Source organism: Oncorhynchus nerka, linkage group LG11, assembly GCF_034236695.1.
Source record: "Oncorhynchus nerka isolate Pitt River linkage group LG11, Oner_Uvic_2.0, whole genome shotgun sequence".
NCBI lineage: Eukaryota > Metazoa > Chordata > Actinopteri > Salmoniformes > Salmonidae > Oncorhynchus > Oncorhynchus nerka.
In genome coordinates this window covers 63,764,650-63,908,828 of record NC_088406.1, presented here as the reverse complement: position 1 = coordinate 63,908,828, position 144,179 = coordinate 63,764,650, and the positions used below count along the sequence as shown (strand labels likewise).

The 144,179-nt window shown below is 43.0% G+C and overlaps 2 protein-coding genes, 1 long non-coding RNA gene and 1 pseudogene across 10 annotated transcripts; 3 read left to right on the top strand and 1 right to left on the bottom strand.

The window, feature by feature from the left end:
* Positions 1–81,250: 81,250 nt before the first annotated feature.
* LOC115137320 (protein FRG1-like) lies at positions 81,251–96,506 on the top strand (annotated as a pseudogene).
* LOC135574028 (uncharacterized) lies at positions 83,313–87,080 on the top strand. Of its 2 annotated transcripts, none has more exons than XR_010465140.1 (3): positions 83,313–86,186; positions 86,306–86,365; positions 86,601–87,080. It is a non-coding gene; the product is annotated as an uncharacterized LOC135574028 (long non-coding RNA). The 2 variants fall into 2 exon arrangements; XR_010465141.1 differs by lacking the exon at positions 83,313–86,186 and adding an exon at positions 86,198–86,212 and having other exon boundaries at positions 86,598–87,080.
* Positions 96,507–97,952: 1,446 nt separating the features above from the next.
* On the top strand, positions 97,953–103,637 carry LOC115137319 (acid ceramidase-like). The gene is made up of 14 exons (XM_029673588.2): positions 97,953–98,092; positions 98,222–98,268; positions 98,561–98,651; positions 98,748–98,834; positions 98,960–99,038; positions 99,162–99,236; positions 99,375–99,420; positions 99,634–99,778; positions 99,962–100,016; positions 100,105–100,186; positions 101,597–101,728; positions 102,483–102,606; positions 102,701–102,757; positions 102,921–103,637. Exons 1-14 carry the CDS (start codon positions 98,027–98,029, stop codon positions 103,008–103,010), a joined length of 1,176 nt encoding a protein of 391 aa, XP_029529448.1. The 5' UTR covers positions 97,953–98,026; the 3' UTR covers positions 103,011–103,637.
* Positions 103,638–103,901: 264 nt separating this feature from the next.
* LOC115137318 (pericentriolar material 1 protein-like) lies at positions 103,902–138,248 on the bottom strand. 7 transcript variants are annotated; one of them, XM_029673582.2, is made up of 40 exons: positions 138,082–138,248; positions 134,823–134,946; positions 133,764–134,015; positions 131,572–131,895; positions 130,748–130,918; positions 129,903–130,022; positions 129,347–129,527; positions 129,107–129,216; positions 128,442–128,724; positions 127,965–128,157; positions 124,459–124,665; positions 124,167–124,333; positions 123,824–124,050; positions 121,314–121,450; positions 120,995–121,124; positions 120,615–120,794; positions 120,174–120,352; positions 119,787–119,981; positions 118,554–118,827; positions 117,555–117,700; positions 116,749–116,978; positions 115,500–115,671; positions 113,546–113,865; positions 113,021–113,185; positions 112,806–112,862; positions 112,107–112,279; positions 111,701–111,829; positions 110,769–110,904; positions 110,443–110,595; positions 110,001–110,104; positions 109,477–109,611; positions 107,226–107,456; positions 107,055–107,111; positions 106,555–106,657; positions 106,114–106,259; positions 105,959–106,034; positions 105,459–105,661; positions 105,183–105,275; positions 104,915–105,038; positions 103,902–104,687 (listed from the first exon to the last, which is right to left on the bottom strand). In XM_029673582.2, exons 2-40 carry the CDS (start codon positions 134,925–134,927, stop codon positions 104,662–104,664), a joined length of 6,414 nt encoding a protein of 2,137 aa, XP_029529442.2. In that variant the 5' UTR covers positions 134,928–134,946; positions 138,082–138,248; the 3' UTR covers positions 103,902–104,661. The 7 variants fall into 7 exon arrangements, with proteins under 7 accessions (XP_029529442.2, XP_029529444.2, XP_064880824.1 ...); XM_029673584.2 differs by having other exon boundaries at positions 120,174–120,349; XM_065024752.1 differs by lacking the exon at positions 103,902–104,687 and having other exon boundaries at positions 104,694–105,038.
* Between the last annotated feature and the right edge of the window lie 5,931 nt (positions 138,249–144,179).

Sequence of the window (144,179 nt, the reverse complement as noted above, 5' to 3'; positions counted from 1 at the left end):
GAGTAGGCCTACTTGAACTGATTCAGGTTGGCTGTAATGCACTTTGTAACTGATGGATAGATGGCAGGATGGGAGTCTGTGCCAAATGGACACAGTCTCCGGTGGTTCAGGGAGAGAAAGGCATCATTGTTGTTCATTCTAGCCTCCCACAGTGGTGGGTTCTGGGTCTGTTCCATGGCTGGCGCTGGGCTATTCAGCTCTCTGGCTCCTGACGTCTGACACACACACATCTTAGCAGAGACCTAGGCTCTGTGCCTAATGGCACCCTATTCCCTTTATAGTGCCCTATGGACCCTGGTCAAAAGTAGTGCACTATAAAGGGAGTAGGGTGCCATTTAGGGCACATCCCCAGAGGTGCTCCAACACAGTGATTTCCTTGTGCTGCCACTCAGGGGTCTGCTCTAGTTTAGAATTATATTGGGTTCTATTTAGTCTGCTCTGCTACCCTTTACGAAGTGTGACAATCTATTATGCACTGAATGTAGTTACTTTTCGAGGTTGACACTTCTTTTGACAATAGCATCTTGTGGTGTCACTACACATAACAGTTTCTAATGGTGGCATAGCCATGTAGTGACTGCATTATTCACAGACACAGGTCTCAGTCTCTTTTCACCATTCATATACCACCTCAGTCCACTGAGTCCACTGAGTCCAAATTAATATAGGCTGCCTTGTGTCTTTATAAAACCTTTTTTGTATTTAGGGTTATAAGCACTGGCCAACATGTAAGGACAATCCTCCAATGAGAATTCCACTACACAGATGTCTTTCTCAAGACAAACGAGCCCCTGTATGCAAATCCACAAATCGATCTGCCAACACGAAGCATCATAACTGTCAAGAGTTAGATATATATGAGCAAATGAGAAAACAATCTCAGCAGGCGAAAACCGCTATCCTCTGATAAAAACATATGGAATATAACACACACACACACATACACACACACACGCGCACGCGCGCACACGATGGAGAACAACTCCCTGTTCACCCATGACTGCATGGCCACACGCCTCCAAATCAATCATCAAGTTTGCTGACGACACAACAGTGGTAGGCCTGATTACCAACAATGACGAGACAGCCTACAGGGAGAAGGTGAGAGCCAAAGTGGTGCCAGGAAAACAACCTCTCCCTCAACGAAACGATGGAGCTGATCGTGGATTACAGGAGACAGCAGAGAGAGCACCCCCCCCCCCCCCCACCACATTGACAGGGTGTCACGTCCTGACCATAGAAAGACTTTATTTTCTATGGTAGAGTAAGTCAGGGTGTGACTAGGGGTTTAGTCTAGTTTATATTTCCTATGTGGGGTTCTAGTTTGTTTTTTCTATGTTGGTGTTTTAGTATGATTCCCAATTAGAGGCAGCTGGCTATCGTTGTCTCTAATTGGGGATCAGACTTAAGGAGCATTTTTTCCACCTGTGTGTTATGGGATATTGTTTTGAGTTAGTGCACGTAGCATTCTCTGTAGTCACGGTTCGTTATTTGTTTTTGTCTTTGCTAAGTTTCACTTTCTTTAAAACTTCTTCGGGATAGGGGGCAGCATTTTCACTTTTGGATAAATAGCGTGCCCAATTTCAACTTCCTGCTACTCATCCCCAGAATATTAGATATGCATATTATTAGTGTATTTGGATAGAAAACACTCTGAAACACTCAGTTTCTAAAGATGTTTGAATCATGTCTGTGAGTATAACAGAACTTATGTAGCAGGCAAAACCCCGAGGACAAACCATTCAGATTTTGTTTTGAGGTCACTGTCTATTCAATGAGTTTTCATTGGGAAACTAGATTTCTAAGGGACTTGTTTGCAGTTCCTACCTCTTCCACTGGATGTCAACAGTCTTTAAAAATTGGTTGAGGTTAGTCCTTTATCTAATGAAGAAGTACGGCCATCTTGAAGAAGTGTCACGTTATGTGTACTGTTTGATATTTGTGCAAGACTAGAAATCATGCTTGAGTTTGTTGTCTTCCTGTATTGAACACAGATAGTACCGTCTTCAATTTGATCGATTATTAATGTTTAAAAATACTTAAAGTTCTATTACAACAGTAGTTTGAAATGTTTTGGCAAAGTTTACAGGTAACTTTTGAGATATTTTGTAGCAACTTTGCGCAAATTGGAAGCTGTGTTTTACTGGATCAAACGCGCCAAATAAATTGACATTTTGGATATATATTGACGGAATTAATCAAACAAAAGGACCATTTGTGATGTTTATGGGACATACTGGAGTGCCAACAAAAGAAGCTCATCAAAGGTAAGGCATGATTTATATTTTATTTCTGTGTTTTGTGTTGCGCCTGCAGGGTTGAAATATGCTACTCTCTTTGTTTACTATCATCAGATAATAGCATCGTATGCTTTCGCCGAAAAGTATTTTTAAAATATGACATGTTGGCTGGATTCACAATGAGTGTAGCTTTAATATCATTTAATGAAAGTTTGATCCTTATAGGTTGTTTTTTTGGCGCTCTGCATTTTCCCTGGCTATTGGCCAAGTGGGACGTGACTGTCCCGCCTATCCCAGAGATTAATTAATAAATCATGTGGAACTCAACATACGCTGCACCTTGGTCCGATATTCATTCCAACGAACGTGACACAGGGCCATAGCAGGCAGGGTAAAAAGCTTCACGTTAGTCGACATGCACATCACTGATGGCCTGAAATACGTCTCGATCACACCGACAGCATCATTGTGTTTTGGTGCAGCAGAAGTACATTAATTTCCAATGGAAAGCTGCGTTTGCCTTCCAGTGCACTGCATTCTGTTTGGTGCAAACTTTTGATTTATCAAAAGCTTACAGTTCCTTGCAAAAGTATTCACCCCTGTTTGCGTTTTTTCCTATTTTGTTGCATTACAACCTGCTATTTAAATGGAGTTTTATTTGTATTTCATGTAATGGACATACACAAAATATTCCAAATTGGTGAAATGAAAAGAAAAACAAACAACAAATCTGTAAAGTGGTGCATGCATATGTATTCACCCCTTTTGCTATGAAGCCCCTATATAAAAGCTGGTGCAACCAATTACTTTCAGAAATCACAGAATTAGTTAAATAAAGTCCACCTGTGTGTAATCTAAGTGTCACATGATCTACATCTACCTCTTTCCCAACTGTATTTAATGTATTTATTTATTTATTTTGCTCCTTTGCACCCCATTATTTTTATTTCTACTTTGCACATTCTTCCATTGCAAAACTACCATTCCAGTGTTTTACTTGCTATATTGTATTTACTTTGCCACCATGGCCTTTTTTGCCTTTACCTCCCTTCTCACCTCATTTGCTCACATTGTATATAGACTTGTTTATACTGTATTATTGACTGTATGTTTGTTTTACTCCATGTGTAACTCTGTGTCGTTGTATCTGTCGAACTGCTTTGCTTTATCTTGGCCAGGTCGCAATTGTAAATGAGAACTTGTTCTCAACTTGCCTACCTGGTTAAATAAAGGTTAAATAAATAAATAAAAAATCTGTCACATGATCTCAGGATATATACACCTGTTCTGAAAGGCCCCAGAGTCCGCAACACCACTAAGCAAGTGGCACCACCAAGCAAGTGGCACTATGAAGACCAAGGTGCTCGCCAAACAGGTCAGTGACAAAGTTGTTGTCACGACTTCCACCGAAGTCGGTTCCTCTCCTTGTTCGAGCGGCGTTCGGTGGTCGGCGTCACCGGTCTTCTAGCCATCGTCGATCCACTTTTAATTTTCCATTTGTTTTGTCTTGTTTTCCTACACACCTGGTTTTCATTTCCCTCATTAATTGTTGTGTATTTAACCCTCTGTTCCCCCCATGTTTTTGTGTGGAATTGTTTGTTGTTAGTGCTTGTGCACATGTTTACTGCTGCGCGTCGGGATTTGTACACATGTTTGTTATTTCTTTATGCCGTTGGTTTTTCAATTAAACTGCTCCGGCTATTACCTAGTTCTGCTTTCCTGCGTCTGACTTCCCTGCCACCAGTTGCAGTGGTGGATGTCACGGATCCCTCCAGGACTTTCATCATGAAGACCTGTCCCTTATTCCCACTGATTAGTATTTGTATATATATAGGGCTCCGGGCAGCCGAGCGGAAATGGAGGAAAACTCGCCTCCCTGCGGACCTGGCATCCTTTCACTCCCTCCTCTCTACATTTTCCTCTTCTGTCTCTGCTGCTAAAGCCACTTTCTACCACTCTAAATTCCAAGCATCTGCCTCTAACCCTAGGAAGCTCTTTGCCACCTTCTCCTCCCTCCTGAATCCTCCTCCCCCCCCCCCCTCCTCCCTCTCTGCAGATGACTTCGTCAACCATTTTGAAAAGAAGGTCGACGACATCCGATCCTCGTTTGCTAAGTCAAACGACACCGCTGGTTCTGCTCACACTGCCCTACCCTGTGCTCTGACCTCTTTCTCCCCTCTCTCTCCAGATGAAATCTTGCGTCTTGTGACGGCCGGCCGCCCAACAACCTGCCCGCTTGACCCTATCCCCTCCTCTCTTCTCCAGACCATTTCCGGAGACCTTCTCCCTTACCTCACCTCGCTCATCAACTCATCCCTGACCGCTGGCTACGTCCCTTCCGTCTTCAAGAGAGCGAGAGTTGCACCCCTTCTGAAAAAACCTACACTCGATCCCTCCGATGTCAACAACTACAGACCAGTATCCCTTCTTTCTTTTCTCTCCAAAACTCTTGAACGTGCCGTCCTTGGCCAGCTCTCCCGCTATCTCTCTCAGAATGACCTTCTTGATCCTAATCAGTCAGGTTTCAAGACTAGTCATTCAACTGAGACTGCTCTTCTCTGTATCACGGAGGCGCTCCGCACTGCTAAAGCTAACTCTCTCTCCTCTGCTCTCATCCTTCTAGACCTATCGGCTGCCTTCGATACTGTGAACCATCAGATCCTCCTCTCCACCCTCTCCGAGTTGGGCATCTCCGGCGCGGCCCACGCTTGGATTGCGTCCTACCTGACAGGTCGCTCCTACCAGGTGGCGTGGCGAGAATCTGTCTCCTCACCACGCGCTCTCACCACTGGCATCCCCCAGGGCTCTGTTCTAGGCCCTCTCCTATTCTCGCTATACACCAAGTCACTTGGCTCTGTCATAACCTCACATGGTCTCTCCTAACATTGCTATGCAGATGACACACAATTAATCTTCTCTTTTCCCCCTTCTGATGACCAGGTGGCGAATCGCATCTCTGCATGTCTGGCAGACATATCAGTGTGGATGACGGATCACCACCTCAAGCTGAACCTCGGCAAGACGGAGCTGCTCTTCCTCCCGGGGAAGGACTGCCCGTTCCATGATCTCGCCATCACGGTTGACAACTCCATTGTGTCCTCCTCCCAGAGCGCTAAGAACCTTGGCGTGATCCTGGACAACACCCTGTCGTTCTCAACTAACATCAAGGCGGTGGCCCGTTCCTGTAGGTTCATGCTCTACAACATCAGCAGAGTACGACCCTGCCTCACACAGGAAGCAGCGCAGGTCCTAATCCAGGCACTTGTCATCTCCCGTCTGGATTACTGCAACTCGCTGTTGGCTGGGCTCCCTGCCTGTGCCATTAAACCCCTACAACTCATCCAGAACGCCGCAGCCCGTCTGGTGTTCAACCTTCCCAAGTTCTCTCACGTCACCCCGCTCCTCCGCTCTCTCCACTGGCTTCCAGTTGAAGCTCGCATCCGCTACAAGACCATGGTGCTTGCCTACGGAGCTGTGAGGGGAACGGTACCTCAGTACCTCCAGGCTCTGATCAGGCCCTACACCCAAACAAGGGCACTGCGTTCATCCACCTCTGGCCTGCTCGCCTCCCTACCACTAAGGAAGTACAGTTCCCGCGCAGCCCAGTCAAAACTGTTCGCTGCTCTGGCCCCCCAATGGTGGAACAAACTCCCTCACGACGCCAGGACAGAGGAGTCAATCACCACCTTCCGGAGACACCTGAAACCCCACCTCTTTCAGGAATACCTAGGATAGGATAAAGTAATCCTATTCATTTCTAATGGGGCTACGTTCAATAGGATATTTGACAGATAATATATGGAGTTATATTAAGTGAAATTTGGGAGTAAAGACCACGCCTTAAGCCCTTCCCTCTCCCATTAACATCACTATCATGTACATCAGGTGAGCAGGAGCTCTAAGGTTATACTGCATACAGTTAGTATGATAACAATGGGAAAGTGTCATCTAGGGTCCATACAAATAGTACTGTTTTCCACCATCTTCACTGGTCTGACAACAAAATGCAGGTGGTAAAAAAATGAATTGGTAAGATAATTGTTTTTACTTTCATCTTGTCTTAGAGCTGCAAAGGTGTAGGGAGGAAATGAGGTGATTACATGTAAATTAGATACTAATAAACAAATGAAGCAACTGACTACGAAAAAATGGGAATTACATGGAAGAACATGACGGGTATGTGTGTTATAAACATGTTACAAAAAATAGAAAAGTATTGAAAGAGGTGTTTGTGTGTGTGTAAAAATGAAACATTGAATGTGTAGCTAAACGCACAAATCACCTGTAATCTGTAAGAGAACAACAAGAGCATATTTTTTTGGGCACAACTTGCAGACAGATACAGGGACTACTCATAGACCCGTAGTAGGGGGACTTCAGACATGGACACAGAGAGAGAGAGAGAGAGAGAGGGCATGGCACTGGAGATCTGAGGTGCAGAGAGGAGTGGAGGTGTGTGTTTGTCTGAAAACTCAATAAATACAAGTAAACACAAATGTCCCCTTTGGTCTTGTAAAATAACAACAAGAGCATCTGAATTATCTGGTGTGAGTTTTAGTTCAGTAAATTTTCATGAAATCTACAGTACTAGTCAAAAGTTTGGACACACCTACTCATTCAAGGGTTTTTCTTTATTTTTACTATTTTATACATTGTAGAATAATAGTGAAGACATATGGAGTCATGTAGTAATCAAAGTGTTAAACAAATCAAAATGTATGTTATATTTGAGATTCGTCAAAGTAGCCACCCTTTGCCTTGACTGCTTTGCACACTCTTGGCATTCTCTCAACCAGCTTCACCTGGAATGCTTTTCCAACAGTCTTGAAGGAGTTCGCACATATTCTGAGCACTTGTTGGCTGCTTTTCCTTCACTCTGCGGTCCAACTCATCTCAAACCATCTCAATTGTGTTGAGGTCGGGTGATTGTGGAGGCCAGGTCATCTGATGCAGCACACCATCTCTCTCCTTGGTCAAATAGCTCTTCCACAGCCTGGAGGTGTGTTTGGTCATTGTCCTGTTGAAAAACAAATTATAGTTGCACTAATCGCAAACCAGATTGGATGGCATATTGATGCAGAATGCTGTGGTAGCCATGCTGGTTAAGTGGTACTGTATGTACAACTAATAATGAATGCTTTTAAGTATTGAGTAACTATTTACTTCATGAATTGTATACTCAAAGCTTACTAACAAGGACATAGTAAGCGGTATAAGGTCAGTTGAAAAATCTCAAATGAAGACAGTTGGACAATCTCAATTGCATTTCCTTGGTTCCTCGCATCCTCTCTCCTCACCTCCGACTCAAAACCCATTGTAGGAGAAGGTCAGAGTGAAGGAACCTGACCTTTCCTCTCTCTGACCTACTCCAGTGGGCTTTGAGAAGGAGATGAGGAGTCAAGGAAAAATTATCCCATGGAGAAAGAATAATACAGACAGTCAACCCACACCCTCACCAGTCTACCTGCCTTCTCCCCTCTATCTGCCTCTGCTCCATCCATATGGTTAGCCACCACCATTCATCTCAACAGCCATCTCAGGCAGAGAGAGATATGTGAGGTTCCTCGAGAAGAAAAGGTAGGTGTGTGTGTGTGTGTGTGTGTGTGTGTGTGTGTGTGTGTGTGTGTGTGTGTGTGTGTGTGTGTGTGTGTGTGTGTGTGTGTGGCCATAACACAGCTAAACAAACAAATGGCCCCTGGACGTCATGGACCATTCCATAGAACAAAAGTTCACAAAGTTCCATTAAGCTGGTTTTCAAGTGGTTTTATATGAAATAAATCTATTCAAGGTTCGTCTCGAATCTGAATTCTCCGGTGTGTGTTTCAATTCAGAGGTCTATGTAACACTAATAATGAATGTTATCCTAATTGAGAAACAATTGACTGAATTTAAATGGAATTGACATGTCTGTGAAAGGAAAGGGAGGGGGATCACAACAACAACCAGACAACTTCTCTCCTCTTCCTGTCCATTGGGATCATTTGACTCCATCTCTGGTCGCGTTACATAATATAGCACCATAGAAGGTGAGATTTATGTTAACTATAGTGCATTCGGGAAACTATTCAGACCCCTTGACTTTTTCCACATTTTGTTAGGTTACAGCCTTATTTTAAAATGGATTACAGTGTTATTTTCCTTCATCAATCTACACATAATAACTCACAAAGAAAAAACAGGTTCAGACATTTTTGCTAATTTATTAAAAAATGAAATATTTTTATTTACATAAGTGTTCAGACCCGTGTCAGAATATTTCAAAGATAATACAGAACGCAGAGGACGAGAGGTCAGTAGAGGCCTAAAGGTCAAGAGGGAATTAACGATCAAAGGAAATTGTTTTATTTCAGTAATAGGGAATTAATGGTCAATCGGTCAGAGACATGGGAGGAACTTGTCTAGGCATTGAGCCTGAAACAGGATGCTTGTTTTTTGGCCATTGGCCCAGTTTTACTGCAAGGAATTCTAATTGGTCGAACACAGGCTAAATCAAAAGATGAATATGACAGGCAAATATTTAGACAGCAAACTGTTGTCTTCTGGTATTTTCTTACTAAGAAACAACAGCTATACATTAGCCTCATAACTCATCTTTTGATCTGAAATACCAATTAGCCTACATGAGTGTGCTGCAAAAAAAATGACCCGCTTAACTTCACAGTAGCAATACTTATGACACTACCTGTGTTGAGGTCCAATGGTACATTTTGTATCCACATGGTCAAACGTGTGGATGACGTAGATGTTGTAGAGGGTTTGGCTGTAGAATTGCCACTCGTTGCCCCAGGCACAATAAGTGGATCGAGAAAATAAATAATGTGGCAGAAACGCCAAGGCCGCTGGCCTGAAGCTGCTGACCCAGACCTCTTCTTCTCTTTCTCTGCCCTTATCTCCCTCTGTCACCTGTCCCCGAGTCCTCTCCTCTTCCTGCTTCAGTCTTCTTCTACATAGACATGGACATGATAAGCCAAACCACCACCTAATGTAACTTTAGTTATTAGATCGCTAACATGGACATGTCACCTACTGTACACACAGTTATTTGGCCAAATCATCAGGGGTAGTAACTAGCATCATTTGTATTACTTTTTCTCTCTCACAGACACACACACACACGTCCCTGTAGTTGTGTAACAAAAAACACGAATTTGAGGACCCTCTGCAACACGTGTGTTAGATACCTGTAATCAGTATAGTTAAATAGCTGTGCAAATTGCTGTGCAACATTGATACAATGTCGGTGTGATCAAGGCATTTACTGTGCATCTGCAGTCTAAGTTACTTTTAGGGAGGTTATTTTAATGGAATAAAAAATATGCCCAGAGCCTAAAAAGCCTGAAAGAAGCATCACTGTACACTACAGATAGCACATTTTCACCTTCATTGGCAGTTTGCTTCCTTGGTTGTGCACAGTGCATGAAGAGCGGGGTATTTGCAGTAATTTCTTTTGGCAGGTTTCCCACACTGACAGGTCTGCTGCAAGACTCTCCTGGGAATCTCATGAATATATTTAAGGCTATTAAACCAATTTTAAAGATACTGCTTTGCATGCATGCAGTCTAATCATTACAATTTAAATTGGACAAGTGGGACTGTAAATAAGGAGTGGGTGAGAAATGTGGCGGACATGTTTTTTTCTCGAATACAAATACTAGACTGACCATGTGGTTCTTTAACATACCGTACATGTACTTTGTTGAGGCATATGGAAAAAGGCTCTTCAAAACGGGATGCAGAAATGAATTCAAACTGTATAAGAGGGTCAGATAAGGAACTCAAGGTGAGATTAAGGCTGTTACGGTGACCGTATTACCTCCACACTGGCATTCGCAAGTCATGACATTTTAGTCACAGTAATTAGGCTTTTCCAAACTGTGATGCTACTGATGGTCATTAGTAGCCTACAAAACTTGCTAACTGCCTGTTGCTAATAACTCTATTGTCCCTCTAATCACTCTGACATCAATGGAAATTTAATTGAAAGTCAAATGCTTCATGAGAAACCTTAAGCTCACGTTGCACAACATTTCTATAGGGAATGCAATTGCGTGAGAAATTAGAGTTTAATGGCCTCTGTTAAAAAGAGGAGGATCCCATCAGCTTCCTATAGGCTAGGCCTACTATTTATTTCTCAACTTTCCTAATATTAAGCACATTGCTTCGCTTTACAACATGCATAAAGCCTATCCGGCTGGCATGAAAATGAACCATGGGAAAATTCTCCATTTGCTGTTTAAGTGCATAGATTACATATTTATTTGACCCTGCCCCTGTACCGAGACAGGGGCATGATAATGGTCTATTCTAAATCAAAACTAATTTCACATATTATTTAGTATATGTAAAGACAAGATTAAATCAAGAATAGTCTGATGGGTGACAATATTAGCCTATCACTTGTGAATGATACATTATCACTGCACACAAGCTGGACAAGAAGCAGAGCATGCCAACTTTATCAAATCATAGTCCCACACCTTAGTCCTATACAATGCCTTGCAAAAGTATTCATCCTGTCACGATCTTCCTCCTCTTCATCTGAAGAGGAGAGGCGAGAAGGATCAGAGGACCAAAATGTGGCGTGGTATGTGTTCATGATGAATGTTTAATTAAAGAAAGAACTGAACACTGAATACAAAAACAATAAACAAATAAAGACCGTGAAGCTATCATAAGGACTGTGCTGACACAAGCAACTAACATAGACAATCACCCACAAACAAACAGTGCAACCCAGGCTACCTAAGTGTGATTCTCAATCAGAGACAACTAATGACACCTGCCTCTGATTGAGAACCATACTAGGCCGAAACATAGAAATCCCCAAATCATAGAAAATCAAACATAGACTGCCCACCCCAACTCACGCCCTGACCATACTAAATAATGAATACAAAACAAAGGAAATAAATGTCAGAACGTGACAGTACCCCCCCCCCCCCCAAAGGTGCGGACTCCGGCCGCAAAACCTTAACCTATAGGGGAGGGTCTGGGTGGGCGTCTGTCCGCGGTGGCGGCTCTGGCGCGGGACGCGGACCCCACTTCACCATCGTCTTAGTCCGCCTCATTGTCCGCCTCCGTGGCTTCCTAACCATGGCAACCCTTCTCAATGACCCTACTGGACAGAGGGGCAGCTCGGGACAGAGTGGCGGCAGCTCGGGACAGAGGGGCGGAAGCTCTGGCAGCTCGGGACAGAGGGGCGGAAGCTCTGGCAGCTCTGGCAGCTCTGGGCTGAGGGGCTCTGGTGCCTCTGGGCTGACGGGAGACTCCGGCAGTGCCGGAGAGGAGGGAGGCTCCGGCAGCGCCGGACAAGCGGGGGACTCCGGCAGCGCCTGACAGGCGGGAGCCTCCGGCAGCGCCTGACAGGGGGAGACTCCGGCAGCGCCTGACAGGCGGGAGACTCCGGCAGCGCCGGACAGACAGGACCACCTGTAGGGAGGAGACAGAGAGACAGCCTGGTGCGTGGGGCTGCCACAGGACCCACCAGGCTGGGGAGACCTCCAGGAGGCCTGGTGTTAGGAGGAGGCACCTGAAGGACCGGGCTGTGGGGGAGCACTGGAGCTCTGGTGCGCAGCCTTTGCACCACTCCCCCAGGCTGGATCACTGCTCTAGCCCGGACCCTCCAGAGTGCAGGCACAGGTTGAACCGGGCTGTGGGTAAGCACGGGAGATCTAGTGCCTACTACGTGCACCTCTCCCTTAGGCTCCACTCCCACATTTGCCTAGGACGCACTGCACCCTCCCAGCGCCCCGGAGACACATCACGCAGAGCCGGCGCAGGATACCCTGGCCTGAAACGGCGTACCGGCGACCAGACACGCTGAGCAGGCACCATACGCCCTGGCTGGATGCCCACACTCACACGACACTCTCGGGGGGCTGCCCTATAGCGCACCGGGCTATGGGCACGTACTGGCGACACGGTGCGCTTAACCGCATAACACGGTGCCTGACCAGTAACACGCTGCTTATAATAAGCACGAGGAGTGAGCTCAGGTCTGCTACCTGGCTTAGCCCCACACCTCGTCTGCCCCCCCCAAAAAATGTTTTGGGGCTGCCTCTCGTACCTGTCGCGCTGCCGTGCTGCCTCCTCATATCGCCGCCGCTCAGCTTTCGCTGCCTCCAGCTCTGCTTTGGGGCGGCGATATCCCCCAGCCTGTGCCCAAGGTCCCTCTCCAGAGGGATAGGGCTGTTTACGTTTTCTCACATTTTTTGTTTTGTTAGTCTATTCATGTATAGTTTTCTTTATTAAAGAACCATGAATAGAAACCATGCTGCATTTTGGTCCGCCTCTCCTTCAACTCAAGAAAACTGTTACACATCCCCCTTGGTGTTTTCCTATTTTGTTGGATTTTCATGTAATGGACATACACAAAATAGTCCAAATTGGTGAATTGAAATGAAAAAAATGACTTGTTTCAAAAAATTATAAAACAATTTAAAACGTAAAAGTGGTATGTGCATATGTATTCACCCCCTTTGCTATGACGCCCCTAAATAAGATCTAGTGCAACCAATTACCTTCAGAAGTCAAATAATTAGATTGTACACAGGTGTACTTTGTTTAAGTGTCACATGATCTGTCACATGATCTCAGTATACATACACCTGTTCTGAAAGACCTCAGAGTCTGTAACACCACTAAGCAAGGGGTACGACCAAGGAGCTCACCAAACAGGTCAAGGACAAAGTTGTGGAGAAGTACAGATCAGGGTTTGGTTATAAAAAAAATATCCCACGGAGCACCATTAAATCCATTATAAAAAATTGAAAGAATATGGCACCACAATAAACCTAAAGAGAGGGCTGCCCAACAAAACTCATGGACCAGGCAAGGAGGGCATTATTCAGAGAGGCAACAAAGAGACCAAAGATAACCTTGAAGGAGCTGCAAAGCTCCCCAGTGGAGATTGGAGAATCTGTCCATAGGACCACTTTAAGCCGCACACTCCACAGAGTTGGGCTTTAAGGAAGAGTGGCCAGAAAAAGCCATTGCTTGATGAAAAAAATAAGCAAACACATTTGGTGTACACCAAAAGGTGTGTGGGAGACTCCCCAAACATATGGAAAAAAGGTACTCTGATCAGATGAGACAAAAATGTTGCTTTTAAGCCATCAAGGAAAACACTATGTCTGGCGCATACCCAACACCTCTCATCACCCCGAGAACATCATCCCCACAGTGAAGCATGGGGGTGGCAGCATCGTGCTGTGGAGATGTTTTTCCATCAGCAGGGACTTTGAAACTGGTCAGAATTGAAGGAATGCTGGATGACGCTAAATACAGGGAAATTCTTGAGGGAAACCTGTTTCAGTCTTCCAGAGATTTGAGACTGGGACAGAGGTTTACCTTTCAGCAGGATAATGACCCTACGCATACTGCTAAAGTAACACTTGAGTGGTTTAAGGGGAAACATTTAAATGTCTTGGAATGGCCTAGTCAAATCCAAGACCTCAATTCAATTGAGAATGACTTAAAGATTGTTGCACACCAGCGGAACCCATCAACTTGAAGGAGCTGGAGCAGTTTTGCCTTGAAGTATGGGCAAAAATCCCAGTAGCTAGATGTGCCAAGCTTATGGAGAGATATCCCAAGAGACTTGCAGTTGTAATTGCTGTAGAAGGTGGCTCTACAAAGTATTGACTTTGGGGGGGTGAATAGTTATGCACGCTCAAGTTTTCAGTTTTTTTGTCTTATTTCTTGTTTGTTTCACAAAATAAGATGTTACATCTTCAAAGTGGTAGACATGTTGTGTAAATCAAATGATACAAACCCCCCCAAAATCTATTTTAATTCCAGGTTGTAAGGCAACAAAATGGGAAAAATGCCAAGGGGGGTGAATACTTTTGCAAGCCACCATGTTTTGATTAGGTTTGTATCACAACTAAAGTGGTCAAATAGCTTCTTAAAATTAGGCACATTAATCCCCTTTACAACCAGTGTAGAGCCTAACTGGCATATATAGGCGGCACGCCAGTTTCAAGTTCGGGGAAGATCATTTTCACCATAACGCATTACATGCATTTGTTGCCACCTTTGAGAGTGGTCTTTTCCCACTATTTGATTGCATTTTGGAACATTCACACTTATTGCCTACTGCCGTTTGATCATTGATGAGCTTATAATGTGAAGAAATAGTCTAATAGTTTATAAAAAAATATAATCTAAACGTTCTGATCTGTTGCATCAGCCTCATTGCTTTTAAAAGTTTTTTTGAGGTAAGTGGTTGTAGTGGGCTCTATCGCATCCCACAACTGTCCCAAACTAAATTTGCACAGAAGGACAAGTTGACCAATAGAATAGGAGTTCAGATAGATGTCTGTGATAAGAACCAGATCACATGACCGGCATTGGCTAATAAGAATTGATATATCTAAGAGAACCATGTGAGGAGAGGGGCTTCAGAACAATCAGCCGGGAGAAAGGTATTATAATTGTTATATTCAGCCCAAGGGCACAACAGCCACTGGCCGCAAAAAGGCCTAATTTGTTTTAGGGGGCATTACGGCCACACTAGGGGGATGCCGCAGGGAAATTCGAGGCATTATCAAGTGCATGTCGGATTGTGACTGAGAGACTAATGAAGTGCGCAGCCTGTGCAATAAACAAAGCAGAGCTCCTGCCTTTCATGCAACTTTTTTCAAATGATCATTAGTTCCACCATGCAGCCTTAGAATGTATTAAAAATCAAAACATGTAGCCCAACATTTGCATTACAACTAAAGCATAAATAACTCTAAATGAAGCATATAGGAGGACCAGATTCTTTGATAACCTCTCAACACAGAAGAGCCGCATCTGCAACATTCCCTCGGAAATTGTTTGGGAGAAAGCATCCTTTCTGTTTTCTTCAGCTGTTCAATTGTATTCTTCATACTATGAAATAATGCCATTCAATTCTAAGCAAATCCTGTCTGCTAAATGAACTAGTGTAGCCCACAGCCATATGGCATAGCCAGATCAGGGTCTAACATAAGGACAACTCAAGAGTATGCTATTCTGTCCTCCTGAAAGAGACTACATTTTCTTTCTATCATGTTTCTTTAGACCTGTCTATAAAAAAAAAAATATGGATTTATTGTGATGGTGAAGGCTATATTAAATGGATTGAGTAGACTTTTTATAATGTAGTTCCAAAAGGTCTGCATCGGTGGCTTGTAGCCTATGCGTGGAAGCCAGGAGATGCTAAATGTGTTTATGATAATTAAAGGTCAATTACCGTGAGACTAGCAGTTATTCGCTTGACAATCACTGGCTGACAAAATTTCACAACCGCCACATCCCTAGGTGAGATGACTTATTTAGCTTTTGGAATATCTGACTGCTTAATTGGCCATTCAGTATCCCCAAGAACTATACTGTACAGATATACAATATGGACTCACTATTTAGTGTAATTATACCACTCTGTTCAGTACCTATGATTTATTGTTTCTTTATATGAATTATTAATTTGTTTGTAATTACTTATCATGTCTGTTACATTTCTTCCAGTCTATATTTCAAAATTCCATTATAGCAATGGCAACTACGCCAGCTTCAATATGAACACGTCAGCACAAAACTGAAGCATTTCCACACTGAAACATGAACCAAGGATACAGCCTACAAGAGCAGATCAAAACCCTATTTCACTCTGTTCATTAATCTGAGAACAAAATGAAAAGGTACAATCTGTTCGAGAGCTAAAATGAGACGCATCAGAGAAAGGCGCCATTTCCCGCTGCGGTGATTCTCCGATGACGATCTGCCCGAGGTGGGCTGTGAAGCGTGACCTTACTGGAGCTTTGTGACCCAAACAGTTCGCCCTGATAAACCATCTGGGGCTGCAGCGCTGCACCATCCACATCCCCACTCTGGGGAGTCAGGGAACTGAACCGTGAGCATGTTGCCTCATGTTGCATTTCTGCAACTCCATCAATCACCAGTAAACAGAAACACATTTTGCACATGAATCTGCACCTTGGAAATGAAGTGTTTGTATCAGAAATTCATGTTTGTTTGTATGACGCAGGAGATGGCTTTTGGGGTAATGTTTGCAACGTTTGGTGAGAATTACCTCGTGGACAAATACTATTTACGATCCACAGTGCGGCTAGCTTTAATCATATATTTGATTATATCTTATAATTACCATTTGAATAAAGTTATGGGCCGATAACTCTCATTGACGGAGAGGGTGACATCGGCAGTGATGTAGCTCTCAGACAGATTGCACCTGAATTTAGCCCCTGGATGTCTAGTGTCAACCGTACTGAGATGGTGTATGAGGTGACGTGTGGCGTGACGTGTTCAGAAAAATAGTTCCGAATGAACACACGTCGTCTTGTTTCGCAACTGGTGGTGTATGTACACTTTTATCGCAGTCTTATCAGATGCATTTTGATATCACTGTTTCGTAAGCGTATGGGTCGATTAACACGCCCCCTACTGGCAATCGTATGCCACCTTGAATACTCTTGTTGATGTTATTTATGTAGACAAAAGATCCCCTGTGATAAAGAGAATTCACCGAGCAAGAAACATAGTCGACGGTCAACTCTTCAAAGAGATACGGTATCTTAATTGATTTTCAGGTCCATATTTTGTCATGACTTTACCTTTGCTCTGAAAAGAGAAATGTTGCACATTTCACAATATCAATTCTGACCCTGATTGACCCTACGCTCTCATATTAACTTGTATCTTGCCCATCACCTCATTATCCTCTACCTGTTGTTTTCTTCCATTGTGTGTCATTGAACTGAGAAAAAGGAAAGCCCACATTCACATTTATTCATTGTCTTTACATCATCAATATTGCTCAACCAGTAGGAAGCTCTCTCACCATTTATATGCAGATGACACAGTTTTATACTCAGCTGGCCCCTCCCCGGATTTTGTGTTAAACGCTCCACAACAAAGCTTTCTTTAGCGTCCAACAAGCTTTCTCTGCCCTTAACCTTGTTCTGAACACCTCCAAAACAAAGGTCATGGGGTTTGGTAAGAAGAATGACCCTCTCCCCACCGGTGTGATTGCTACCTCTGAGGGTTTAGAGCTTGAGGTAGTCACCTCATACAAGTACTTGGAAGTATGGATGGACGGTACACTGGCCTTCTCTCAGCACATATCAAAGCTGCAGGCTAAGGTTAAATCAAGACTTGGCTTCCTCTATCGTAATCACTCCTCTTTCACCACAGCTGCCAAAGTAACCCTGATTCAGATGACCATCCTACCCATGCTAGACTACGGAGACGTAATATATAGATCGGCAGGTAAGGGTGCTCTCGAGTGGCTAGATGTTCTTTAACATTCGGCCATCAGATTTGCCACCAATGCTCCTTACAGGGCACATCATCACACTCTATACTACTTTGTAAACTGGTCATCTCTGTATATCCGTCGCAAGACCCACTGGTTGATGTTTATTTATAAAAACCCTCTTATAGGCATCACTCCCCCCTATCTGAGATACCTACTGCAGCCCTCATCCTCCACATACAACACCCTTTCTGACAGGCACATTCTGTTAAAGGTACCCAAAGCACACACGTCCCTGGGTCGCTCCTCTTCTCAGTTTGCTGCAGCTTGTGACTGGAACGAGCTGCAAAAAACACTCAAACTGGACCGTTTTATCTCCATCTCTTCATTCAAAGACTCAATCATGGACACTATTTCTGACAGTTGTGGCTGCTTTGCGTGATGTATTGTTGTCTCTACCTTCTTGCACTTTGTGCTGTAGTCTGTGCCCAATAATGTTCATGCCATGTTTTGTGCTGCTACCACGTTGTGCTGCTGCCATGTGTTGCTACTATGTTGTTGTAGTGTTGCTACCATCCTGTGTTTTCATGTGTTGCTGCCTTGCTACAGTATGTAGTTGTCTTAGGTCTCTCTTTATGTAGTGCTGTGGTGTCTCTCTTGCCATGATGTGTGTTTTGTCCTATATTTTGTATCCCAGGCCCCCGTCCCCGCAGGAGGCCTTTTGCCTTTTCGTAGGCCGTCATTGTAAATAAGAATTTATTTTTAACTGACTTGCCTAGTTCAATAAATACAATTAAATAAAGAAGCTGAGGTCAGAGCAAGCGGACGTGTTTCGGCGACAGGCTTCATCAGCGTTTGGATTAACAGAAGGCATTCAACAATATTTATAGATGACGTGACATGGTGGTACTGCTTCTTGGGGGCTACTCTCTGGTAGATGAATACACGGGCTGCTAGATATATTTAACATTTCATTATATATGTATTTTTGTTGTTGTTTCTGTGGTTAAATATCAAATACAATTAACATTTAAATAAAATTGCATTTTTGCATTTTGATACTTTGTGCAATGCAGTTGACAAGCATTAAAAAGTTGGATGGAGCCTCCCGATTGGCTAGTTCAATACCCGGGATGTCCTTGTCCCACCGCGCTGTAGCGACTCCTGTGGCGGGACAGGCACATGCACGCTGACACTGTCACCAGGTGTATGGTGTTTCCTCCGACATCATTTTTTTGAGGTGGATGGGTATAATTTGTATGTACAATAGAAACATTTAAAATGACTAAATCGGGTCATTTTGTATACATTTATTTAAATTTGCATCAGGCTGTTTTGGGGGGAATTCTGGTAAGATGCCGTTAAATTCAGCTGAATTCCGATAGACGGAAACGGCCCGATGTACTGGGCAGTCAATTATTTTGATTCCGGGCCGAGTCAGACACCCGATTCCGGCCCGATTCAGTCAGTTCCGTCCCCCCGGAAGACTTCTGGGCCGATTCATCACTGCTAGCTGGGATGCCTATCTTTGTAACCAGTGTTTATCTACTCCTCTCTTTGCTGGCTGTATAATTTTCTAAGCCCTGGAATCTGATGTGACACATCATGTCCCGCCACATTAAAGTATCTAGCTACAAGAGAATTCACGTCACCAGTTCTGATGTTGCTTTTGTTCTCTGTAATACAGACTTTCAGTTCTCTCTTAGGCTTCCCAACATATTAGCCACACCACAAATGTTGTTTTACAAGATATTCTACCTCTGATATACATTGTCTTAGCTGTATGGAAGTGAAGAAAAATCTCCCTTAATAATTGCATCACAGTTTGCACAATTATGACATGGAAAATTACCTGAGAGGAGGCTAGATGCAAAAAGCTGAGGAGGTACATATTCATCTGCTCTTACCAGGCTGTCTCTTAGGTGTCTAGCACGTTTAAAAGTGAATTGAGGAATATTCTGAAAAAGCCCACATATTAATGGAAGATTAGTCTGTCTAAGGGAAGACTGACACTGTCACACCCTGATCTGTTTCACCTGTCATGTGCTTGTCTCTACCCCCACCAGGTGCCTCCCATTTTGTCTCATTATCCCCCGTGTATTTATACCTGCGATTTTTTTTTTTTGTCCGTTGCTAGTTCGTCTTGTCAGGTCGTACTAGTGTGTTTTTTCCCCCCTTTTCCTTGTCTCAAATTTTTGTTTTTAGTCTTCCCAGTTCTGACCCTTCTGCCTGTCCTGAGCCTGCCTGTCATCTTGTACCTGCCTGTCATCCTGTACCTGCCTGTCATCCTGTACCTGCCTGTCATCCTGTACCTGCCTGTCATCCTGTACCTGCCTGACTCTCCTGGATTTTCGAAACCTCTGCCTGCCCTTGACTTGCCCTTTGCCTGCACCCTGTGTTTAAAAAAAACATTCTGAGATTCAAACTATCCGCCACCTGTGTCTGCATCTAGGCCTTATCCTGAGTCGTGATAGACACAAATACAGTAGTTTGATGATTAGGAGAGAACTCTCCTTTTCTTCAACACCTAAAACAATAGGAAAGTTATAATTGCAATGGCTTAGCAGATAATAAGAATACACGTTCAGTATTTATCTGGCTAAAAGAGAAGGAATATAATATCTATTGTTTACAGGAAAGTCATTCAACGATTTTAGATTAAGTTTTGTGGAAAAGGGACTGGGGGGGGGTGAAATATATTTATCCCACGGGCAAAGAAATTCATAAGGGGTGATGATATTAATTAAAAGTAATTTTGATCCAAATGTGCAAATTGTCCAAACAGATCATCACGGTAGATGGATTATTGTAAATATGTTATTGGACAATAAAGATATATGGCTTATTAACCTATACGGTCCAAGTAATGATGATCCAAGCTTCTTTGAAAATATATATAAAAATGTATCAACTCTACAAGCAACACTAGACTCTATTATTATGGTGGGGAGATTTTAATACGGTTTTAAATACCTCTACAGACCGTAAAGGAAATCACACTACAAAAACTATCACCCTCAGGCACTTAAGGAAATCATGAATGTCATGGATATATTGGAATTAGTGGATATATGGAGGCTTAAATACCCTGACCTAGTGAGATATACATGGCGGAGGCTTAATCAAGCTAGTCGTCTTGATTACTTTCTTATGTCATTCTCTCTGGCACCAAAAGTTTTAAAAGTGTTGATAGGGGACAGAATGCGGTCGGATCATCACATAACTGGCATATATATTACTCTTACAGAATTTCCACGTGGGCGAGGATATTGGAAATGGAATCAAAGCCTACTGGATGATAACTTGTTTTTAACTAGGACAGAATAATTTAAAACGGACTTTTTCCGACATAACATAGGTACAGCAGATCCCCTTATTTTATGGGATACTTTTAATTGTGCCTTTAGAGGCCATGCAATGCAGTACCTCATCTATAAAACAAGAGCAATTTAGATCAAAAGAGTCCATATTAACAAAGGAAATGGAAGGACTAAGAGTACAGTTAGATAGCAATAAAAACAGTACCATAGAGGCACAGACTAAGTTAGAGGAAAACAAAAATAAATCAAGGAACTTATTCAAGAAAGATCCAGTGTAATATATTATAAATATAAAGTGAATTGAATGGAATATGGGGAAAAATGCACAAAATAATGTTTCAATCTTTAACATAGAAACGCTACCAGAAAATGTACAAATGATGGAGTCACGCATGATTCATCGAATGATATTTTGAAAGAGGAAGTAAATCACTTTAAGAATATCTCTTTGTTTCAGTCTCCTCCATCTCCACTAACCGAAGCTAATTGTATGGATATTTTCCCTATTAATAATGTAAAATTAACGTCTGTACAGTGCCACATGTGAAGGGCAAGTTACAGAGGAGGAACTTATTGATGCAATTAAAGCCTTTAAGGCTGTGAACTCCAGGGCTGGATGGCATACCAGTGGAAGTATACCAAACGTTTTTAAATATATTCAGAGGACCATTATTAGCACCTTTTCACCACTCCTATATAAACGGTAGATTAACAGACACACAACAAGGCCGTCTGATTTCATTTTTACTGAAACAGGATCTAAGTTGTATATATAAAGATCCAGACCATTTAAAAAATTGGAGTCCACTTACACTTCAGTGTAAACATTCCAGCTAAATGCTTGGCGCATAGAATTACAAAGGTATTGTCAGATATTATTCATTCTAATCACAGTTTTTTTTTACATGGACGATACATTGGAGATGATATAAAACAAGTGTAAGGTTCTGTATTTATTTTCTTACTCAACCTTGTGTTCTGTTTCGTTGTGTTCTTTAACGTAGCCCTGTTTCTTTGTGTTCTTGAACGTAACCCTGTCTTTCATTTTTGTTCGTTGATTTAACCTGTGTTAGTTACTCACCTGGTCTTATCAGCTCCTTATTTAGTTCAGTTAATTCTGTTGTTGCCTTTTATGAGCTATTGTTTGTTTTGACTCCAGTAACCCTTTTCCTAGCTCGTTTGTGAGAACCAGTCATATCCTTCAGTCTTAGTTTTGATTCACCTGCCTGTTTGCCTACCTGTGTATGACCATTGCCTGCCTGTGACCAAGATTCCTGCTTTCTGCAAAGGCGGAATAAACACCTGCATCGCTCTGCATGTGAATCTACACCTTTTTCTCCCTGAGTATTCATCAAACAAGTACTGGAAACAATAGAATACTATGACATATCGGGGAAACCAGGCCTGGTTTTCATATCTGATTTTGAAAAGGCTTTTGATAAAGTACGACTGTAGGTTATATATAAATGCCTGGAATATTTACATTTGGGATAATCTCTTATAAAATAGGTTAAAGTTATGTATAGTAACCCTAGGTGTAAAATAGTAAATAATGGCTACTTCTCAGAAAGTTTTAAACTATCAAGAGGAGTAAAACAAGGTTGTCCACTATCGGCATGTCTATTTATTATTTTAATCGAAATGTTAGCTGTTAAAATTAGATACAACAATAATGGATTAGAAATCCATGGCTTAAAAACAAAGGTGTCATTGTACGCTGATTCATGTTTTCTTTCAAAACCACAATGAGAATCCCTCCACGGTCTCATAGAGGATCTAGATACTTTTCCTAACCTCTCTGGATTAAAATCTAATTATGGTAAGTGTACTACATTACGTATTGGGTCACTAAAATTGTTTTACTTTTACATTGCCGTGTAGTTTACTATTAAAATGGTCTGACGGGGATGTGGACTTACTCGGTATACATATCCCGAAATAAGTCAATTATCTCACTCCAAAACATTTTAATCGAAAGTTAGCAAAAATAGATAAGATCTTGCTACCATAGACAGGAAAATACTTGTCTCTATGTGGAAAAATCACCCTGATTATCTTTTTGGTCATATCACAGTTTACCTATTTACTTATGGTTTTGCCTATACCTAGTGACCTGCTTTTTAAATTATATGAACAAAAAAATATACAATTTTATTTGGAATGGCAAGTGGCAAGCCAGACAAAATTAAAAGGGCATATTTATATCACGAATATGAATTCTGAGGGCAGAAATTATTACATTTTAAAACATTTAGACCTCTCACTAAAGGCATCAGTCATACAAAAGTTATACTTAAATCTGAAATGGTTTTCTACTAAAGTAGTAACAATGTCTCACCTCATGTTCAAGAATGGCCTTTTTCCCTTTTTTCAGATTACATCTGCTCACTTTCAGTTATTATAAAACGAAATAATCTCCAAAATATTGTTATTTTTTAAAACAAGCTTTAGAAAGTTGGTTGTGACTTCAGTTTAATCCACCTGAAGAAACAGAATAAATAATACAGCAAATATTGTAGTTAAACTAAAACACACTAATTGATTAAAAAAACATATTTTTTGATAATGTTTTTAAATTATATCATAAATAGGACTGGTGGAGTTATATCCCACATGCAGCTAACACAGACATATGGAAATGTCTGCTCTACCCAAAATTACAAACAACTAATTGCAGTATTACCACAAAAATGGAAGAGGCAAGTGGAAGGGGGGAAAAGGAAGGAACTTGTCTCGGGCCCTGCATTAAAGACCAAAAATGGTTGATACCAATTTCATTTAAGGACCAAAAAATTGACAGCTGAGCCATATAATTTGCAAAATCGTTGGGAAGAGATTTTTGATGTGCCGATTCCATGGCACATGGTTTATGAATTGACACGCAAAACAATGCCGGATTCAAAACTTCAAATTTTTACATTTAAATTATTATACAAAATTATTATATGGGAGATACAATCTTCCCAGCTCTGCAGATTTTGATGTGAGGAGGCAGAGTCATTAGATCATTTATTTTGGTATTGTCCATATGTAGCTCGTTTTTGGTCACAGGTCCAGGAATGGCTGAAGAATTGCAACATTTACATAGAACTAACCCTGCAGATAGCAAAACTGGGTGATTTGAAAAGTCATAGTCTGTCGATCAATAATATAATACTAATTTTAGCAAAAATGTTTGTCTTTAATTTACAATCTGTAGAAGCTATGAGAATAGAAAGGGTGAGTACTTTTGTGAAGCATCACAGCACAGTTGAAAAATATATGGCAAGTAGAAATCCAAAATGAATGGTGTTAAGAGGTAGATGGGAGGGGTTGAACGGAGTTGAAGGGTGGGACTAATAACAACAAGATAAGTCATGTAAAACATACGGGGTCTGTAAAATGTGTATAGGCTCAGAAATGTTGTGAATTAGCACAAATAGAAATCAAACTGGATGGACATCAGAAACAGAGGAAGGCCAGGACTAAAAACAAACAAAATATAACTATTGTAAAATAGATTGTGTCTGTAAAATGTGTATAGTATGTATAAAGTGAAGGTAGAAGCCTAAGTGTTATTGTTTCTTAGTTTACTCCAATTGGGGGAGGGGTGGTAGGGTTTGCAGGGAATAATAAAGGTATATTCTAAAAGAAAAGTGTATGTGTGTGGGGGGGGGGGGGGTAGATAGATAGACAGATAGACAGATAGATTGATTGATTGATTTACAAAAAAAAAATATGGAAATGATGCAGACAATTACATTGATGGAAGCAACAATCTATCCACAATATTAAAGCTGATCCACCTGCTGAAAAAATAAATACACTTTTTTTTTAACTATAGGAATCTGTAAGTTTTAACACACTGTGACCTGTAATCAAACAAACAGTAAGCAATCATACTTCGTAATAGCGACCAGCAATACAACATAACACATTTTAATTTGTAAAACCTGTCAAAATGTCTAAATATATACTGAAATGAACTATCACTTCTGGGTCATAATTTGCATAACCAGGTAAACAGAATCCTTTAAGGCCCTATAATTGTGACCCAGAATGTACTCCACAATATCTCACTGAAGTGTTCTGTGAAAGTCCACGATGACAGCAGTCAGCAGTGGCTATGAGTCAGCCTAGTGAAGTGCAGCAGCAATCTCCCCAGCAGCTCTCCACTGGGTGAATATCCCTGTAACAAACTGTTGGGCGTAAATCAGTAGGTCTCTTCCTCAGCCCCGGACCACACTCAGCCTCCCCCATAATCCACTCATCATAAAAGAGGAGAAAATGGAGGAAGGAAAGAAAGAAAGTGAAAAACATTTGGCCCAAACACAGCTACTGTAATACGGGGAAAGCTAACAATGAGACTTCAACAAAGTGATAAACAAGGAGATCGATCAGGATATTTTTATTTCTTTTGTTTAACCTTTTATTTAACTGGGCAAGTCAGTTAAGAACCAATTCTCATTTACAATGACTGCCTAATCCATGATACCCTTGATGCCTTTCCACGGTGATTTAGGTAATTGGTGAAGGAAAAGCGCAAGGTGCTTCTGTGACCTATTTCGGGTGTACCCACCGAATTGTCCCTTACATTTAGAATTTGGCTTGAATATCGAATAATTTTCAGAATACACTGCTGACTATATTAGGCTACACTGTGTAAGACAACCAATGACACCCAGAAGCTTTCTATGAGTCACCCGTTTTATATACATTATAGATATTTAAACGTATACTTTTCTCATGAGTAGCAATGAGCTGTTTTATTATGCATATTATCCCTTGTGTGTGTAATCCTTAATGAATGTAAGACTAGCTGTCACCATTGGAGTTGGCTAACGGGGTTTATTCGAATCAAATAAATTGAAATCAAAAAATGTATTGCCTTTATGCATTCATAAGGCCAGCTAAAAAGGAGCCTCTGAGCTAAATGCTTGTAGGAAGTCATAAAATGCACTATTAGGCACTTTAAAGCAACAGTCTGGGATTGGTACGTCCAATTTGAAAACAAACGATGGGTGGCCTTTTTAGTTGTTGTTTTTTAATCACAGACTGTAGCTTTTAGTACATTCAAAACGTTTTATAAACAGGTGGCACATTTTTTTTTTACCAGAAATGGTAGTGTGGTGACAAGAAGAGGCAATGTTCTAAGTTTCCAGTTTGGAGATAAGTTGTGCCTTTTTCAATACTTTTGCCAACACGGGCATTCTTAATACAAGTAGTCTAATTGGAATCCTTACTCTGGAAATTCACAGTCAGAATTAACAGGATAGCACACTGATGGAGGAGAAAGTCACATGATAGATCACCTGTCAACGCGCTAGCAGCCGTTGACAATAAATCACGACCACTGGAGCGCCGCTTCGGGGCTCCTCGCAACCAACAAGTCATTAATTGAACCTCATCCTTTTAATATTAAACCAAATGACCATGCCCTTTCCATGGCTCCATCTTTTAATTGCAATAAATACTGCTGTGTGGGTGATTTCACCCCCCCCCTCTCTTTTCCGATCATTACTATTAATCTTACTGAGTATGTATCTGGTTTTGCTTCCATTTGTATTTGGGTTCATTTGTCCTCATCTCATGGTTGAAATAGCTGTCGTCTAATGCCACTGTCATCTTACCTCTAGACATAGAGGCACCATCGTGTGTCATTTATTTATTGGTTTATTGGTTTATGAGCTGAATAGGAGACTGGTATCCCTCTTAAAGCAGTATAAATATTGACGTAATACAAGACGATAAGTGAATGGCTCACCGAAACAGTTAAACAGCTATAATAGCAACTAGTTATTTCATTATCTGAATAGACTCCTAATATTAAGGTGATTGCATTCACAGAGAAGATCCCATTTGGAGGAGAATCCAGGGGTGACAATCAGTATGTCTCTACCTTTAGCTACATGAGAGTTAAAGAATGTCTAACCCAGTTGGAGAAATGTCAGTGAACTTGATTAAACCCTCGCCAAGTTTGGTCAAAACATGTCCTTTTGATCAGTTGTCTCCAGGTTCATTAACGTAGAGAGAAGAAGTCATCTCTATCCACAAAATGGCTGCCTGCCAAAAGTATCTCCAGGTGTCCCACATTGACGATCAGCACAAACACATCATTTTCTCATTTTATCTTAATTGCATTGACTTTCACAGTGTGCGCCCACATGCAAAAAGCATTCCATTTTGCCTCATCCCAAATAATGTCATTCACCTCCATGTTTTAATTCAAATAGAGGAGTTTATCTCCTGGGTGGAATTGACTATTCATAGATTTTGACAAAGGTGGATCATTTTATCTCAGAAACTTGGCTGTGTTTGTAATTCCATTTTGGTTTCAAATAAAGTATCATGTGGCAAAACAAAGTTTTACATAATAAACGGATTGATTTCCTGCAAGATAAATTTTGGATGTTCAAGTCCCAAAGTGTTCATGAGCTTGAATTAATTAGCCAACATGCTGAGCTTATCTGAGCTCAACCGACTGTTATCTGAACCCAAGGTCACATGCAATGTTTGTTCTGGCACTGTGAACAAAGACCTTGTGGGTCAACTTTGTCTCTGCAGCGTGGTCTCATTAGAATATGTTAAAAATATTGATATTTAACCATTGTAGTCACTTTTGCTTACATATTAGTTGTATGTAACCTAGCGACGTGTTGTTCAATGTCATGTGTTGAACACTACAAATTGGGAAATCCTACATAAATGGTACCCCATGTGAGGATATTCCCTTGATGGCAGAATCTGTGGGCGGTGAAGCCCTCTATGATAGAGATAGAGAAGGCCAGTGTGGCCATGGGATGTTTGACTGTATGAGGCAGGCACATAGAGATGGAAAGAGGCCACTCCTGTATTTGCCATTGATCACGTCTGTGACAGCATTGAGGGCTATCGCCGTTTCATTGCTAAAACAGGCTCTTGTGACAAATGTGCCCTTTATCCATCTCTATGGGCAGGCTGGGAAACTCTACCTCCCCAGTCAGCTCTTATCTGGCTGCTCCTTTTGATGAGTGGAGAGTGGGGGGAGATAGTGTCTGAAGGTCACCCCTGGAAACCAACCAGGGGACTGATAAGGTTGAACACCAATGACCTGCTAAAAGGGACCATTTGGGCTAGAGTAATGACAAAAATATGTGTTCTATTGTGATATACTTATACAATCTTTCTACCTCCTGTGACATGTTTATATACAGTAAATATATACAGCTGAGAAGCTTTTAAGGCATTTGTCAATATAAAGTTATTTCTATTTTTGTGATTTCTGTGTGATGTTGAATGTGTTTCAAGGAATTCATTGGGATTATTGGCCTTGCATAGGATTTCTCCTTTATGTTCAGTGCCTTTAGTTTCACAGATAGATTGAAATCCATTTAAAATCCAATGCAATGTCGCACCTATTCAGAGGGAAACATTATTTAGCTTGTAAGTAAACTATTTTTAAAAAAGTATACTCAATCTCAACAAAAGCTCAAGATAGAAGCAAAAAATGTATTTAATTCAATTAGTTTGCGAAGCTCTTTTTAGCATTTTGCACTTATACCCTTTTGTATTCTTTCAAGCATGGATTAAATTAAGTAAATTCTTGCATCTTGGCCTTGTTTTTTCCCCCATTTAAAAAAAAAATTCAGATCGAGATCCCGCTAAACTGTACTTCAATTAGTTGAAATGTAAGTCGTTGTTAGTTCAAGTTGAGTTTAACTCAACTTGCCACACTCAGAACACGGTTTGTTCAACTTGCGTCTAGCCCAAAGCACTGAAGGACAACATCAGTTTTAAAAGGTTTTAAAGTTCATACAAAAAAAGATGAGTAACTACAATATACTGTTTCCGTATTGTGTTCTTTCTATTCATCTCCCACCTCCTTCTCCACATTTATCAGCGTTAAATATTGGCTACATTTCTTGTTATATTCGCCTGCAGTAAACAGCAAGTAGGCTTGGAAGTAGGGGTAAGATAAGGATACAAAATAAGAAATTGTACCTAAAAATACAATTAGTTTTGGTTTGTACAGCAATCATATCCCAAACAATGGGGAAACTGTTTTGTTAGCTATCCTAAAAGTTCCTTTACAGGGAACGGTTACATTGATATGTTATCATAATGCAGAAGTGAAGCTTTGTGAATATTGCAGACAAAATACACTTTGTACGTAAGCTGGTTGCAGGCCAGAAAAACATTATTTCAGAAGAAATGCTCACGTTGTTCGAATCGCAAAATATTAGCTATGTACGTGCAGGCACAACCGGTTAACCTTTCGCTATCCACTATACACGTGGGAACATTTGAATACGTTATCAAAAAGGCTGAGTAACCATTTCATATGCAATAGGTCCCAGGCAATATGTCATAGGCATTATGTCAAAGGGAGTAGGGGCATCCTAAAACGTACACCGTGCCAGAGTTTAACTCTACGCAACTGACCTTGCAGTTTTCCTGCACCGTCTGATAGAATTAGAATGGATTTATTGATCGCTGATCCATATTCATCCAGGTTAGGAGAGCACAGTAGTTATGATGGAAAGGAAATTAAAATGTGTTGGTTCTACCTTGCGTGTTGGATAATTGTGATGTTTATGATAAAAACGTAACGTTGTTCATATAGTAATGACTATATGCCGTGGCAGAGCCGGGTTGAAAAATCCCCTTTAAATCTGCAGTTGCAGATTTGGGCTCCAGTGACACTGACTGTGTATATAGATAATGATCTATAATGACCTTTACGCCACTCGGGAGCCCTATAAGCAGTTGAGGTAATACCTTTCCGTTTCACTCTGTTTCAAAACGTTATATCCCTACTGAACATGACCCCCAAATCAACAGTGTTCCCTTTTGTCATGTTGATTGTGACATTTTGAAAGTTGGTATCCTACCAATAATTTTTTTGTTGAATAGGAGAACTTACAAGCAATGTATGGCCACCACTATCCGGAATGCTAATTGTATTCAGTAAGTGGTACTCATTCAAACAAGAAATGACACTGATTTCTCAAACTCTACATTGAGGAATTGGGATTGATAAGGATAGCTTGGCTTATATTCCGCAATAAGGAATTCATCTCAAATATGTTTCATTCTATGTCAGGAATTGTCTATATTCTAAACAAATTCATCTTAGAATCCAATTATTCATTACAGTTGGCTGTTCTACCTACATGCCTCCTTCTACCATAATCACACTATTATTTTGTCCTCTATATTCCATTTTCTGGGTGACTTCCCTCAAATGACACTATTCCCTACTGTATATAGTGTATTATTTTTGACCTGGTCAAATGTAGTGCACAATAGGAATAGATACCAAAAATGGGACGCACCGTTAGAGCAAAGTCTATCTTGGAGGAGTAGCGCCATGTACTACCAGCAAAAAGGCGCCAAAAGCCTGTAATTAAGTCAGAAATTATATACATTTTCACCTGAGATTCTCACGTATCCTCTTTATCGATTCCTGGGGGAAACAAAGCCTTTTTCCTAGTAACAAGGTGTTCCAAGGGGGTTCCAAGAATCGGGACTTGTTGTTTTGAGTGCTGTTGGATGTTTTAAATTATAAATGTTGCAGCAAAGGATATTTCGTATCCTCTGCCCCAGTAAGACGCACACACACACGCACACACACACACACACACACACACACACACACACACACACACACACACACACACACACACACACACACACACACACACACACACACACACACACACACACACACACACACACACACCTCTGTTCTGGTGGTAGTGATAGATCACATAACCTCTCCACCCCCTCATCCCCTGTATGCGCGGCCTGAGGGACGGCGGCTGGAGGGGGAGAAACACTTGGCCACTGCGTTAGTGCCAGAGACGGCCCAGTAGTGGTCGATTTCACCTTTGTTACCACATCAGCCTATTAGGCAACTCAACAGGTCTGGCTCTCGTGTTTTACCACATCAGCCTATTAGGCAACTCAACAGGTCTGGCTCTCGTGTTTTACCACATCACCCTATTAGGCAACTCAACAGGTCTGGCTCTCGTGTTTTACCACATCACCCTATTAGGCAACTCAACAGGTCTGGCTCTCGTGTTTTACCACATCAACCTATTAGGCAACTCAACAGGTCTGGCTCTCGTGTTTTACCACATCAGCCTATTAGGCAACTCAACAGGTCTGGCTCTCGTGTTTTACCACATCACCCTATTAGGCAACTCAACAGGTCTGGCTCTCGTGTTTTACCACATCCCCCTATTAGACAACTCAACAGGTCTGGCTCTCTTGTTTTACCACATCACCCCATAATTCATTACCTATACAAGGAGAGGGGGGGAGGGGAGAGGGGTTCTTCAAGTTAACCCTAGTAAAAAAGGTTGCAGGATCGAATCCCTGCGGTGACAAGGTAAAAATCTGTCGTTCTGCCCCTGAGCAAAGCAATTAACCCACTGTTCCCCGGGCAATTAAGGCAGCCCTCCAATTTCGAGGGGTTGCGGGAAGACACATTTCAATTGAATGCATTCAATTGTACAACTGACTAGGCATCCCCCTTTCCCTTTCCCTACTCAGTCTGGGCCTCATAGGATCGTGGGGAGAGCTCACTGTAGACCTGGGATTCCATCTCACTTGCTTAAAGACAGGAAGAGAGAGAAAGGAGATACATTTACCCGCTACCTGCCACCCGAGTCCCTGGCAGGTCCATTATGAGAGAGACAAATTAGAGTTGAAATGAGTGGTTTAGATGAACGGTGGATCAAACGGTTCATCTTGATGTTGGAACAACGGGGGATACAGTCAAAGCCGATGTGTTGTAACACAGCTGATAATGCTGCACTGTGGTAGAAACATGTGATATGTACTGGTCCTCTAATCAGTGTACAAAACTAAATGTGGCCTTGCACTGAACTAATCCATCTGTTGTGAAAAAGAGCTCCACCTTGTGGTGGTCTTTGGAAGAGGTGTCCGTTTAGGTATAAGAGGATGGAAATGGCCAGCACAAAACACGGATGATATAATACACACTTTATTACCACAGACCAAACAGACACACAAGGCAAAACAGACACACACGGCTTCTACAAGAGAAGATCATATATAATACACTGTGGTAAAAGCAGTAGCAGTGCTATACAATTACAATATATAACAGTGCTTGCTATCAGTGCTGTGCTAACAGTATTGGTATATGTGCATAAGCAGTAATAGGTAATGGCTATACCTGTAGCAGGCTAAACATAGCTCTCTACAGCCTGTAGGGTGAGTAGCAATAAGCAATAGCACACTATGTACAACGGAAGCTAACATAGCACACAATACAAACAGGGCCAGCGAGCATACAGTAGTAATGAGCTAGCACACTAGGCTAGGAAGCTAACGAACCTCAGGCTATGGGCAATTATATACAATACAGTTGGGCTAGTGGGGCTAAAATAACACACAGTGCAGTATGTGCAATGGCAGCCAGTGGTGGCACATTCACCTGATTCAACTTATCCTTAATTAGCTGAACCAGGTGTGTTAATTAGTGCTGGGTAAGAACACGAATGTTCACCCCAACGCTAGGAATAAGAAAGCCTGCTGTAACACCAAGCTCCTCGTTGAGACGACATGCAGTGCTAGTAGACGTATAGTGGGCAGTATGCCGTGAGGAGGGAGAGCATCATCGTTAATCAGTTCATCCATCCTGATGAATGATAGACCGCTGCTGAAGAATAGCTGGAACTAAATGATAACTGGACGAGTGTTACAGAGAGCAGCGGGATGATTGATTGACAGATGTGCCAATTGACGGCAGATGAGAGGTGGAGGCGGGCCCATAAGTCATGCCTAAATTGGAGTCGGTTATTACAGTTTAAGATGTATTAGTCAGATATGAATATGTGGAGTCGCTGTGCCAGACAGAGTGGGCTGCTGTGAGAAGTTGAGAGCCACTCAAAATAGACAGAGCACTGTCAAACATATGCAATGACAGAGAGAAAGCTTCTCACCACCTACAAAACCTTTTTTTAAATAGCTTATTTCAAATATTTGTCATTATTTCTGCCTTTATTTATTCAGGTGAGTCGATTGAGGTTAAAAATCTATTTTACACGAGAGACTTGTCTATGTTTATACAGTCTCCAATGGGAAAAGTATGGCTGACAAATAGGCCTGTGATTTCCCTGAAGGCCTACTAAAATAACATGAAGAATTTCCAATATTTGAAAAATATTGACTTTGTGAGTAACAGCTTTGTCCTTTCCAGACAGGAGTAGCTCTACAGCGGTGCTAACAGCACTTTGTTTCCTGTAAAAAAATAACAAATTACGTTTAAAGGTGAGACTTGAGAGAAACCCATACACCTCTCTCTCTATATACTCTTCTCGCTCTTCCTCTTGCCTTTGAGTTTACACTCTAACCTCGTTATTACGCAACTCTGAGGCATCGGAGGAGCACGACACGACATAAACACACGCGCACGCACACTGACTCGCACACCTCCCAGGAGATGGCTAAGTGCTTATTGTTATGTGCCAGAAAGAAATGAGACACACACACACACTCAGGCCCTTTCTGTCCGCTGAAGGGACCGACATCCTAATTGCTTCACTAGACTGACTAGAGCCTGTTTGATCCAATCGTTGTGGCAGGTCAGCAAGACTGACTCCGCCCATTTACAGGCTACAAGCCATTTAGAAAGAGTTCACTATTGGTATTCATCACAGCTGTGTGCATTTCATGAAACAAGTCATTGTATTTTACATTTGTGTGACTGTCCTTGTCGATCAGTGTTTTGTTTACTTGTCATGTTTAATGTTTTTTTTTGTGGACCCCAGGAAGGACCCCTGCTGCTTCTGCAAAAGCTAATGGGAATCCAAATAAATACACTGGACCAGCTGAAGGCTATGAGTGATGGTGCAAGCGGGGAAAAAATGAGTTTTTGTCCATTCTGAAACCATTTGAGGATGTGACTTGTAGAGCAAAGGTCACATTAAATGCACACTTGTCATTCAGATTGTGTGTCCCCACAAGGCTTGTAAAACAATACTGTGTGTGTGTGTGTCTCCCTCTTCCTAGCTTCTGTCTGTCTATCTGTCTGTCCTGCCAGTTCCAGTGTGTTGCTGACAGGTCTTTGGCAGGAGGAGGAACAGCAGTGCTGCTCTGGGAAGCTGCTCAGATGTTATTTGCTGCACATATGTCTCCCTGGGCATAGACCCGCAAGAAAATAGCTTATCCCCCTGATTCTGCAGACTGGGTTGTTCCAATGGGCACAGATCCTATAGAAATACAGCTGTACCAGAGAGGAGAGATAGATTCTATAGAAATACATGAACACCTGGGGAGTGGAGAGAGACACAGATCCTATAGAAAAACATCTCTACCAGAGAGGAGAGATAGATTCTATAGCTATACATGAACACCTGGAGAGTGGAGAGAACACAGATCCTATAGATATACACCTCTATGAGAGAGGAGAGATTCTATAGAAATACATGAACACCTGGGGAGTGGAGAGAGACAAAGATCCTATAGATATACATGAACACCTGGAGAGTGTAGAGAGACACAGATCCTATAGATATACATCTGTCATGACGTTGGCCTGTGGGAAAGGTTTATGACCCCCCCCCATAAATACCTTTCTCCCTTCCCTCTCTCTAGACTCTACAGAGGGACTCTTGAATAGCCTTTGTTAAACAGAGAGTCTGGGAACATCAAACAAGTGGAGGGAAAGGAACCATATTTCGGTAATAGAACCAGTTGAAAATATGCGTTGGTACTGAATGAATATGATGTCAGTTCGGTTGTCATCTGAGACATTATGACTGATGACAGCATGACCTAAACTGTATCTGGGAAAGTCTACACATTATAGTTATCAGATTCACATGGAATTCTTGTGCAATTCAAATGTTTAAATATAAAATTATTGGTGACAAGATTAAATGTAATTTTAGCTAACAAATTAGAGATTTTCATAAGGTTAGGGCTCTGCAGACCCGCCCCTGTGAAGAGACATGGGCTATAACTATGAAACACACCCTTCTCCCTCCACTATATAAGCCCTTGACGAAAATATAACCTCCTGTTCCGAGTACATAAGGATGACGATCCGATGTCAGAAGGGTTCAGATAATAACTACAGAACAAAGCCAACCTCAGCGTGAGCTTTGGTTGCGAATGGTATGAACTTTGAACTCGTATTCGCTACAGAAGTGATACCTCCTAGCCGTTGAGTTCGCAGCGGCCTCTGTAAACGTGAGCTAGGAGAGGACAGACAGAGTATCCCGTCTACCACACAATGACGACACTACAACGTTTCCTGTTCACCACCAGAGACACTCTTAAAAGGACAAAGGACTCTGTTGGGCAACACGTTCTTCCATCTACCACCAACATAATTGAAGCGCAGCTCAGAGTAAATATTTATTGCATTTTCCTTTTCCAAATGGGCGGTAATTTAGAATGCATAAGATTCTGTATTTACGATAGAGTAGCTGCCTACGGCCCGATAGAGACATCGCTTCTCCCTTTGTTCTTCAGTCTTCCCGCTCTTTCACTCAAACCCAGACCCCTTTTCTATGTGTAACCAGCTGTCATATCTGTTCCGTCCGCTAGGGACGTTTTCCTTTATGACATAATTTGTAATCAAGGTATGATTCATTCTGTGTATATGTAATTCTGTGCGATTAGTTAGGTATTTAGTAAATAAATAATTAACCCCAATTTTGTATTGCTGAGTCAACTTGTTAACCAGGGTTTGTGAAGATAACCAAGAATTTACAACTTTCAGATGAGACTGAAATAAGGTGACTATTAATATTGACTGCTATTGATATAAACTATTACTAGGTCTTTAAGAGTTTATTCGGAAGATAACTGCTCTATAAATATTATTTCGTGGTGCCCCGACTTACTAGTTAATTACATTTACATTTACATTAGCTCAATCAGGTAATATTAATTACAGAGAAAGGATTTTATAGAATAGCATGTCATATCACTTAATCCGGCATAGCCAAAGACATGACACATCTATAGCTGAAAAGTGGAGGGAGATATTCATGACAAGCCCTATTATTCCCAGCCTACTTATCAGTCTTATCTGCAACCCCACAGCGAGTGCCTGTTTGGTACAGATGAACCTACTAGCGCATATCCTGGTGTCCAGTTTGTGATGATTTTGCTGTTGTGTAAACGCTGTATGTGATTTCTTCTTCCCACAGTAGATTTACACTGCAGCTATGGTACGCTCAACCCCAATCATGATAATGAAGAGACGTTAGTCAAAATTATTTAGCTTCTCAGAGGTCTTGTGAGCTCAGTTTGAGCATAAACTTACTCACGTAAACAACCAGTTGCCTCATTAGCTATACGATGATGGCTCAATTATTTGCTTTATCACAAATACTTTTAACACTTTCAAATGAGCGGGCTAGATACATAAAGTGCATTTGTTTCTAAACAGTGAAACAGATACGCATCAAAATACCCTCAAATAAAAGGTGACATTCTGTACGGTTGCCTAATACATTCATTCTCAAATGCAGGAGTATAGAGCCAAATGTAAAATTCATATGGTGATGACTGCATCTCCTCAACACATTATTGAATTCCCTAAGGTATGCTACAATACTACACTACTGTAAATCCACAGATGATATCTCCTCAGGTTCTGGTCCAATCTCCTTCCGCGTCTTTCAGTAGCAGTGCGTGGGTAAAATCACCGGGGAAGCTAAGCCTGAAAAAAAACTGACATATTACAACCTATGTTCTGTGATAATTGAGTTGTTTGCTCTGTAACCTGTTAGTTCATATGCCTTGACACCGTGATATATGGACCTAAGGCTGAGATAATATTAAGATAGTGGCAGAATAAATTAAACCACACCTTTTGTTGCATCACAAAACCAGAGAGCAACATCTGTCCGATGAAGTCCACAAAACATAACTGTTTGACCTACAGCACGGTCACGTAAGGTAATGTTTCTGACATTTTCAGACTGCTAAACAACTATTGATTTAGAACCACGGAGAGTGACCGCTAGTCGCAAAGAAAATAACAGGAGCTGCCTCCACTATTCCAGCACCATTTCAACTTCGACATTTCAACATCCTCAAATCACCTATGCTTAGTCCAATTCAGTGACAACTAAAAGATGCCAAAAAATAATTTTGTCCAATCATACGTAAGCTAAATATGATGTGGCTGTCCATGGTACTGATTTCTGTGTGTGTAAGTAGAAAAAAGACATGTTGACTCACCCTACTTGTAGAGAAACACCAATGCCATCCTCCTCTTTCATGTTGCCTAAACAGTCTATGACTCTGTCATACAGTACACACATGTAGTTTTTGTTGTCCTAGGCTACCTGGCTAAAATGCTTGCTAGCTATCTTAACTTCCTTTCATGGACAGCAATGGGCCAGGCCTACTAAATGTAGCTACATGTTGAACTTCCATCCTCTCAGACCATGGGGCACAATGTATGAATTTATGGTTGGATCAGAATCGCTGTTATAATCAGTGTCCAGTATGGAGAATTAAGTAAAACCAAATCCCTATCTCCATCCATGGTTCATTTAGGAAAGAGACGATTTTAGCTAGCTAGCCACCGGAGGACAAAACACAAAGAGATGCAAGAATACAAGTTGCTTCTGTAAATGACGTTTGGCTTCTGATGTGATGTGATTGGTCTGAGGCCAAATCCCAAATGGCTTCCCTTGACACTTTTTTTCTCAGCTGCACTCACTCATTTTAGCTCATTGGCCAAATGCTTGCTGGCTTCCCAGAGTCATACTCTTTTGTCATACTCTTTTTGACCAGACAGCATCAGATAGATGGCCTACACATACTGAGACAGAGGGGAGCTGTTTTCAGCCTATTGCGAATTGAAGGAAATTGATAAAACAGAGAAGACATTCTTTATTTTATTTATCTTGGTCAAATTTTGGGGGGGAGAAGCCTGGCTTCCCTTCGCATCCATGAATACATACCACTGGCGTCTTTTCATTTGTAGCAGACAAACAGACCAACGGTCCAGAGATGATTTGACCCTGATGGTCCTGGGATATTTACATCTCTATTGGATTTCCCTCCTCCGGGAACTCTCCTCTTCTCTAACGCCAATAACACATCGCTAAACAAATTCTGTCCTGGTCTTCACTACAATTCAATATTATGTTATTGACATTTTCCATTGGAAATATTGTCGTTGTTGTTTGCGGCAGCCTGGGAGGGAGAAAACTAAGCGTTGTTTTGTTAAATTGACATAAATACAGAGTGGCTTCCACAGCAGGGAGTTGACTGTCGCAACACCTTGATGCAGGCAACACTAGCACAGAGCACCATGCAGAGCAGGCAGCTCACACGCGCACAGACACACACACACACACATTAGCACAGAGCACCATGCAGAGCAGGCAGCCCTGAAAGTGCAGCACCTCAACAATTATGAAGCCTTGCTACACAGAGACAAAACATGGAGAGCGTAATTTACTCTCGTGGGGCTGTTCAGAGTGAAGAGCTTGTTTAGTTCAGAGTGTTGTCTCTAAAAGCCTTTAACTGAACACAAGCAGTCCTGTGGGAGAGTGTGTTTATTTATGAATACATTTGAGGCATGCTATGACAGGATTAGGTTTTTTTTCTGTTCACAAAGTTGAAATCATCTTGGAATGGCGATGTGGGCGCCGTCTATTGCTCCGTACATATTTGGGAACCCATTTATGGCATCACGGCAAAGAAACCCCTCTTGACTTCAACCTGGTGTGCGATGGTGTATGGAAATGGTATGTGTTACTGTACATTTTGCTGAGGATTTCACCCAAAACATTGGCTCATTGGAGGGCTGTGACATGTCGATCCGGCAAAGCTCCCGTTTGAAAAGTGCCCTTTGCCAAAAACACAGGGTGGATAGCACTTGGATGTGCACCGGAATGGCATGCGTTTTGCCTTTTTTGAAGTAGGTCTTATATCCTCACAGATGTTCTATGCGATTGGTTTTGGCAATCAATATCTGACGAGCCAATCTATACTTTCTGCAAAGTCCCACCTGGCTGCAAAAACACACTCTCTGCGAAATGCAGCATGTGCCAAATCTTCCAGCAAAGTAAGATCAGCCATCTCTCATTCCATTTCCCCCTTTTTATAGTATTTAAACAATGGTTTCACTTTCACACGTGCTTCTAATTGAACAAATGACTGTACTGATGTGGACCAATTATATATAGACTGTCAAGATATGTTGCATAAATTCACAATGGAAATACAGTACAATTCATTTGAAAAAGTATTGAATTATTACTCTCACATTTTCAACATATATTTTCCGTATTCTACGCTTGACAAGCAGTTCCCTTAGTACACCACATGGCACTGTGTGTACGCATGGTCATGGCTGTGTGTAAATGTACGCACACTCTCAAGCAAACGCTCATATTGCTAAATCTCACACTTTGCGTGGAAAGGCATGGTTTATGCACAGATTTGTGCCTATCCATGATTGATTAAGGAGGACCCTTGGAATGTTGCAACCCTAGACATGATGGAACTAATCGAAGATTGCACAAAAAAAAAAAAAAATGGAAAAGATCAGTTGGTTCTGTATATACAGCACAGCCTCTCGTTACACTGCTCCGAGTTGAAGCTTTATCCCATTTATCCATTTATACAATTTCCTCTGTTTGTCTCCATCTCTCTCCCTTTCACCTTATGCCTAGCTCTTCTCCCCATCCTCACTCTGTGTCGTGCTCTCACCTTGTTCTCTCTCACCCTCTCCACCCCCATCCTGTCTCAACCTATCCCTCCATCCTCTCCTCCCTCCCCTGAACATGTAAAGTTTCCTTCCAGATGAATCTATCTCCCGCTGTGGCAGCTGAGGACCCAGCCAGCCATCCAGACAGCAGCCAGGCCAGATAAGACCAGTTAGAGCTGCTCCACTCTGGGGAGATGAGAGCTGCCTCCCTGACACAAAACACAGTAAATACATATTTATAGTCTGAGCTGAGATTACAAGAGAGCACAGAGGAACAGAAATTCTGGACAGATTACCAGCAACCTGTGATTCAAGTTTCAGACAGCAAAGATTATTGTGTGAAAGGGGACCTGGATAGGGTTTCTGAGACTACAGTTGCCTTAAGGTTCAAATGTATCACAGTTAATCTAACTTTATTTGCAGTGCATTTAAAATTTCAAAATACTTTACATTAAAACAGTCATAACTGAGATCAAAAATAAAAATAAGCAATAAAATAAATGAATAAAAGAAGATTTTAAAAAAGAAGAAAAGGATGTCTAATATAACAGTCAAATAATTGATTAGGTTATATTAGAACAGTGTGTTCCCATTCATACACACAGAGCTGTCATGTTTAGAGAGCCTAATCCTCAGCCTTCATTCTCCTCACAGTTCAATGGTTGCCACTTTTCCCACAGTGACTCGGCTGTGGTGTTTTGCACACAAACCCTGAGAGAACTGGGTGCAGTTCGCTTTGCACCGACACGTTCTCTAGGCCTTCGAAGGGGAGCCGCTCTGTTCCCTGATAAAGCTGTGTTTGGACTTGTCTCTTTGAGGAAGGATATTACAGTAGGCAGAGATGATAACAAGGCGACTTTGTTGAGTTGATATTTGAAGGGTTGTAAGGTTAATAACCTGGGGAATGTTCACCTCCTCAAAGGGGGTGACACTCTAGACCCAAACTGCTACAGACCTAAATCTATCCTACCCTGTCTTTCTAAGGTCTTCGGAAGCCTAGTTAACAAACAGATTACTGACCATTTCGAATCCCACCATACCTTCTCCGCTATGCAATCTGGTTTCAGAGCTGGTCATGGGTGCACCTCAGCCATGCTCAAGGTTCTAAACGACATCATAACCGCCATCGATAAGAGACATTACTGTGCAGCCGTATTCATCGACTTGGCCAAGTCTTTCCACTCTGTCAATCACAACATTCTTATTGGCAGACTCGACAGCCTTGGTTTCTCAAATGATTGCCTCGCCTGGTTTACCAACTACTTCTCTGATAGAGTTCAGTGTGTCAAATCGGAGGGCCTGTTGTCCGGACCTCTGACAGTCTCTATGGGTGTGCCACAGGGTTCAATTCTCTGGCCTACTCTCTTTTCTGTATACATCAATGATGTTGCTCTTGCTGCTGGTGATTCTCTGATCCACCTCTGCGCAGATGACACCATTCTGTATACTTCTGGCCCCTCCTTGGACACTGTGTTAACTAACCTCCAGACGAGCTTCAATGCCATAAAACTCTCCTTCCGTGGCCTCCGTCTGCTCTTAAACGCAAGTAAAACTAAATGCATGCTCTTCAATCGATTGCTGTCCGCACCTGCTCGCCCGTCCAGCATCACTACTCTGGACGGCTCTGACTTAGAGTATGCGGACAACTACAAATACCTGGGTGTCTGGTTAGACTGTAAACTCTCCTTCCAGACTCACATCCAATCCAAAATTAAATCTAGAATCGGCTTCCTATATCGCAACAAAGCATCCTTCACTCATGCTGCCAAACATACCCTCGTAAAACTGACCATCCTACCGATCCTCGACTTCGGTGATGTCATCTATAAAATAGCCTCCAACACTCTACTCAACAAACTGGATGCAGTCTATCACAGCCCCATACATTAACCACCATTGCGACCTGTACGCTCTCGTTGGTTGGCCCTCGCTTCATACTCGTCACCAAACCCACTGGCTACAGGTTATCTAAAAGTCTCTGCTAGGTAAAGCCCCGCCTTATCTCAGCTCACTGGTCACCATAGCAGCACCCACTCGTAGCACGCGCTCCAGCAGGTATATCTCACTGGTCACCCCCAAAGCCAATTCCTCCTTTGGTCGTCTTTCCTTCCAGTTCTCTGCTGCCCATGACTGGAACGAATTGCAAAAATCTCTGAAGCTGGAGACTCACATCTCCCTCACTAGCTTTAAGCACCAACTGTCAGAGCATTTTACACTGCACCTGTACTTAGCCTATCTGTAAATAGCCCATCTATCTACCTACCTACCTCATCCCCATACTGGTATTTATTTATTCATTTTGCTCCTTTGCACCCCAGTATCTGTACCTGCACATTCATCTTCTGCCGATCTACCATTCCAGTGTTTAATTGCTATATTGTAATTACTTTTCCACCATGGCCTATTTATTTCCTTAACTTACCTCATTTGCACTCACTGTATATAGACTTTTTTATTTTTTTATTTTGTTCTGTATTATTGACTGTATGTTTTGTTTATTCCATGTGTAACTCTGTGTTGTTGTATGTGTTGAATTGCTATGCTTTATCTTGGCCAGGTCGCAGTTGCAAATGAGAACTTGTTCTCAACTAGCCTACCTGGTTAAATAACGGTGAAATAAAAAATTAATAAATAATCAGGGCACGCAGTATCAAAACATTTTGAAACAATTTGCAACTGAAAACGAAAGCAAGCTGTTCTTATTGGACAACTTCAGGTAGTACCTCCCCGTTTCACTCAGTTTTCTTCCATTTCATACCTAATGAACGTGGCCCTGAAGTACCTGTGTCCTCACAGCACCAGCGCTGCTCTGTAGAATTCGAATGACTAGAACCAAAATTCTCATTCAATTCAGTGTTCTGAGATGGGACCTTGCCCATTCTAGGGATGGATTTGTATGGCTTTCCCACCTCACCATCTACCCTTTTGTGTCTCAGCAACATACAGCGCATTCGGAAGGTATTCCGACCCCTTAACTTTTTCCACATGTTGTTATGTTACAGCCTTGTTCTAAAATAAATTAAAGGATTTTTTCCCCTCATCAATCTACACACCTTACCCCGTAATCACAAAGCTAAAACAAGTTTTTAGAAAATGTTGCAAATGTATTAAAAAAGAAATGCATTATTTACATAAGTAATTCAGACCCTTTGCTATGAGACTCGAAATTGAGCTCAGGTGCATCCTGTTTCCATCGATCATCCTTGAGATGTTTCTACAACTTGATTGGAGTCCACCTGTGGTAAATTCACTTGATTGGACATGATTTGGAAAAGCACACACCTGCCTATTTAAGGTCCCACAGTTGACAGTCTATGTCAGAGCAACAACCATGCCATGGGGTCGAAGGAATTGTCCGTAGAGTTCCGAGACAGGACTGTCGAGGCACAGATCTGGGGAGGGGTACCAAAAAAATGTCTACAGCATTGAAGGTCCCCAAGAACACAGTGGCCTCCATCATTCTTAATTTGAAGAAGTTTGGAAACACCAAGACACTTCCTAGAGCTAGCCCCCCAGCCAAACTGAGCAATCAGCGGAGAATGGCCTTGCTCAGGGAGGTTACCAAGAAACTGATGGTCACTCTGAAAGAACTCCAGAGTTCCTCTGTGGAGATGGGAGAACCTTCCAGAAGGACAACCATCTCTGCAGCTCTCCACCAATCAACCCTTTATGGTAGAGTGGCCAGACGGAAACCACTCCTTAGTAAAAGGCACATGACAACCCGCTTGGAGTTTGCCAAAAGGCTCCTAAAGGACTCTCAGATCATAAGAAACAAGATTCTCTGGTCTGATAAAACCAAGATTGAACTCTTTGGCCTGAATGCCAAGCATCATGTCTGGAGGAAACCTGGCACCATCCCTACGGTGATGCATATTGGTGGCAGCATCATGCTGTGGGGATATTTTTCAGCGGGAGGGACTGAGAGACTAGTCAGGATCAAGGTAAAGTAAAATGGTGCAAAGTACAGGGAGATCCTTGATGAAAACCTGTTCCAGAGCACTCAGGACCTCATACTAGGGTGACAGTACACCTTCCAACAGGACAACGACCCTAAGCATACAGCCAAGACAACGTAGGAGTGACTTCGGGACAAGTCTCTGAATATCCTTGAGTGGCCCAGCCAGAGCCCGGACTTGAACCCGATCTAACATCTCTAGAGAGACCTGGAAATAGCTGCGCATTGATGCTCCCCATCCAACCTGACAGAGCCTGAGAGGATCTGCAGAGAAGAATGGGAGAAACTACCCAAATACAGGTGTACCCAAGAAGACTGTAATCGAGGCTGTAATCGAGGCTGTAATCGAGGCTGTAATCGCTGCCAAAGGTACTTCAACAAAATACTGATTGAAGTGTCTGAATAATTATGTAAATGTAATATTTTTAACAAATTTGCTAACATTTCTAAACCTGGTTTTGCTTTGTCATTATGGAGTATTGTGTATATGTATATTTTTGTCCTCAATTTAATACATTTAAAATAACGCTGTAACGTAACAAAATGTGGAACAAGTGAAGGGGTCTGAATGGACTGTAGTAACAATGTCTCCTGACCTTTCTCACGGAGTGAGAGAAAGACCATCCTAAAGTAAACAGCAGTCTATTTCAACACCATGCCAAGCATCGCATCGATCCTCTCAGTTCGGAGAAGGTCACAGACTTGACCTTTAAGGCAAGGTGTGGCCAACCCTCCTCCTGGAGACCTACTGGAATGTGCAGGCTTTTGATCCAGCCCTACAGTATCACATCTGATTCTACTAATTATCATCCTGCAAGATGAGCTGAATCAGGTGTAACAGGAAGGGCTGGAGAAAAAGCGTGCAGACCCAGGAGAATTCAGGAGGGTTGTCCACCCCTGGCTACACTGTACAACTGGCGACACGAGTCACCTAGTCGATCTCCAGGTGGAGGGTTGGCCACCCCTGGTTCAAGACTCACTTTTTTTTTTTAAGTAAGCACATGAATATGTTCTATAGTGTTTGAATAATTGTGATGTGATTGTATGATGATAGCGTCGCTACACTGTATACTGTTAGGATCTGAGCAAAGCACGGGTCATTAACACTAATGAGGGGTCATTCTTAATGCCTGCTGAATTGCAGATTTATGTAGTGGAAGGAGCAGTTGGAAGAGACAGGTGTGGGGATCAGGGTCGGATCATGATGTGCTCTCACTTTTTTTGCTGTCGTCTTCTCTTCTCTTCGCTCTCTCTCTCTCGTCCATGCTCTCTCTCTTTCTTTCTCTCCCACCCGTTTCTCTCTCTTTCTCCCCCTCTCTCCACCCCTTCTCTGCACTCACACTCTTTCTCTCTCTCTTTATTTTCCCTCTCTCAGATCTCGCAGCTGTCTTCCTGCAACTCTTCCCCCCGCCACAATTAGCATCCTGAAAGGTTACAAATGCGAGAGACGCAGGGGACGCAGGGAAACACAGATTGTTGGAGGCAAAGTTGAGCAGGTGGAAATGAAGAAGGGAGGGAAAGAAGGCAGGTAGAAAGTGGACAGACATCTGTAGGCTTAATTACCAATTAATTTGAAGATGTGAGCCAGTTACTGTTTGTTGACGCTTCTTACATTTACATTTAAGTCATTTAGCAGACGCTCTTATCCAGAGCGACTTACAAATTGGTGCTTCTTTTTGAGAGGTGGTGACTTGAGGAGGTTCAACACAACTGAGAAGGTTGTGACAATCAAAGAATAAGGTAGCATAGGCTCTTGTGGATTAGAATTGCATGATGTGTGTGTGTGTGTGTGTGTGTGTGTGTGTTTGCATGTGCGAGTGTCTGTATGGGTGTGTGTTTGTCCGTACCTCCTATTCCCTCCGTTATGTTGTCTTTCCACTGGGCACAGACTTCTATTCCACATTGGTTCAATGTAATTTCCTTCAACGTTGATTCAAACAGTGTGTGCCCAGTGGGTTGTGCCCCTGCACGTTTCGTGTTTTTGCTTAGGGGTACCTCCCCCTGCTCAAGAGAGGGGCCTACTTAGTGTGGAGAAGCATTAGGTGTGATTGTGTGGAAACACCAATCAGAGTCCAGGAATTAGCACCCCCCACCAGGTATAAAGAGCCTGAGTGTGGGCTGCTCTGATGGAAGCTCTCATTCATTGCTGGACCCAGCGAGAAGTCACATGCCTAAGTTCCCACCAATAATGTACTAGAGTTGCGTGCGGTCAGTAAATTGATAACGATACCGACTACAAGATCCTAACATAAACTGATATTATGGACAAATGTACCCACGTCGGGTCCTAACATGAATAGATTACCACAGTATGAGTCATAATACCCATAAAATGTAGAGGTCAAACAGGGAAATTAATTAACGGTACTCCATTCTGTTTGTTTATTTATTTAAAAAAAAAAATAATAATAATAATCTGTCAGCCCCAGCCGCGAACTCAGGCTCTGTGTGTAGTTAACCGACCCTCTCTGCCCAGTCATCGCCATTTTACCTGTTGTTGTTTTAGCTGATTAGCTGTTGTTGTCTCACCCGTTGCTGTCTTAGTTAGCTCTCCCAATCAACACCTGTGATTACTTTATGCCTTGTTGTACATCTCTCTCATATGTCAATATGCCTTGTAATACTGTTGTTTAGGTTAGTTATCATTGTTTTAGTTTACTGCAGAGCCCCTAGTTCCACTCATTATACCTCTGATCATCATCAGAAGCCTCCTCCCTAAGTGTTACGAATCCCTTTTGGCCCGACAGTCTAGGGGGGATGGTAATGAGACCCGTAACATAACTCAGGCAAATTATAATAGTGACAAAGTAAAAGTGTGAACGAAATAACCAGGACAACGGAAATCTACCGTCAAACTCAAGGTTTATTTGAAAACACACGGTAATGGGGGGGAGCAGGAAAAGGGGCTGAGCTGGACCCAAGGAAAGAAACAATAAGTATTCAAAAACACCCCTAAGCTAGACTAGCCTACTTTAACAACAGCTAACTAACTAACCAAAAATACAGTGGGTGGTCCGCCCAGTTCTAACTAGTGTATTTAACAAAGTTTACCTACGGGTAGTGTATGCCCATGGGCGACTTGTCTTGGTTTCCCCTTTTCCCACCAGCAAACACCATATTCCAAAACAATACTCAGATGTGATGACAAAGTGCTATGGAGGTGCTCAAACAAAAGAGAGGTCAATACACAAAGAGAGAGTGAAACAGAGAGCCCTACAGACATGGCATTTACAGAGAGATTGAGCTCTAGAGCAAACTACTGGCAGGGTTTTTAAACCAAGGGAAAGGAACTGTGATTGGGTAGGAAACAGGTGGTGTGTCTTCTGATTGATGATTGGTGACTGATTGGGGAGTGATGATTTTCACCTGTGAGGGGAGAAGGAGAGAAAAGAAACACACACACACAGGATACACACACAGGATACTTGTATCCGTAACACTAAGTTTGTTTTACTCACTGCTTTAGCACTCTCAGATTCGAAAACGCTAATTATCATCAAAGTACACGTTTTAAGTGTTTCTAAAATCCCCTGTGGGAAAAATGGATTGGAACCATTTCCCTGTTTGACTGCTAGGTTTTATGGGTATTATGACACCTCCACTGTGGGGCTCTATTGTTATCATGGACAACCTCCTGACATCGAGAATCTTAGCTTGCATGGAAACAAAACTCCCCGCACAATTTAAACCCCCCTTTTACTCTGGAAGTGTCCTAACCTCCATATGAACCCATTTCACAGGTTTAACATTACATCATATATCATAGGTTTAACATAAATCTGTGAGATATAACACACTCTCAGGGGAATTCCATGGGTGCGTCCCAAATAGCACCCTATTTCCTATTACATGTAAACATTTGAGTCATTTAGCAGACGCTCTTATCCAGAGCGACTCACAGGAGCAATTAGGCTTAAGTGCCTTGCTTAAAGGCACATCGGCAGATTTCTCACCAAGTCGGCTCGGGTTTTCAAGCCGGCAACCATTCGGTTGCACTATTTAGGGAATAGGGTGCCATTTGGGACACAGACCACAGGGCTCTGGTCAAAGGTGGTGCACCATGGTAGGAATAGGGTGCGATTTGGGCCGCAGCCTTTCCAGAGGCATTGACATGCGCCCAGAGCAGAATCTGACCACCCTACTGAAACTGATGCTTTGTATCCCCATATTAACCTGACGACACACTGCAAGTACCTGTCACGCTACGATAAACATCTACTTAACTACCGGAGATTCCTTTCCCGGCGGCAGTGTGTATTCCACGTGATTCTAAGTATAGATAAACCCTGAAACGTTGTGTACATTTCTTCACAAATAATACAGTTAGATGAAGGCAGTTACTTGAAGTTACATGAATACTTGCGATGGACTTTATTCTTCCCGAGGGAACTTCATTTGTGGTGTCAGATCTTGTGGGTACAAGTCATTCATCCATTTTTAAGCTCCAGCAAATACATTTGCAGCGTGACAGATTGTGTTCGAAGTAGAACAAGGCTAATTTGCTTAAGTTAAGTTTGCATCAGTAGAGAAAGTTTTATCAGGGCCTTAGGTAATGAGTAGGAAGTCTGTTCAGCAGCATGGAATATTTGACTGGAGTGTTGAAAACAATTGCAGGATCATTTGAGAATATTCAGAGTTGACCTTTTGTGCCTTGCGGTGTTGACCTCTCCTTGTCTTGCACACATTCTTTTCTTTATTTTCTTCCGCGGGAGTGCTGTTACTGTGTGGTATGCTGTCGTGAAGTAATTCCACCTCAAAATTCATTCAAGACTTTAGAATTGCAGTTGCTTCAGAGAGGAAGACCATCTTCTACCAGCATGGTGTCCATATTAGAACTCCCTCGGTCTCAGCAGTCAAAGCTGTCCTAATATGGACACCATGGTGCCCAGAGGCTGAAGAGGACTCAGAAAAGTGGTTAACAGCCATTAATTAATTCATATATATATATAATATATAATGAAACAAATAGCAAAAAATACTTTTTGGGTGGAATTTTGACGGGAGTTGATAAGCCAATTAGTCACAAAAGTCAATGACAAATTAAATACTGGAGAACTTGAGGCTTTTACCGGTCTCAGCTCCAACCTGATGACCCTTTTATAATAATGACTGGACATAATGGTTTTCCATGGCACAAATACACAGTGTCTCTATTATGACAGCCTTCTGCTGATACTAAGACTGTCCTAATATGGACACCGTACATCAGATATTTTCTGATACGGCCCCAACGTGAGATCTCCATTAAACAAGAAGAATAGGTAATTATGTATTTGTGTGTGAATGCATCTCTGTGTGCTTCTCAGCATGCTCTACTGTACTGTGGGTCTCCACAGTGTGCTGGCTGCTGGCTGGGAGTGAGGCCCATCTATCATTGATGAATGCCACCATCTCCATGCTGCTCCACTGATTTGTATCTCTGTTCCCGGGCTGTGATTTCCAGCACTGGGTCATATGCTGGGACTTTTCCCCTCCACTGCACGCAAATAAACAGTAATCCACTCCTACTACTGTATGTGCTGAACAGCCTATAGTCCTGACGACTGCACCTGTCCTCCCAGGTGGAATGGATGAATACACTTGATGTAACAGGATCCATTGGGTTGGCCTTTTTTTACTCTAGCCCAGCTCTAACACACCTGGCTGAACCAAGGGCTTGATGATGCATTGATTAGTTGAATCAGGTGATTAGTTGACTTGTTACATCAGGTGTTTAAATCGTACTTTTGCCAGGTAACTCAACGAAAACAAATGATCTTTCACAATGACCTGTTAAGCTGTTATTGGTGAGGTAGAACAAAAACAGTGCATTGTTCGGTCTACCGAAGAGTTTGAGAAATACTGCCAAGGAGAACAGCTAACCCTTTGTGTTGCCCAGAGGTGTGCTCCTTGTTAAGACTGGTTACTGGGAAACGCTGAAGGCAATGTCATGATGTCCAAGGAAGTGACTCGCAACTCAGCTAATGGGGTCTATGAGTTTTCAATGTTAGCTTAATTACTAACCCCCTGAACAATTATTCATTCTGTACCCATTCAAAACTAAATCTGGTTAGCAGCTTTTTAATATTTGAAAGAAAGACATTATATACGTCAATATTCTCATAAACCCGTGTTAATTAACCTACAAATGACTGTCCTTTTAAAGGTTTCATGTGGGAGCTAATTATTACGTTTCACAGACGTCAGCCCTTGATCTATGCCAACCAGTGATTTGGAAGAAAAATCCTTTGTAATGCCAATATGGTGCGTGTCTTTAGTCTGGAGATAGATGTGATGATACAGGGAGTATTATCTCGCCCTACAGGCACTATGAGGACCAAAACCCCAATCATGTGGACTGTCTCTGCTAAGGCCTTTCAGTCTTTTCTTTAAAAGGGGAAATATGGGATTAGCGAAGCTCTTTCACTGTCATTTAAATTCTTGAGATTTACTTAATGATTCTTGAAGAATATAACTCATAAATGCCTCACGAGTTTAATCATTTCAAAGGTTATATGATCTATTTCTTTTACAACAACAAAAACAGGAACGTAAACAAACAATGTCTTTGGTGTCATGGACTGTCAGTCCTTGCATCTAGGGCACCCTGTTTAGTTGTTTTCAAATTGCAGACTGTAACTTTAAGCAACATAAAGCCTCGTCACTTTACGCTACGAGACCAGAGTCGTCAGCCTTGAGCCACTGAGTAGCTTCCCGTTCCCAGGACCGATGTGACATCATGAGCCAGATCTGAAGATGAGAACCAGGCGAGGCCCAGGGGTGTTCTCTTCCCTAAACTTCCTAAATAACAGAGATGATACGCTCCTATTAGATAAGCAAATGTGTGTGGAGATGCATAATACATGATCGCCCAGAACAGTACATTTGGCATGTTTTTGTCAAAGAAAAGGAAGGGGGAAGAAGGAGAAGAGAATATCATGGTGTAGCTTGAATAAACACAGCCCTACTAAAGGGCACCTGCTATTCGCAACTTGTTGTTTTGTTCACTGTGATTTGTGAAAGGATATGCTGTAGGCAGAGTAAGAATCGACTGGAAATGTGTACAGAATGTGCGCAAGGAAAACACATGTTGTGCAAAACAGAGAAACAGCTGGACAGCACTCAAGAACTCAAAGAATCCTCAATCCACGCTATCTCCTCACTTCTGAGGAGTCCGAGATGCAAATTGGACCATTTGATCTGGTTGTCTGTTTGTTTTTTACGGTTGATAGTCGGAGGTGAGGAGCTTTATCGCAAGGCTGATAATTGAGTCTCGAGACCCCTGCATCTGCCTCACGTAGATAGACGCAAGAAAATATATTTATGTGAAGTTCTTTTTTTTCAGAACAGAAATGATCCTTGGCCTTCACACTCGGCTCAGATGAGTAGCGTCTGTTTGTAAAATATGTATAAAAAGGGAACCAAGCATCACGTTAATGTATGTCAGAACAAGATGATGGCTTTCTGCAAGCTTCTACTACACGGCTTTACTAATCCAAACATGCAAATCCATGTCAAAGATGCGCCTTTTGTGTATAATCCCAACACAGTTCCCATGGGATTAGGGTTGAGGGGGGAAAATAACTGGTAGAGTATTTATAGAACCATCCCACAGGGCACAGACTTCTATTCCACGTTGGTTCAACGTCATTTTATCGAAATGACGTGGAAACAACATTGATTCTACCACTGTGTGCCCAGTGGGATGTGGCCAATGTGACTCAGTCTGCAATGTATGGTGTTAGGACAACATATTAGGACATATTAGGACAACCTGCGGACACTAAGGCTGTCCTAATATGGACAACATATGCAATGTTCAGTTTCATATAGGCCTATATCTATCTCTTCAAAGTGTGGGCTAAAGCCACTTATGTAGGATTGAATGAGACATACAGTATAGAAATGATTTTGCACTGTATATAATTCTGTGTGTTGATGTCTTGGTGTGTCAGATTATGAGTAAACCAGGTACTAAATCCACAGGCCTATTTATTTCCCAAGAGCAGTAAATCAGATAGAATGTGATTAGTTAACATTTTCTGATTGCCTCGGGACACATCTCCACCTCTACAAAGACATTCTGGGTAGAGTCAACTTGTTAAACCACATTAAATTCAGGATAAAGACCAAAACTCAACTGCTCCCTACCTCTAATCGATGGCTATTGCACCTTATCTGCCTCTAGCCTGTGTGTTTGCTGCAGTGAGGTAGTGTATGTTGAACTACACATACATATACAAAAGTATGTGGACACCCCTTCAAATTAGTGGATTCGGATACTTCAGCCACACCCGTTGCTGACAGGTGTATGAAATCGAGCGCACAGACATGACATCTCTATTGACAAACATTGGCAATAGAATGGCCTTACTGAAGAGCGCAGTGATTTTCAACGTTGCACCATCATAGGATAGGATGACACCTTTCCAACCAGTCAGTTTTTGCCCTGCTAGTTCTGTTATTGTGACGTGGTAACGTCTAGGAGCAACAATGGCTCAGCCAAGAAGTAGTAAGGCCACAGAGGGTCACAGAAGAGGAGTGGCGAGTGATCCAGTGCATAGCGTGTAAAAATCATCTCTCCTCGATTGCAACACTCTCTATCGAGTTCCAAACTGCCTCTGAAAGCCACGTCAGCACAATAACTGTTTGTCGGGAGCTTCTTGAAATGGGTTTCCATGGACGAGCAGCTGCACACAAGCCTTGGCGCAATGCCAAGTGTCGGCTGGAGTGGTTTAAAGCTCATCGCCATTGGACTCTGGAGCAGTGGAAACACGTTCTCTGGAGTGATGAATCAAGCTTCACCATCTGGCAGTCTGGCGGACGATTCTGGGTTTGGCGGATGCCAGGAATGCATAGGGCCAACTGTAAAGTTTAGTAGAGGAGGAATAATGGTCTGGGGCTGTTTTTCCTGTTTCAGCATGACAATGCCCCTGTGCCCAAAGCGAGGTCCATACAGAAATGGTTTGTCAAGATCGGTGTGGAAGTACTTGACTGGCCTGTACAGAGCCTTGACCTCTTCTCCATCGAACACCTTTGGGATGAAATGGAACACCGACTGCGAGTCAGGCCTAATCGCCCAACATCAGTAACCTGACCTCACTAATGCTCTTGTGGCTAAATGGTAGCAAGTCCCTGTAGCAATGTTCCAACATCTAGTGGAAAGCCTGCCCAGAAGAGTGGAGGATATTATAGCAGCGAAAGAGAAATCAACTCCATATTACCATAATGCCCATGATTTTGAAATGAGGTGTTCGACAAGCACGTGTCCACATACTTTTGGTCATGTAGTGTATGTTCCCTTTTGTAAAGGCTATAGCCACGTGAAATAACTACATGGAATTTGATGTAACTGAAGATCAGTTCTAAGGACCACACCGCAACTCCTCCCCTCTGTCTATAAGCAATGGCTGTATACACACCTGAGCTACCTCACTGTAACCTGTGTGTTTGCTACAGTGAGGTATTGTATGCTCTGGGTGGAGACCAATGACTGTACAAGGTGGAGACACCTTTTGAAGAGTGTGTGGGCAATCTGTGATGTAACAGAGGAAAAAACATTTGTCAAAATAGGTTGAACACGTGTTCATGATTGACTGCAGGTCATATAGTTAAAATTGAAGTCAGACGTTTAGGTTGGAGTCATTAAAACTCATTTTTCAACCACTCAAAATGTCTTGTTAACAAACTATAGTTTTGGCAAGTCGGTTAGGACATCTACTTTGCGCGTGACACAAGTCATTTTTTCAACAATTGTTCATAGACAGATTATTTCACTTATAATTCACTGTATCACAATTCCAGTGAGTCAGAAGTTTACATACACTAAGTTGACTGCCTTTAAAACAGCTTGGAAATTCCAGAAAATGATGTCATGGCTTTAGAAGCTTCTGATAGGCTAATTGACATCATTTGAACCTGGGGATGTACCTGGGGATGTATTAGAAAGGCATACCTTCAAACTCAGTGCCTCTTTGCTTGACATCATGGCAAAATCAAAAGAAATCAGCCAAGACCTCAGAAAACAAATTGTAGACCACCACAAGTCTGGTTCATCCTTGGGAGCAATTTCCAAACGCCTGAAGGTACCACGTTCATCTGTACAAACAATATTATGCAAGTATAAACACCATGGGACCACACAGCCGTCATACCGCTCAGGAAGGTGACATGCATTCTGTCTCCTAGAGATGAATGTACTTTGGTGAGAAAAGTGCAAATCAATCCCAGAACAACAGCAAAGAACATTGTGAAGATGCTGGAGGAAACAGGTATAAAAGTATTTATATCCACAGTAAAACGAGTCCTATATCGACATAACCTGAAAGGCCGCTCAGCTCCAAAACCGCCATAAAAAAAGCCAGACTACGATTTGCAACTGAACATGGGGAGAAAGATCATACTTTTGGAGAAATGTCCTCTGGTCTGATGAAAGAAAAAATAGAACTGTTTGGCCATAATGACCATCGTTATGTTTGGAGGAAAAGGTGGGAGGCTTGCAAGCCAGAACACCATCCCAACCGTGAAGCACGGGGGTGGCAGCATCATGTTGTGGGGTGCTTTGCTGCAGGGACTGGTGCACTTCACAAAATAGGTGGCATCATGAGGAAAGACAATTATGTGGATATATTTAAGCAGCATCTCAAGACATCAGTCAGGAAGATAAAGCTTGGTCACAAATGGGTCTTCCAAATGGACAATGACCCCAAGCATACTTCCAAAGTTGTGGCAAAATGGCTTAAGGACAGCAAAGTAAAGGTTTTGGAGTGGCCATCACAAAGTCCTGACCTCAATCCTAACGAAGATTTGTGGACAGAACTGAAAAAGCGTGCGTGCAAGGAGGCCTAAAAACCTGATTCAGTTACCAGCTCTGTCAGGAGGAATGGGCCAAAATTCACCCAACTTATTGTGGGAAGATTGTGAAAGGCTACCTGAAACATTTGACGCAAGTTAAACAATTTAAAGGCAATGCTACCAAATACTAATTGAGTGTATGTAAACTTCTGACCCACTGGGAATGTGATGGAAAAATTAAAGCTGAAATAATTCATTCTCTCTACTATTATTCTGACATTGCACATTCTTAAAATAAATAGGTGATCCTAACTGACCTAAAACAGGGATTTTTTTACTAGGATTAAATGTCAGGAATTGTGAGAAACTGAGTTTAAATGTATTTGTCTAAGGTATATGTAAACTTCCGACTTCAACTGTATATTGAAGCCCTTCTGCATTACCTGTACATGTGCACATCCCAAATATTCACACCGGTTCCGAGTCGAAAACAGACTAAGAAGAAAGAAAGTGTGCACAGCACATAGTCTGCACCCAAGGGGGGTGCACGATTACTGTAAAAACTTCAACGTTGCATTTACAGCACTTACCGTGTACAGGCTTTCTTTTCAGGGGTCCTAGTAATAATAACTATAACAATAACAATAATGTATTTTAAATAGTGCTTTTCATACAGAATCTCAGTCACTTAACTTTTTTTTTAAAGGAACCTTGCAGTTTTTTTTAAAATTTTTTGTTTTTTTACCTTTATTTAACCAGGCAAGTCAGTTAAGAACATATTCTTATTTTCAATGACGGCCTGGGAACAGTGGGTTAACTGCCTGTTCAGGGGCAGAACGACAGATTTGTACCTTGTCAGCTCGGGGGTTTGAACTCGCAACCTTCCGGTTACTAGTCCAACGCTCTAACCACTAGGCTACCCTGCCCTGATGGGAGATGGTCTGCTATGCGGACAACGCTCAACTAATTTTCTCCTTCCCCCTCTTCTGACACCCAGGGGGTGACACGCATCTCTGCATGCCTGGCAGACGTGTCAGATTGGATGTCGGCCCATACCTCAAAATCAACCTCGACAGGATGGCACTGCTCTTCCTCCCGGGGAAGGCCTGCCTGCTCCAAGACCTCTCCATTATGGTTGACAACTCCACGGTGTCCCCCTTCCAGAATGCAAAGAGCCTTGGCGTGACTCTGCAAACATGAAAGCAGTGACCTGCTCCTGCAGGTTCAAGCTCTACAACATCCTTAGAGTATGACCTTTCCTCACACATCAAGCGCAGGTTCTAATCCCGGCACTTGTCATCTCCCGTCTGGACTATTGCAACTCGCTGTTGGCTGAGCTCCCCACTTGTGCCATCAAACCCCTGCAAATTTATCCAGAACGCTGCCGCCGGCCTGGTTTTCAACCTTCCCAATTTCTCTCATGTCATCTCGTTCCTCCTCACACTCCACTGGCTTCCAGTCGAAGCTTGCATCCACTACAAGACCATGGTGCTTGCCTACAGAATAGCAAGAGGAACTGGTCCTCCCTACCTTCAGGCTATGCTCAAACCCTACACCCCTACCCGAGGACTCCGTTCTGCCACCTCTGGTCTCTTGGCTCTCCCACCCCTATGGGAGGGCAGCTACCGCTCAGCCCAGTCCAAGCTCTTCTCTGTCCTGGCACCCCAGTGGAACCAGCTTCCCCCTGAAGCTAGGACAGCAGAGTCCCTGCCCATCTTCCGAAAACATCTGAAACCCTACCGCTTCAAACAGTCTTAAACAATCCTTCTCCTCACCTCGAATCCCCCCCCATAAAAAAAAGAAGGAAAAAAAAGAAAGAAAAACAACACTTGAAATTGTCCCCCCCACCCCCCTTCTAACTCTGACTCTGCTGATAGCTACGTTAATGAGGAAGAATGTACTTTGTAATGCCTGCGATATGTGGTTGTCCAACATAGCTATCTTAAGATGAATGTAAGTCGCTAACTGCAAGTCGCTTTGGATAAGAGCGTCTGCCAAATGACTAAAATGTTAATGTAAAAAAACTGTACTAATCCAGGCACTTGTCATCTCCCATCTAGACCACTGCAACTCTCTGTTGGCTAGGCTCCCTGCTTCTGCCATCAAACCCCTGCAACTTATCCAGAACACAGCAACACGCCTGGTATTCAACCTTGCCAAATTCATTACTTGGGTCCAATTTGATTCACACAACTGTATTGTGCCACATCACAATGTGTTGCTGAACTCATGACTGAGCAGCATGATTTTCCATGTTTGAAGGCTTATTTAGGCCTAGGCCTATTTATTTGTCAAGACAGCTGTGCATGGCTGCATCTCACTGTAGTAGGCTGTAGGCCATGTTTTGGTCATTTGGATCCCCATTCGCCTTTTGTTTACTGCGTTTGTTTTCTGTTAATGTAACTAGCCTAAATAGAGATTGTGTCATGCCTTTATCGATCTGATATGTTGTTTACGAGACCTACTACTTGGGAGCTCTGTTTTGTTTAGTTAAATTAATTTGCATTTGCAGTTGTGTCGGTATTCTAAGCCAAACTGTTATTCCGTATTTTTGTTTGCATGCATGAATAACTAGGCTACTACTTTCAGGATTAAGTTTGCATTATTTTGGTAAAACAGCTATGTGTACGGCTGCATTCAAATAGGCTGTTTGTAATTGGCATATCTATCTTGTAGCCTATATTCATTACCAAAACGGCATAGCTGTAGGGTGCTGTCCATTGTGCTAGTACAGCGCAGCAGAGATTTCAAAAGGACTAGATGATCTCAGAGTCTCTGCATTTAAACTTGATGTTTCTTGTGTTATAGCGTGGTTACAGTATATCAGCAGGATTCAGTGTAATTCCAATGCAAGAACTCCAAACATTTAGTCCCCTCGCCGATTTCAACTGCCCCCTTAGTCACTTTATCCTGGCGCCCGGTACGGGAGGGCATCTCCCACTCAGCCCAGTCAAAGCTCTCCTCTGTCCTGGTACCCCAATGGTGGAACAAGCTTCCCCCTAATGTCAGGACAGCAGAGTCCCTTCCTATCTTCTGAAAACATCTGAAACTGTCACGCCCTGGTCTTAGTATTTTGTGCTTTCTTTATTATTTTGGTCAGGCCAGGGTGTGACATGGGTTTATTTATGTGGTGTGTTTTGTCTTGGGTTTTTTGTAGGTATTGGGATTGTGAATTAGTAGGGTTATCTAGAAAAGTCTAGGGTTGCCTGAAGTGGTTCTCAATCAGAGGCAGGTGTTTATCGTTGTCTCTGATTGGGAACCATATTTAGGCAGCCATATTCTTTGAGTGTTTTGTGGGTGATTGTTCCTGTCTCTGTTAGTTTGCACCAGCATAGGCTGGTTTGGTTTTTCACGTTGTTTGTTTTTGTATTATGTTCATGTTTGAGTTTTTCCTTTATTAAAGAACATGAACACCAACTACACCGCATTTTGGTCCGATCCTTGCTACACCTCTTCGTCAGAGGAGGAGTTAGAAGAAAACCGTGACAGAAACTCTACTTCTTTAAAGACTATCTTGAATAAACCCCGAGGCGCCACCAGATATTTTAGCTAAACCCTCAAAAGGTTATAAACCAAAAAAAACACACATATTCAATATTTGTAGAGCTCTCTGCCTAGGCTTCCTCACCACACCATGGTAACCATAGAACCTTGTTATACTCCAAGTTGCTATTCACCTCATAAACAAGGCCTACAATGGCCACCCTGAAGGAGAACAACTGCCCTTCACCATTTATGCCCATTCAACATAGCCTATATTTAAGTAGCTATTACTTCTAAACTTTTTCACAGGCTTACAATGTTGTTTAGATTATTGCTTGAAAAGCTGATAAGATTGTGTTTGTCTGTGATAGCAAAATACCTATTTTGGATGCAGCAGTTGTTAGCTAGAATGCTAACACGTATTGACATAGAATAGGCTAAAAGCTACAACCATTTTATTGATTAAAGTTGAAGTGTTTTTTAAGTATAATGTAGTTGATTTACGACGATGACACAAACACTATATTAAGCAGGACATTCATATGAGCCTTACAATCCAATTATAATCCAAAAGTAGTGTGAAATGCACTCATAAGCATCATGTAAATTGTGTTTTTTTTTTGCTGGTGGTTTATGAGAACTCACCCATGTTTTCCCTCAGTGGGGAAATTGTGAATAGCGATTCAGAGTATAGCCTATTTTAGTACAGCTTAGCTTTTCATATACACTGAGAATACCAAACATTAGGAACATCTTCCTAATATTGAGCGGAGATGCTGGAATACATTAAACATTTTTAATCAAACATGAAACATTCTGATAACCTATTTTACGGGAATTCCCTTGCTCTAAATCTATGTTTTCATCATGTACTGTCCATATAACACCACTATTGCGTTTTGTCCAAAGCAAAGGGTTCACACAGCCAAACATTAGACTCACTGAATCACATTGACACCAAATGATGTCAGATTGGATCTCCTTCACACCATTACCTTTCACAGCACATCCTCTCTGTTGGCTTTGTTTGAAGTAGACTATTTATTTTGCAGAAGGCTTATACTCTCTTCCTCTCCGCTTTCTCCTCTCATTCCCGATCTCACTCCCTCTCTCAATACCCCCTCCCCCCACTCTCGCTCCATCTCCCTTTTCCTAGTCTTCCTTCTTGCCTCTCACTCCCCACCATTTCCTCTCTTTGCTTTCTCTCTCTCTCTCTCTCTCTCTCTCTCTCTCTCTCCTTCCCTCTTTCTCTCTTTCCTTCTCGCTATATCTCTCTTTCCAACCCATTATCGGCAGCTCTCCTCTCAGAATACAACTTCAGAATCAAAAGTGATCTAAGATCAGATAGAAAGAGTTTCTTAACCCGAGTATTTAAACACTTCAGTTGTCTCAGATATGCTTTTTGGTTTCTAGAATGTTGACATTTAGAGTGAGAGTGGATGTTCGCATCATCTCAAATGCAGCAGAGAGAAATACAAATGAGCCTACCTACCTCCTAGCTGTGTGTCTGATTCAGAATGGGATGAATAATGCATTTGCAATGCAGTACCTCTCTGTAATTTGTTTTGAATAGTGGATGTGATGCTCCACACTACTATTTCATCGACTAATTGCAGAAAATGCTTCTGACATGAGGATTTGATAAGACAATTCTCTGTTCTGAGAACAGTGGGGCTTAACAATTGTCTAATCTATCTTTATAGTTGTAGTGTACTGACACTAGCCAGGATTTCAGATATTTTCTGGACTGCTAAAGAGGTGCTCGGTCACAGGAATGTAAAATGAAAATAATTGAAGCTGTCGTCCAGAACCTTACTTCAACATTTCAATTGTCAAAAAAAAAAAAATCTACCTTGGGAGAATACGAAGGATATTCATCATAATGCCATAATATACTAACTGTTATTTTCCATATTGACTCCATAGCGTCACAATACAAGACCAAAGCCCATTGATTGGACGGTGTCAAATCAAATCAAATTGTATTGGTCACATACACATGGTTAGCAGATGTTAATGCGAGTGTAGCGAAATGCTTGTGCTTCTAGTTCCGACAATGCAGTAATAACCAACGAGTAATCTAACCTAACAATTCCACAACAACTACCTTATACACACAAGTGTAAAGGGATAAAGAATATGTACATAAAGATATATGAATGAGTGATGGTACAGAACGGTATAGGCAAGATGCAGTAGATGGTATCAAGTACAGTATATACATATGAGATGAGTAATGTAGGGTATGTAAACATTATATGAAGTGGCATTGTTTAAAGTGGCTAGTGATACATTTCTTACATCAATTTTCTATTATTAAAGTGGCTGGAAGTTGAGTCAGTATGTTGGCAGCAGCCACTCAATGTCAGTGGTGGCTGTTTAACAGTCTTATGGCCTTGAGATAGAAGCTGTTTTTCAGTCTCTCGGTCCCTGCTTTGATGCACCTGTACTGACCTCGCCTTCTGGATGATAGCGGGGTGAACAGGCAGTGGCTCGGGTGGTTGTTGTCCTTGAGGATCTTTATGGCCTTCCTGTGAGATCGGGTGGTGTAGGTGTCCTGGAGGGCAGGTAGTTTGCCCCCGGTGATGCGTTGTGCAGACCTCACTACCTTCTGGAGAGCCTTACGGTTGTGGGCGGAGCAGTTGCCATACCAGGCGGTGATACCCCGAAAGGATGCTCTCGATTGTGCATCTTTAAAAGTTTGTGAGTGCTTTTGGTGATAAGCCAAATTTCTTCAGCCTCCTGAGGAGGCTACCCTCTCCACTACTGTCCCGTCGATGTGGATAGGGGGTGCTCCCTCTGCTGTTTCCTGAAGTCCACGATCATCTCCTTGGTTTTGTTGACGTTGAGTGTGAGGTTATTTTCCTGACACCACACTCCGAGGGCCCTCACCTACTCCCTGTAGGCCGTCTCATCGTTGTTGGTAATCAAGCCTACTGTAGTGCCATCTGCAAACTTGATGATTGAGTTGGAGGCGTGCGTGGCCACGCAGTCGTGGGTGAACAGGGAGTACAGGAGAGGGCTCAGAACGCACCCTTGTGGGGCCCCAGTGTTGAGGATCAGTGGGGTGGATATGTTGTTACCTACCCTCACAACCTGGGAGCGGCCCGTCAGGAAGTCCAGTACCCAGGTGCACAGGGCGGGGTCGAGACCCAGGGTCTCGAGCTTAATGACGAGTTTGGAGGGTACTATGGTGTTAAATGCTGAGCTGTAGTCGATGAACAGCATTCTCACATAGGTCTTCCTCTTGTCCAGATGGGTTAGGGCCTTGTGCAGTGTGGTTGCAATTGCGTCGTCTGTGGACCTATTGGGGCGGTAAGTAAATTGGAGTGGGTCTAGGGTGTCAGGTAGGGTGGAGGTGATATGGTCCTTGACTAGTCTCTCAAAGCACTTCATGATGACAGAAGTGAGTGATATGGGGCGGTAGTCGTTTAGCTCAGTAACCTTAGCATTCTTGGGAACAATGGTGGCCCTCTTGAAGCATGTGGGAACAGCAGACTGGGATAAGGATTGATTGAATATGTCCGTAAACACACCAGCCAGCTGGTCTGCGCATGCTCTGAGGACTCGTCTGGGGATGCTGTCTGGGCCTGCAGCCTTGCGAGGGTTAACAAGTTTAAATGTTTTACTCACGTCGGCTGCAGTGAAGGAGAGTCCGCAGGTTTTGGAAGCGGGCCGTGTCAGTGGCACTGTATTGTCCTCAAAGCGAGCAAAGAATTTGTTTAGTTGTCTGGGAACGTTGAATTGCGACTCTACTTTGTCTCTACAGTGACTCTTAGCTTGTTTGATTGCCTTGCGGAGGGAATAGCTACACTGTTTGTATTCGGTCATGTTTCCGGTCGCCTTGCCACTGTTCGCGCTTTCAGTTTTGCGCGAATGCTGCCATCAATCCACTGTTTCTGGTTGGGGAAGGTTTTAATACTCGTTGTGGGTACAACATCACCAATGCACTTGCTAATAAACTCGCTCACCGAATCAACGTATTCATCAATGTTGTTGTTTGACGCTATCCGGAACATATCCCAGTCCACATAATCGAAGCAATCTTGGAGCGTGGAATCAGATTGGTCGGACTAGCGTTGAACAGACCTGAGAGTGGAAGCTTCCTGTTTTAGTTTCTGTCTATAGGCTGGAAACAACAAAATGGAGTCGTGGTCAGATTTGCCGAAAGGAGGGCTTTGTATGCGTCGCGGAAGTTAGAATAACAATGATTCAGGATTTTGCCGGCCCGGGTCGCACATTCGATAGGCAATTTTTTTTAGTGAGCCTTGTTTTCAGATTAGCCTTGTTAAAATCCCCAACTACAATAAATGCAGCCTCAGGATATGTGTATTTACACATGGTAACAGAATTATGGTAATGGATTTACATTGTGGGTCCCTGATCTGTACTACACATACAGTTGAAGTCAGAAGTTTACATACACCTTAGCCAAATACATTTAAACTCAGTTTCTCACAAATCCTGACATTTAATCCTAGTAAAAAGTCCCTGTCTTCGGTCAGTTAGGATCACCAATTTATTTTAAGAATGTGAAATATCAGAATAATAGTAGAGAGAATTATTTCTTTCAGCTTTAATTTATTTCATCACATTCCCAGTGGGTCAGAAGTTTACATACACTCAATTAGTATTTGGTAGCATTACATTTAAATTGTATAACTTGGGTCAAATGTTTTGGGTAGCCTTCAACAAGCTTCCCACAATAAGTTCTGAGAATTTTGGCCCATTCCTCCTGACAGAGCTGGTGTAACTGAGTCAAGTTTGTAGGTCTCCTTGCTCGCACATGCTTTTTCAGTTCTGCCCACACCTTTTCTATAGGATTGAGGTCAGGACTTTGTGATGGCCACTCCAATACCTTGACTTTGTTAACTAACCCTAACCCTAACCCTAAGTCATTTTGTCACAACTTTGGAAGTATGCTGGGGTCATTGTCCATTTGGAAGACCCATTTGCGACCAAGCTTTAACTTCCTGACTGATGTCTTGAGATGTTGCTTCAATATATCCACATAATTGTCTTTCCTCATGATGCAATCTATTTTGTGAGTGCACCAGTCCCTCCTGCAGCAAAGCACCCCCACAACATGATGCTGGCACCCCACAACATGATGCTGCCACCCCCGTGCTTCACGGTTGGGATGGTGTTCTTTGGCTTGCAAGCCTCCCCCTTTTTCCTCCAAACATAACAATGGTCATTATGGCCAAACAGTTCTATGTTTGTTTCATCAGACCAGAGGACATTTCTCCAAAAACGTATGATCTTTGCCCCCATGTGCAGTGGCTTCTTCCTTGCTGAGCGGCCTTTCATGTTATGTCGATATAGGACTCCTTTTACTGTGGATATAGATACTTTTGTACCTGTTTCCTCCAGTATCTTCACAAGGTCCTTTACTGTTGTTCTAGGATTGATTTGCACTTTTCGCACCAAAGTACGTTAATCTCTATGAGGTGCCATTAATACAGGTAACAAGTGGAGGACAGAGGAGCCTCTTAAAGAAGAAGTTACAGGTCTGTGAGAGCCAGAAATCTTGCTTGTTTGTAGGTGACCAAATACTTATTTTCCACCATAATTAGCAAATAGTTTCATTAAAAATCCTACAATGTGATTTTCTGGATTTTTTCTCTCATTTTGTCTGTCATAGTTGAAGTGTACCTATGATGAAAATTACAGGCCTCATCTTTTTAAGTGGGAGAACTTGCACAATTGGTGGCTGACTAAATACTTTTTTGCCCCACTGTATATCTTAAAGATGTGTGGAGTTTTGGTAACGGAATTTCAAGGCACAAAGCAATGTTTCTTAAACTTACAGAAGACAGATAAAAAATTCAAAAATATATATATCAGAGTGTTAATATTAGTTGCCAGGGTTCTTTACATAAACATGATTGTCTTTTGATGTGTTTCTAATACCTTTTTAGACTTTTCCGGTGGATGTTTTCTGGTTGACCCTGTTTAAAAACTTCTCATGACTCTCAAACCCACATGCGGGAGCGTAACCATAGCCTCAAACTAATTAGCATAACGCAGCGGACATAAATCTTCCTAGAAAATATTCCTATTCATGAAAATCACAAATGAAATATATTGAGACACAGCTTAGCCTTTTGTTAATCACACTGTCATCTCAGATTTTCTAAATATGCTTTACAGCCAACGCTAGACAAGCATTTGTGTAAGTTTATCATGGCATAATACTATGGCTAGGCTCTGCTACCAGCAGGCAACATTTTCACGAAAATAAGAAAAGCAATCAAATTAAATCATTTACCTTCGAAAAACTTCAGATGTTTTCACTCAGGAGACTCCCAGTTAGATAGCAAATGTTCCTTTTTTCCAAAAATATTATTTTTGTAGGCGAAATAGCTCCATTTGTTCTTCACGTTTGGCTGAGAAATCGACCGGAAAATGCAATCACTACAACTCCAAACTTTTTTCCAAATTAGCTCCATAATATCGACAGAAACATGGCAAACGTTTAGAATCAATCCTCAAGGTGTTTTTCACATATATCCGTCGGGACAATTGGTTTCTCATAAGAAGCGATTGGAAAAATGGCTACTTGTGTACTTTACGCAAGATTTTCTGCGGGAGCCATCATGTGACCACTTGCTAAATGTGGTCCCTTACGGCTATTCTTCAACATAAATGCGTAAAAATATGTCACAATGCTGTAGACACCTTGGGGAATACGTAGGAAATGTAAGCTCATTCGTAGCTCATTCACAGCCATATTAGGAGTCATTGGCATGAGGCGGTTTTAAAAAATGCGGCACTTCCTGAATGGATTTTTATCTGGGTTTCGCCTGTAACATCAGTTCTGTTGCACTCACAGACAATATCTTTGCAGTTTTGGAAACGTCAGAGTGTTTTCTATCCAAAGCTGTCAATTATATGCATAGTCGAGCATCTTTTCATGACAAAATATCTTGTTTAAAACGGGAACGTTTTTTATCCAAAAATGAAAATACTGCCCCTAGAGTCACAACAGGTTTTTAAAAAAAAGAAAAAGTCTTTGCGTATTCCTAATTTTTAGGATGGAAATTGGTTGAAACATGTATATATGCCTTAATTTCTTAGAAATGACATGCCCTTGTCCATATGTTTCACAATAATTAAAAGCCTTTGCTTTTTCCAAATTCTGCAACTCCCATACACCTTAAGCCTTACATTGTGCTCTACCTTTGACCAGAGCCCTATGGCCCCTCACGACGCCAGGACAGCGGAGTCAATCACCACCTTCCGGAGACACCTGAAACCCCACCTCTTTAAGGAATACCTAGGATAGGATAAAGTAATCCTTCTCCCCCCTTAAAAGACCTAGATGCACTATTGTAAAGTGGCTGTTCCACTGGATGTCATAAGGTGAAAGCACCAATTTGTAAGTCGCTCTGGATAAGAGCGTCTGCTAAATGACTTAAATGTAAATGTAAATGTAAATGTCAAAAGTAGTGCACTAGGGCCTCTCGAGTGGTGCAGTGGTCTAAGGCATTGCATCCAGTGCTTGACTCCAGGCTCTGTCGCAGCCGGCCGTGACCAGGAGACCCATTCGGCGGCGCACAATTGGCCCAGCGTCGTCCGAGTTAGGGGATGGTTTGGTTTCCTGTCGCACACTAGCGCCACCTGTGGTGGGCCGGGCACAATGCATGCTGACACGGTGTATGATGTACAGTGTTTCCTCCGACTCATTGTTGCGGCTGGCTTCCGTGTAGAGTGAGTGTGGTGTCAAGAAGCAGTGCGGCTTGGCTGGGCTGGGTTGTGTTTCGGAGGACGCGCGGCTCTCGGCCTTCGCCTCTCCCGAGTCCGTATGGGAGTTGCAGCGATGAGACAAGACTGTAACTACCAATTGGATACCACGAAATTGGGGAGGAAAAAGTGGTCAAAAAATATTTTTAATTACATAGGGGATTTGGGACACAAACAAACATTTCAGGATAAAATCACTCAGAGGGAGAGGGAGGGGCTGAATTATTCACCAACCTGTGTATTTTTAAACCTCCCCATACATCTATAATGCAGAGAGATGTGAATCATGTTCCAGCTGCTATGAGACTGACATACTGTTAATCATTCAGTGTATCTTCACTTCACGCCAGGTTTGCACACACACACACACACACACACACACACACACACACACACACACACACACACACACACACACACACACACACACACACACACACACACACACATACACACACACACATGTATATGCATGCAACACACACTAGGGTTGAATAGCGGGAACCCGGTTACTGAGATTTACCGGGATTTTACCGTCCAAAACCACTCCCTTTTCCAGGGATAAATAACTGCGAGAAACCGGTAAATTTGTATCAATTATTTATATGAGCAGCATAGCGTGAAATGGAACTGTTAAATTATATGCAATGTCTAAATCTGGCTTCTCCACCGCCCGATGAATCAACGCTCAGGGTGGGGACAGACCCATCTCAGTATGGAGCGCAGTTCACAAGACATGTAGACCTATCGTCTCACGGTAACTTTTTGTTCTTTTGACAGGTAGGCCTACATTTGCTGCAGCATGGTCTATGCTGCCGTAATGTAAAGGCCGAATGCGAGTCTTATCTACCAATATTCCCCTGGCTTTCGGCGGTCACCTTGTTGTTGAATTGTAAAGATTGTTTCTTTTTTTTTTTTATTGACGCTGCAGAGTTTTAAAATAGCCCGTCACTCGAAAATCATTGCTTTAAACCAGTGCACGCATCAACTCCATTCAAAAATAAATCATCCTGTTCTAGATTGATATATAGACCTATATATACTGTAGATGTCCTAGCCTACCCTTTTCAGGTAATACATTCAATACCGTATTAGCCTTATATTTAGCTAATTAATAACAGGTTATGCATAATAAGCTTCTAACTTATAGCCGCTGTCTATTGCACAATACGCAAGCACCTGTGCTTCGCTGGCCCCTCCTTAAGAGGCTCCTTGGAGCCCCATGCAGGAAAAGCTAGACTAGAATAGCTTGCTGGACCTTGTTTTTTTTTTGCTGCGTTTCTTATACCAATAGACTGTTTTTTTACAGCAGCCAATAGAACTCAAGGGGTAGTTTGAAAGAGAAGTGAACGCAATGGCGGTAGGCTATAGCAGTTATTTATTCAGACCCATAACCATTCAATCTTTGTGTAGAGAAGTGAACGCCTTCTGCATCTAATTCTTACCTTACATTATTTTTATTCAAGGGTGTCATGAGAACGATTCACTTATTTCGTTTAGCCTAACTGTTGAAAGGGAGGAAGAAATGAAGCAACAATAGAGAGAGAAAGAGGAGATAGGCTAATAACATTAGGGGAAATATTATGAAAGGCCCTGTTATATTTCAAAATTCAAATCAAATTCGCTAGCCTATACTTGTAACTTTGTAGGCTGCATGTGCTGCACCAGAATTGCATGTTCTCTTCTGTTTTTATCATGGTTTGAACGATGTGCGTGATTCCAGTCCACGTAATACACTATAATACAGTACAGTACAGTAATACAGTCCACACTCAAAAAGATTAGCCCACTGGAGCAAGTTTCATTTATATACCAAAGAGATCGTAGAGCAAGCTACATCTATGGGCTTTTATGTTTTTCTGTCGTGCAAAATGTGCAGTAGCCTATATCATATATGTATTGGATAACGGCACAATTATTTGGGCTTTTTGGGGCTTGGGCTCATTAAATGTTGTTAATGAAGGGCTCATAAAACATATTTAATGTATGGCTCATCAGGCTCAAAGATTTGTTGGAAAATATTGAAAATATTCAACCCTAACACACACACACACACACACACACACAATGAAAGCTTGTGATTGCAGGGCCTTCCACAGTGGAGGACTGTTTGATTGGAGGATCATAAATTCCGTTGCAAAACCTTTTGCTGCAGTATACCCTTCCGAACACAACCCTACACAGTATTTCTCTCAAAACCTTAAGGATGTCCATAGGATGTCGACAATAATTGATGTAGACCTGTTAGTTATTTTTTATGAGGTCGAAGTAACTTGCCACACTGCAATATATAATCACAGCAGGACCCTCAACTGAACAATCAGATTGTGTGCCTTTCATAACAATCAGCAGTAGACAAACTCAAACTCTATCACAATATGGATCTGTTCACCACCTACAACCTGTACCCTATGCCATTGAAAATGGCCTCAATGAATATCATGTGTGCTTTTTAAACCAGTTCCTCTCTTTCCAGGTGGCTGGTCCTGCACCCTCTACATACGCTCCACAACACTCCAATCACAAGCCATATAAGATTTCCTTGAAATATAACGACGGTCATCTGAATTACACATTCAGATATGCATAGCCCAAATACATTTCAGTATGATTTACTTTGGAATGTTACCTAATTCTCAGTGGCACACTCTGTGGCAGGCTGGCAACATGAATCACTGTGCATGAGCAATTTCACTTGGCTTGGGCTGGTGGTGGTTAGGTCTCTGCAATCCTGGATCCTTGAGTGGGTTTTGTCCAACATGTCTCTGGACCCACTCACTGTCACAGTCATACTTTGGACCTAGTTTTGTCCCATGGAATAAATAATCCTGGACTATCGGACCACCATTTTATTACGTTTGCAATTGCAACAAATAATCTGCTCAGACCCCAACCAAAGGAACATCAAAAGTTGTGCTATAAATTCACAGACAACACAAATATTCCTTGATGTCCTTCCAGATTCCCTCTGTCTACCCAAGGACGCCAGAGGACAAAAATCTGTTAACCACCTAAGCCAAGTCAACAAACAGGTCACTGACCATCTCGAATCCCACCGTACCTTCTCCGCTGTGCAATCTGGTTTCCGAGCAGGTCACGGGTGCACCTCAGCCACGCTCAAGGTACTAAACGATATCATAACCCCCATCGATAAAAGACAGTACTGTGCAGCCGTCTTCATCGACCTCGCCAAGGCTTTCGACTCTGTCAATCACCATGTTCTTATCGGCAGACTCAATAGCCTCGGTTTCTCGGATGACTGCCTTGCCTGGTTCACCAATTACTTTGCAGACAGAGTTCAGTGTGTCAAATCGGAGGGCATGCTGTCCGGTCCTCTGGCAGTCTCTATGGGGGTGCCACAGGGTTCAATTCTCGGGCCGACTCTTTTCTCTGTATATATCAATGATGTTGCTCTTGCTGCGGGCGATTCCCTGATCCACCTCTACGCAGACGACACCATTCTATATACTTTCGGCCCGTCATTGGACACTGTGCTATCTAACCTCCAAACAAGCTTCAATGCCATACAGCACTCCTTCCGTGGCCTCCAACTGCTCTTAAACGCGAGTAAAACCAAATGCATGCTTTTCAACCGATCGCTGCCTGCACCCGCATGCCCGACTAGCATCACCACCCTGGATGGTTCCGACCTTGAATATGTGGACATCTATAAGTACCTAGGTGTCTGGCTAGACTGCAAACTCTCCTTCCAGACTCACATCAAACATCTCCAATCGAAAATCAAATCAAGAGTCGGCTTTCTATTCCGCAACAAAGCCTCCTTCACCCACGCCGCCAAGCTTACCCTAGTAAAACTGACTATCCTACCGATCCTCAACTTCGGCGATGTCATCTACAAAATGGCTTCCAACACTCTACTCAGCAAACTGGATGCAGTCTATCACAGTGCCATCCGTTTTGTCACCAAAGCACCTTATACCACCCACCACTGCGACTTGTATGCTCTAGTCGGCTGGCCCTCGCTACATATTCGTCGCCAGACCCACTGGCTCCAGGTCATCTACAAGTCCATGCTAGGTATAGCTCCGCCTTATCTCAGTTCACTGGTCACGATGGCAACACCCATCCGTAGCACGCGCTCCAGCAGGTGTATCTCACTGATCATCCCTAAAGCCAACACCTCATTTGGCCGCCTTTCGTTCCAGTACTCTGCTGCCTGTGACTGGAACGAACTGCAAAAATCGCTGAAGTTGGAGACTTTTATCTCCCTCACCAACTTCAAACATCAGCTATCCGAGCAGCTAACCGATCGCTGCAGCTGTACATAGTCTATTGGTAAATAGCCCACCCATTTTCACCTACCTCATTCCCATACTGTTTTAAAAAAAAAAATTATTTACTTTTCTGCTCTTTTGCACACCAATATCTCTACCTGTACATGACCATCTGATCATTTATCAGTCCAGTGTTAATCTGCAAAATTGTATTATTTGCCTACCTCCTCATGCCTTTTGCACACATTGTATATAGACTGCCCATTTTTTTCTACTGTGTTATTGACTTGTTAATTGTTTACTCCATGTGTAACTCTGTGTTGTCTGTTCACACTGCTATGCTTTATCTTGGCCAGGACGCAGTTGCAAATGAGAACTTGTTCTCAACTAGCCTACCTGGTTAAATAAAGGTGAAATAAAAAATAAATAAAAAAACTGAGGAACTCAATTTAACCTTGCGCAATACCCTAGATGCAGTTGCACCCCTAAAAACTAAAAACATTTATCATAAGAAACTAGCTCCCTGGTATACAGAAAATACCCGAGCTCTGAAGCAAGCTTCCAGAAAATTGGAACGGAAATGGCACCACACCAAACTGGAAGTCTTCCGACTAGCTTGGAAAGACAGTACCGTGCCGTACCGAAGAGCCCTTACTGCTGCTCGTAGCAGTGATAAATTCATGAACTTCTTTGAGGAAAAGATTATGATTATTAGAAAACAAATTACGGACTCCTCTTTAAATCTATGTATTTCTTTAAAGCTCAGTTGTCCTGAGTCTGCACAACTCTGCCAGGACCTAGGATCAAGAGAGACGGTCAAGTGTTTTAGTACTATATCTCTTGACACAATGATGAAAATAATCAAGGCCTCTAAACCTTCAAGCTGCATACTGGACCCTATTCCAACTAAACTACTGAAAGAGCTGCTTCCTGTGCTTGGCCCTCCTATGTTGAACATAATAAACGGCTCTCTATCCACCGGATGTGTACCAAACTCACTAAAAGTGGCAGTAATAAAGCCTCTCTTGAAAAAGCCAAACCTTGACCCAGAAAATATAAAAAACTATCGGCCTATATCGAATCTTCCATTCCTCTCAAAAATGTTAGAAAAGGCTGTTGCGCAGCAACTCACTGCCTTCCTGAAGACAAACAATGTATACGAAATGCTTCAGTCTGGTTTTAGACCCCATCATAGCACTGAGACGGCACTTGTGAAGGTGGTAAATTACATTTTAATGGCATCGGACCGAGGCTCTGCATCTGTCCTCGTGCTCCTAGACCTTAGTGCTGCTTTTGATACCATCGATCACCACATTATTTTGGAGAGATTGGAAACCCAAATTGGTCTACACGGACAAGTTCTGGCCTGGTTTAGATCTTATCTGTCGGAAAGATATCAGTTTGTCTCTGTGAATGGTTTGTCCTCTGACAAATCAACTGTACATTTCGGTGTTCCTCAAGGTTTCGTTTTAGGACCACTATTGTTTTCACTATATATTTTACCTCTTGGGGATGTTATTCGAAAACATAATGTTAACTTTCACTGCTATGCGGATGACACACAGCTGTACATTTCAATGAAACATGGTGAAGCCCCAAAATTGCCCTTGCTAGAAGCATGTGTTTCAGACATAAGGAAGTGGATGGCTGCAAACTTTCTACTTTTAAATTCGGACAAAACAGAGATGCTTGTTCTAGGTCCCAAGAAACAAAGAGATCTTCTGTTGAATCTGACAATTAATCTTAATGGTTGTACAGTCGTCTCAAATAAAACTGTGAAGGACCTCAGCGTTACTCTGGACCCTGATCTCTCTTTTGAAGAACATATCAAGACCATTTCAAGGACAGCTTTTTTCCATCTACGTAACATTGCAAAAATCTGAAACTTTCTGTCCAAAAATGATGCAGAAAAATTCATCCATGCTTTTGTCACTTCTAGGTTAGACTACTGCAATGCTCTACTTTCCGGCTACCCGGATAAAGCACTAAATAAACTTCAGTTAGTGCTAAATACGGCTGCTAGAATCCTGACTAGAACCCCAAAATTTGATCATATTACTCCAGTGCTAGCCTCTCTATACTGGCTTCCTGTCAAAGCAAGGGCTGATTTCAAGGTTTTACTGCTAACCTTTTTAATTTTTTTATTTTACCTTTATTTAACCAGGCAAGTCAGTTAAGAACACATTTTTATTTTCAATGACGGCCTGGGAACAGTGGGTTAACTGCCTGTTCAGGGGCAGAACGACATATTTGTACCTTGTCAGCTCGGGGGTTTGAACTCGCAACCTTCCGGTTTACTAGTCCAACGCTCTAACCACTAGGCTACCCAACCTACAAAGCATTACATGGGCTTGCTCCTACCTATCTCTCTGATTTGGTCCTGCCGTACATACCTACACGTACGCTACGGTCACAAGACGCAGGCCTCCTAATTGTCCCTAGAATTTCTAAGCAAACAGCTGGAGGCAGGGCTTTCTCCTATAGAGCTCCATTTTTATGGAACGGTCTGCCTACCCATGTCAGAGACGCAAACTCGGTCTCAACCTTTAAGTCTTTACTGAAGACTCATCTCTTCAGTGGGTCATATGATTGAGTGTAGTCTGGCCCAGGAGTGGGAAGGTGAACGGAAAGGCTCTGGAGCAACGAACCGCCCTTGCTGTCTCTGCCTGGCCGGTTCCCCTCTTTCCACTGGGATTCTCTGCCTCTAACCCTATTACAGGGGCTGAGTCACTGGCTTACTGGGGCTCTCTCATGCCATCCCTGGAAGGGGTGTGTCACCTGAGTGGGTTGATTCACTGATGTTGTCATCCTGTCTGGGTTGGCGCCCCCCCTTGGGTTGTGCCATGGCGGAGATCTTTGTGGGCTATACTCAGCCTTGTCTCAGGATGGTAAGTTGGTGGTTGAAGATATCCCTCTAGTGGTGTGGGGGCTGTGCTTTGGCAAAGTGGGTGGGGTTATATCCTTCCTGTTTGGCCCTGTCCGGGGGTGTCCTCGGATGGGGCCACAGTGTCTCCTGACCCCTCCTGTCTCAGCCTCCAGTATTTATGCTGCAGTAGTTTATGTGTTGGGGGGCTAGGGTCAGTTTGTTATATCTGGAGTACTTCTCCTGTCCTATTCGGTGTCCTGTGTGAATCTAAGTGTGCGTTCTCTAATTCTCTCCTTCTCTCTTTCTTTCTCTCTCTCGGAGGACCTGAGCCCTAGGACCATGCCCCAGGACTACCTGACATGATGACTCCTTGCTGTCCCCAGTCCACCTGGCCGTGCTGCTCCTCCAGTTTCAACTGTTCTGCCTTATTATTATTCGACCATGCTGGTCATTTATGAACATTTGAACATCTTGGCCATGTTCTGTTATAATCTCCACCCGGCACAGCCAGAAAAGGACTGGCCACCCCACATATGCCTTCTCTAATTCTCTCTTTCTTTCTCTCTCTCTGAGGACCTGAGCCCTAGGACCATGCCCCAGGACTACCTGACATGATGACTCCTTGCTGTCCCCAGTCCACCTGACCGTGCTGCTGCTCCAGTTTCAACTGTTCTGCCTTATTATTATTGGCCCATACTGGTCATTTATGAACATTTGAACATCTTGGCCATGTTCTGTTATAATCTCCACCCGGCACAGCCAGAAGAGGACTGGCCACCCCACATAGCCTGGTTCCTCTCTAGGTTTCTTCCTAGGTTTTGGCCTTTCAAGGGAGTTTTTCCTAGCCACTGTGCTTCTACACCTGCATTGCTTGCTGTTTGGGGTTTTAGGCTGGGTTTCTGTACAGCACTTTGAGATATCAGCTGATGTACGAAGGGCTATATAAATTGATTTGATTTGATTTGAGACATCCCTACCCCATTGAAGTAGAATTGTAAAATGGTTAAGGTGAGGGTTAGGTAAGACCTGGTTATGGTTAAGGTAAGGCTTAAGGTTAGGGTTTAGGGTAGGGACATCCCAAGGAACTCAGATAGCACTGACCTTAGTGGTTAGTACGTACAGTATCTATGAGGTGGCACTGCCCCCTAGTGTTGGCATGTGACAGAGAGGGGTGAGGGTAGACTATGATAAAATATTGAAACTGAATTTTAAACACACACAGACACACGCAAACATGCACTCTCTCTCTCTCACACACACACACACACACACACACACACACACACACACACTTTGACTGGACTCTACAGCCTAATCTCATTGGCCCAGCAGCAACAAGACCCATTTGGCTGCTAAATTAATCACTTTAACATTCACAACTGATGAAGCACAACCTTTAGGTCTGGAAGGATGAAAGGGTCGAGGGACCAGCATAAGACGAATGGAACAAGGGTGTGAAGGAGGGAGGGAAGGAGAGAGTGACAGAGGGTGAGGGGCTTGTGTAAGCAGGAACGGGAGTGTGTGCCAACGGCATTCAGAGTCCCCACACAGCGAGCACCTGCCAGGGAGAAGGCATGCTGAGGTGTACCTGGGGAGTGTGTGCCAACGGCATTCAGAGTCCCCACACAGCGAGCACCTGCCAGGGAGAAGGCATGCTGAGGTGTACCTGGGGAGTGTGTGTCTGTCTGTCTGTATGCAGGACATCTACCGCAGGGTAACCTGTGAGAAACCGGAGTGTCACTAGTGTGTCCAATGGGGTATTACTGTACTCTGACAAAGAGAAGGGAAGACATTACTTTAAACTGGACACCAAAATGACTGGTTTCTTCAATGTCCACTCCACAGTTTTGTAATTACAGAGAGCCAGCTACAGGCCTAAATTTAACCGTGGTCCGTGGCACTATATGGAATCGGAGAAGACGGTTGTAAAAGGATTTTCTCAAATCACTGTTTTTCTCCAAACCACTAATATGAGGAACTAATATTTTTGTACATCAATGTCACTACTACTGCAATTATCGATATGCATTTGTTGACAAAAGCATTAATGAAATGAGCCACCCTCATTTGGTCACCTGGAACGAGAGTAGTTATGTAATACTGAAGTAGGCTACTGTCATGAATGTATAATGTTGGAATGATGAATGTGTAATGAAGTCCTTGTGTAGGAACCCTTCAAATTAGGAGCGACCCTGTTTTAAATGACCATGGATGGAGCCATTTTGATGATTACAATTTTCACCACGGACCTTTGTTTGTCAGCCATTCATATGTCAGTTCTCCATCAAGTCCATTGTTTGTAATGGCTTTGTCAGGTGCGCCACCGTGAAATGGCATGTCTAGCAAAGTGAGACCACCGTTGACTTGTCTCTCACTTGGCCTTATGGGAATTACTACTTGTTTTTTTTCCTATCACCAACATCTGACCTCTTCACATGGAACCCATAAAGTGGTAACCTCTGTTTTCCTCCCTGCGGCGTCGCTAGCGACACTCGTCCCCAGAGAGTGCAAAGTCTCTCGTTCTCCCTACGCTCCGAGTGAGCGTTAAGAAAAATACAGGCGGAAAAAAGGAAGGGTGGAGAGAGAAACAAAGTGGAAATGGGTTATCTGTTACCTTCAACAAGGTCCTGAAAGGACATTTCACGGCTGTTTATCCATTTTCTGAACTCCCATCTTCCATAGCCTGAGGCCAAATTGCCATAAGCCCCACAAATGACTAGAGACTGTAGTCAATTTCCAGAAGTACAGCCCCATGAAGTCAGGTAATGCCACAGTCCAGCACACCATGAGAGAAGTACTCTACTCGCTCCAAAACACTAGTCCCTGGACTGCTTCTTACTTCTTTTATCGTCTGAACCACTTTTTCTTCCTGAGTTAATCTGTTTTTCCACTTGGGAGTATACAGCGCAGCACATCTTCAGTTTAACGTTAATTAGCTTTTTATTTGCGCTCTCTCTTCTATCTTGAAACAGAATTGGAAATGCAGGGCCCACAGACATCATGGGGCCACACACAAAGTGCTAGCTTTGTTTGAGCTTAGTGAAGCTTGAACTAAATGTACACTACCGTTCAAACGTTCAGGGTCACTTAGAAATGTCATTGTTTTTGAAAGAAAAGCTTATTTTTTTTGTCCATTAAAATAACATCAAATTGATCAGAAATACAGTGTCGACATTGTTAACGTTGTAAATGACTATTGCAGCTGGAAACGGCTGATATTGAATGGAATATCTACATAGGCCCATTATCAGCAACCGTCACTCCTGTCTTCCAATGGCACGTTGTGTTAGCTAATTCAATTTTATCATTTTAAAGGCTAATTGATCATTAGAAAACCCTTTTGCAATTATGTTAGTACAGCTGACATCTGTTCTGATTAAAGAAGCAATAAAACTGGCCTTCTTTAAACTAGTTGAGTATCTGGAGCATCAGCATTTGTGGGTTCGATTACAGGCTCAAAATGGCCAGAAACAAATAACTTTCTTCAGCAAACTCGTCAGTCTATTCTTATTCTGAGAAAGAAAGCTATTCCATGCAAGAAATTGCCAAGAAACTGAAGATCTCATACAACGCTGTGTACTACTCCCTTCACAGAACAGCGCAAACAGACTCTAACCAGAATAGAAAGAGGAGTGCTGATGCTCCAGATACTCAACTAGTCTGAAGAAGGCCAGTTTTATTGCTTCTTTAATTAGAACAACAGTTTTCAGCTGTACTAACATAATTGCAAAGGGGTTTTCTAATGATCAATTAGCCTTTTAAAATTAAAACACTTGGATTAGCTAACACAACATGCCATTGTAACACAGGAGTGATGGTTGCTGATAATGGGCCTCTGTACGCCTATGTAGACATTCCATAAAGAATCAGTCTGTAACGGATCTCGTCCTCCTCTTCTGAGGAGGAGTAGCGAGAAGGATCGGAGGACCAATTTGCAGCATGGTAAATGTTCATGATGTAATATTTAATGAATCAAAACTGAACACTGAAATGCAAAAACAATAACTTGAATGAACGAAAACCAAAACAGTCATGTCTGGCGACATACACAAAGACAGAAAATAAACACCCACGATACACAGGTGGAAAAAGGCTGCCTAAGTATGATTCTCAATCAGAGACAACTAAGGACACCTGCCTCTGATTGAGAACCATACTAGGCCGAACACAGAAACCAACATAGAAAAACAAACAGACTGCCCACCCCAACTCACACCCTGACCATACTAAAACAAAGACAAAACAAAGGAACTACGGTCAGAACGTGACACAGCTGTTTCCAGCTATAATTGTCATTTACAACATTAACAATGTCTACACTGTATTTCTGATCAATTTGATGTTATTTTAATGGACAAAAAAAAGGTGATTTTCTTTCAAAAACAAGGACATTTCTAAGTGACCCCCAAACTTTTGAACAGGTGTGTAATTTCTGGAGTTTTTTTGTTCCATTGCACTCTCATTTGCAGAAGTGAATTTACACTAACACAACACAAGTCAATAACTTGCCACATGGTTAACAGCTTGCTATGCTTATATTGCCCGTTTCCCAGACACAGATGAAGTATTTTTAGTGGTGAATCTCCATTGAACATTCATTTTAGTCTAGCACTAGGCTTCCTCTGTGTCTGGGAAACCAACCCATAGAGTCTGTGGTTGAGGGTCCACCCTTGTGTTGCTGTCCTCTTCTATCTTTTTGGAAGGCTTGGTACTGACAGAGAGAGGCGAAGCTATGTTTCCAGTTCATTTCAACGCCCCCCCCCAAAAAAAAAATCGATGCGAGGACGTTGACTCAACGTGGGAAAATGATTGGACTTGAAAAAAGTTAACATAAGGGAATATCCATTTTTATGCCCAACTTTTAACCTAAATCCAATGACCTGGCAAATTGTTTTATTTATTTAATGTTGAATTCACATTAGTTGACAACTCAACCAAATGTAAATCCAAAATAGATAAATAGTTGAAATAGTTGAACACGTCTGTACCTAGTGGGCTATCTCTGACCAAAATCTGTCCAATTTAAGCAGTGGCGATTTTAGCATGTAAATCTTAGTGGGCCAAACTACCAAAGAGTGCAAGGTGGAGCTACTACCATATTGTGGGAATAATCACACACTTTTTTCAGGTCTACAGAATGTGCCTTTGATTTAGAGGCTAAGGGTTGTTTTTGGACTGGGCCATGTATCCATAGGTTGGGAAGTCCCCAACAGCTACTATAATAATCAGGCCAGGGGTTACGCCCCTCTCAAATGACAAAGACACCCCCCCACCACCACCACCACCACCATCCGGCCAGGAGATGACATCACTGTGTAATTTTTTTTTTAACTAAGTGGGCCCCTCGGGACCACATCTTAAGAATCCGTTACTCAAGCTCTCTCCGTCTCACCAATGTCACCCACATTAAAGAGCGCTACAGGAGTTGGTAATCCCTGAAGAGCAGCCGTCAGCGGGGCACGGTGACATTGACAAAGTGAGAGGGGGGCGTAACTGCACGCCGTCACTTAACAGGGAGTCGGGGATACCTGCTTGGTCGCTGTCAGTCATTTCACCCTGAATCACCCGAGTCCTCGCAGGAAGGGTTTGAGTGACAGCGGAGAGAGAGAGGAGGGAGGGAGGTGGTTGCGGGGGAGAGTAGATGGCACTTATGTTTGCAAGGCAGGCTGAACAGGAGTTGAGGGACTGTAGTGCTAATGGTTTGGGGGAAAGGAACGGAGGGAGAGAAGGAGTGGAACAAGGAAGGAGAGAGAGCGGTAGAGGGAGAGAATGAGAGAGAGAGGGGAGTGTTTGCATGTCAGTTCCTATCAATTGAGACGTCTCGAACTGTCTGCCGTTATCTGACGGAACACTCAGTCCTCTAGAGGCTTTTTACTGGATAGCTGTAATTTAGGAACACCTCTGGTCAATCTCATCATTTTACAAATGGGATTGCTTTCCTCTGCGTTTAACTACTCACTGTGTGCATAGCCACCATCATAGGGTTCATAGTTTACTGTGGTGCGTGCGTGTGTATATTTGTGGGTGCTCATGCCCGTGCGTGCACTTTGACATTAACTTTCAATGGTTTGTCATAGTTTACTTTCACAATTGCTTCACGCTTGGAAGTCAAACTAAAATGCCACAAACATCTCTTCTCCCTGAAACACTATTTCCTAAACCAATTTTTTTGTTATCCTCGTTTTGGGTCTTGGCCACATAAAGGACGATGAATTTTCCTTCACAGCTGAAAGGCAGCTAATGGAGCAGGAGGACTTATTAGATCAAATGCATTTTAAGGACAGAAAGGGAACATCACAGAGCTCAATTACCAAGAGGCAGAGTCTGAGTCCGAAATGCACACTACTCCCTTTGTAATGCTCTACTTTTGACCAGAGCCCTATAGGCCCTAGTCAAAAGAAGTGCACTACAAAGGGAACACTGTACCATTTGGGACACATACAATCTAAACCTCCACAGAGAGCGTCTTCAGTTGTGTGTTTGCTTGAAACCGATTGAATAACTTTGTCAAAAACAGTCAAATCTAAGCTGCAGTGACTTCTCTTTCCATCCAGCGACATCTTTAGTTTTGTCCGAGCGTTCGGCTAATTGAGGCTTAACTCTTGATTCTCATTTGGTTCACACTCGCAAATGACTCTAATTGTCAAAAAATATTTATGAAAACAAGACTAACTTTCATGTTTGCAAATTGATTTGGGATTACTCGCTCCACTGACTCAAACACATTGCAAACATTTTCAAAAGCAGTAATGTTTATAATCACATTTTGTTATCACTGCAATATATCTGAATTATTTTTAAGTCTCACATCCAGAGAACATTCACTACAATCTTCCCATTTGAGAAATGTTACTGGGCTGTGATCCAATCAAATGTCTTAATTTCCTTCCAAACTATAGGTAAGTGGAAGGGTGTGAGGGAATTCCACCATATTGCTTGCACGCTGGCATGTCCTTGCAGATCACTAGTAACTGGTTAGGAGTACGATGGCTATACTAGCTAATATGATAGAGTAGAGTAGTTTGAAACAAAATATGTGATTTGTCTTAAATCTCTACCCAGTACAGCCAGAAGAAGATTGGCCAACCCTTGGAGCCTGGTTTCTCTTTAGGTTTCTTATAGCTTCCTGCCTTCTAGGGAGTTTTCCTAGACACTGTGCTTCTGACTCTGCATTGCTTGCTCTTTGGGATTTTAGGCTGGGTATCTTTAAAGTACTTTGACAACTGCTGATGTAAAAAGGGCTTCATACAAAATACATTTGATTGATTGATCGTAAGTTATACAACTCTCTAAAATGACCATTTATCATCACTGAAAGCATTTAATTGACTTCAGTGATCCCACATCATCTGAGTCTCTCCACTTTGTCTGTGTGACTTTTCAGCTCTGAGAAACACCGCTGCCTGGTAGCGCTTTGCTTCACCACAAAGGGCAGGCTTCTGTCTCATTAATTTTACTTCCTGACACTGTCATCCAATGATTTATTACCTCCTGTCACAGGCTTCCTGATTGGCCTATTCTTCCTTAATGGGGTGCCATTAGTATAAACCTTAATTTGAGTGCACCCCTCTCACCTAGGTCGATACTTGCTATGGCTCACATGTTGGTTGTTTCAATGAAGACTCTGGGAGGAATTGGTGCAGGAATTTGACACAACGCCATGTACCTGTTAGCAGTCGGTGGAGTCAGTGTTTCACATTTCTGGCGCATTGTGTGATGTTGAGCAGCACACATATGCGTGTTCGTTGAAGTAGAATGAATTTGTGTGTGAGTGTGAGATACTTTGTGTGTGTGTGAAAGAGAGAGTGTGAGTGCCAGTGTGTGAGAGTGTGCATAAGAGAGAATGTGTGTGTGTGTGTGCGCATATGCATTGGTCTGTGTTCATGCTCTCTTTCAGCCCCTCCAGGAGTCTTGGTGAATGAATAAACAGAACCAATGTCTGGGTAGTAATTTACAGTAATTTGCTGGTCAGAGACAGCAGACACACTGTCTATTGAGAGAAAAGCCAAACTCCAGTACTCCTCTGAGCCAGGAGACAGACAGTCAATTTCCCTCACACTCACTGCCAGCCTTGGCCTGGACTCGGGGAGTTTACAGAGATACACTCTATGTGAGACTGTGCAGAGACTCATGGCCACTTAAGCTGCTCCTTGACTACGGCATTAATGGATGTGTGTGGAGTTGGGGTGATATTGTGAGTGTGTGCAAGTTTAAAGTGTGACTCTCTGGGACACTTAGTCTAGTGAAAAGCATGAGCTGTTGCACACCCAAAAAATTTCGTATAGGTGCTGACTACTGTAACAGCAAGAAAGCTGTAGGCTATAGAAAATAGAGTCACAAACCCTCTATATAATCTCAGGGTAATGTATTGGGTAAACCACAAACGTTTTGGCATCACTGTGCCTTCTTCAGGGTAATGTCATGAATGCTTGAACCAGGTTATGTAGACAAACAGTGCAATTAGTGCAACCAATGACCATAGTAACCTAGAAGAAATGTTGGTGGTTTCCTTTACCCATTAAATTACTGTGAGCTTATACAGAGTGTGTACGACTCTCTGTCACACTTAGTAACACATAATTAGTAACACATCACCTTTTACATTGAACAAAAAAAATGCTGCTAAACAAACAAGGCATTAGTCAATGTATTCAATGTTAATATATTCTCTAAAGAACAGATCGCTCGTTTGGTAACTGATATTTGTTTTTACCTCGACAGCCACCGTACTCGCATGTTGTTTTCGTTTGTTTATGTTGTTAGCTTGGTGGCTAGCTAGTTTCCCATAATCTGAAGATATGGCTGACTATTCCAAAGTGAAAATAACAAAACTTGTTTTGAAAGGACTTAACAAGGGGTGAGTTTATTCCTCAACATCGAATTCAATATTTGTTTGTGTGGAAGATGGCTAATAATGCTATCAAACTAGCTATCGTTCATCGACTCTGACCAGGCATTAACAGTTAATTACTGGCTAATGTTAGCTAGATAACTGTTTGCTATTTTCCTTTTTCCCAATTTGACCTTGCTAATGTTGATCCATAATTGTCTTGTAGAAAGAAGAAGAAGCACAAGGATAAGAAGAGAAAAAGGGACGATGCACAAGATAAACCGGATATTGTTGGTATGTTGTTTGCTGGTCATTCTTGGTAGCTCGCTAGTTGAAAAGGGTTCTTATGATACTTCACAAAGTAGCAAACAATCATGTTTTTTTCTGCTTTCTAGGTGGATGGTGGTGTATCAGTGGCTTTGGGGAGATTTCAGGAACGGTTGCAATAGAGATGCAGACTAATTCCTACATCCATGCCCTGGATAATGGTCTTTTCACAGTTGGTGCACCACATCAAGGTAAGAAAAGTGCGAGACTATCTTTAGCTAAATTCACCCAATATTTCCTTTGTAGTACACTACTTCTAATCCAAGTCACATAGAGCTCTGGTCAAACGTAGTGCACAATAATATAGGGATTAGGGTGTTATGTGTTTTGTCATTAATGCATGATGATGATGATGCACACAATTTGCTGTATGCCATACTAGGTTGTTTTGCTACTTGATTGGACAGGGGGAAGTGTTTCGAGAGACTTTTTGCCATTTGTTACATCATTGATTCGATAGGGTTAATTTTGAAGTGTTGGTGATGTGTGTGGGGCATGATCAGAATGTTATGCTTGAGTAAGTGGCGTATGGGAGCGTTGTACTGCCTCAACCCAGAGGCTTTTGTGGTACAGTCCGTTAGGCTTTCACCTCTGCACCGCATGAGCTGGGGGTCGAGTCCCTGTTACAGCTCTCACTCTCCTGCACCTGTTACCAGGGGGCAGGGAGGGAGGTTGAACGTAGTGGACATTTTGATTTGTTTAGATACAGATGACTGTTTTAGACTGTTATGAGACAAACACAGGAAGAGATTGCAAACCACAGGTATCAAATAGGGGGCTTATGCACAATTCAAGACCTAAGGGAAAATCCTTTTGAATTCAATCACTTTTTTGACAGCACCCCTTTTGATTTAAAGTAAACCTTCCATACATATTTGCCCTTTGTAGAAGTGCTCAGAAAGTAACTTTTTTGTAATCGTTTGACAGCTTTTAAATGAACCGTTTATCTTTTCCAGTGATGAAGACATTGATGTCTCATGGTATGGTGGGATGTGCAACATGTGTCAACTTTGAGCCCCTTTATCTCCTGAATGTTTTGACATTCAGGTTCAAAAAGTCCCTTTGTGACACATGTTTCCATGGGCAAACATGTATGGAAAGTTTTGTTTAAATGGATTGACCCCTAACACAAATCTTTGGGGCAGGGTTACTCATCACAAGACAGTACTGAGTAGGGTTGCACATTTTGGGGAATATTCAGAGGTGGTAATTAACAGGAATATTTGGGAATTAACAAAAATATATATGCAAATTAATACCATTTAAATGTAGATGTTTTTTTTGCATTGAATATATTTACCATATCATATGGAGACAGAAACATAAACCTTTTACCTTATCGTAAGTAGACATAATTTCAAATTATTAAATCATTCCAATAGAAATAATAAAAAAATTCATTTTTGAACTTTAATTAAATGATTTGACTCTTCACATGGGATGATTTCACTGAACAACAAAAGAAAGGAAATATTGAATGATCCCCAATGATCCATCACATCTCCCAAAAACGTTTTCAACAGACATCTGTATAATGATAATCTAGAAACTAAAGCTTTGATTGTCTTCCTCTCAGGCTTCCATGTCTTCTCCCTGGACCTCCTCAATGTCCACCTCTGAACATCAGACTCTGAGGCCTCATCTTTCACTGTCATTTTCCAACCTGATTGAGGATGGCTTGTTGTCAGGCTCAAAAAGCCTCAAATTTGCTTGAATGGCCACTGATTTTTCAACCCTTGTATTGGTCAGCCTGTTGTGTTCTTTGGTATGCGTGTGTTCCCAAACAAGGACCAGTTGCGCTCTGATTTGGATGATGATGGAGGCAACAGGGGAAAGACCCTCAGATCCACAACGTCCCTCCCACTAGGTGGCTGATGAGATATGTTGGCACAACTGCCATATTGCATCTCCATCCCAAAGCCCTTGCTTGGAAGTATACTTCGCCCAACTGCCAAGAACCTTGCCCTCATCCAGGCCAAGGTGGCGAGACACGGTAGTGATGACACCATATGGCTTGTTGATCTCTGCACCAGACAGGGTGCTCTTGCCAGCATACTTGGGGTCCAACATGTACGCTGCGGCATGTATGGGTTTCACGCAGAAGTGTTCACACTTTTTGATTTATTTCAGAACTGCAGTTTCCTCTGCTTGGAGCAACAGTGAAGTGGGCATGGCAGTATGAATTTATTCTCTTACATCTGCAAGCAGGGTCTGAACATCAGACAGGATGGCATTGTCTCCCTAAATCTGTGCAATGGCTACTGCTATAGGTTTCAGGCTGCTTACCACTCTCTCCCAAAATACATCATCAAGGGGGGATCCTCTTGGTGGAGCTGTCCATATCGGCAGACTGTGATATGGCAATTTCTTGGAGAGACTCCTTCCCCTCATGGGAACTGCCAAACATGATGACAACCCCACCCCAACGGGTGTTGATGGGCAGATTCAATGTGGTGCTCTTATTCTTCTCACTTGGTGAGGTAGATTGCTGCTATAACTTGATGACCCTTCACATACCTAACCATTTTCTTGGCTATCTTGTAGAGTGTATCCATTGTTTTCAGTGCCATAATGTCCTTGAGAAGCAGATTCAATACATGAGCAGCACAGCCATTGGGTGTGAAGTGAAGGTAGGACTCCACTTTAGACCAAGCAGCCTTTATGTTCGCAGCATTGTCTGTCACCAGTGCAAATACCTTCTGTTGTCCAAAGTCATTGATGACTGCCTTCTGCAATGTAGAGACCGGTGTGTCTGTTGTCCCTTGTTTTGCTCTTGTAGAATACTGGTTGAGGGGTGGAGATGATATAGTTAGTTATTCCTTGCCCACGGACATTCGACCACCCATCAGAGATGATTGCAATACGGTCTGCTTTCTCTGATTTTCTTGACCTTCACTTGAACTCTGTTGAACTCTGTATCTAGCAAATGAGTAGATAAAGCATGTCTAGTTGGAGGGGTGTATGCTGGGCGAAGAACATTACAAAAATCTCTTCAATACACATTGCCTGTGAGAATCAGAGGTGAACCAGTTGCATACACAGCTCGAGCAAGACATTCCCCAGCATTTCTGACTACGTTCGCTATTGAGTTAAAAAAAAACTTCTGATTCCAGGAGGACCATGAGCTGTTAATATTGATAAGGTGTCTGATTCATCATTTTCACTTTGATTAGAAGTAGAGATACTTTTGTCAGAGGTTGCTTGTTGTGAGCACTGAGGAAACTTTATGCACTTTGCCAGATGATTCTGCATTTTTGTTGCATTCTTCACATATGATTTGGCACAGTATTTGCAAATGTACACAGCTTTTCCTTCTACATTAGCTGCAGTGAAATGTCTCCACACATCAGGAAAGATTAGAAATAATTCATTTTTATCATAGGTACACTTCAACCGTGAGAGACGGAATCTAAAACAAACATCCAGGAAATCATATTGTATTATTTTTAAGTAATTCATTTGCATTTTATTTCATGACATAAGTATTTGATACATCAGAAAAGCAGAACTTAATATTTGGTACAGAAACTTTTGTTTGCAATTACAGAGATCATACGTTTCCTGTAGTTCTTGACCAGGTTTGCACACACTGCAGCAGGGATTTTGGCCCACTCCTCCATACAGACCTTCTCCAGATCCTTCAGGTTTCGGGGCTGTCACTGGGCAATACGGACTTTCAGCTCCCTCCAAAGATTTTCTATTGGGTTCAGGTCTGAAGACTGGCTAGGCCACTCCAGGACCTTGAGATGCTCCTTACGGAGCCACTCCTTAGTTGCCCTGGCTGTGTGTTTCGGGCCGTTGTCATGCTGGAAGACCCAGCCACGACCCATCTTCAATGCTCTTACTGAGGGAAGGAGGTTGTTGGCCAAGATCTCGCAATACATCCATCCTCCCCTCAATACGGTGCAGTCGTCCTGTCCCCTTTGCAGAAAAGCATCCCCAAAGAATGATGTTTCCACCTCCATGCTTCACGATTGGGATGGAGTTCTTGGGGTTGTACTCATCCTTCTTCTTCCTCCAAACACGGCGAGTGGAGTTTAGACCAAAAAGCTCTATTTTTGTCTCATCAGACCACATGACCTTCTCCCATTCCTGACCAGGTGCTGCCGTGTAGTTCTGGGCTGATCCCTCACCTTCCTCATGATCATTGATGCCCCACGAGGTGAGATCTTGCATGGAGCCCCAGACTGAGGGTGATTGACCGTCATCTTGAACTTCTTCCATTTTCTAAAAATTGCACCAACAGTTGTTGCCTTCTCACCAAGCTGCTTGCCTATTGTCCTGCAGCCCATCCCTGCCTTGTGCAGGTCTACAATTTTATCCCTGATGTCCTTACACAGCTCTCTGGTCTTGGCCATTGTGGAGAGGTTGGATTCTGTTTGATTGAGTGTGTGGACAGGTGTCTTTTATACAGGTAACAAGTTCAAAAAGGTGCAGTTAATACAGGCAATGAGTGGAGAACAGGAGGGCTTCTTAAAGAAAAACTAACAGGTCTGTGAGAGCTGGAATTCTTACTGGTTAGTAGGTGATCAAATACTTATGTCATGCAATAAAATGCTAATTAATTACTTAAAAATCATACAATGTGATTTTCTGTATTTTTGTTTTAGATTCCGTCTCTCACAGTTGAAGTGTACCTATGATCAAAATTACAGACCTCTACATGCTTTGTAAGTAGGAAACACTGCTGATTTTGCAGGTTATCAAATACTTGTTCTCCCCACTGTGTGTGTGTGTGCGCATATATATATATATTTGACATTTATTTTCATGGTGGTCAAACTGAATGGTTAAGATTAGGTCTGTAAGAGCTAAAGTTATTGTACAGTCTGACAGCAGTGGGTAGAGTGGTGTTTTTGTTGTTTTATAATACGGGCAGTAACACAGGACTGTCTTTCTCAGCAGCCTGGTGGTGCAGTCACCTCCCTTAGAGGGAGCGGGTCATGCAGGGGTTGTTGGAGAGTGTGCATGTTCCTTGCCAGATGCACTGCGAGGGGAGCTGTGGTTGGACTGCTCCAACTCTGGAGATGATCCTCAAGGCCCTCCTCTGCACCCTGTCTAGTTGGGCCTGCTGCTTTTTACTGCATCCAACTAACAGCACTCCACCGTTTTCCAGACAAGGTCTGACCAGTATAGTATAGACTGTGACCAGATCTTCAGTGAGTAGGCCATTTCTGGCAAGACCATTCAAAAAGTGCAGACATTTTGAGGCCTTCCTCACTGACTGCTCCGCATGTGTGTCACCACTGAGGTTAGAGTCTAGATGAAAACCGATATATTTAGTTGTTGTTACCACTGGTACTTCCTGTCCTTCTAGGATTAGTGGTGCGGGTTGTGGATGGTCTCAATAATAACATATCTGAATTTCCACAGACTTTTTTTCCATTCAGGAGCAGGTTGTTGGATGTGGCCCACTCTTCCAGCTGCTTTTGCCTCGAAGCCCATGGAAGTGTCCTCCTGGATGCTGGTTAGTTGTATATGGCTCAGGACAGCCCTACATCATCAGCATACCCAGTGTCACTGAACTTTTCGGTTGGACATGTGAAGGATAAACGGATATGGTGAGACAACGCCCTCTTGTGGCACACCAGAAGTGGCCGACTGCCATTCATCATCACCCTCTGCCTTCTTCCGCTGGTGTAGCTGTGGAGCCAGGCTAGTAACCACAGACACAGTTAAATGTCAGCCAGATGTTGCAGGAGCTTTGAGAGGGTAGTTTGGCAAGCTATCGCCAAAACACTTCTTGAATCCCCTCATCTCTGTCACATCCCTAGCAGCTCAGCTGCTGAAATCAACTGTGATTCAAGTGACTTGCACCAATGTTACCAATTTGGGTTGTCTGCACAACTCAACAGGTTGGCCCACTAAACTAAAGGCATCTTCATGTCTCAAAAAAAACAACTAATGGGACTGTAGTTTCAATTGGAACTTGATTTACTTATTATCATCATACATTATGATTATCATAAATGATGGTTATTGTAAGGTATGGTCGCGCAACTGGTAGCTTGAGCACACGTTGTTTTGTGAACTTAATCTGCTTAAGTCAAGGCGGTGTGGTGTCTTGTGCAACCGTTTAGATGGCAACTTCACTCAAGTTGTCAGAATGAGTCACTCTAAAATGGCTGTAAATTCTTAAATGATTTCACTTTGCAATTCGAACTGACAAGATTGAAATGAAGGAGAGAGAGAAATCTAAAGTGGTCCTGTTGATTGTTCCCTCTTATAAAGTCGTTTTTGAAATGCAAGCCTGGCCAGCATGTCACTTGCATTTACTTGAATTGTCTGCATCGGGGCCTCCCGAGTGGCGCAGCGGTCTACAGATCCGGGTTTGATCCCGGGCTGTGTCGGGGGCCGACCGCGACCGGTAGACTCATGAGGCAGCGCACAATTGGCCCAGCGTCATCCGGGTTAGGGGAGGGTTTGGCCGCCTGGGATGTCCTTGTCCCATCGCGCTCTAGCGACTTGTGGCAGCCGGGCGCATGCATGCTGACTTTGGTCGCCAGCTGTACAGTGTTTCCTCCTACATATTGGTGCGGCTGGCTTCCATGTTAAGCGAGCAGTGCGGCTTGGCGGGGTCGTGTTTCAGAGGATGCATGGCCTTCTCACCGGAGTCTGTAAGAGAGTTGCAGTGATTTCCAAGACTGTAAGTATCAATTTGATATCACCAAAAAATGTAAATACACTTTTTTTGGGTCTGTGTTGGATTCTGTAATTCGGCATTATAGACAGAGCAAATGGAGCTGGTAATCGTCTGGAATGAATGAATCCCAGAAGAGAATGGAAGAAAATCTCCCCCATGAAGCCCAGTTTTCTCATGTTCCATTCTATTCCAATACGAAGTGAGGAAACCAAAGAGCCGTAATGGACGTCACATTCCATTAGCCTGGCAAAGTGGCAGGGAATTTTTTGTGTCATTGTGGAGAATGCGGGGGTTCACTAATTGTTTCTTCCAACTTTATTTTCTTGCTTTTTCGATGACCACCGCATTCGATGACTGCCTGCGTGCGGTACCAAGCGTTTTGAAATCTAAACCAATTTTGTCCTAAACGGTATAGGATTTAGCATTTCGTTCTAAATCAATTTGAAATCACACTCTGAGAGAGTGGACACGGAAAATGAAAGGGAGAACTGAACTACTATGTTGTTCCAGAAGCTATTAGGACATTCATTTCTGCACAGCTTGCCGGGTAATGGTTTTAGCGAGGAAGCTGGAATTGCTCCTCCACACACACACACACACACACACACACACCAGGCATTAATCTATTTCTTTGTCCTCTCAAGCACGTTATTGGATATCATCAATATGAATCTGGTGCTAGCTACGATTTATGGTGCCCATCCATTTGCAGAGGCAGGAAGACAATGAAATATTCGGAGGAAATGTGTTGCACAGCTCTGTGATGGGTTAGAATGCAACAAGGTAACAGGCAAAGAGCTCTCTCGTCTCATGGTTTATGGATATCAAGATCCAAATGAGTATCATTGACCTAATGTCATTGTGATTCTTTGCCTCTTAAATGCATAGTTTTTCAAGTTTAAGGTGAAAAGTGTAGTCCACAATCTAAAATGAACGGGAAAGATCGGCACCAACCATTTCGATTGTATGTTTACCATTCAAAGTTGGCGTGCATGACAAGTTAGAGGGATATTGCCAAAGTGTGCTTGAATCACATCTTTGAATCCAGGCTCACAGACGATATGCTTCGTCTCCCCACTGTTAGCCCCACTGACTAGCAAGCCAGAGCTCCATTACACCAGCCCCTGAGCCTCAGGGAAAAGGCCTCAACTTGGGGGTGGAACACCTAACTAGCCAAGCTAGTCTAAATGGGAGTTTCCAGGCAAAAATTCTCTGCCCTAAGGTGAGAGATGTTTTGAGAAATGTTCAATAAAACCCATCCACCCTCCAAAGACAGAAACGCAGACCTGGGATTCAGCTCACGGTTTTTCATTGAAGAGGGAGAAAGAGGGAAAATGGCCAGGAGAATAAAACGTGAACTATTCCTATTCCCTTGGTGAGGCTCTAACTTGGGAGGCAGGCTCATTTAAATGAGATGAAAGAGAAATTGAGTTACAGGGACAGAGAGATGATGTTTCTGCACTTTTATGGGATTTTCAGTAAGAAGGAACCCCGTCTAGAATAGTTTAGCCCTCTCAAGCTGAGAAAAGCCCTCAAGATGCTTAGTCACTGGATGCGGGAGACTTTGTGAATGCCCTCTGTAAGGTCAAGGGTCACGGGGAGATATAGGCCTGCTTTAGGGGATGGAATATAATTAGAATTTAAACTGTCTGTCTGACTATTGTGGTCTGAGAAACATGGTGGGGCAAAAAAGTATTTAGTCAGCCACCAATTGTGCAAGTTCTCCCACTTAAAAAGATGAGAGAGGCCTGTAATTTTCATCATAGGTACACTTCAACTATGACAGACAAAATGAGAAAAAAATCCAGAAAATCACATTGTAGGATTTTTTAATGAATTTATTTGCAAATTATGGTGGAAAATAAGTATTTGGTCACCTACAAACAAGCAAGATTTCTGGCTCTCACAGACCTGTAACTTCTTCTTTAAGAGGCTCCTCTGTCCTCCACTCGTTACCTGTATTAATGGCACCTGTTTGAACTTGTTATCAGTATAAAAGACACCTGTCCACAACCTCAAACAGTCACACTCCAAACTCCATTATGGCCAAGACCAAAGAGCTGTCAAAGGACACCAGAAACAAAATTGTAGACCTGCACCAGGCTGGGAAGACTGAATCTGCAATAGGTAAGCAGCTTGGTTTGAAGAAATCAACTGTGGGAGCAATTATTAGGAAATGAAGACATACAAGACCACTGATAATCTCCCTCGATCCACGCAAGATCTCACCCCGTGGGGTCAAAATGATCACAAGAATGGTGAGCAAAAATCCCAGAACCACACGGGGGGACCTAGTGAATGACCTGCAGAGAGCTGGGACCAAAGTAACAAAGCCTACCATCAGTAACACACTACGCCGCCAGTGACTCAAATCCTGCAGTGCCAGATGTGTCCCCCTGCTTAAGCCAGTACATGTCCAGGCCTGTCTGAAGTTTGCTAGAGAGCATTTGGATGATCCAGAAGAAGATTGGGAGAATGTCATATGGTCAGATGAAACCAAAATATAACTTTTTGGTAAAAACTTAACTCATCGTGTTTGGAGTACAAAGAATGCTGAGTTGCATCCAAAGAACACCATACCTACTGTGAAGCATGGGGGTGGAGACATCATGCTTTGGGGCTGTTTTTCTGCAAAGGGACCAGGACGACTGATCCGTGTAAAGGAAAGAATGAATGGGGCCATGTATCGTGAGACTTTGAGTGAAAACCTCCTTCCATCAGCAAGGGCATTGAAGATGAAATGTGGCTGGGTCTTTCATCATGACAATTATATCCCAAACACACCACCCGGGCAACGAAGGAGTGGCTTCGTAAGAAGCATTTCAAGGTCCTGGAGTGGCCTAGCCAGTCTCCAGATCTCAACCCCATAGAAAATCTTTGGAGGTAGTTGAAAGTCTGTGTTGCCCAGCAACAGCCCCAAAACATCACTGCTCTAGAGGAGATCTGCATGGAGGAATGGGCCAAAATACCAGCAACAGTGTGTGAAAACCTTGTGAAGACTTACAGAAAACGTTTGACCTCTGTGATTGCCAACAAAGGGTATATAACAAAGTATTGAGAGAAACTTTTGTTATTGACCAAATACTTATTTTCCACCATAATTTGCAAATAGATGACAATTACAGGCCTCTCTCATCTTTAAGTGGGAGAACTTGCACAATTGGTGGCTGACTAAATACTTTTTTGCCCCACTGTATGTGAGCCTAGGGAATTTATTTGCTAGCCCAATGATTGCACACAGAGGTGTGGTTTACATTTGCATCAGCCTGTCCTTGAAATTGACAGAGCCCCCCTTATCTTTCCCTAAAGTTGTGAGAACCTGTGATGGTCACATCCTTACGGAGTGTGTTTCTCGGTATGATTAACTAGCTTCCTTTCATAAATGGCCCCTGATCTGGCAGGACAAAGCAATAGGGTAGAAATCCATCCACAACTTTTATCCATCACCGAGGAGAAAGAAAAGGACACTAGGGCATGAAGCTATAATGGGCAGTAATATATATTGATAATATGTATTATGTGAATATACAGTACACAGCACACGCGAGTAAGCAATTAGCCTATTAAAATGTTTATCCGACTCCATAAAGATAATGAATATAAAGATATACAAGCAAGCATTGGGCAATATTTTCCAAGCATATAGATCCTAAGGTGAACTTTGCAGGATAACGCGTGAACAAAGAAAGGCTTACTAAGCCAGAGACCTTAGAAGTCTAGGAAAGGAGAATTGATCATGCAACCTTCCTCCATGGACTGGATACAGGACAAGAGAGAGAACAAAAGCATTTCATCCTATTTATAACATCTGAAGGTGTAACCTTTTAACCCAAAAACCAACCACCATTGACCAATCAAACGATAAGTTGAGAGTGGCCGATCTCCACAGGGTGTCACCGCATTTAGGGTGGTGCTTAAATTGGGGCAATGATTTCAAGTGGAACATTTTCTGAAGGGGTGGGAGCCTTTAGCCGAGAGTTTCTTTTTTTTTTAAGGGGGTGGAGATTTCTCTAGTCTTATAGTATCTGTTCTCATACATCTCCCCAAGAACCTAATCGAGCATCTGATGAAATTACGCAAGATTTGAGGTCTGGGTTTCAGAGAGTAGGGTTGGGTGTAGGCGATCGCTAGCACACAGCAGCAACATTGTGTAGCCCGAGGTTGTGTGTTATTAAGGACCATGAAGCATTAGTAAAACATGAAGGCTCTACGTCAGTACGTCTCAAGGGTAGAGGAAATTATGCAAATTGCCTGTTTCTCAGAATGACACATCATTATTGTACGTTAATATATTCTAGATCAAATGCATTGTATTGGCACCACTGAAACAGATTTATTTTTCTTCCCCAAGATCACAACCCTGGCGAGAGAATGTGAGAAATGCTAATCGTGCCCGACGTTTCGACACTCTGAATGTTAAGTCGGCAGAGCCAGGCTCCCAAATGTTTGAAGTGATAATAGAGTTGTCTAGTTTTAATCCTCATTAAACCAACACTAAAGCTCCTCTCGGATAAAAATAAGGAAAATAAAAAAGTGAAAATGCTCTGATTTTTAGAATATCAATCAGGGTTTCGTGACTCTTAAAAGGGAAATGTTTTCTTTGATATTTTCCAGACGATGAAGGGCCAGACCCCCCGGAGCAGTTCACTGCCATCAAGCTGTCAGACTCTAGGTACGTATGAAAGGAGTAAATATCACCTACGCACATTTTATGTTGACTTCTTCTCTCCAAATCTGAATAGAAAGTGTCCCCTGGTGAGTTATAATAGACTTTGGAAGAACAATTACAGTCTCTGCAGGTTTACAATTTTATAAATACAAAATTGGATTTAAATGGGAATGTTATAAAGGAGCATCACTTCTGTCGTTCAAATGGTCTTTATCTTTGAATGGTCTTTGGAAAAGTTTTTAGACACTCAAATCAACCTGCCAGTATCCAGGCATGAATGTTGTTCTCCTGTGTTTTTCTCCCTAGGGTAGCCCTGAAGTCTGGCTACGGGAAGTATCTCGGGATCACCTCGGAGGGGGTCGTGGTGGGGCGTTCCGACGCCATCGGCCCCGCGAACAGTGGGAGCCTGTTTTCCAGGACGTGAGTGAAGCAACTGTCAATCAAAAATGTTTTTTTGTCAAAGTCGATGCATACAAAGACTGTGATATAATGCCATTTCATATAGAACTTGTTGCATAGTAACCCAAAATATAGATAAGCCTCGTTTTCCTCACAAGCTTGTTGCTTTGTTGATGCGGTTCGGAGTGAAAGCTTGACGCTCTCTGCATATGAGCTTTTACCTCGCGAGGTGAAACTCATCTGTCAAATATTCTCTTCATTTCATTTCTGTTTGTCTTCCTTTTTAATTTTTTTTTTTTTTACTAATTTCTTTCTCTTTCCCCCATTCCAGGGAAAAATGGCTCTCATGGCAGCAAATAGCTGTTTCATCTCGTACAGTGAATGTGGGGACATTGAGGCCAAGGGGAAGTTGGCGGGGGATGACGAGATGGTTAAGGTGATGTATATATTTCACAAGGTCGCTCCATAACCCCACCCCTCCCCATCTATACTACAGAAATTACATCCCAATTACATTCCACTGGGGCAGTGTGAAGTTGGTGACGGGATGAAAAAACAAAATGTCTCCGAACATTAGGGGGGGGGGGCAGGATATTGCTATTCAACATGCAACTGTTGTGTTTTGCCCCTCTCCCCTTCTGCCTCTCTCTCTCTCTCTCGATGATGATGATGATGATGATGAACAGATCCGGTCATGCGCGGAGAGGGAGGTCAAGCGAAACGACGACATTGCCGACGAGGACAGGGGTAACGTGAAGAACTGCGAGCTCAACTACGTGTATGTACCGTCTGTCGGCCTAAATCACACTCACGGTGGCAGCAACATTTGCGGCGGCAATCGTACATGGCTGTGATTCCATGCTCTCTAGTCTAGAGGTTGTAAACCCCTGTTGTACTGCTGATCTTGTCCAAATGAACATAAGTAATGGTAAAGGTATCGGAAATGCCATGGCCTGCCCTATATCACGACAATGTTTCATGCATTTATGAAAAACGTTAAGACAGACCTTTTTGTCAGATATGCCCAACAAGGATCAACAGTGGACTGTTATCCTAAATTACTGTGCAGTACTGCAATTATACCGAAATTGTTCATACTGGCTGCATATCTGTATTTTGAAAGTTCTATATCTTAAACTTGATTGTTGACATGCAAAACATATTGGGACTATGTCAACAATGGACAAATAGTTTTGGGGTGGATTTTTCCTTTAAACTTCACCTACCAATTCTCACCGGGGGAGGGGGGGCATTTTATGTAGAAAAGACAGCCAGGAAGGTGGATGGGATGAACTCTGTGACCTTCCGTAGACAGACAGTGATTTCCCTCCATTTTCATCTGACAACCTTCCACTCTGCTTCTGCAAGATTTTGACAACTAATTCACAAGCCCGGATGCACAAGGAGGAGGAGGGTGCTGGTGGGGGGAGCGTAGGGGCGCCACCTCATCAATCCCGCTCCCTTAAAAGGACGATTGATGGGCCAACGCTACGGGGATGGAAATGAGAACGGAACCACCGCTGCCGCTTTTACGGCCCACGGCGGCCCATTAAGTTCTGAGAGCTAAGCGTGAGCAAGGCTGTCATTGTGTTCCGTTTCTCCTCTTCCCACCTCAACTTCGTGTTCCATTTAAAAAAAAAAAAATGTTATCTTCCCCCTCTCCATCGTTTTTTATTTTAGAGGAGGAAAAAACACGGGGGAAATGGACTCATCATGTTGACGTGCCGATAATGGCTGCCCTTGAGCCCGTCATCGTGATGTAGTGCTTAGCATCCCAGAGCGTGTTGCATGAACAGAGCGCTGCCCGTGAATCATAAACCACTGACAGACTGTAACCACTGCTAGAGGGCCTATTGCACTCTGTATGTATCTACTATCAGGACTGTTTACGTCAATGAAATGGCACGGTACTTGCGAGTGTAAGTTGCTTTATACACATTTGTATACACATTTGTCATTGATAATAGTCGTCAGGTTTATGCCCCAGAGAGTGCATTGTTATTTATATTCCGAACTCTGACATTGCTCTTTCTAATATTTCTTAACTATTTTATTTGGGGGATTTGCATGTTTTTTGGGGGGTTTTGTATCGTTAGGTATTACTGCACTGTCGGAGCTAGGAACATAAGCATTTCACTACACCTGTGATTAGATTTCTGTTCCGTGATGTTGTGTTTGATAGTGGCGTGTGACTGGTCCTTCCGTGTCTTATCACGTGTTAATGTCTCACTGAACAGGGATTTCTGATGTTACAGAAAGAAGTTCCAGAGTTTCCAGGACAGGCGGCTGAGGGTGAACGAGGAGGACAGCAACACGCTAAAGATGGCCCGGAAAGACGGGAAGTTCCACGAAGAGTTGTTAGACAGGTGGGGGGAAAAACATCTTCTCAAAAGAGGCAAATCCTAAACTTCCATTTAAGTCTAATTTTCATTCAGTCTCCCATTGACATCAATGCATGACTAAGTGAAGTTTTGATTTCAGTGGCGGTAGCTGCCCCAAAGGAAACAACCCGCGAACACACAAATTGGTTTTAATGATCAACATAAACTTCCTTTCCAAGAAATCGTTCTGGAACTGGTCCAAATTACTGTTGACATGACTCCTACTGATGGCCATTTAATAGCAGGATTCGGCCACGTAACTGGTCAAACTGCCAACATACTCTAAACCTATTTGCACAAACCTGTTTCAATTCAACATGTGATTCAACAAGCTGATTTGTCACATGATAGCTAATCACATTGTCTGGTGGATTCTTTTTTTTTTTTTTGTTCACAGGAGAGCCAAGATGAAAGCAGACCGATACTGCAAGTGAAGATACAAGAATTGATGGATTGTCCACTCGTCTTTGAATTTCTTATGTTAAAATCAAAAAGGCTCTTTTTTAAATTCGTTTTATTGTTTGACTGGCATTGATGAATCTGTTTTGATGGAACTTTTTATCATGAATACATTTTATTTGGTGAAGAGAAAGTAAAACTGTGCGATTGTCATTTCAATCCCTAAACCCCTTCCCTAGCAGGCTCCTCAGAAGACTTAATAGCTTGTTTCACTGAGTTTCCCATCTCAGATAATAAACAGCAGTAGTGGTTATGGTGAACTGGATTGTATTTGAGAGATTACCCAGTGACCAATTTTCCTGTAAATCATTGCTAACATGCCTACCACCACTATCTTTGTTTTGCCCTAAAAAACGGCAGATCAGTAGATCTGTTAGATGTTTGGGACAGTCCATTGATGTTTGTGTATTAGGCAATACAGCATCACTACATCAAGGGAAATATAGTATTCTTTCTAACAAAGATATCTACATATATTTCAGGATGTTGTGTATCCCTGGAAATAATCAGAATTCATGTAAAAAAAAAAAAAAAATACAGTTTTGAAAACATAGCTTATTAAACATTCTCTTGGCAAAACTTACGTGGTGGTAAATTGAGCCAACTGAAAAATGTCTGTACGGAATGAAATATCACCACTATACGGAATATACGCTATTCCGGAATTTCATACGGAATGAAATATCACCACTAACTTTTACAACCATATCTATCTTTATTCAACACAATCACTTTGTTTTGTCTTAATCATTTTAAGCATATTTTAACACAGGCTTAAGACCTAACAATCACTTTGTTTTGTCTTAATCATTTTAAGCATATTTTAACACAGGCTTAAGACCTAACAAACACTATGTACTTTTAACATAGGCCAAGCCCTGTTTTTACCTCATATCCCAGCAGAAATGGATTGCATTAGACCTGGGAAGAAAATGCACTTCAACTTATTCCAAAACAAACATTTGGACAATATTAGCCCACACACCTACAAGGGTGCACTTTAATGCCAGTTTTATGACCTCATATTGAAGCTAATAGAGACCCCAACTGATGTATAGAACAATCTTAAAATGATTTACTTTGGTTTTGATACAAGCATCATGAAACCTCTAAAACAAATTAATTTGACTAGTTCAAAATCAGTTTATTGAACCTAACTTGCTTACTACTTTCCCCATGTGGTTTCTTCCTTCACATACTTCATGAAATTATTACCTCTTTCTAAATATTTGGTCAAATTATTGTGTTTAAAAATAAATGTAGCTCACGTACCCCACTTATCCCTACAGCTTCAAGGTGTGAATATGACAAAACGCCTCATATACTTTAACCTATTTTGAACAGCTTTTGTTGACAAGCGAATTAGCTTTAAAAAGTCAATTGTCACAACCCCTTAAAGTTGTTTTATGAGTAACCTGTGACGAACTTTAACTACAATTATCCCACTCCATTGATCTTAAATTGCCAGTCATGTCATTGTTATACTGAAGTGAAACAATCAGGAATGTACCAGTATCAGGTGTGGGAGGAAATATGTATATAATTTCACATCAGTAGGAGCCTATTTATACACTTAACCACTTATATTTTTAATACGCGACATAAAGAAAACAAATATTGTATCTGAATCAGAGAACATGCCATGTGTAAAATCTGTTGTAGCCGCCTGCCTATAGTGTAATGGTACGCTCCTCTCAAATCACGAGGAAAGCATGCACTTCCGTATTTTGAAGCGGACTAAAAGTCGGGAGAAGCTTCACGCACACAAACAGGGCACAATATGGATAAGTTTTGTTGTATTCTCTTGGTGTCGTTATCTGGAGTATCGACACAGTTTATACCACCGGTAAGTGCATCCAAATAATGACTATTCTGTAATCGTAAACTGTCAGACAAATATTAGTTAGCCCTGAGTGCTAGCTAGAAAGTGCGTCTGCACATGAACAAAGCTTTTCTTTCTTTCACCCTCTAACAGTATACCGAAGAATGTCAGACGGGCATGTACCCTCCCAAAGGTCCAACGTAAGTATTTGCCATTAGTTAGAGTATGTTAGCTGGTTGTCCAAGGTGCTGTCAAATGTCCATAACATCTAAACAACTTGCATACATTGTGTAACACCTGGCACAAGTTCATGCATGAGGCGGTATACATTATGGAAGGTTAACAGGAAGTGTTTGTATAACAGGTGCGTATTGTCATGAAAATGAATCTCACGTGACAATATTGTGCAATACCACTTTTCAGGGGATAGTAAAGTGACCTCAATGACATTATGCATCAATCTAACATTTATCATGTCACGATTTTGATCAGATTCAAAGGGTCTGTCACCTGGTACACAATAGACCTGGATTTGCCCCCCAGCGAAAGATGGAAGCTAATCATGACTGACAAAAAAGCTGAGGTGAGAGTATTACATGTCTTGTTTGTATCCATTTAAATTACATAAATGTATTTACATTACTGTTTTCTTATTCACTATTTGTCTGGTTTTCTTCAGTTGGTCACCTTGATCCAAGCTATCAGGGATTTGGCAAATGCTTTGGTTCCTAGTGGGAAACTGATAGATTTGGTCGACAAGGACTTGGTGAGAGCGTTTGGTCATTTCACTGGAAAACGATTACACCTCGTCACATGAAATAATTTCAATTATTGTTTGATTGAATCATGTAACTGTTTCTGATCCACGACTCATGGTTTTGTGTTCTGCAGCCTTTGATAGTGAATACCCTTCCCTACCCATTCAACGAGGAAATAAAAGGAATCGCGACCGCCTCCGGTGTTCCCCTTGGTAATATACATTAACCCACAATTGCCTTATTCCAACCCATGGCCACAACATCACTATCATTCGGTCTCTAGTTTCTGTCTCATCGGCCTCTATTCTGATTTTATTATACATGTTTCACTCCAGGCGAGGTTGTCCTCTTCAACATCTTCTATGAGGTCTTCACGGTGTGCACTTCTCTAGTGGCAGAGGACTCAAATGGCAAGTAGCTCATGTTTGTTATGACACATTTCAATCAATACTTTAGTCATGCAGCAAGTACATGTCATCGTGGTAGGATGTGACGCTTGAAGTTCTCATGTACACACAACATTTTGGTTCCTCCTTGCATTGTCATAGGTAACCTTATCCATGGGCGGAATATGGACTTTGGACTATTCATGGGGTAAGAATGTCACATGAAGGGTCCTACCACGCATTGTGTTGATCGGAGCTATTACAAACCCAAATTGCTAGTCAGTCACTGATTTTAGATCATGTGTGCATTTGTAATTTGGGTGAATGATACCTCTTTAACCAATCATATTTTTCACCTTTTTTCCAGTTGCTACACCTTTTCTTTTCTGGAAAGTAATGCTCTTGTTTCTTTCTCTACCAGGTGGGACATGAAAAACAGGTCCTGGTTAATAACAGAGAAACTCAAGCCTCTGGTGGTCAACATCGACTTCCAGAGAGGCAACAAGACGGTCTTCAAGTCCACTAACTTTGCCGGCTACGTGGGCATGTTGACTGGCATCAAGCCGGTGAGTTCCAGTCTGCTCCGGGCTGCATTAAGCAGGCACAAATGGAAGAGATCAACATTATCTTTTGAACATGACGCTGAAGTGCTCTTTTTAACCAATGATGACAAAATTGCTTTCTTACATCTGTTTTAATATCATGGTAGTTGTGAGACAGTAATTTAACATTTCTCATTTTCTTTGAAGCATGCTTTCACTCTGACCATGAATGAGCGCTTCAGCCTTGATGGCGGATACATTGGTGAGCTACCCAAGACTCTCAATCAGTACATTATAGACCTGTGATGAATGCGGAGCGGGGAATGTTAAGTGTGTCTGTCCTCTCTCAGGGATCGTGGAGTGGATCCTGGGGCATAGAGATGGGATGTGGATGAGTTTCCTCACTCGTTCCGTCTTAGAGAATGCTACCAGGTATCGTTCTACTTTCATGGAAGTATCAAATGACTGTTCTTTTTTTCTTATTGAAGGTAATACATATTCTTGCTTTGAAACTTCTTATGGCTTAGATCCCGCTAACGGGATCGATATGACAACAGCCAGTGAAAGTGCAGGGTGCCAAATTAAAAAAAAAACTTGTTAATCTCACCAGTGTCACGCTTTACAGCGAAAGCACACTAAACGATTGTTAGGTCAGCACCTAGTCACAGAAAATGGCTGTGTTTTTTTCCAGCCAAAGAGGAGTCACAAAAAGCAGAAAGAGAGAAATTAATCATTAACCTCTGATCTTCATCAGATGACACTCATAGGACTTCATGTTACACAATACATGTATGTTTTGTTCGATAAAGTTCATATTTATATACAAAAATCTTGAGTTAACATTGGTACGTTATTTTCAGTAGTTCCAAAACATCTGGTGATATTGCAGAGAGCCACATCAATTTACAGAAATACTCAACTTTAATATAAGATGCACAGAATTAGATATACTTCTCCTTAATGCAACCGCTGTGTCAGATTTCGGAAAAAGCAAACCATGCAATAATCTGAGTACAGCGCTCAGACAACAAATCAAGCCGTACAGATATTCGCCATGTTGGAGTCAAGAAGTCAGAAATAGCATTATAAATATTCACATACCTTTTGATCTTCATCAGAATGGAATCCCAGTTTCAAAATAAATGTTTGATTTGTTCGATAAAGTCCATTTATGTCCAAATACCTCCTTTTTGTACACGCGTTTAGCGCAGTAATCCAAATGCACGATCGCTTAGTTCAAACAGTCAAAAAAGTTATTACCATTCGTAGAAACATGTCGAATCGATGTTATCATAAATCTTCAATAATGTTCCAACTGGACAATTCCTTTGCCTTCGGAAATGCAAATGGAACTCAAGCTAATGCCACTCTGCCAGACCTGACTCAATCCCTCCTTCACAGTAGAAGCATCAAACAAGGTTCTAAAGACTGACATCTAGTGGAAGCCTTAGGAAGTGCAATTTGACCCCATAGACTATATTCAATAGGCAAAGAGTAGAACTACAAACCTCAGGTTTTTGCCTGCCATATGTTATACACAGACATCATTCAAACAGTTTTAGAAACTTCAGTGTTTTCTATCCAAATCTACAAATAATATGCATATATTAGCAACTGGGCCTGAGTAGCAGACAGTTTACTCTGGGCATCTTATTCATCCAAGCTACTCAATACTGCCCCCAGCCATAAATTAATATGATGGCAATACTTAGCGAAGTGGAATCTGAGATTAGGGCTCTATTATGGAGGAAAATCTGAGCACATTCAAGACCAGCATTTTGAAACTGACATTTCTTTGGTCTCACAAAAACACACCTTCTCTTTAACCCTGTGTGTGTCCAGCTACGAGGAGGCAAAGAACCTTCTGGCCCAGACCAAGCTGCTGGCCCCGGCCTACTTCATCCTGGGAGGGAACCAGACGGGCCAGGGCTGTGTCATCACCCGCTCCAGAGTCCTCAGCCTCGACATCTGGGAGTGAGTGGTTAAAAACACATTAGTATCCAATTTCAACTACCCTATCAATAACACATTTCTAGTGCAGCAGGGGTCTCTAACTTGTGTCATGGAAAAATACTGGATGGGCAGGCTTCTGTTCCAGCCCAGCACTAGCATGTCTGATTTGAAAAGTTGCTGGGGTGGAACGAAATCCCACATTTATGCGTTTGGAAATTCTAGAGGACAAATTTCAACTTATGAATGTAGATGATGCCCAAGATCACCTTGCATCACAATAGTCATATTAAAACACTTGGTTTGTAAAACATTCAGGGATGTGATCAACACTACAAAAGGGGAATCTGAAATGTCTCTGATATTCTTGGTTTTACTTTCTCCCCAATTTTGTGATATCCAAGTGGTAGTTAGTCTTCTCCCATACGGATTCAGGTCAAGAGCCGCGCGTACCCCTCCGACACACTTCTCACATAACCCGGAAGCCAGCCGCACCAATGTGTCGGACGAAATACCATACAGCAGGCGACCAAAGTCAGTGTGCATGCGCTCGGCCGCCACAAGGAGTCGCTAGAGTGCAATGGGACAAGGACATCCCAGCCGGTCAAACCCTCCCTTACTCCAAATGACGCTGGGCTAATTGTGCGCCGCCTCATGTGTTTCCCGGTCAGCAGCAACACAGCCCGGGATCGAACCCGGATAGGTAGTGACGCCTCTAGCACTGGTATGCCTAGATATTCTTGATTTAATCAGGAAACATTATACTCCTGTTGTGAAGGATTGAGCTGAAGCTGGGCCGCTGGTACGTTCTGGAAACCAACTACGATCACTGGAAGGAGCCTCTGTTCTTGGACAACCGAAGGACTCCAGCCATGAAGTGTATGAACCAGACCATGCAGGCAGTGAGTTAACCATTCCATGGCTGACCAAAAAGGGTCAGCTCTGCTCCTTACATTATATTTCCTGAGTGCTAAGATTATTTCACTTTCTCCTCAGAACATCTCACTGAAGACGGTGTATGACGTGCTGTCGACAAAACCAGTCTTGAACAAGGTGAGTCCTTATTTACTGTAGTATCAACCATTTTCGCAATTGAACAATTCAAATGAAATACATCTAATGCATAAATCCTGTCAGTATTTTTCAACAATACTGACAGGATTTATGTATTAGATGTATTTCATACCCGAGTGACATTGACTTCTTGTCATTGCAGTTGACCACATACACCACGTTGATGGATGTGAACGAGGGCAAACTGGAATCCTACATCCGTGACTGCCCCAACCCCTGCATGCCCTGGTGAAGCCTCCAACAGACCTCAGATCGGTTTCTAAATTATCTATTGCACAGAACAGTGGTGGGGAGATGGGCTTAACTGATTCAGAAACTGGATAATCATGTTGTACATATTTCAAGTCTTTGCACTAACTGCTCTGATCCAAATATTGCCTCAACCTCAATTGCTTAACCCGTGGGCACTAATAAGCACCTAAATTGGAACATAGTGGATGTACAGTAACATCAGAGCTCATGTGCTCTGATTCACAGCTCTGTATGGGTTTTGACTGACATCCATTTTGAACTTGCAACAAGAAGTTGGGTAACTTTTGGTCTATGTATTTTGAAAGATGACATTGAGGATTATAATAGCTTTGTCATACAAGCAACCAAAAACACCTGTGATTGAATGTGCATGTAACATTTCCAAATCATGCCTGTAAAGTTACAAGATGACACATACCCTTGGTTATTCTGAAGAGTGATCCCATTTGTTTGAAAAAAAATTCACTGCTGCACTCACAAATTACAATTGCCTTGAAAGCCTAACACTTGTCACCCCACATTTTCCAAGAATAGTCTAGATACTGGATGTATTTGTTTGAGATTATACAAAGTACACTAAAATGCAAATAAAATCATGTAAACTTTGGATTCAGTTGTACTTTCATTTCTATATAGGCCAAATGGCACCTCACTGCTTTGTTCCAAATTAACATGTATTAGCCTTTCTACTGCGGTAGGGATAACAAGGAAAGACCTCATTAACCAATTCTATACAAATCAGAGAAGAGGATGATTTTCACCTAATTGAGAAAGTGCCCAGGAATAAACTGGCCTCATGAAAGCAAGTTCAATCAGTTCACATTATTTGCATTCAAGTAAACTACACTAGTTAAACCCAAAGACAAGCCACCGCTTTGCAAAGTTCCATTTTATTCTTAACTACATACAGTGGGAAACTGCCCCAAGAAACAAGCAAAACAAAATGTCAACATGCAAAGATGACCGACAGCCCCATGAAATTAGGAAATTAGGTGACAATGTGGTCGTTACAGCCAAAGAGGATGAAACGCCTCACGAGCAGGCTGAATGTAGTTTGAGTTCAAAGGGTCAGATGCTTTAAAAAAGCATGGGAGCTAGCGAGAGAGAATTAAACGAGGCCAAGACAGAACAAATAAAACAATTCAAAATGACAAACAGAACTAAGGTGATTTAACAAGTTTACTAGACTTAGAGGATTCAAACGAGGCTTGTAACAGCAGCATTGATCGAGAGAGAAACCCCGCCCTAAAACCCCAAATTAGCAACAAATCATAGAACACATTCAGGAATCAGGGGCAGTATGTATCAACCGTCTCAGAGCAGGGGTGCTGATCTAGGATCAGGTCCAACTTGTCCATACACTATGTATTATCTAAAAGACCAAACTGATCTTAGATCTTCAGCACTCCTACTCTGATGTGCTTCATAGATACAGCCTCGGGAGTAGAAATAAACAAAAACAGTGTTGGTTACATTAGTTTTAGTTGTTCTAACCGTTTCGAGTGACGCTCAGTCACTAGCACGTCATGACATTGTCTCACCATCCAATAAATCAAGTACAAATAGGAGTCTGAACATCTTTAGGATGATTCTGTAGTGGTCAATCAGACAATGTTCGTGCAAGATTATTTTCATGCACTTTGTGCACCTATCGTTTCTGTAAGAAAGATGAGAAAAAAAGTAGAAGAATCATTCTTCCTGGAGATATCGCAAACACAGGAGATGGATACAATAGTATATAGCCAACATTTACATGACAGAATAATATCAGTTCTGCAACATACATTTATTTACCTGGACATTCTGTTAAGAAGTTGCACTCTACCGGTTTCATAAAACTCTGCCAGACAGTGAATAATTTCACTAGGCACGGTCTGTACCTACCTGGTTCTTTGAGTGTGTGTCCATTGCCCACTAGTCCAGCCAGTGTGTCAGTGTTCCCATTGAGGATCTCAGCAGACAGATTATTATTCTGCTGTTCCTCGACTATCCTCTTCTGGAGCGCTTCCTGTTCATCACACACACACACACACACACACACACACACATTATTCGATTTCACAAGACCAATGATCAGAGTTTGTAAGAAGAGGAAAAAGGGAAGTGGACGTATTGATAACAGGGGAAATGTAGTCATTCTGTCGTGTCCCACCTCACATATGACACTGAGCTGCATGGGTAAGTCCTCCACTTTGACAAAGTCTTCCTCGTCGGACTTCAGGCTCGTGTTTCCTGATCCCACCTCCTGCATTAATTAAATGAAAGCATTAGAAAGTTTGGAAATGTAATAAAGACATTGGAATACACATTTAAAAAATAAAATACAAAAATAAATAAAATATATATATAAAATCAATCAACTTTTTAAATAGATTTTTGTAGTTTAAAAAAAGGAAAAAAGGACCATAGGCCTGTGTAGTGGTCTTACATCTATGTTGACCATGACGGGTGACTCTGTGTCAGGGCTGCCACTGCTGTTTGAGCCCTGGGAGTGGGAGCCCTCCTGGTAGTTGGTGGTGGCTGAGGCCGCACCTCCCTGGCTCTCCCTCTCTGGCCTCCTGTGCTCCACACCCTCCCCCTCTTCCTCTGGGGAGTCCACCACCTCGATGGACTCGGACTTATTGCTCTTGACTGGGCGGGGCGGGAGGATAAGCAAGCAGGAAAGTTTAGGATGGAGAGGAGAAGGTGAGGGAAAAAGGAGGAAGGGAGACAAAGGATAGGGGAGGAATGGGGTTAATTGAGAATCAGAGGGGCTGAAAACACACAGGCATCCATCAGAGAAAACATTGCTATAATGAAAACATCCGACAGCCATTTATCAAAATGTGGACTATGTACACAGCAAAAGGTAGATGAAAAGAAAAACAGGTAGTATTGTGGTTGACTAAAAACTAAAGAGACAGAAAACACAACAGTGAGCGTTCTTACCATCGTTACTCTCAGAGCTTTCTTGGTCTGACTTTGTCTCTCGGTTTCCATTTGCTGAGACTTCATTTGCTGCTCCCTGAAATACAGGAGAAGATGGTAACTAGAGAGTCTAGTGGAAGTGTGTGTACTGAGTGTGTGTGGGCACGTGTCCTAACCCGTTGCTCGACTCCGTCATTGCTAGCTTGCAGGGAGGTCTGGACGTCCTGGGGCTCAGCTTCAAACTCCTCCATCTCCTCCACCTCGTTCTCATCCTCCCCACTGCCGTAGTTTGTCAGGGCCTGGGTCTCCGCCTTGGACAGACCTGGCAAAGAACAACCATGAAGGGTTAAGCACTGGGAGATGACTAGTCTAGGGTGTGGCACTCGTCATAAATCCTTGTAGGGATTTACTTCGTTGGAAATAGATTGGCGGGAGTTGTAACGATTTGACCAGAAAGATTCACAACAAATCCTCCATTGTGAACCTGCTGAACAGTCGATCACAAGCTTCCTCTAGTAGTTACGGTCACTAGCAATGTTTGCTGTGGGTGAACTAACTCACTTTGCAGAGAAGCGTTTAGGCTAATTGTGGCTTCTCGTATTGTAGTGTTCACTCACTAATAGAGAGAGGCAGACTCTCTCCATCGTCCTCCATCTCAGAGGTCTCGCTGCTCCTGCTGTCCTTCCTCTCGGTCTCTTTCTGCTCAGTCTCGTCTTCATCCTGTCACACAGAGTGAGATGTAAAGTTATTTAAGACATTTCCACTATCCTTTAGACTACACTAGGGGTGTCAAATGACCTTTTTTTTATTAAACATTTTTTGGGGTAGAAAACAAACTAAATATACTTTCAAATAACTAAACCAAATTGAAACTGTAAAATTATAATGGACCTACATTCATACAGTGTTCAGCTAATAATCACTGAAATTAAAGCTACACATTTAGGGAGGGTCGAAAATGCCAAAAACGTATTTTTTTTGTTGCTAAGTTTGACGACAAAGAAATATAACATTTGATGAGCTTGACACCCCTGTGCTACACGATGTGTAGTCTAAAAAGAGAGATCTGGCTTGAAACCGCACTAGAAAATCAGATGTTGAATGTTGATTTCCTCACTTTGTCTTCAAGATACACTGGGGAAAAGGACTTCTCGACCGCCGGCGACTTGTTCTCCTGAAAGTAGATGGAAATGTTCAGTCTTGAAATTGATTCCCTTATTTAGTCAGATTGAATGACACACACAAATCCAATATGAAAACACACTCACCCCTATCCCCCCCCACCTACCTCATTATTCCTGTGTACACGCTTGACTTGGTTATTATTAGGGGATTGTCTCCTGTGGTTCTTGTGTCTGGCTTGGGAGTTAGCTATAGTAGCAGTACTACTGCTGTTGCTGTCCAGGTCCTGCATGAGTCTGAAGAAGGCCAGCTCGTTAAACAGGATTTCAGAGATCTCCACCAGCAGGTCCTCGCCACAGTCCTTTAGAGTACGTCCTACAAACTTACTCAGAGAGTCCTGAGGGGGAGGGAGAAACTTCGGGCTCAATTTTGACAATAACATTAAGCTAAAACAGCACTAGATAATAGACAGTATAGGTGTTGAGAAAATCTAAGAAAGCTGCACACCCATACAACTGTTTGGCTTGGCTCTGCCCCCAGCCTTGCTTGTTCAGACCACTATGGCTCATTTGTTCCCATTGGAAACGACAGACCACAGCCTACCTTGGTTTAGTTATACAAATCTTTGCTGATACTACTTATTTTAAAATGGTTGAACCAATATTTCTGGATAATATACACTGCTTAAAAAGATAAAGGGAACACTAAAATAACACATCCTAGATCTGAATGAATGAAATTTTAAATACTTTTTTCTTTACATAGTTGAATGTGCTGACAACAAAATCACACAAAAACTATCAATGGAAATCAAATGTATCAACACATGGAGGTCTGGATTTGGTGCCTTCCTCTTGCAGGAACTGCTGACACACTCCAGCCACACGAGGTCTAGCATAGTCTTGCATTAGGAGGAACCCAGGGCCAACCGCACCAGCATATGGTCTCACAAGGGGTCTGACGATCTCATCTCGGTACCTAATGGCAGTCAGGCTACATGGAGGGCTGTGCGGCCCCCCAAAGAAATGCCACCTCACACCATGACTGACCAAACGCCACACCGGTCATGCTGGAGGATGTTGCAGGCAGCAGAACGTTCTCCACGGCGTCTCCTGACTGTCACGTGCTCAGTGTGAACCTGCTTTCATCTGTGAAGAGCGCAGAGCACCAGTGGTGAATTTGCCAATCTTGGTATTCTCTGGCAAATGCCAAACGTCCTGCACGGTGTTGGGCTGTAAGCACCACCCCCACCTGTGGACGTCGGACCCTCATACCACCCTCATGGAGTCTGTTTCTGACCGTTTGAGCAGACACATGCACATTTGTGGCCTGCTGGAGGTCATTTTGCAGGGCTCTGACAGTGCTCCTCCTTGCGGAGGTAGCGGTCCTGCTGCTGAGTTGTTGCCCTCCTACGGCCTCCTCCACGTCTCCTGATGTACTGGCCTGTCTCCTGGTAGCGGCTCCATGCTCTGGACACTACGCTGACAGACACAGCAAACCTTCTTGCCACAGCTCGCATTGATGTGCCATCCTGGATGAACTGCACTACCTAAGCCACTTGTGTGGGTTGTAGACTCCGTCTCATGCTACCACTAGAGTGAAAGCACCGCCAGCATTCAAAAGTGACCAAAACATCAGCCAAGAAGCATAGGAACTGAGAAGTGGTCTGTGGTCACCACATGCAGAACCACTCGTTTATTGGGAGTGTCTTGCTAATTGCCTATCATTTCCACCTGTTGTCTATTCCATTTGCATAACAGCATGTGAAATTTATTGTCAATCAGTGTTGCTTCCTAAGTGGACAGTTTGATTTCACAGAAGTGTGATTGACTTGGAGTTACATTGTGTTGTTTAAGTGTTCCCTTTATTACACACACACACACACACACACGTTAGTTTGCACTTTGTTAACTTGTTCGGGTGGATGTTTTCAGCTCTTATTCTACCAAAATAAACAGTTACCAGACTAATTTGAGGTTTGAGAGTCGCAATGGGGAAAACCTCTCCCTAACTTTGCTATAATATCATAACGCTGCAGCTGTACATAGTCCATCTGTAAATAGCCCACCCAATTTACCTACCTCATCCCCATACTGTTTTTATTTATTTACTTTTCTGCTCCTTTGCACACCAGTATCTCTACTTGCACATGATCATCTGATCATTTATCACTCCAGTGTTAATCTGCTAAATTGTAATTATTCGCTCCTATGGCCTATTCATTGCCTACCTCATGCCTTTTGCACACAATGTATATAGACTTTTCCCTACTGTGTTATTGACTTGTTTATTGTTTACTCTGTGTTGTTGTCTGTTCACACTGCTATGCTTTATCTTGGCCAGGTCGCAGTTGTAAATGAGAACTTGTTCAACTAGCCTACCTGGTTAAATAAAGGTGAAAAAAAAAATTCTTATACCTGCAGTATACCTCCCAGCTGTCGGTGGAAGAAGCGTACAAACTCCTTGCTTTCGTCGTTCTGCTGGGTGAGGGTGAGCACCATGCGCCGCACCGACGTCAGCAGCTGGTAGGAACACACCTCGTCCATGTGCTCCTGACAGACCACAACAACCTCTTTCAGGGCTTTGCCTTTATCAACATATTACATTGCTAGCCTGGGTACCACATTGTTGCTGGATTCAAGCATGCTAGCTTTGTCAAATTGTTTGTTGGGACATCAACAGGTTGGCTAAGGCAGAAACAAGGGCTTTTAACATTGCCAAGCGTGAAAATGTCTGTTCCTAGAACATAATGTGAATCATTGCTCAAGTCACACAAGACATAACATAAGAATATTTCGACTCTCACTCCAAATGTAGAATAAATATGGAACAAAAGCCTGCACATCCAGACCAGTAGCTTTCCAGGATAAGTATTGACCACCCCTAGTATAAATGGAGAGGAGACAAAAGGGAGACCACTATAGAGTACTGAGTGTCCTACCTTGAGGAAGGGGATGACTTCAGTCATGATGGCCTTAATCTGTCGATCCAGCTGCTGGGTGTCGATCTGGGGACAGTGGACGTCACCTGACCAGACTCCCGCACCTTTACACACATGCACACTTATTATCTCCCATCTGAGGTGTGCGTTTTGTAAGCTGGCATCAATGAAAACTAAACATCTCAGCACACCATTGCCACGTCCAATTTTTCTTTACTAAGAGGGTGAGATGGCACAATTCACAGCCTCTACATGAGACTGCAAACAGCCAAAGTGCTTTGCACTTGGAACCACTAGTGGGAGTGCTCACACCCTCCGACCACAAGATCGGAGAGCGAGGTCGACGTCTCTCGACTCGAACGTGCCGGCACCGCCGAGAGAGAGTGAGAGAGCCGCCGAGAGAGAGCGAGAGAGCCGCCGAGAGAGAGCGAGAGATGTGTACCTTCCAGCAGCTGAGCAGCGCTAGCAGAAGAGTTAGCAGAGGCCTCAGAGGCAGTAGCAGCAGTGGTGTTGGGACTAAGCTCAGCCTTGAGCTTCATGCGCTCATACTCCCTCATCCTGGCGAGAGCCTTGTCTAAGTGGATCACTGTGTTACCTGGCAGCACAGCAAGGGGCAGGAGAGAGCAAGAGAAGGATATTACAAGAGCAATGAGGGATAATACATTCACGTAAAGTTACCACAAGCTAAAGTTGTCCTTTGACCTAATGTGCTGTATATTAGAGCACGGTGTGCATTTTTGATTGCGCTTTTTTTCTTCTTTTTTTTACCTAAATCGTCGTTAGCGAACGGCTCCAGGTTGGAGGTGGTGGACAGGGTGCTCTCGTTGTCCACCGATTCTGCGTCATTCCGCCTCTTACTCGGGTCGTGATGCTTGATGACCCGGATATTCTTCACCGACACATCCTGAGAGACAGAGGTAAAAAGGGAATTCAGTTACACTACTCAACCACAAACACGATTTAGAGAAAAGGGGGGGGGAGACCATTTCCAAAATGAGAACCCATTCATCCATCATTGTCTCGAACGAAAAAAAAAAAAAAAAAAAAAAAAAAAAAAAAAAACACTGATTCATTTCAGAGACAGCTCTGCTAAACTCCCTTGACGTATTTCGCGCCTGTTCTCTCTCGTGAAATCAGTGAGGGATGCAATAGACTAAAAACAATGGGCAGAGCATCTTCCCTTGTATCCTTTTCTCCTAACATGGGGAATCGGGCATCTCATCCATCACTAGGGAACAAAGGAGTGATTTACAAAAGGGATGGTTCTAATTTAGCAAAACCTCCGGGGACCTGGGCTAGAACAAAGACCTGCACAGCCACACATCTAATCTGTCCGGCAGGCAGCAACTGCAACGCTTCGCTCAGATTGACGGATGGGCTGCAAGGCACAGCCTTTCTGACAACGAACACTGGATATCAAAGACGAGAGTGGGGGGTGGAGAACAAAGGAGGTATAGAGAGAGAGGTATAGAGAGAGAAATAGATGGGCAGAGTGTTTAAGATGGATGGCTGGAGAGAGCGAGAGATGTTGAGAGAAAGTGAGAGGTGTCGAGAATGAGCTATGGGAGAGAGCGAGCTAGAGAAAAGAGAGCTGGGGAAAATTTGAAAAGAGGGAGTGGGAGATATGACAGCCAAGTGATTTAATGAGGCAGCAGGTGTGTGTGTATATATGCCTGTGTGCGTATATCCGTCTGTCTCACCCCGTCGCTGGTGGCCAGGCTCTCACTTGGGGTGAGCTCTGACTGGGAGCCGGCCGCCCAGGCCACGGGACCCAGGGAGGCCTGGTCCTCGGCCGCACTCTTGTCCGTCAAGTGCCTGGTCACTATGTCCTAGCGGTCAACAGCAGAGAGACATGGTTAAACATGAGAATCCAACAACAAGGAAGGTTACAAGGAGCTGTACATTATGAGAAAAAAATAAACATTCGACACTACTACGTAATTTATCGACAACATTTCAACCCCTCAGATCTTTATCAGCAGCTTCTTGTGGCTTGTATCCATTCCTATGAACTTCACCCATATATTGTATGAAATACTATTTACAGTCTCAGAGTAGGCGTGCTGGTCCAGGATCAGCACAAGATCCTCAATCGGACGTGTTCACCTGTAGGGAGTAGAGTGCCCTCTGGCGCAGGTAGTCGGTGTTGAGCAGCTGCAGCTCGTGGAAGAGCTCGATGAGGAAGTGGGGCCGCGACTCGTTCTGGGAGATGAGTGTGGCCACCTCTGAGTAGATGGTCTCCCTAAGGGCCTCGAACAGGGAGAAGTCACTGCTGGCACCTGGAGGTGTTAAACCGCAAGACAGACACTCTAGAAGATGTTGTCGCAAGTAATAAGAAGCAGTCATATGTGGCAGTCTATTGGGGATATAATCTCAGGTTTCCATCCAGTAGTGAAGCAGTGGTGTTGCAGGCTTTAGCTCCAGCCCTGCTGAAACATACCTTCATCAGGACCTTGATTAGCTGAATCAGATGTGTCAAGAGTAGGGTTGAAGAAAAAGCCTGCACACCGAGTAGTTCTCTAAGAGCAATGTACGGTTTTAATCAAAGGCAATGATACTGTACAATCCAATACATTGTACCAGATTTCAGGTTATATGTTCTTAAATGTGAAAGAAAAAGCAATTGCATTAAAAAATATATATATATTTTAAAGCCAATTAAAATGCCAAGTATATTAGATCAAGCCAGAGATTCCAAGGTTAAAGGTTGCTTGTAAGACCGATATTAAACAAAAGTTGTTAAAAAAAACTCAGAACTTCAATCAGTGACAATCAGTGTTAGCTGTGTGCTAGGTGTGAGTTTACCTGGCACTTCAGTGCATGCAATTCTGTTAGAAAGGAAAGGTGTTCTCCAAGCATACGCTGTGAGGAAAATCAACAACAAAAAAGTGACGACACAAATAAATGTAAAATGTGGTCACATTACGAAAAGGTGAGGACATAAACCAAATAAAAAAATGATAATTGAACTAAAGATGTGAGTGGACAAGGTGTGGTGTGATCGGGTCAAGGTTTTGTACCGGAGGAGAGGTCGTTGGGCTTGTTGCCGGTCTTGGTCTTGCTGTCCAGTTTCTCCTGGGTCAGTTTGTCCAGCAGGCTCTGGTTCTGATCCCGCTGACGATGGGGCTGCGGCGCCCTCTCCTGGACAAAGTCGGCCGTGCTGGACACGCTGTCACTCTCCACTCCTGGAGATACACATAAGCAAGGAAAGAGAAACATTCAAAACAAATCGAGGGGAGAATGTGTGAAAAACAGAAAAACATTTACACATAATTTGTTAAAAAATAAAACTTCCTGCATTCGTCTATTGCATAGATAGCGTTGACCAAGTCGCCTTGAGCAATACCATTTCAGCTCATCTCCTAAATATTGAGAGGTCTTCAAATATCTATTCTTAGGGTTTAAATATATCAACAGGCAGGTGGTGGTTGGAGCAAGTTACATCCCGGCCTTCCTAACTGAGCTGCCGGAGAGGAAGGAAAATGTCAAGTTCGAGAAAAAGCGCTCAATATAAACCACTGCATGTCCCGACACTGTCCCCGTACCCATGTTCTTGTGGTGTCCCTTGGCCCGCCGGGTCCTCCTCTTGGAGTTGGGCGTCTTGTCGCGGGAGGCCAGGCAGGCCTGGGCAGAGACCTTGCGTCCTGCCCTAAAGGTCTTGGTGACGGTGGTGGGGTCAGCTGGGTCCGGCATGCTGCTGAAGCTCTCCTGGGAGGCCTGGTCGAAGGCCTGGGGCCGGGGGATGTTAGCCCCTCTATAGGGTAGAGGGGAGGGGGATTCGTTGATAGGAGCTGGCGGCTGGGAGACGTTGAGCCAGCCAGATTCATGGCCACGACTGCTGCTTCCTTCATTCTGCTTCTGGGGCCTGGTGGGATGGATACAGACAGAGAAAGAAGGTTGGACTAATGAAGGATTTTTTTTTGTGTGAGAGTAACAGAGAACTAAGTAGTAATGAAGTACAGTGAGGGGGAAAAAGTATTTGATCCCCTGCTGATTTTGTACATTTGCTCACTGACAAAGAAATGATCAGTCTATAATTTTAATGGTAGGTTTATTTGAACAGTGAAAGACAGAAGAAAAAAATCCAGAAAAACATGTCAAAAATGTTATAAATTGATTTGCATTTTAATGAGGGAAATAAGTATTTGACCCCCTCTCAAATAAGAAAGATTTCTGGCTCCCAGGTGTCTTTTATACAGGTAACGAGCTGAGATTAGGAGCACAGTCTTAAAGGGGGTGCTCCAAATCTCAGTTTGTTACCTGTATAAAAGACACCTGTCCACAGAAGCAATCAGTCAATCAGATTCCAAACTCTCCACCATGGCCAAGACCAAATAGCTCTCCAAGGATGTCAGGGACAAGATTGTAGACCTACACAAGGCTGGAATGGGCTACAAGACCATTTCCAAGCAGCTTGGTGAGAAAGTGACAACAGTTGGTGTGATTATTGGGGGTGTTTTTCTGCTAAGGGGACAGGACAACTTCACCGCATCAAAGGGACGATGGACAGGGCCATGTACCGTCAAATCTTGGGTGAGAACCTCCTTCCCTCAGCCAGGGCATTGAAAATGGGTCGTGGATGGGTCTTCCAGCATGACAATGACCCAAAACACACGGCCAAGGCAACAAAGGAGTAGCTCAAGAAGAAGCACATTAAGGTCCTGGAGTGGCCTAGCCAGTCTCCAGACCTTAATCCCATAGAAAATCTGTGGAGGGAGCTGAAGGTTCGAGTTGCTAAACGTCAGCCCCGAAACCTTAATGACTTGGAGAAGATCTGCAGAGGAGTGGGACAAAACCCCTCCTGAGATGTGTGCAAACCTGGTGGCCAACTACAAGAAACGTCTGACCTCTGATTGCCAACAAGGGTTTTGCCACCAAGTACTAAGTCATGTTCTGCAGAGGAGTCAAATACTTATTTCCCTCATTAAAATGCAACTCAATTTATAACATATTTTCTGGATTTTTTTGTGGTTCCGTCTCTCACTGTTCAAATAAACATACCATTCAAATTATAGACTGATCATTTCTTGGTCAGTGGGCAAACATACAAAATCAGCAGGGGATCAAATACGTTTTTCCCCTCACTGTATGCCTTTCATTCTTTGCATACACACACACACACTAGGGCTGGGAATTGCCAGGGACATCACGATACCACAGTACTTAGGTGCCAATACAATATGTATTGCGATTTGATGTTCCAAACATGTTGCTCACTATATGCCTGCTACAGAGGGACAAGAGAGAGCACGAGAAAACTCGTTTTGATCAGTCAGGGAAATAGAAGTGCTGAAAACATGTTGGCTAACTACTTTAAAAAAAGACAGAACATGAAAAATACTGGGGTTTTGGGCACATGTACAGCCGACTAGCGCTAGCTAACGCAACCTACATCGATTTTACAAAATCGATACTTGGGAGTCAAACGTTGATATTATTGTCCAAAAATAATATCACCACATGCAACTATGGATTTTTTCCTCCCATCACTAGGCACACCTTTTGTCTACAGTGTTGAGTGGGGAGCGTTGTAGGGGCGGGGGGAAGCTCAAGTACTCTGAGGTGTTGGGATCCAGCTGCTGCTGCTGTTGGTTGTCTGGGCTGGCTTGGCCACCAGCACTCTGAAGGAACTCACCCATAGCAGAAGGGAACAGGGGGTTGAAGTTAAACCCTGTGGAGGAGAGAAATAAATGAAGTGAGCACACATTTTGAGGTATATTGTGCAGGTTAGCGGTTTTTTCATTATGAATCTGGTTCTGGAGGCAGATCTACAGAGTGCGGCTGTGGCAGCTAGTGACCAAAGTCATAAAATCTCATTTTAAACCTAGCCCCAACTGCTATCCCTAATGCCTAACCTTAACCTTAAATTAAGACCAAAAGCTCTTGTGAACTATTACAATATAGACCATTTTGACTGGCTTATAAAATAGCTCAGTTCTGCCTCCTGGACAAGACTGACAAACATCAACCTGCGTATATTGTGATCTGGAAACAACTTTATTACAAGTGTATCAAATCAGGAATTTCTCCTAGTATTCCAGTATGCCCTCTGTGCCAGAGCTTCTCAATTTCTAAAGCTAACCTCTGAAATGAACTGGGTCAAGGTGACAGGTATTTGTAGAAGACTGCCTTCTACGGCATTATTACAAAAGCAATTGATACATTTTTGCACACCCAGTCCCTGAAAGAAACATTTGACCACTAACTACACAAAACATTTAGAACACCTGCTCTTTCCATGACAGACTGATCAGGTGAAAGCTATGAGGAGACAGGTTAAACCTTGAGACATGTATTTTGTATGTGTGCCATTCGGAGGGTGAATGGGCAAGAATTTAAGTGCCTTTGAACGGGGTATGGTAGGAGCCAAGCACACTGGTTTGTGTCAAGAACTGCAACGCTGCTGGGGTTCACACGCTCAACAGTTTCTAGTGTGTATCAAAAATGGTCCACCACCCAAAAGGACATCCAGCCAACTTGACAACCGTAGGAAGCATTGAAGTCAACATGGGCCAGTATCCCTGTGGAGTGCTTTCAACACCTTAGAGAGTAGAGTCCATGCCCTGACAAATTCAGGCTGTTCTGACAGGGGGGTGTATGTTCGGTATAGTCGGGGTATACTCGTGGATTTTACATTCCTTTGAGAAAACTGTCACTCATACAAAAACAGATACTTCATAACATCGAGGAAGGATCTAAAAACATTGGATTGAAGGATGGAAGTTTGAAGGGGTGTTGGAAGGCGTACCGGAGGAGAAGGGCGAGAATCCAGCCAGGCCAGGAGGCAGGTTGAGGGCCTGGTTGACTGAGGGGGGCATGGAGGTGGTGAAGGGGAGAAAGAGGCTGGTGGGGGAGAGGGGGGGACAGGCACTGCCGGAGTCCCGGGACGTGGAGCCCTGGTTCTGGGGCTGCTGACCTGAAGACGAAGACAGCTGCTGCTGTTGTTGACGGAGCAGGTCGCTCAGCACCAGTCTCAGTCTGGGGACAAACAGGATACAGGCAAGTTAGTGTTAAAACCTAAATCACATTCATGTATTCACAAGTCATGTTTAAGCCTGATGTTATGTTCACATATACTGCAGATAGCCAATCACGATTAATTGACTATGCATTTAGAACTATACGAACTATACTATACGTATTAACGTAGACATGACATGCGTGTGAACCTAACAAGCCAAAGCTGCAATAAATAAAAATGTTCATAACTGAATTGTAAGGTCTGGCTTACACGCTGATAATATCATGCAGTACATTCAGCCAGTGACATTAACATATTAGTAACATTTCTGGGGACTTCAGATGAGAATTAGCTGCAGTATATTGCTAAAATATGGTGCAATGTTTGTTGTACATCATCTGTGTCAAATGGGTCCCGTGTGGCTCAGTTGGTAGAGCATGGCGCTTGTAGTGCCAGAGTTGTGGGTTCGATTCCCATGGAGGACCAGTACAAAAATGTATGCACTCACTACTGTAAGTCGCTTTGGATAAGAGCGTTTGAATACGTTTTTCTAGTCGATTTTTTATTGGTCTGTAGCGGTGTGTTCGGTCTACCTTTCGACGTTGTTCTGCTGCCAGGCCAGCTGTGTGTAACACTGGCTGAGCTGGTGCATGACCAGGTGAACCTGGGGGGAGGACAGGTTGTTGGGCAGCGCGTTGTGCGGTCCTGTCAGCAGGGTCTGGAGCATGTAGGACAGCGTCTGGAGGGGGGGGAAACCGGTAGAAGAGTGAGAGGATGTAGAAAGAATGTGTGTGTGTAGAGAGAGAAAGTTAGTTTGAAAGACGGATAGAGAGAGAAGGGCAGGAGAAAGAGGAGAGAAGGAACAGAATGGTATTCATGAACCTGTCCGTCAGTTGGTTTCCACATACAAGTTCTGACACCCAGTCAAATAGGAACTCAAGCCAAAGGCTGATTTCTACAAAGGAATAGCAGCGTTGGCATTTCCATCAGGACGACACACGCTGAATAAATTCAACACCATGCCCTATAGGTTAATAAGTGTCACCGCCACCGTGCTATATCAATGACAACGTGGAGAAAATCCATTTCGGCACCTCTAACACAAGACTGGCGTGAGTAATACATTTTCTTTATTAACTTACTTTATGAAAACGTTGAACAGAAAGGAAAGTGAGCAGAAATGACAAACATTGCTGCTACCTTCTCTATAGGGTCAGGTGAACCAGACCAGGGGGTGAATACATCATATCCAGAATATTTGAAATACCTGTTGTACTTTATTTGGCTTAGCTGGGTTATGTAAAATGGAAACAAACTCCACGTGCCAGGCAAGCTAAACGAACCTCAAGTACCTCATTTGGTAAGAGAGAATTCAGACCTGGATCGGCTGTGTACTCCAAACATTTAAAAATACTTGAGGTACTTAATTTAGCTCAGATGCTACAAAGAACAAAAATGGTGCAAACTCCTCATGCCAGCTAGCCTCGTACCTGACAAGCTAAATCAGGCACGCCTCAACCATGTCAAACATTTGAGATAAGCCTATGTATTGTTGTGAGGTGACTGAAGTGTGAGCCAACTGCTATACCAACCTGTTGATCCTGCAGTAGGGTCTGACACATGCTGGTGCTGAAGTCCAGCTGCCTCTGTAGTGTGCCCACCTGCTCCTGCCAGTGGCGTGATGCCAACCCAGACCCAGAACCCTCCTGGAAGGACAGCTCGGCTGCCCAGCGTAGGTTCTCCTGGCGCCTCGCACCCCCGATGCTGACGCCGCCGTGGGCTTGTTGCTGTTGTTTGCCTCGAGAACGGGGAGAGGGACGGCCACTAGCTTCGGATGCGAATTGTTGGGGAGGCTTCAGAACGTTGCTGGAGAAAAAGAACGAAGAGAGAGTGATGTATTATTGGGTGTCCAGCGAGTTGTGGGTGCTGCTGTGAATGCAAGAGCCAATTTTCCCCACAGAACTTTCATGATGCCAAGATTCAAGTTCTATTTGTATTATGTACGGGGGGCTACGTATGGTATACATCGTCCAACGAAGTGCATACTTGCAGGTTCCTTCTTGACAACAATAAGGAACGGTAAAAAATAAGAATACGAACAAATACCGTATTTAACCATATATCAATAAAATCCTACGGGGTGGATCAAAAGCCTGCAGGCTCAGTATCTCTTGGACTGGAGTTAGGTTAAGGTTAACCCTAACCCCTCATATCACTACTACAATGGATTAATCCTTAAGAGTCTATTAACGAACCCGTAATAAAAAATATATATATATTTTTTTTTAATTAAAAATGTATATATAAAAAAAAAATTTTATAATAATAATAATAAACATTGGTCAGTTTAAGCTAGTGATATCAGTTTGCATGGGCTGCATCTCAATCCACCCATGTCAGCCTTTCGCATCTGCGGTGGAAGGTGGCTGAGCCACAGCGTTGTCAGTCAGACCAGGAGACGTCCCGGAAATTGGTCTTCTCACGAAAACGTCTGTGGCGGCGGAACGGTTTGGCCTACAAACTATTGCGATGGAAAGATGACTCCCGAACGCGTTTGTGTTCTCCGCTTTGCTCTACGACCCCCACAAGTGTCACGTGACTCATCTGAAGGTAACCCCTACACACACATGGAAGCACAAAGGCAGTTTTGTGCCCCCAAAAAATACGGGGTTAAATATGTGTCGATGTATATTATAGTTTTTTTTATACCTAAAGGTTTCCTAAAATTCGATATCAAATAGACTTTGAGGTTAAGACTATTGTGCCCTGTATATTTATGCGTAATTGAAAAACAATGAGTTTCCTTGTATGCCTCTTTCACAGACCTGCCCAGTGTCTTCCTGTTGCTGTAGGATCTCTGCTTCCTAGTGGAGTAGCAATGCAGGTCGTCACTGGAGCTGGACTCTGCTCCGTCTTCTTCTTCATCATCATCCTCCTCCTCCTCCTCAGCGCCCAACTCAGAGGGGTAGCAGTCCTCGTCCAGCTGGCAGGGGGTGGAGCCGCCCCATGTGGCCATGGTCCTGAGGAGGGTAACAAAGTCAATTAAGGCCCAACCCAGAGACGACACCGATACCTCGTAAAGCGTTCTGAATGTATCAGATCGAAGTAGATTGATGCTTTTTAGCCATCACATGCTTTCATATCTACATATCATGGAATTCACCCGATTATTTGGGGGTCTTAATCTAGGGGGGGGGTGACGCTTCGCTCACCTCTCGTCCCTGCTGAGTGGCTGCGTGGCGGCGTGACCCTCGGGGTCCTCCATCCTGTAGGGGGAGTCGCTGAGGCCGCTCCTCCTCTGGTGCTCGGCCATCAGGGACTCCAGGTGCTTCCTCCGCTGGCGGAGCTCCTCCCGCAGGATCTGGTGGCGCCGCATCTCACACCACAGCTGCTGGGGAAACATGAAGGTAAATGAGCGCTGTTATTTTCATGGTTACATCTTGCATGATAACTCACACACTCCTATACAGCTCCCTGACATCCAGCCATGGCTAACTCGGTCATGCTAACCCTCAGAAAAAGCCTTGCACTGAGCGGGTGGTTACAAGTCGTCTGTATGATTTTGGCGAGCCATCAAGTTCGTGGGATGTGCATACGATCCTTGACGTTACTGTGAACTGACCCTGTCAAATCGAAACAAATCAAGAACCCACCTCGTTGTCGGTGACAGAGGCGTTCGCGGCGGCCTGGGCTGTGGGTTTGAGCGTGGCGGTGGCGGCAGGAGAAGCATTCGCTTTGGGGGCTGCAGCAGGAGCAGGGGCTGGGGTGGAAGCTGCAGCCGGGACCTTCCTCATCAGGGCCTGCTGACTCACTGTGCTGCTGGACACCGACGACTGGAGAGGAGAAGATGGGAGGGAGAGGTAGAGCGTGTATGCGAGATAATGATAGGAAAGAGGAAGAGCGAGGCTCTCTCAAATAACACCCTATTCCCGATATACAGCACTAAGGGTAAAATGTCAGAAACAAGTTCTGACACCAAAGCCTTTCAACACAATCAATCAGGAAATAGAGTGGTGTGCTCAGTGTGTGTTACCTGCAGGTCGGGGCAGGCCCACTGCAGGTCCTGGATCTGGTCTTGGATCTCCATCAGCCGCTGGCGTTCCTCGTGAAGCTGCTGCAACTCCTGCTGCTGCTGACGAAGCTTCTCCTCATACAGCTTCTCCCTGAGACACACAACTTATTTTAGATTCAAACAGAATCACCAGCGGTGTAATTCTCACACGCTTAAAGGCAGAAATGCACTCACTCCGATATAAATAGACGGAGGTACTTTCATACACTTATGATGGTTCAACGGCTTCTACCGCGGGTGTGTGTTAGTGCTCCGTATGGGTGTGAGTGAGTCTCCGAACCTGGCTTTGTCTGTGAGGGTGAGGTCTCTGGGGCTCCTGGCTGCAGAGGAGGAGCCAGCAGCAGCACCTCTGGTGTTGTTGGGCTGCTGGTGGAGGCCCTCGTCCTCATTGGCCGTGGTGGCGTCTGTATCGTCACTCTGGGGGACAGAAAGTCACATGGTTACTATTCCGTAAGGCCATTGCCCGTCTTCAACGGCTCAAATTCTAGCTCTTTATTTTCTTGGACTGTAAAAGGGTCCTCTTCCACTCTGAACTGTCTAGACCAGTCAACTGCACCATGGTCATTTTGGATTCTGTACCATGTGGTCTATTTCGTATTATTGACTTATTTGTGTGTGTTGATATGTTCTTACTCGCACGTGCTGTGAAAAAGTATTTGCCCCCTTTTAAATGATCTGCTTTTGTATGTATCTATATATATATATATATTTATTTTTTGTACTGAATGTTAGAAGATCTTCAACCAAAACCTAATAATTAGATAAAGGGAACCTGAGTGAACAAATAACACAACAATTACATACTTATACAACACCCAAAGCCCCCGTTTGAAAAAATGTATTGCCCCCTTCACTCAATAACTGGTTGTGCAATGACTCCAACCAAATGTTTCCTGTAGTTGTTGATCAGTCTCTCACATCGCTGTGGAGGAATTTGGAACACTCTTCCATGCAGAACTACTGTAACTCCATGACATTTGTGGGATGAACTGCTCGTTTGTCTGCCACAACATCATCTCAATTGGGATTAGGTCTGGACTTTGACTAGGCCAGTCCACAACATCAAAATGTATTGCTTTTTAGTAGATGTCGACCGATTAATCGGAATGGTATTTTTGGACACCTTTATTTAATCTTTATAATAACTAGGCGAGTCAGTTAAGAACACATTCTTATTTTCAATGACGGCCTAGGAACAGTGGGTTAACTGCCTCGTTCAGGGGCAGAACAACAGATATTCACCTTGTCAGCTCAGGGGATCCAAGCTTGCAACCTTATAGTTAACTAGTCCAATGCTATAACCCCCTGCCTCTCGTTGCACTCCACAAGGAGACTACCTGTTACGCGAATGCAGTAAGCCAAGGTAAATTGCTAGCTAGCATTAAACTTATCTTACAAAAAACAATCAACCAATCATAATCACTAGTTAACTACACATGGTTGATGATATTACTAGTTTATCTAGCATGTCCTGCGTTGCACATAATCTGACTGAGCATACAAGCATACAAGTATCTGACTGAGCGGTGGTAGGCAGCAGCAGGCTCATAAGCATTCATTCAAACAGCACTTTCGTGCGTTTTGCCAGCAGCTCTTCATTGTGCGTTAAGCATTGCGCTGTTTATGACTTCAAGCCTATCAACTCCCGAGATGAGGTTGGTGTAACCGATGTGAAATGGCTAGCTAGTTAGCGGGGTGCGCGCTAATAGAGTTTCAAACGTCACTTGCTCTGAGACTTGGAGTGGTTGTTCCCCTTGCTCTGCATGGGTAACGCTGCTTCGAGGGTGGCTGTTGTCAGTGTGTTCCTGGTTTGAGCCCAGGGAGGAGCGAGGAGAGGGACATAAGCTATACTGTTACACTGGCAATACTAAATTGTGCCTATAAGAACATCCAATAGTCAAAGGTTAATGAAATACAAATGGTATGGAGAGAAATAGTCCTATAACAACCTAAAACTTCTTACCTAGGAATATTGAAGACTCATGTTAAAAGGAACCACCAGCTTTCATATGTTCTCATGTTCTGAGCAAGGAACTTAAACGTCAGCTTTCTTACATGGCACATATTGCACTTTTACTTTCTTCTCCAACACTTTGTTTTTGCATTATTTAAACCAAATTGAACATGTTTCATTATTTATTTGAGGTTAAATTGATTTTATTGATGTATTATATTAAGTTAAAGTGTTCATTCAGTATTGTTGTAATTGTCATTATTACAAATAAATCAAATGTAAAAAATACAAAAATACAAAAAAAAGGTCAGATTATTCGTTAGACTTTTTTTGGTCCTCCAATAATTAGATAAAGGTATCGGCGTTGAAAAATCATAAATCGGTCAACCTCTATTTTTTTGACATTTTCATGTCGACTTGTGTATTTTGGCTCACTGTCTCGCTGAATGACCGAGCTGCGCTTCAGCTCACAGACAGATGGCCTGACAGTTCCCTGTTGAATTCTGATATAGAGCAGAATTCATGGTTCCTTCCATTAAGGCAAGTAGTCCAGGTCCTGAGGCAGCAAAGCATCTCCAAACCATCACACTACCACCATGCTTGGCTGTTGGTTTAAGGTTCTTACTTTGTAACGCAGTGTTTGGTTTTCGCCAGGTATCACGGGACCCATGCCATCCAAAAAGTTATACTTTTGAATCATCTGTCCATAGAAAATTCTTCCAAGAGTCTCGATCATCCAGGTGCTTTTTGGCAAACTTGAGTCAAATTTTGGGATGAGATTGGTCCCACTGACTTGCACTATGCTATGTTTCTCTGCTTCTAGTCAGTCCTCTCACCTGCACCATGGCCACCAGCTCCTGGAGCTGCCGTAGTTTCTGCTTGGCAGTCTGCAGCCGGTGAACTTTGTGGGCAAAGTCTGCGTCATCGTTCCCCAGGCTGCTCCTCCTGCTCGACCCCGAGCCCTCGCTGTCCCGGCCCCTGGCCCCCCGCACCTCTTCATCCTCCAGGGCATCGTCATCATCGTCGTCATTGACCTGGTTGTAGGGCCGGTTGTACTGGCACTCTTGTGGAGCCAGAGAAATCAGGGTTAGTGAGATGAGTGGGTTGTGTGTATGTGTGAAAACAGCAGGGGGGGGGGGGGGGGTACAGGTGTACAGAATGTAATGTGCGTTGCGCTACCTATGGCTGAGGGGATGTTGAGGCTGCGGAGGTTGGCTGCTGCAGAGCGGTTGTTGATCTCACACTCGGTGTTGAGCCTGCCGTCAGCATGGTTGTTGGTGCTGCCTCCTCCTCGGCCGTTGGTCAGACTGTTCATTTCTGTCCAGTTCCCAGAATGCTGTGGGTTTCTGACCAGGGGAAAGAGAGATGGATTCGAATGATGCTTTGTAACAGAAATGCACAAGGCCCACTAATAAACAGCTCTAATGAGTAATAATGACTTCACCCAACTCTGTCTGTGTCCCTTAAGTACCTGATGTTTGTGATGGGGGGCCGGCGGTTCTCCTGCTCAGAGTCGAACATGGTCTCCAGCATGGAGCCGTCCTCCTCAGTCTCCACCTCCTCCTCTTCCTCCTTCACGTTCTCGTTGACAGTGTCCACCATCATGTCCGATGTCTGCTCGTAGTACTGTACCAGCTCACGCAGCTCATTCAAACGCTTGTGCACCTCCTTCAGCTTCCTGTGGTGGGAGGGGGATTCTGTTTTAAAAATGGCCTGATTCTGTTTAAAATGTCTCCACCTCAAGGATTTAAAAGCATTGGATTGGCCTTCTGCCCAAAGTGTGCAACCCCCAAGAATTGAAAGCATCCCAAGTCTTTCTTTTGAGTCAAATTTCAGAGAGAATGTGGGGGAATGAATAGGGAGAAATGGAATGTGGGAGAGAGACCAAGGTTGATACACGGACAACTGAAATCAATGAAGGAGAGACACTTGACTAATTGGATCTATTGCTGCGCCAACTGATGAATGAATAAGAGGGATAAGGGTGATGGATGGTAGAGTTTGTCTGAAGGAACAGTGCAGTATGGATCTTCAGCTGCCGGTACCAGAGAGATAGAAAGGGTGCATGCTAATAGTCTGAGTTGGTTCCCTCTACTAGTCTCCTTTGCTTCATCGGCACTGAGTTGTATTCATTAGGGCACACAAGTCCAGGTAGTCCCAATAGACATGGAGCACTGGTCACGTTAATCATGTTTCCATACTGTTTTACTCATTTCAGATTTATATACTGTATTCTAGTCAATGCCATCCTATTCAACTATTGCAGAATGCATAATATTATATCCACATACTATCTGCAATGTCTATACATCCCATCACATACAGTGCATTCGGAAAGTACTCAGACCACGACTTTTTCCACATTTTGAAACGTTATAGTCCTATTGTAAAATTTACTAAATACAACATTACTCAGTCTACACGCAATACATAATTTACATAATTTTTTTAAAGTATTCAGACCTTTTGCTGAGAGACACAAAATTGAGCTCAGGTGCATCCTGTTTCCATTGATCATCCTTGAGATGTTTCTACAACTTGGAGTCCATTTGTGGAAAATTCAATTGATTGGACAGGATTTGGAAAGGCGCACACCTGTCTATATAAGGTCCCACAGTTGTCAGAGCAAAAAGCAAGTAATTAGGTCGAAGGAATTGCCAGTAGAGCTCCGAGACAGGATTATGTCGAGGCGGAGATCTGGGGAAGGGTACAAAAAGTATCTGCAGCATTGAAGGTCCAAGAACACAGTGGCCTCCATCATTCTTAAAAATGGAAGAAGCTAGGAACCACCAAGACTCTTCCTAGAGCTGGCCCCCCGGCCAAACTGAGCAATCGGGGGAGAAGGGCCATGGTCAGGGAGGTGACCAACAAGTCTGAGATCTCTAGAGTTCCTTTGTGAAGATGGTGAGAGCCTGTCAGAAGGACAACCATCTCTGCAGCAATCCACCAATCAGGCCTTTATGGTAGAGTGGCCAGACGGAAGCCACTCCTCAGTAAAAAAGGCACATGACAGCACGCTTGGAGTTTCTCTGGTCTGATACAAGATTCTCTGAAACAAGATTCTCTGGTCTGATAAAACCAAGCTTGAAGTCTTTGGCCTGAATGCCAAGCGTCATGTCTGGAGGAAACCTGGCACCATCCCTACGGTGAAGCATGGTGGTGGCAGCATCACGCTGTAGGGGATGTTTTTCAGAGGCAGGGACTGGGAGACTAGTCAGGATCGAGGGAAAGCTGAACAGAGCAAAGTACAGAGAGAAGCTTGATGAAAACCAGCTCCAGAGTGCTCAGGACCTCAGACTGAGGCGAAGGTTCACTTTCCAACAGGACAACAACCCTAAGCACACAGCCAAGACAACACAGGAGTGGCTTTGAGACAAGTCTCTGAATGTCTTTGAGTGGCCCAGTCAGTGCCCGGACTTGAACCCGCTCGAAGATCTCTGGAGAGACCTGAAAAAAGCTGTGCAGCGACACTTCCCATCCAACCTGACAGAGCTTGAGAGGATTTGCAGAGAAGAATGTGAGAAACTCGCCAAAAACAGGTGTGCCAAGCTTGTAGCGTCATACCCAAGAAGACTCGAGGCTGTTGAAGCAGATTTGGCAGCGATTACAAAGTACTGACTAAAAGGTCTGAATACTTAAGTATATGTAATATTTTCATTATTTTTAATACACTTGCAAAATGTCAACAAAAAAATAATAATTCCTTTGTAATTAATTATGCGGTATTCTGTGTAGATTAAGGGGGGTGGGGGGGGGGACTATTTAATCCCTTTTACAATAAGGCTGTAAGGTAGCAAATTGTGGAAAAGGGGTCTGAACACTTTCCGAATGCACTGTACACATATCACCATTCAAAAGTTTGGGTTCACTTCTAAATTCTCTTGTTTTTGAAAGGCACATTTTTTTGTCCATTAAAGTAACATCAAATTGCTCAGAAATACAGTGTTGACATTGTTGTTGTAAATTATCATTATAGCTGGAAAGGGCTGATTTTTAATGGAATATCTACATAGGCCCATTATCAGCAACCATCACTCCAGTGTTCCAATGGCATGTTGTGTTAGCTAATCCAAGTTTATCATTTTTTAATTAGAAAACCCCTTTTCTTTTTCTTTGCAACTCTGCCTAGAAGGCCAGCATCCCGGTGTCACCTCTTCACTGTTGACCTTGAGACTGGTGTTTTGCAGGTACTATTTAATGAAGCTGCCAGTTGAGGACTTGTGAGGCGTCCGTTTCTCAAACTAGACACTAATGTACTTGTCTTCTTTGCTCAGTTGTGCACCGGGGCATCCCACTCTGTCTATTCTGGTTTGAGACAGTTTGCGCTGTTCTGTGAAAGGTATAGTACACGGCGTTGTACGAAATCTTCAGTTTTCAGCTGTGCTAACATAATTGCGAAAGGGTTTTCTAATGATCAATTAGCCTTTTAAAATGATAAACTTGGATTAGTTAACACAACATGCCATTGGAACACAGGAATGATGGTTGCTGATAATGGACCTCTGTAGATAGTCCATAATTGTTTTAAGCTGTTTCCAGCTACAATAGTCATTTACAACATTAACAATGTCAAAACTCTATTTCTGATCAATTTGACATTATTTTAATGGACAAAAAAAAAAAAATGCTTTTCTTTAAACAAGGAAATGTATAAGTGACGCCAAACTTTTGAACGGTAGTGTACATACATACTCATACTCCGGACATTGCTCGTCCATATATTTATACATTTCCATTCTTTTAGAGATTTGTGTGTATTGTTGTGAATTTTTTTATGTTACTGCACTGTTGGAGCACACAAGCATTTCGCTACATCCGCAAAAACATCTGCAAAATATGTGTATGCAACCAATAAAACTTGATTTGGGCAAGTCCAGGAAGTCCCTCTGCGTTTGTCAGTTTTCTTCCTTTTGTTGCCCCATGAATACAACTGTGGTGTGATGTGCACTGATCATAATAATAGTTTGAGTTTAGTACCGGAGTTTGTCAGCTGGGGCGTCCTCATGCTGGGGTTGCTGGGTGTGTGTGGAGGGCTGGTAGGTGGAGGCATCCCGTCTTATGGCTGAGGCCCCGTTGGGCTCTCTGTACAGGGCAGACGGGCGGTCCGAGGAGGGGTCCGCGCCCAGAGCCAGGCTATGCTGAGAGGACAGGGGCACACTGGCGCTGCGACCTGAGGGACCAACCCACACATCACTCACACATGCACGACAGCAAACTTACAAGCTTCTATCATATGCACCAGGGTTCTCCCCAAAGAATGTAAGATGGGAGCTGCGCCACAAAAAAAAGATAACATATAAGTTTGTTATGATTGAAGGCAATGTTTTGCTCTAGATTGCAGGAAATGGCAGTCGCAGGTGTTCAAGTAAGCAAATTAATCAAATATAACCCCCCCCCTCCATCCCTGACGGTGTTAACCCTCTCCTAGTCAGTTAGAGACAAACCATAACTTACAGGAGTTGTTGTTGAGGGTCTGGTCACGGAGCGAGTGCAGCTCCTGCAGGATCTTGTCCATGGTCTGCTTCTTGTCCTGCAGTTCCTGCAGCTTGGTCAGCTTGGCGCTCGCCGCCGAGGCCGACGTAAGGGTGATGGAGGTCAGGGAGGTGAGAGGGGGGGGACGGAGGAAGGAGGAGGCGGCAGAGCGGGGAGGAGGGGAAGGCTGGGAGGAGCGAGAGCGGCAGACCTCCCGGGAGAGGCTCGCGGCTTGTCTGCGGTTGTCTGGGACTGCTGCCTTGGTCTGAGGAAGGAAAGGCACACAGGATGTTAGTAGGTGAATGACCACAAACTCAGCATATATTACTTTGATGGGTAGCACTTCACATTACCACACGGGATAAAGTGACAATAACATGGTAACAAGTTCTAATTACTCAACATGAAGACTTCATTTTGCCCAGTTATCCCTTCATGTAATCATTCTAGTTACAGGGTTATACACCACGTCTGTAATAGAGGGGTAACAATACCTTGTTCTTACCACATCAGCCTGTGGCGTAAAGTGCTACCTTTTGATGTTTGCCAGGGTTGTATTCATTAGGCATCAGACAGAAGAAAACGCTAATACTTTTGGCTACAGTGTGCCCTAATTCATACGACCAGGTATTGTATGTTGCTGGTACCTGGGAGTCGTGCAGCTGGTTGTGGAAGCGCTGAATGAGGTCGTTCAGCTCATCGTTCAGCTCCGAGGTGATGCTCAGCCCTGACACACTGCCTGTGGTCTCTGTCGGCACTGGAACACACACCAAATGAAAAAGGTTAAGTATGTGTGTGTGTAGCTACCTGCTCCGCATATGCGCTGTGTGTCCAGTCAGTGTATGTGCTCCTCTGCATGCGCCCTCTCTATATGGCCCGTGTCTCACCGGTGTCAGCCATGGTGTGGGAGGCGTGCTGAGAGCTGTGCTGCATGGTCAGTAGTGCTGCCTGGCGGCCCTGTAGAGCCCTGAGCTGCTCCTGCTGCTCCAGCATCTTCTTCAGGAGCTCGTGCTGCTTCCTCAAGTTCTCCAGCTCCTCCTTCTGTTCACTGCGGCCTGCAACACGGCCCTGTTGGAGACACACACATTAGAAAAATCGCCAGCACAAGCAAAACTGGTTGTGCGTCAGAAGCTGACCGCGCAGACTTCCTGGTGTTACACCGGCAATGGGAGGGGGAGGGAGAGCAAGGAATGACGAGAGGGAGGGATGGTGGGCAATAAGATTAGCCTCAGTCTGCTTGGGTGTCTACTTCTAGAAGCAACGTCTTACTATCTGGTAGAGATTGTAATGCAAATCCCTAGTCAGCGTATCAGATGATCTCGTTTGTAACCAATCCAAACTCCTCTACAACAAAAACAAATAATAATAAATAATTTAACAAAAAAAATGAAAAAAATAGCTGAAGCAGAAGGGGCTGTCAAAACTAAAGGATTGGCTACTCACAGTGGCGTTGGAGACGTCCGAGGAGCGCACCTCCATGTTGAGGGAGGCACTCTCTGGCAATGAGCCTGAACCCACGGCCGAGTCCAGTGTTCCCGCCTCGTCCTCCTCATTCTCCCTCGCCTACAGAAGAGGGGGCAGTCAGTAAAATAGTAGGCATGTACTGCAAGCACGGGCTCCCCTCTTTGGCCTGACCTATACTGACTGTGTAGTGGCTATGGAAACCAGGTCTCCTCAAGCATTTCCTTCCCTTTCAATGTAATACTTGAACAGTGGTTGGAGTGATAAAATGAGTATACAATAATGAAAATAGAAGGACTGCTGATAATTACTCACAAATGCCAGAGGGGGGGGTAAACCCATTTAATAAATGACACGTGCCATCCAGCAGTTCAGAAGCAATGCGTGTCATGTCCTAGATTTGTCTGCCAAATGGAACAAGATACATGATTGTCTTGTCGGCATGTTTCAGACAACTTGGCATAAAAATAAAAAAATACATGACCAGGGTGCAGTGAAAAGTTCCCAAACACAACAACTTGAACTATCAACAGCAATGTGAGAAAGAAGCAGTGGACTGCAGGCTTCTTTAACAGGCAAAAGCCCAAGAAGGCTAGCTTAGCTTGTTTTTACTATCAATACCATAGAAAAAGTGAATTGAAACTAAAAGTCTTCCGAAAACAGCCTCTTTCATCCTTAAATGACAGGATGGAAAGAGATGGGCCAAAAGAGATTTTTTTTAAATGTAAATAATGAGACAGATCAAGCCAAAGCGAGAGAAAAGGAGAAAAACAACAAAGACAGAGAGACGGTGAGAAAGCCGGGATAAGCCAGCATACTGTACTGACCAGCATCTTCTGTAGGAAGCGGAGGTAGGACCTCTCCTGCTCCTTGAGGTGGGCGATGAGGTGGGTGAGGCGCTCCACGTTGGCCGGGATGTCCTTCTTCTCCACCAGGTCATCCCTCATGGAGCTGGCCTTGCCGATGTACTCCCGGATCTGAACCAGCTTGCTCACCACCTGACAGGGACACCAGAGAATGTGAGGGTGTGTGAGGGACAGGGTGTGTATGAGATAGTGTAACAACAGAGAGAAAGAGCATGTGTGAGTGTAAATGATAGAGAGAGCGAGACAGAGAAATAGTGTGAGAGAGTGCAGATACCAGGCCGCTCACTGCAGACTGAGATAAACGAGGGTAGAACTCACTTGGGAACCTGCGGTGGTGGCATATTTTTAAAATTGCCCTCAATACACACTGCTTTCATCGTCATCTTGCTCACCTAGGCTCCCATCCTTGTTCTACCATTTATTTTCTTACAGGAGCGAGAACACAGCACGCCATGTGATCGTTTGCAGCCAGTACAGGACGATCAGTTCAGTGCAAGCATACTAAATGGTGAAAATGCTGTTCCAAGGTATGCTATTTATATAGATTTGTCCAAAATGGGTTACTGAGTAGAACAAATTTACCCACAACTAAACTATCTTGATCGTATGCATTGTCCTATGTTTGTTCTATTTTAACTAAGTATTGAAACTACAAACTTCAATAATTTGCATTGTGCAATATGTAGTTGATCAAACAAAACATACACTGTCTGTGTGTAGTCTAAAATACAAGTCCTGAAAAGCCCTAATCCTTCAGTAATCCCAAGTGCCTAGACGTTGCCTACCTGGCTACTGTCGATGCTGAGCTCTCCTCTCCCATCCTCCTTAGGGGGAAGGAGCCCTCTCTCGGCCCCTCTACCTAGCCTGGGGGTGTCATTGCTGGGCTGGGAGGGGATGAACGTGTCCCTGAGACCCAGGCCAGGGCTCTGCTTTTTGGCTGTGGCGGCGACGGAGGGGGTTGTGGGGGCCGAGGCTGAGGGCGCCTCCCGGCTCTTGTTGGTGTTCACGTGAAGCGGCAGGAATTTGAAGGGCTTTTTGTTTTCCGCCGCCAGCTCTCGCTGGTTGTTGGCTGCTGTTACACGGCCCTGGGAGTCACTGCCGACGCTCCTCTGAGAAAACAGAGAGCGAGGGATGTGTCATAACCTGGCATCCAGTCTATATTACAGTAACCTGGCTTCCAGTCTATATTACAGTAACCTGGCTTCCAGTCTATATTACAGTAACCTGGCTTCCAGATGAAATTCCAGTACTATGAAACAGAACAACGCAGCAGATCCTCTGCAATATAAAAAGCTGGAAAGAAGGTTATTTGGAACATTGAAAGTTTAACTATTCACATACCTAAAGACAACAAGTGCACGTTTTTAACAAGAACAGTACCCTTCCACAATATCTTTGGTGAAATTGACCCAAGGGAAGCACGATATATCTGAATCGGCCAACATTAGCTAAAAATGCCAACGTTGGTATCGCCCCGATGTCTAGTTCACCGCCGATGTCAAAGCTGACGTGCATACCTATATAATGTAGATACATGACATACTGACGCTATGTAAAATTTTGCGCTACACGTGCAACACAGCATTCCTAACCTAGCCCACAAAATGTCTGCTGTGTGGATCGAGCAGTCAACAAGTCAAGCAGTCATTTGAAAGAGTAAGAGAAGTTCAGCGAGACAACTCAAAAGGCGAAATCCAAACCCGGACGACGCTGGGTCAATTGTGCGCTGCCCTGTAGGACTCCCAACCACGGCCAGATGTTTATTATGATTTTTATTTCACCTTTGTTTAACCAGATAGGCCAGTTGAGAACAAGTTCTCATTTACAACTGCGACCTGGCCAAGATAAAGCAAAGCAGTGCGACAAAAACAACAAGAGTTACAAACAAACGTACAGTTAATAACACAATAGAAAAACAAATGAAAAATCTATATACAGTGTGTGCAAATGTAGAAGAGAAGGGAGGTGGGCAATAAATAGTCCAGAGGCGAAATAATTACAATTTAGCATTAATACTGGAGTGATAGATGTGCAAGTAGAGATACTGGGGTGCAAAAGACCAAGAGGGTAAGTAATAACATGGGGATGAGGTAGTTGGGTGTGCCATTTACAAATTGGCTGCGTACAGGTACAGTGATCGGTAAGCTGCCCTGACAGCTGATGCTTAAAAGTTAGAGAGGGAGATAGATATAAGGGAGATTGAAATTCGTTCCAGTCATTGGCAGCAGAGAACTGGAAGGAAAGGGGGCCAAAGGATGTGTTGGCTTTGGGGATGACCAGTGAAATATACCTGCTGGATGTGATACAGCCTGGATTCGAACCATGGACTGTAGTGATGCCTCTTAAACTGAGATGCAGTGCCTTAGACCGATGTGTCCGTGTGTGTGATAACTATTTAACTAGACTGCTTAAAATGCCACAAACATTTAAAATATCAGTTATCGGTAGGGTTGCAAAATCAAATTCAAAGTTTTCCAGAAATCCCAGTTGGAAGATTCCTGGATTTCCTGCTTATTCCTGGAGTTTTCCAACCAGGAAAACCTGGGAATTGAGAAATTTTCCAGAATTTTGCAACCCTAGTTATCGGTCAGGAAGCCTAGTGGTTAGAGCGTTGAGCCAGTAACCGAAAGGTTGCAAGATCGAATCCCGGAGCTGACAACGTAAAAATCTGTCCTTCTGCCCCTGAACAAGGCAGTTGACCTAGGAACAGTGGGTTGTCATTGTAAATAATCATTTGTTCTTAATTGACTTGCCTAGTTAAATAAACGTTTTTATTATTTTTATTATCGGGATCAGTTTTTTTAGCAAGGAAAATATTGGATATCGGTATTGGCCAAAAATGTCATATCGGTGCATCACTACTCTACACATTTCCGGATTAACTATTACCCCCCTTCCAGACACCAACCCCCAACAATCACAGATGAATCCACCAAGAAATGCATAGTTCAGAAAACTCTAGGGAGAATCCTCTCACCTCATCGAGGTCAGTGAAGTTGATCCTCTGCCGGAGACGTTCCAGCTCGGCCTGATCGGGCACCGACATCTGGGTGGTGTACTTGACATGGGGGAAGGTGTGAGGGGTGTTCGTCCTTCTCCGCCCCGTGCCAGGTGTGGACTCCGGGGAGATGTCATTGGTCAATCGGCTCTCCGCCACGCCGCCGGCTGAGAATTTCTTCCTGTTCTTCTCCGTCGAGCGGTTGGCCTTCTTCTGCTGGATGCCCCAGTCCTGAGGGGGGACAGGGAGCTCAAAAGGGGTGTAGGGTGAAGTTATCCCTAAACACTGATCTTGGGTCAGTTTTGCATTTCCTCCCCACAAATGGTTCAGGTTAGGATTGAGGGAGGGGGAAGCTGATCTTTGACATTTACCTAGGGGAAACTTCAACCTGGAGTTTAAAAGGACAGAAGCTCATATCGACATATACATGTGTTTTATGTAATACCATGTACTACACATCATGGTTGCCCAAAGAGGACACACTACAATAAACTTGTAATACACCATTTCAAATCCATGTCTTGCTTTGGTCAGCATTGTAGGTAGATTGAAAGACTCTAAAGCTAGTCAGTGAAGGGATGAATCCTTACTAAAGCTGTAGATACCACAGTGCGAGTCATAATACCCATAAAACCTAGCGGACAAATAGGGAAATAGTTCCAACTGTTTTTGCGCCATTCAGTTTTTCCACATAAGGGTTTTTAGAAACACGTCAAATAAGGACTGTTTTATGTAGATGAATGGTGGGGAAATGATTGGAACCATTTCCCTGTTTGGCCTCTAGGCTTTACGGGTATTATGACACCTCCACTGTAGGGCTATATATCCACAAACTACTTATGCAACCAAAGATTTTGTTACTTTCACACATCTCCAGTTAGGATTTTGCCTTTTAGTGTCCATTCTCAATGGTCCCAAATGCCACCCTATTCAGCAGTACCCTACGTTCAACCAGGACCCATAGGGCCCTGGTCAAAGGTAGTGCACTTAGTCGGGAATAGGGTTCCATTTGGGACACAGACATTGTCTCCTCTGTACCATGTTGTTGAGCCTGTCCTCCAGGCTGCTGCCGTTGGTAACGGTCCAGTTATGAAGCTCCTGCTCGTCTGCGCAGTCGTCAAAGGGGGAGCCCCCTGTTGCCATGTCCTCCTCCGCTCCGCACCTGTTGGGTCGTTGACATGCATCGTCAGTCAACACTATAGAACGGATTTGGACTGGAGACTCTTTCATACTGGCATACTGTAAACAACTAATTTACTCACACACTCACCAGGTTTTCCATTAGCTGGTAATTGTTGGATTTAGGACAATTAAGAAAATGAAGCAGATAAAATTGTTGCCAGCCAAATTGAGCAGGAGAATAAAATAAAATCCTCCCAGTGCAAAAATAATGCTTTATATTAATTGATGGAAATACATTTCACGTCATGCTAATCGTCTATTAGGTTATTTTGTTAAATTTAGTGGAAATAAAATTGGGGTCTGCTCCCCCGGGACAGAGATATCAGCTCACAGATAACTTCACTCAACCTTCCAGAGCAGTGGTCACCAACCGATCAATCATGATCGACCTCCAATGTACTCTGTCCACAAGAGTAACAACATGAACGTGTGTATAAAAAGAAAATTGAGACTGGCTACTTAGCTTATTCAAGCCTATAGGCAGAGGGTATCATTTCTGATTCTCTGTAAAAATGGTATGACAATAACGCATTTTATTTTGTAAAGTCTTTTCTTGCATAAAACAGCATTTTCAGTCACTTTGTCTGAAGGACAAGTTGATAAAGAGGTTATTGTCAAGCCCTGCATGTTTTTTCCCCAAAAGTCATGGAATCCTACACTGAATACCACACATTGGCTGCTACTGTAGGCTGAGAGAGAACAGCTATTTCCATGTTAAAATGTTTTGGAACGCATTTGTGTCATTGTTTTTTATGCTAGGCCACTCTGGCAGGCCTACATTATGATCAAATAGCCACAGATGCCTACACACATGGCCACTGTTAAAACTAACTTACAGCAGATACAACCTCAGTGCTCAGAGTAACAGCACGTTGGAAGTTGCACAACATTTTCACAACTTTCAAACTTTTTCTCAGCAGACCTGAAATTTGCTCAGTGACGAAGAAAACGAGGGAACATTGGTTGTAATGTATCATTTCTTACCTGCACACAGAGCCTATTTTGAGCAAAATAACGCTTGTCAGACAGCACTAGAGCTGCAGCAGCTCCTCAGCTCGTTGTTGCTGGAGTAAAACATGTCCTTTAATAAGACCAGTCATTGGGCAACAATTCTAACGCAGTCACCCGTTCAAAACGGTTTTGATTGCCACAATTAAAAATATCTAACATTTTTATTTCTCAACTGGCAATTACAAAGGTAACAGTAGGCATATTAATACTGCGTCACCCACCACTTGGCAATGTGAGCTGGCGGCAGTATGCATTTGGAAAACATACATAATTGTCTGAAACCTGAAACTTTTTATTCATATTATGTGGCATGTTTTACCTTGCTACAAAGCAGCCTAGAAAAAAATCTGACCATAGAAACTTGGAAGCAATTATTTTTATAAAAATAATTCCTCATATGCCATTTAAACCAGCATCTCTCCTGTTGGGTTTCATATCAAATCCCAGTTATATTAGCAACCTAAGTTTCTAACAGAGATCGTCATCTCTGTCACATATAGAACCGCTGGCATCAGGTGCGCTGTTAGTAATGGTGTTGTTTTCCCCAAAATTGCATTTTAGCACATTTTAAAAAATAATGCTTTAGTGTCTGCTTCATTAAAAGGAGTTGGATGTTCTGTTAAGATTAATACCATAATCAAAATGTTTGTCATTCTGAGCACCGTGAGTGGACGTCCTAATGGGTTATACACACAATGCATAACATTATAGCTCAGGAACATTTCTCAAATTGACAGCAAATTAAAACATATCAGGTCACGTTGTCTGGGACACATTTTCCAAATGGAAAATATAGGAGGTGTGTTTCCTTAGTATCTACATCGTTATGACATTCGTTATGACATTAACAGAGTGCATGACTGTAGAGGTGTTTGTTGCTTTCAGAAACAGCCTCCAGTCCGAAACGGTACCTTGTTCGGAGGAATGTTCCTGCAACTAAGCAACAGTCAACATTCACAGACCTTTCCCCTAGGACAAGTATTAGAGTAAACTAAACCATAACATGTGAAGCATAACGTTAATAATCCAACACACCACCACTAGCTTGCCACAAACCAGTGTATGACTTATTTATGACATAGCTAATAGTAATAAACATTACCGATTTCAATAACGTTACCTTACCTATCGATTACGTACCTGTGCGGTGTATTCAGTCACCCACTATTAATTGGTTGGTTTGCTATTGGAGAGGTAGCGGATTGAGTAAGGATTTCTTTATGACTAACAGTAGTTAGCTAACTTCACGACAAAAGGCGCGGTTTAGTCTAGATGGATTTGCGTTAAACCTCTGCGGTGTAGACCACTAGAATTCCCGGTCAAGTTTACGAAATTCCCTCCACTTCTGTAAATTCGCAGGAGCCAACTGTCACTAGCAACTGAGAACTTCTAACGTAACAAAGTATAGGGACAAATCAATGCGGCCTGTTCATCATTTGGGATACAAAATGTAGCTATGCAATTCTAAACTAGTTTACATTTGGCTTTGTCACTGTTTGGCAACATGAAGTTGAACGCCTTGGTAACACTTGAGCCCCCCACTCCCCTACCTTCCCCGCGAAAACTGGGGGTGAAATTCCGATAATGGAAAATACGTTGAAGGCTAACTAACGTTAATTGTTGCCTTCACTGCCCTTGGAAAGTTTGAACAATTGATATTCAAAACAAAAGCTGATGTTCAATTCGGGGGGGGGGGGGGGGGGGAGTACTGTCACTTGCTAGTAGGAATTACAGTTAGTTAGGAATTACAATACCTTGCTGGCACTGGCGTAGGTAACGTCAACTTGTTAGTAGGTAACGTGACCTTTCTAGGTAACGTTAGCTAGCTGGCCAACTAAAAACAAACAAGATTTCACGGCCTGACAAGATAGCTAGCTACCTACTTAGTTATTGTTGTCTATAGCAGTTTCAAAATGAGTACACGTAGCTGGTTAAATACATTAGCTTATCATGACTCCTCGAAAATACAGCACCAACCTAGTTTTGTTTTGGGTAAGGGGTAGCTAACTTGATAGCGAGCTGCGTGATGATGCTAAGTTAGCTAGCTGGTGGTGAACTAGCCACTTGCCTTGGCTAATAAAAGTAGTGGAAATAAATGAATTACCTCAGTGAGTTTTTTGAGAAATTATCGTAACACGTTATGGTCAACGGCTCATTCTAAGAGACATGAGAAGGCTGGTTTCTCAATTAATAGAAATGTCGTTTCGGTGTTGTTGATGAATCCCCTCAGTCAATGTACGTTATCGGTCCAGTGTCAGCCATTATATTATATTCCCTGTTCAAGAAGGCGGAGTGATATAAAATAGTAGTGCTACTTGCACAAGAGAACCTCGTCATCAATACGGTTATGTTTTTCCTCAAATGCACACACACAGATATGTAATGAGTATATCAAAGTGACTGTAATTGTGTGTACAATATTGTTGGACAAATGTACAGGCAATGGCACCCCTATTGAATAAGGTACTATTTGGCCTCTCGGATGGTTCATTATTGGTACGTTACGTTGCAAGAATGTCAGTGTTTAGCCTGAAAGTTTAATTTTGAACAGATCAAGTTTAATTCAATGTAATCAAATTGGCCAATGACTTACAGTATTCACTCACACTGGTGTCATGGACGCGTGTAAATATTCAAACTGTTACTAGCTGTAATTATATGATAACCAAACAGACCCCTTTGTGAATCAATAGAACCTACCCTTATCATCTGAGCTGAAAGTTTGCAACGCACATACACATAACTTTTTTTCTCCCTAAAATCTATATTAATAATACATTGAGACTGTAGAGAAGTATAAAAAAACACCGCAAGATCTGCTTAAGTTTACAGAATAATGTGTCCGACCACCAATTTACAACTTTTCTACAACTCCATCCAGCTAGATGCTCGCCATCCGATGAAAAGCACAAAATAAGACGACAGCGCAAAAGTAGAATTGGAGGCGAGCATACATCGGTGTAGGCGAGTTTTGATTGGGACTAAAGCAAACCAGACGACATCATTTACTTGTTTTTATTTTATTTACGGATAGCCAGGGGTATGCTCCAACACCCAGACATCATTTACAAAGGAAGCATGTGTTTAGTGAGTCCGCCAAATCAGAGGCAGTAGGGATGACAAGAGATGTTCTCTTGATTCGTGTGTGAATTAGACCATTTTCCTGTAATGCTAAGCATTCAAAATGTAACGAATGTAGTGAAGTTAAAGGTAAAGTAAGGTACAGAGACCCCCAAAAAACGACTTACTTTACACCACTGCTAAGGTTAGCTGAAGTTTGTCGTGGCTGTTTAAAGAAAACTGAACCATGGTTTTACAGTTTATTTTGGCCCATAGACCATTTTCAGGGCGAGGAACAGTCTAACATCAAGTTGTAAAATAGTGAAAACAGAATGACACGGTAACATCTTCTCTCCTGCTAAGTCTGTTATTTTATGCCCAATATAATTGTTTCTATTTCAACGATATCTGTACAGCCTTATCGTTCATCTGAACTATTACTATATACGGGAGATAGCTTATTATATTGATTCCGTTTACATCACACTCACAATATCACCCTTCCAATTTGCTTCTTTTTTTATCTAGCCCAGCTCAAAACACCATCCAGCGGGTGGCGTTGTTGTCTATTTCTGGGCTCGCCACCCGCATAAACCTCAAAAGAAGACGGCAACGCAAGCAATTCTGCAAGTCGAGGCGAGTTTGTTTTCGACTGAATGCCGAACTACCCGTCCTTTGAAAATGGCTAAACTACAGTCTTTGATTGTGTTTGTCAATAAACGTTTAACAGTGGCTGCAGTGGAGATTTTAGACGTTGTAGAGAAAGTCTTCGCCGAGTAACAGGAGGAGATTCCCAGATCTGAAGAGGAGAATGACCGGCTACGGAGACTTCTGCGGATCACACCAGAAATAAAATAACGTAGAATAGACTCCCTCCACTCCTCTCTCGCTGACTCTGAGGAGGAGGTTATCCCTGAGCAGCAGCTCCCATCCAGATTAAAAAGGAACAGGAGTATCTCAGGACCAGTCAGGGGGTTGGGAAGATTCAAGGGCTAGAGGCTGACCTCGTAGAGTTCATATACACTCCTCCCTGTGTGAAAAGTGAATGTGATCAGGAGGATCAACTTCAGTCCTTGACTCTTCCCCAAATGGGGAAGCACAGAGAGAGTGACCCTAAACCAGGGATTGTCAATCCACTGAAGATGTCTAAACTACAGTCTTTGAGTGTGTTTGCTCTAGTGAGCGTTTAACTGTGGCTGCAGTAGAGATGTTGGGAGTAATGGAGAAAGTGGTAGAGGAGTACCAGGTGGAGATTTCCCAATTTAAAGAGGAGAATGACCAGCTAGGGAGACTGCTGCGGATCACACCTGGAATAAAACAATGTAGAATAGACCCCCTCAAGTTCTCTCTCGCTGTCTCTGAGGAAGAGGACCCCCCGAGCAACAGCACTGTGAGCAGAAGTGAAGCTCCAGTGTGGGGCAGGAGGACACAGAGCCCACACAGATTAAAGAAGAACAGGAGGAAATCGGGACCAGTCAGTCATGTAGGACAGCTTCAGGGACTGAAGGCTGACATCGTAGAGTTCATATTCACTCCTCCCTGTGTGAAAAAATGAATGTGATCAGGAGGATCGCCTTCAGTCCTTGACTCTTCACCAAACGTTGGGGTACAGAGGGACTGACTCTAAACCAGTGAATCTCAAACCTTTTGTCACTGTGACCCACCTTGACAATCCCTGTGACCCTCCAGATAACCAAGACAATGTCTCCTGCCACAGATCAGCCGCAAGCAGCGATCCAGTAGAACTTGACAGCAGCCCACCATTGGATCCCATCCCAGCACCATGTCTAAAAGAAACTCTCACCGGGAAAAGATTGAATCGCAAGGGGACACAGACTCATACAGGAGAGAAAACCTTTAGCTGTGGTTCCTGTGAGAAAAGCTTCAATCGCAAGGGGGCCCTAAATGAGCATATAAAGACTCATACAGGAGAGAAACCATTTAGCTGTGATGTTGGCGGGAAGAGCTTCAGACACAAGAAGAACCTAACTGAGCATATCCGGAGTCACACCGTTTAGCTGTGGTGACTGTGGGACAAGCTTCAATCGAAAGGTTTCTCTTAAAAGGCATGTACTCACTCACACAGGGGAGAAATTGTTTGTTTGTGGTGACTGCGGGAAAAGCTTCAGACAGAAGGTTAGCCTTAACAGTCATATGCAGACTCGCACGGGAGAGAAATCATTTGTCTGTGGTGACTGTGGGAAAAGCTTTAGACACAAGGGGACCCTAACTGCGCATCTACTGACTCATATAGGAGAGAAACCATAAGGCTGTGGCGACAGCGGGAAAAGCTTCAGACAGAAGGTTACCCTTAACAGGCATATATGGGCTCATACAGGAGAGAAACCAAGGGGAAGAAGGGGAACCTAACTGTTCATTTACTGACACACACAGGAGAGAAAAAAAAACATTTAACTGTGTTGACTGCGAGAAAAGCTTCAGACTCAAGGAAAATCCACCTGTGCATATGCAGACTCGCAAAGGTACAGGGGAGAAACCATTTCGCTGTGTTGACTGTAGGATGAGCTTCAGACACTAACTTAACCGGGACAGTAATATATAGAACATCCACAAAGAAAGAAAACAGGACAAAATTGGATAAAATAAAGACAAGGAAGACAGAGATCAGGGGATGGGAATTAGAAGGCAGGATATGGACAACTCTGTTAGGAAAGCAAAGCAACTCTGGACCATTCATGTTGTTGGTTTAAGATAAATGTACTGTATGTGTGATTCATTTACTTTTGTCAAATGAGTTTGATTTAGTTTCATGGTCAAAGAGTACAGAGTATTGTAGGAAACCAGTCCTGGTCTGTGAGGAAACTCACACGTCTGTTGTTCAAAGTACGTTGATGTTTTCACCCTATTAGAAACAGGAATTCCTGGATGTTTTTTATGTCTCTCAGGGCTGTGAGAGAATGGCAAGACTGATGTAATCAATATATTAAACATGTTATAATGTTCAGGGGAAAGGGGGGGGGGGTGAACTAATGAACCAATCATTGATTCAAGTCCCTCATTAGAAACAGCTGTGGTAGTGCTGGGCTGAAACATAAATGTGCACTCCCTGGGGATCCCCCGGGAATGTATTGAGGAACACTGTTCTGTTATGTTTGCTAGATTCTAGAGTCCTGATGGATTTAATAATGATGGAAACTCCCTCCAGCCAATGCTTTCACCAACTCAATGCTTTGAAATCCTTTACGGGGAGTGTTCGAGTGCACACTTTGAGAGAAGTATGGAGAATTGGAATCTCAATTGGGATGCTTGACTCCTCGCGTCCTCTCCTCGCCTCCTTTTGAAAAAGGTAAACAAGGAGAGGTGTCTCCACTTGCGCGTCATGAGGCATGCAATCAACGCTATCCCGGGTTCACCAGGGGCATTAATCAAATCCCCTCAGTTTCTGGGTCACAGAGGAGAGGAGGATGGATGAGTCGAGGAGAGGACGGACTTGAGAATCTCCCTAGAACTCACGTACGCACCAAAAATCCACAATATATTATCTTCGTTAATTTACAAATAAATAACCATAGAACATGTTTTTTCACATAGAACATAATTTTTCTCCTCATTGTGCAGTATAATTTAATTGGTGTTTGTTTTGTTTTGCATCAATATTCACTTGAGTGTGATTTTTTTCCATCACAAGATAATCAACTCTGGTTATTATTACCCCAGTAAGTTCTCTGAAAGGATGTTAAAGAAGTAGTTCAGTATTTTACAACTTGATGTTAGACTGCTCCTCACCCTGAAAGTGGTCTATGGGACAAGAGAAGTTGTAATCAATGGTTCAGTTTTCTTAACTTAAACAGCCACTACCCACCTAGCACATTTGGCTCCTTTTTTTTGGTTTCCTATTGGTTCTGGGAACAAAACCATACGTTTCCTGACCGGTAAAAAACAACATGTTTTAAACATTCTTAGAATGGAAGTAAAACATTTGCCTGTGCTGGGATTGTGAACTTTTAGGTGGCAGGGAGGTTCTGAGAACTTTTTACTATGGTTCCCTGAAAGTTTTTTTCCTGGGAGGTTTTAGTAACGTTCTGAGAATGGAAATTATAAGTTATTTGAAAATAATTAACATTCTGAGAACATGTTTCAATAAAACATGTAATAACAAGCACAGATAGTACACATGGAATTTAATTTGCTTAGGCATTAGTCATACAAACATACATTTTTGTATTGTGGCACGGCATCAGTGAGATCAGTATGATCTTCTCTTCTCTATAGTCCACTGCGCCGTCAGGATGGAGCTAGCGTGCCACGTCTTTGTAACTCATACAAAGCTGTTCATTTCAGTCGATTCACACAAACCCCATTTCAAAGGAAACAAGCACTTCTAGATCAGGTGTGGCCAATTAGTGGGCACTTTAACGAGATAGAGAGAGTTTTGTTCATCCTGAGAACGGAACGAGTATGTTTTTAAATGACATTCTCTGAACATTACTCATGTTTTCTTGTGCCCCCAGCCACAGATCAGCCGCAAGCAGAGACCCAGTAGGACTTGACATCAGCCCACCGTTGGGTTCCAAAACCTCCATTGAAGAAACCCAGCACCACGTCTAAAAGAAACCTCAGTGGGGGAAAAATTGTCAATCTTAAGGGGCCCCTGAAGAGGCCCATATGGACTCATACAGGAGAGAAACCCTTTAGCTGTGGTGACTGTGAGACAAGCTTAACTGAAAAGGTTACTCTTAACAGGCCAAGGTTATTCTTAACACACAGGAGAGTAATTGCAGGAAAAGCTTTAGAAACAAATTGAGCCAAGACCATGAACATCTACAAAGAAAGAAAACCTGGACAAAAATGGAAAGAAGAAAGACAGTTGAGACAGAGGAGCAATTCCAGTGTTATGGGTGTGACATTTGCACACAAGGTCAGAAACAAAAATGTCTCACAGAATGGACAAATAACATCAATGCAACTTTTGATTGCTGTTTCTATTGAACCCCTTGGGTGGGTGTGTCAAGGAAAGGATCTGAACTTCCACGGGTGAAACCATGGTTTTATTTGGAAATGTCAAATTTCCTTTTAACTCAGGTTGACGTTACTATAGAATCGCCGAGATCAAATCAAATCACATTTTGTCACATGCCCCGAACACAACAGGTGTAGTAGACCTTACAGTGAAATGCTTAC

Coding starts and splice junctions, on each gene's coding strand:
- LOC115137318 (XM_065024752.1), bottom strand. CDS start 134,927: ATGGCAACAGGGGGCTCCCCCTTTGACGACTGCGCAGACGAGCAGGAG. Junction 128,725..129,106: donor ACCAGCTGCACGACTCCCAG/GTACCAGCAACA, acceptor TTCCTTCCTCAG/ACCAAGGCAGCAGTCCCAGA. Junction 115,672..116,748: donor ATTCTCGCCCTTCTCCTCCG/GTACGCCTTCCA, acceptor TCTCCTCCACAG/GGTTTAACTTCAACCCCCTG.
- LOC115137319 (XM_029673588.2), top strand. CDS start 98,027: ATGGATAAGTTTTGTTGTATTCTCTTGGTGTCGTTATCTGGAGTATCG. Junction 99,237..99,374: donor AGTGGCAGAGGACTCAAATG/GCAAGTAGCTCA, acceptor GCATTGTCATAG/GTAACCTTATCCATGGGCGG. Junction 102,607..102,700: donor TGAACCAGACCATGCAGGCA/GTGAGTTAACCA, acceptor CTTTCTCCTCAG/AACATCTCACTGAAGACGGT.